The 112,298-nt window shown below is 43.5% G+C and overlaps 1 protein-coding gene across 8 annotated transcripts; it reads left to right on the forward strand.

The window, feature by feature from the left end:
• The first annotated feature begins 56,928 nt into the window (after nucleotides 1-56,928).
• runx1t1 (RUNX1 partner transcriptional co-repressor 1) lies at nucleotides 56,929-111,485 on the forward strand. Of its 8 annotated transcripts, none has more exons than XM_035183267.2 (11): nucleotides 56,929-57,502; nucleotides 91,231-91,368; nucleotides 93,285-93,526; nucleotides 96,162-96,251; nucleotides 100,319-100,500; nucleotides 103,929-104,209; nucleotides 104,878-104,975; nucleotides 105,537-105,732; nucleotides 106,098-106,166; nucleotides 108,397-108,629; nucleotides 109,618-111,485. In XM_035183267.2, exons 1-11 carry the CDS (start codon nucleotides 57,475-57,477, stop codon nucleotides 109,939-109,941), a joined length of 1,881 nt encoding a protein of 626 aa, XP_035039158.1. In that variant the 5' UTR covers nucleotides 56,929-57,474; the 3' UTR covers nucleotides 109,942-111,485. The 8 variants fall into 8 exon arrangements, with proteins under 8 accessions (XP_035039158.1, XP_035039164.1, XP_035039160.1 ...); XM_035183273.2 differs by having other exon boundaries at nucleotides 108,439-108,629; XM_035183269.2 differs by having other exon boundaries at nucleotides 104,878-104,966.
• The last annotated feature ends 813 nt before the right edge of the window (nucleotides 111,486-112,298 follow it).

Genomic DNA, 112,298 nt, shown 5'->3' on the forward strand with positions numbered 1-112,298 from the left:
GGCTCGTGGAAAGTGTTTTGGGTGTATTATGTTGTCAGCAGCCCCCGGAGGTTTATTCATCATTGTTGCACAACTCAAGTGCACACAGCGAAAAGTTTTAACAAACGGGAAAGCAGTAGTTTCAAGCGCATCTTTAGCCTATTTACATATTGCTGCTGTCATTGTTTATGCATCAGCAGACAGCACCCTGTGGCAATTTTTAAGCAATTGCTTCAGACCTTAATTTCATTCCAGCATACCTGACCCTGCCCGAGGGTTTGTTTGTTCTTTGTGCAAACACGCATACGCAACACTCCATCACCATTTCACCCATGACGGCCTACAGCCTGTAAATAGCCCCCATGGCGATGTACTGTCTGTTGCCATCATCGGAGGCTCTCATCATTAACTGGCAATGCCACGTTGGTCACCAGGCTAAGCACCGTGAGGCCTTTATATCCTACATAATAATCCGGAAGGAACCAACTTCACCCCGACCAAAGCGCCACAAGCTGTGCCTCTTCATTGGTTCATTTCCATTATTTCTTGCCTTTCCCTCCGATCAGTTATGACACAGCCCCAACTGTATGGCACAGCATGGAGGAATCAAATTTGCAGTTCAAGGACTTTGCAGAAAAGCCTGCTGGTCTTGACGTCAAGAGTTCTAATGTAAGAGCACACGGAGTGCTGCCCTGTTTCCTTCAAAGTTAGACTTTAAGCCACAGGTAGCGCTGGAACCGGTGCACCACTTTTTTTTCTCCTTATCAGGACAAAGATACTTGCAGTTTTTTTACTTCAACCGGTTAAAATTACAACATTTCTCAAGTCCTTGAACATCCAATCATCACTAAGGATTATTCAAGACAAATGTATAAAGATGAATTTATTGATTCACAACATCCCCTCATGCAAGTAGTAACACGCTGGGGAACACTTCACCTTAAAAGTTGCCTTCAGTGGCCGCAATAGACTTTGAGCCGCACCGTGATTCAAATAGTTTTTTTCTACCTTGCTAACCTCAACTAGTCCACAGTTCTGCATTTATGGATATGCCTGTTAAACCTGGACATGCTGTTGTAATGAGAGCTGCCTTACCTGTGTTTTCAAAAGCTTTCAAACGAGCGTGACATTTTGTCCCTGTTAATGGATGTTTTGAATCCAACTTCATTGCTTGACACAAATAAGAAAATGGAAGCAGTCACAACACAAACTACATAATTACAACCCGATACTTCCGTGTTATTGTCCAACAGCTGGATGTTTTGTCGACTGCTGCATAATATTCTGATATGATGAAACTACTCATATCTAACACTTGGTGTGGTCACTCATAGTTGATTAATGCACATAAAACAGTGGTTAAATGAGCTTCAACATGAGCTTCAACATGTGCACGCAAGTAGTATCTTCAACTACCGTAAACTTAAGATTTAAATTGTTCGAATTTAACATCATTTTTCACCAGTGCAGTTTGATCTGTTGTGTTCTGCTCTGAAAGAAAGGGAGTGTTTGCTTGTGGAAGACGGCCGCCTCAGGGCAGGTTATCAGCCACTGCAGGCTCCTGAGTCAAAGCACGCCTGGTGGGTGTCAATATGGTGCCAGAGGGCTCATTTGATGCAAACCAGGCCGAGTCTGGGGCTGAAAGGTAAAGCACTTCTGGGATGAGGGGATGGAGAGAAAAGCTCCACAGTGCAGTGTATTAGAGAGAGGAGTGTCGAAATGAATACGGGCAATGGTTACAGTAGAAAGACACATGAGAAGCAATGTGATAAACATTCGGTGAGTTGGAGTGAAGTAGAGGGGAGTGGGATGGATTTGGGAAGCTTAGAGCAGGACACAGTCCATCTTTCATCATACCGTGTGAGGGTAAACAAGATGGACGCTCCTGGGATTAACTTTGTGCTTTAAAGTCATATTCACATCTCACACAAAAACTAGTTTCAAAAGCGTCCAAATTCAGTGTAAAAAATGTCAGCTGTCCTGAAGTTGTCAACACAGTTCCAAGTAAAACAGGGAGACACGCAGCTGTGCATAATTGTCCTATTTGCAGCTAGAGTTTATTTCCACGTGTGGAAACAATCTTCGAGGTTTGATTTATTTGAAGCTGTAAATTCTCTCAACACTGGACTGGATCCACAACATCCCTGTCTATCAGTCTATGTGTGCATGTACACATGATGAACTACAATGTTCATTTGCACCACTGAAATTCATAAAAGTGAATTACTGGAAAGCAGTTACATAACTTCTGATATGTACTTGAATATAGTGGATCAGAAAACTTCAGAAATGTATGAACAGGGCCTGAAGCAGGGGTGTGTTGGATTTGTGAGCAGGGGAAAGCAGTGTGACAGAGTGCAGGTATATCGAGGTGGCTGTTGGCTATCAGGCAGGGAGGTGGTGCAGACACACAGCACTGACAGAGAGGCAGGGGCGACAAAGTGCTGCTGATAAGGAATGGAGACAGAGGATCACATGAGGGACGGCTGGACCCAAGCCCACTTCACTGAGTAAACACACACACACACACACACACACACACACACACACACACACACACACACACACACACACACACTTCAGAGGACATTAGATTAGACTTACATACATTTCCTGGCGACTTACTTTTACCTTAACCACTACTTACTGAACATTTACCCTTAACCAACCCTTAACTTTACTGTCAAACATGTCATCAGCATAAAAATGCAGTGATTTACATTATATCATTCCCATAAAGACACGTAATATAACTGTAGAAACAGATGTATGTGCCCACAACTTCAGTTACAACCAGACCACACACACATAAAGTTTATTATATCACAAATCCACATATGTTGTATATAGAAACTAGATTTATCTTTAAGCGACACTCACAAAAAATGATAAAATCCTATTTGGAAATGACCCCGAAAAATACTATTTCATATATGTCTATAACTTGTTTCCAGTAATAATCTGATTGCAGTGATTTATCTGTCTGGGGTTTAATATTTGAACTTTACTCGTAGGACATTTATATGACGTCTTTACTTTTTGTAGAGTAGAAGTTTACACGAGTGGAATTTCTTCAAAGAAACAGTAGAAGCAATATTTTACTTCTCTCTACGACCTCGTGAGCAGGAGAGCACGCGTGTTTATGTGTGAGACGTCCTGGGATACATCTGAATTATTTGAGAACAAGCTGTTAAATGAAGCTGGGTTACCTGAGGAAAACAGCAGCATCTTTTTATCCTGTGAAATACAACTTCAGGGACGCTGTGTTGGACGTGCAAACATTCGGAGAGTGTAAAAGATCCCCTGAGCTTTTTTATTCTTCTTGGCAAGCAGGAAGTCGTCGTCTCGATTTTTCACGAGGGCAGACTAATCCTTTTCTTTTGGCTCTCATTTCAAAGTACGAGCTCCGAATTCAAGTCGTATTTTAACAGAGACAAGTGGTTTCAAATGGCGAATGATTAACAGCAAAGTGATTCCTCAGAAATACAAACTGACAATAAAGAAATATAGTTATATATTTCTACATATATGAACACTGAGTGGCAAATAAATTCATAACCTTGAAAGCTGAGAAAAAAGGCTGGGAAAGGGGGCGAGTATTGCCATGATTATAATTTTTCAAAGTTCAGCCAACCTGTTTGACAAAGATGGTGACGACCTGCCAAACTCTGTCAAAGTGTTTTACAGACGACCAGTGAAGAATGTCTCCGACCTGACATCAGTAGAATGAGTCAGAAGTCTCAGTTTTTTACAGTTTAAGACATGTCCCCGTGCGTGCGTGTGTGTGTGTGTGTGTGTGTGTGTGTGTGTGTGTGTGTGTGTGTGTGTTGCGTGTGTGTGTGTGTGTGTGTGTGTGTGTTTCAGTGAAAGGTTGAACCTGAGACAGACAGAGTTGAAACTGAGAGGCAGGAAGAAATAGCCCCAAAAAATGGAGGTACTGGGAGTTAATGGGTGGTCATGACTGGAACCTTCACTCAGAGATATTGCATTGTTATTGCGTCTGTATGTGTAAATACATACAGTAGGTGCATATAACTGTTATGCTGTTTAACTACCCAGGGTGCCGTCTCTTGGCTTGACCCCCAAACAGGGTGTGTGAGCCACCCCCCCCGAGTCTGAACTGTATATTTCTAACCATGGACATCTGCAGTGTAAACTCAACATGCTGCAAATTAATCTAAAATGATGCCTGGCTCCTCGAGGGGCTGTTTGGGTCATGACTCAAACTTTAACTCTGCAGTGTGACTGCTCACATATCACAATGCAGCACACACGTGAGAAAAAATATCCATATACGTTGATATATGTTTATTCATTTGTCTTATTAATACTATACTTGAACTAAAGCTGACAACAATTATTCACAATACAGATCTCACCCTTCAACAAAAACACATTATAGTTCTCAATTTGGACATTTACAAGGACAAAATTGTGTATTTCCTAAACAAGTTATGAGCTGGTTTTTATTAAAATCTCTTCCAATCACCTGTTATTCATCCTAAGAAAAAGTAAATATAAAAATGTAGTTATACAGCTGAGATAGAAGAATCATTAACTAAATGTAAACCTATGGCCTTCCACTAAAATTCATCACACAGTGTGTATGTTTGTATTCAGCATGTCCTGTTAACTCTACTGTCTCTAATGTAACAGATGGCTGTTTAAATTTGACACGAGCATTAAGAAAAAATCTTAAAACAACTGCTAATGTGAAAACAGAACCAACGTGAGCTTCCATTTCCTGATTGCTTATTCTGGCCGTGCACAGGGAGCATTCCTCTCCTATCATGGTCCATGCGAGCTGTGAAGCAGCCCAGCCCGCCTGCTCTCCATCATGTCCCTGTCACAAGTGCAGTCGGCGGCTCCCAGCTCCTAATTTGCTGCCTGGAGTTAGCGAGCAGTGGTCTGGCTAGTGTTAAACCACCGAATGATAAGATCCAGGTCCTCTCCTCTGCGAGTCCTCGTTTTTTCCACAAGAACCAATGGGCTCTTTTGTTTGAGGGGATGAGTGTTGGCAGACTCACACAGGCATCATGTGCATGTATGCAGGGGAAAAACATGCCTCCACATACACACACACACATACACACACACCCAAATACCAACACAGGCACACACATTCTTCACATTGCCCTCACCACTTCCTCCAAGCGAAACACAGAAGATGTATGACTTGTCTGCGGCTTGACGCTAGCTGTTGCGTACCTCGACAATTCCTGGAGTGTGTAACAGATGATGTGTGTATTGTGGCGGAGAGCATGCCTGGTATGGCTCATGGGCTGCGAGAGGTTTTCCCATACAACATCAGGCAGACAGTCCCACCAAAATCCTGAGAAAAGGTTCGTCTGGACGCCAACTGCTGAGACCGAAGCTGCAGTTCTGATCTCCTGCTCTCAGTTTGCAGCTAACGGAGTACCTGCTCATCCCTGACTGGGCATCACATGAATAAAACTCCGAAAGGACCTTCGATCCTTGATTTAATAAGAGCAATTAAAGTTGCATGTTTAAGTTTCAGAACAATTTGAAGACTTGCACATCCCTTGAGACCGCAGTAAACATATTGGCTTTCACTAATACATACTGTGTGGTCTCATACAGTGTATTGATTTGAAATTGGACTGACCACCAGCAAGCTGTATGTTCACTAATCAGTTCCCAGAGGAAAGAAAGTTCATCTGAGCTAAGTGGGATTGAGACAGAAAAATAAAGTTGCCTGTGGCATCACCTCTGCTTGCTGCTCATCCGCTGCCTGCATAATGTTATAGATCTGTTTACGCTGGCTCTGACTGACAGCTGACCAACTTTGTCAGCAACCTTGCAAAAGTTCACCACTCCTGCGTCTCTCGCAGACCAATATCAATGACCTTCAATCCCAAACGGCAGACCATAATACCCACTGAAAGCTTCCTTTTATCAGGTGCCATTTGCAGAGTATTTCCCCTTCAGAGAGCATAATGCAGAAAGCATAACAGGTCCGGCCATTCACAGCCATGAATCATCCTCCACAGAAAGGACCATCCTTCAGCCCTCGTGTTGTTTCATTACAGGCTGATGAAGTAGTCCAGCCCCGTGAAGTGGGGAATCTTGTTTAGCTTGGGCATCCCTCCCCTGACCTCAGAAATTCATGAATACCACATGTAAAACTCGTTCATACACTGTAAATCCACCTGTTATTTTTTGTCATATTCTCTTCGCGATGGTGCATAGAAGAGCAAAAGCAAAACAAATATTATAACCGATCCTTGTAAATTTCTGAACGATGGTGAGAGGTTTGCGCAGAAACTGTTCTTTGCTAAAAGTGGAGGAACCTGTCCTATCGCTGAATGAGAAAGCCAGGTTTTCAGAAGGGGTCTGTTCCTTCGCTCTACAATTGGAGTCACAGCAGACGAATGAAGGTCAGCATTGTGTGTCTGGAAAATATAGAGCTCAGTCAGTCTGCCGTAGAATGCTTCCAAATAACTCCATCACTGTCTGCCTGCCCAAATGCATCTGTCTATTCAGATCTGTCACTCCTGTCCCTTTTCCTTGTCACTGTCCAACTCTGCCTATTGTGCTCTCAATGAGATGTATCTCCGCTTCCTGCTCGCTTTCGCCGCCGTCTGCCCGACTCTTCCTCTGCCTTCCTACCCTCCTCCCTCCGTCTCTCACAGATCCACACACATCAGTCCTCCTCAATAAGTGTCCAGAGGTCCCCTATGAGGTAACAATCCGGGGGTCTGTTTCATCTCCAAGAATGTCTCAGCTTGCTTGAAATCACATGAAGGGGCCTCGAAATTGCTTCAAAACAAAAGCGGCTACAAAGGTACCGATTGTGGTAATATCACCCATTCAAACGGGACTCGCACAACCGAGACTGCCAGAAAATTTATTTTAGTAATGAGATGGAGAGATGCCCTGCACACATCACAGCTTGGGCTTTGATTTATGCCGCTGAATGAGGTGATGCCGTAATTTGTGCACGAGGGGAAAACACACGCAGCCATTTAGTGATGGGATCCAGCTCTGTTCAGTGGCACTCTCCCAGCCCATCTGGCTTCATTTACAATCCAGTTGGAGTCACACACGAACATTATATTTGGCTGTCTTCATTTTTATTGGTCAGCCTTGATTTATGACCATCAAAGTCCAAAATAATTGGCTGACACTGGATGTCTTTTATAAGTCGTGTTCAGGGGGGCAAGCTTCGGCGGCAAAAATGTTGGAAAATGAGTGAAAACAGAAGGAATGCATGACGTGATGCCTTGAGAAGGAGCAGCAAAGTCCCTGCAGCCGAGCTTCCACTTGTGTATTTTTATAACAGGCGCCTCCTTGGCCAGCTATGTATGGTCGTGCCAAGTACTTGTGTATACAGCGTTGGCCAGGTCATGTAACTCGTAGATGAAAAACATCTTTGCCAAGATAGATTCGGTGACTAGCGAAAACACTGAACTGCATTGACGCTATATTATTTAATCCTGAAGCTAGAGGAAGTAAATAAATGGGGGAAAAAATATTTCCTTTATTTGATGTCTATTTTGTTGAAATAATTATGAACAGCATTTCTGAAAGCTGAACTGAAATGTGAATTTATAAGAAGAAATAAAGGTTGTTTTTCAAGGGAGAATGAGGCTGTCCGGACATATTGGTGTCTTGGCCTCTTGAAGCTATTTATGTTTCTACTCAGAAGGTTTGGCTTATTAGACCAGCTTATTCATGCTATCATTGATTACCACTAGATGTTTGGCCACTTTTTGTTCATGTTATTTTACTAGAGTGTCGCATCTGGCCCATATTACACAAAAGAGGGGCCCAGCTAACATTAGCCATGCTTCATTCATGTTACCGGTTGTAGTGATGGTTGTTCTGTAACCTCGACAGTGCAACCCTACCCCATGAGCATAAATTATCGAGAAGTAATGTATACAGTGCAGAGAGGATCACACACGCCCGACTCCAGTGACACTTAAGCACATCTTGATGCACTGTAAGACCAGGATCACTCAATGCTGATGCACCTGCACATACAAGGCAGCACAACCAGGTCCCACGGTGTCTAGCAGCAGGGCTGGAAAAATCCTACATCAATGCCCTCCATACCCCTTCGCACATTAGTCTGGGAAGATGAGGGAAAAAACTGATTTGCCATATCTAGATCGGACATCGGGCAGCTAGGCAAGGAAATTGGCCCAATCAACCTCAGACCAAACCCTAAGAATGGCAGTGGATTACATTCTTAAGCACAAGAAAATTAAGTATTCAATGCTGGTATACAACTGCACATACAAGACAGCACAACCGGTGTCTTACAAAAGGGCTGGAAAGATTGTCAATCCTTCATCAACGCCCTCCATTCCCTTTCACACTACTACTGTAGCTAGCAACATCATTAGTCTGGGAAGATGAGGGTCAAACCAGACTTGCCACATCAAGACCACACACTGGCCAAGGTATATGACTGGAAGATGGCGGCAGACTTAGGCCCGGAGGTTCTGCTCCCGAACTAAAATTGCAGTGGATGACATTCTTGAGCTCAAGGAACTGAGGTATGCAGAGCTGGCAGATACACACGACAACATGGCTGGACAACAAAGGTCTGGCCGGTCGAGGAGGACTGCAGATGGTTGTAGCCACATGCAACAACACGGCTACTCCAGGAGGTGGGGGTGCAAGGGAAGACCCAACGACAGGCCATCAAAGACTTCTCCAGGGCCCTCAAGTGAGTGAAGGGCATCAAAGGCATGAGCCAGGGACACCAGGAATCACAGCTGAACCCTCTGGAGGTGTCACGGTCCGGTCAGCGAAACATCGGTGAAAGGGCATCCATTTGATGCCACCACTCACTTGACCAAGCTGAGTCTAGGCAGTATCTCAGTGTGCTATATGTGGAAGATTAAGATTTTTTATACATGACAGATCTTGTGACATGTGTGTGGATGGAAGCCACAGCACATGTCACTGTAAGCTACACGATGACACACCACCAAAAAAAGATCCTATAATTTTGTTTTCACACAGAACAAGACTGATGCATTAGAGTATAGACTATTTATCATATTGTTTCATACATTTTTTTTTACAAAAAGGGATTCATATAGTGGTTTTCAGAGCTTGTTTTTCTCTCTTTTTGTCTTTCCAACAAGACAGCGGATGCACAGTCTAGTCTGCCTGCAGGTATTTTATCAGTTCCTTTTCAGTAAGTACTCAAAACATCCTTGAAAACTCAAACTAAACGAAAAGTTGCACCGTCTCATTCAGGCGTCTCGAAGAGTCTTAAATGACAAAAAAAATAATAAGAACAGAAAAAAATAGAAAGTAATAAGCCCGCAGGATGAGATCGAGTGAGCTGAGCCAAGCAGCTAGAGAGGGGTTTTTTTTTCCTTCTGCCTCCTTTTTTTAGTTTTTGGAAGGAAGCCTAAAAATGTGCCTGTCGCAGATGTTTGGACAGAAGGTGTTTGCATGCTGTTCGTTTATACACTGCCATACGGGACACAGTATGACCACCACAATAACCAGTAAGTAACACTCTCCATGTGCACAACGCCTCGCCAACTTCCACCGTCTGTTTTCGGAGGGATCGCGTACCCCCGTGGATTGAGACGTACCTTGAAGCTCCTGACTTGCCTCACCGCTACTATTAATGACGCTGCAGTGGTAATAGATTTTTCATTAGTAATTGTTTTGGGAGGGAAAACAAGCTCTTCCTGTCGAGATTTTATTTGATAAAATCAGTGTGTAAATGCATGCATTGGTGTAAATGTCTGCATATGTTCACACTGCTATATACCAGCGCTTGTCAAAACTCCTACACATGCAAACTTCTCCGTCATGACGTGGTAGCTCTGCACTGCTATGCTCTACTGCAGAAAGCTACCCAGGCCATCTGTCATTCTACCCATGAAGGTGAACAGACTGTGTGCCTGAACCAGTTCCAAGTTTCTCATGCTACCACTCCTACTACATATTGCAGGGGTACAGTATCACTGTCACCAGCTTTGTACTGCATATTCATCAGTCTCAGCAGTTTGTCAGAGTTCCACCGTCAACACTGTTGACTTCCTCTCAAATGACAGCAAAATACAGACCTATGATGCACAGCAGAATATTGAAATGTCCAATATTGCTGCGACGAATATGTTTATCGCCCAGAGAAATGATAGATACGAATCTACTGTATTTTAGGATGGAAGGTGACATCCTCTCTTTATGTGAATGAAAATCCTATTTGTGAACCATTTGCCAAGTGTTTGTTTGAACCTCTCCGTCATCACATGTGAAAGCAGCACTTCTGTTCATCGGTGCGTCTCACCAGAACGGCGTAGATGAGGCAGACTGACGCAGCTCCAAACATATGCTGCTCATTTTTTACCCATGAGCCATAGTTTCCTGCTTGAAATCTGGGATTATTTAGCAGAGCGAAGGAGAGAGCAGAAAGAGATCTGGTTCGGTCATGAATGTGGCATTAAGCCCGTGTATAGTCTCACAAAAGTGCTGTGTGTGTGTTCCACAATCCCCCTGAATACACTCGCGTCATTTTGAGGCTATGAAAATATACAGTTCTGCTAACAAACATTTTAAAAGTCATTTTTCTTTACTGAAGCCTATTATTTGGACTGACTACTCAACTGGCTCGATTTCACACAGATTTAAAAACTGGCAATCTGCAGTGGCCCGAAATCTTACCCCTGCATTATTGAGCTATCGACTCCTGGCTCAAATTTTCAGTTTATACAAAAGAATATCTGAGCTGACACGATTAAAGAATACGTACCAATGCAAAGTTTTTATGGATGTGATCATTCATTTAACCACAAAACACAGAAGTTTTACTTGCTACTTTAAGACCTCTTAAAATATAGTAAATAGAGCTAATTCCTTTTTAAACCACTAATATCAGTACAAATAAATAATCTGCAGCGGTCTTGATAGACTTCCAGTAAATTCTGTGTGACCACAGCAATGTAGCATTAATCCCGCACTGTAAACCATAACGCCTCCAGAGAAAAGACACTCAGGTTCATTTCCTCTCAAATGTGTAAAACGAATAGCTTATTTTGGGGAATATGTTGAGAAGATTGATACCATTGTCATATCTGCCCATTAATTATGGAGCTACAGCCAGAAGGTGGTTGGCTTGACTCAGCATAAAGACTGGAGGCAGGGGACACAGGCAGCCACCTCTGAAGCTCATTGATTTTAAATGGGGCTTTGTGTGAGTATGTTTCTGGGCCAGACACAGTGAAATGAAGTTGCCAACAAACAGCGGTGACCTGCGAAGTGACTTCAGCTTCATATCCTCTGTTCAGATATAAGAGTGGTACAGAGAAAATCTGCAAATTTCACAAAATGTCAAACGCTTCCTTTAAAGGGGACATGTTGCGCCTTTTCAGTTTTTCCTTTTATACTGTGTCTTAAAACGTTTTTTTTGTGTATGTAAAAGTAGCGATTGACCAATCACGGCACAGGGGGCCAGCTGGCCAATCAGAGCAGGCTTTTCGTGGGAGCAAGGCCTTAAAGAGACACGAGCTAAAAGGACAGTATGAGGTAAATGTGTTTTCTGAATATTAGAGCGTGCAAACCTTTTCAAGTAATTAAAACGATGAACCTGAGCATAAACATAGCATAATATGTTTCCTTTAAATAAGTGGAAGTAAATAATGTTGTGTGAGATTTATCGGCAGCATCTCTTAATCACGTGGATGGTTCGTAGTTTTATCTTCAGATGATTTACCACGTTTTTTGGCCAGTTACTCTTTCAGAAAGCTTCCCTGATGTGTGCTGGAATGACCTCAAACAAATAAGAAGCAGGATAGTGTTATTTAGATATGAAATATTCCACTTTTATTTATTTTTTATTCTGTTAACACAGATGTTGCTTTTGGAAAAAAAACATTTCCATTGATGCACAAAATAGTTTTTGCCTTAACTATTTCTGCAAAATGACATTACGATTGATTTTAATTTCACTGTCGTTTTTCCTTCATCGCATACCGACTGAGCTCAGGCTTAAAGGAGGACAAAAAAATACCCTTACATGTAACTGAATAGGCTCTGCCCCTGAATAACCACTGTGTCAGAGGAGTGCACTTCATAGTACTGTAGGTCTGTGTTTATGCACGGTCCTGTTTTCGGTGGGAGCAAATCCAAGAAGCAGTGAATAACACTCTTTGTTGAAGAAGCCAAACCTCTCACAAAAATCCAATTTCTGAAACTACGTGAATGAAAGAGTGCAGAAATGTGAAAGTCAGCCAGTCAACGTCGGGTTCAAGGCGACTTTCTTTGTTCACCATTCAGGCAGCGAAGCAACAGTTTACTTCAAAGTTCAAGTTAGTGTTTTCTAAAAATCCACTTGTTTTTCTGAAGGTCATATCAATAAAACCTTTGTAAATGAATAGTTAAGTTGGACATTTTGCTTTTAGCTTAAAGAAAGTTGCCAAAATGCGACAATGATTTGGACCAACTTTTTCCGAACAATGACAGTATTTACCTTTCATTGTCTGATTCTCTATAGAAGGAGAAGGGGGAAACACGACCATTAGAATTGGACAGGTTGCATTTTTGTTTCCCCCCCTACATATTCTCTCATTGACATGCAAATGTGCTCCCATCTACCCCCGCTCTGCAAAAAAAAAAAAAAAAAAGAAAATCAGTTATTAAAATTCAGGTAATGTATTCCTGTTTCTGAATTCTATTTGAGAAACGTTATTAATTTCATATATCAAGTTCGGAGCGGCCATCTGTTCGGTGCGCACCGCTGCACCTCCCTCCATCTGCCCCTGAGTTCCCTGCGCGCCGTTCCACCGCCGCCGGCTCCAAGTTTTTATGCACTCTGGCTTTTTGATTTGTCACTCATTGCAGCACAGGCCCATGTGACCAGCTGAGCACGCTCACTCCAGGACGGCAGGGGCACGGTGGGGGCATCCGGCGGGATCAGCGACGGTGACATCACAGGTGACTCAAGGCACTGCAGAGGTTTAATAAGTGACTCTGACCGGCTGTAGCCATGGCTCTCACCTCCTGACGCCGCTGAGGTGTGGCTGCCTTACCCCGTCCTCTTCTGTTACTCTCTGCACCTCCTCTCCTCCTTCCTGTTTTGTTTTTTTTATCTCTGTCTCTTTTTCCTCCTCTTCTTCCCTCCTTTGTTTAACTCTCTCTCTCTCTCTCTCTCTCTCTCTCTCTCCCCACAGTGTTCTCTCCTCCAGCTACAACACCCCGTTCCTCCCGCCCTCCCTCCTTTCTGTAAGTGGAGGAAGCAGATTGTGCAGTCGGCACAGTGCGACGTGTCCCTGCCACAGTTAATTTAGCATCTGTGCCTTCATGAATATGAATACATTTACACGTCCAGGATATAATTAGGTGGTGGAGTGTGGAGAGGGTTCACGACACTCCAGGTGGGGAGAGGGAGAGAGAAAGAGAGAGAGGCAGAAAGAGAGAGACAGGGGAGAAGAGACGAGTGGAAGAGAGGTGCAGGTAGGGCTAAAACAATCTCCCAGGCACTGTGACCTCTGTCTCCGGGCTAAGCTCTCACATCAATCACACAGAAATGGCTGGAGCTGCATGACTGAGAGGGTTTACATGTTGGCACAGAGAGGAAGATGCAGATGCAGAGGCAGGCTGTGAGGCCACTTAAGCTTAGGGCTAAATGCACAGTTGTGATGCTAGCTGATGATTGCCTGCAGACTGTGTGACAAATATGTGTGTACACATACGGAAGGCTCATGTTACATGTATTACATTTACTGCTGCAGCTTTTTACAAGGTTCATGAGACCTTTTTACACCGAGAAACCAGCTTGACTTGATTTTTAACTCGGAAATATCTATGAAATACCAGTTGGGTGGTTTAAGGTTTGCATCTCTATGTTCTGCTGATGACGTAGTTCTGTCTCTGTTGCACGGTGGCTGCTTGGCCTGGGGAGGGTCTCCAGCAACTTGCTAAGTAGTTGCATTCAATTTGAAGCCTTGGTCTTGGTAGTGAAACATTAATAATTGTCTTCAGTGGATTGAAAATCCAATATTGGAATAAAGTTAACACAATGTATGTTTTTACAGGCTGTCACAGTGAAGAAGATTTTGACCCTGAACGTGACACCACGTTACACGTTATACACCATGTAACAGTCCTCAGATGTGATCCAGTTTCAGGTAATTACTGAAAACGTACAAGTTTACTCAGCAGGGGTCGCGGCACAGGGATTGAGTATCAAGGAGAAGAACCGCATTGTGAAGAGTCAATTAAGATGATTTGGCTGTTATTGAGTTTCTCCAATAACTGTCCTATCAATCAATCAATCAAAATAGCCCATAATTACAAATCACAATTTATCTCTTAGGCAAGGTGCAACGTCCTCTGTCCTTAACCCTTAAAGAGTAAGGAAGAACTACAAAAAAAAATCATATTAACGGGGGATAAAATGTAGAAACCTCAGAGAGAACCACATGTGATGGAGCCCTCTCCCAGGACGGCCAGAAGTGCAATAGACTCTGCGTGTAACTGGGAACATCAGCAAAATAACAGTATTTACCTTAACATTGATTAGAAGAAACTGTTTTTATCATAATTGAAAGGTGAGTCAATGTTTTAAGTGTTTATACATAAGAAAATGTCGGATAGAGATGAAGGGAGCAGCAATGACAAATGAATTGAGGAGTTATTGTCAGTGATGGTAGAATATGCGAGCAGGGATATTATATATCAAGAATAAATAAATAATAGTCCACGATCAGGATTCACCACCACATTCAGATGCCACCAAAATCCACAATCCATCGTCATGATCCATTGCTACATGTGAGAGGAGCCAGAGCCTGGACCTGATAGATAAATGCCCCTTGACATCCCCAAATAGAGGGTGGAGAAAAGTGGTGAAACTGATTCTGTTCTGGCACAGTGACCTGCCAGGGACGGATGGTTGAATAGATGGGTTGACAGATGCTGTAAACAGTATTTATGTGTATTTACAGTAACTGTATATTGTTTAAATGAATTATGTTGGCTCATATGTGGCATGTGTGTAGTTTTGCATGTTTGTATGCAGATTGCTTCATTTTATTGTGCTGCTTTGTTTGTCTCAGTAAAACACGGTTAAGAAGCTCAGCTTGACGCACACGTCCATAATTCATTCACGCTGCATAATGGCTTATTTGCCAAAACACTGTGCTATTTAGGCACCAGGGAGGCACAGTTTCCAAAATGTTTAATGTTGTGTAGTTTAGCCATATGCCACTGTTTTACAGCAAGCATCGGCTGTGTCATTACACCCCGGTGCATTGGGCGCTTTCCATAATGGAGCCATAACAACAGGTTTCTGCAAATGAATAGCCAAACATCTTTGGGGATGTTTGTTTAACACAGGTGTTAGCGTCCTGTAAGCGCGATGGCAAGATGCTGTGTGACGACGCGAGTTTGCCAGACAGAGGTTGGTGTTATGTGTGGCGAGCAGACAACTCTTCTGTCTGCACAGTTCTTCTGCCCAGTCAGGAGGAGGGATGGTGACTTGAGGCTTTAGGAAGTTACATTTTTTGCACTTGCTTCCTGTCTGTGGTCCAATCTGACTGACGTGAGTAAATAACTCCTTCAAAGCAGCTTTCAAAGTGAGCGATTTGAACGAGGGAGTGTTTTGAAGTGATACAGAACTCTCCTCATCCATAAAACCACCGGCATCAAAGATGCCCTTCAAAGTGAAAAACAATGTCGTCTTTAAGGTTAAAAGTTTGCGGTAGAGCCTTCACACTGTGCCACTCTGTTCCTCGCCAAACGCTCGCCAGGGGACCGAGCGAGGTAATTGATTTTGGATGCAGTCATGCAGGGGTAGTCCCAGCCACCGCAGATAAGAAAGAATTTCAAATCAAAATTATGTCTGCACTATGCATATGAATCAGATCAGGCCTAATAAAATAAAGGTATTAGCAGCAAGGGAGGCAGAGAAGTAATTAAAGCAACTCACCAGGCGCAGCTCTCGTTTCGCTCGGGAGGTCTCGGCACCTTGGGGTAAGTCAAAGAACTTGTAGCTTTTAACAGAAGGCACAGAGGTCATCTGACTTTCACTTCATTCCAGCTTCTCAACAGGGGTTCATGCTGGGGGTCAATCGAGTGCATCGCGCAGCACAACTTCTCCATTATTCTTTATCATATCAAATGTTGAAATATTGTGGTGTGTGCAAACATTTTTGAAAACAGGGACGAAATTAATGGAATAAATTGATGTTTTTATGCAGTTCACTGTAAAAGACGCCAGAAGAAGGAGAACACCAGCTCTGCTCAGAGGTGCCATCGAATGATGAGTATGGGACGAATATCATTCCATATTCTGAAACTGAAAAAAAGGCTTTGAAATGTTGAAATTTTCTGTTTGAAAAGCTTGAAATAAATGAAAAATATTTTGACCCAACTTTTTCAGCCCCAGCTTATCAAATTAAAGTGCAAGGCTTCGAAAGTGCAATGCTTCGAAACATACTAGATTTTAAACTATCAAAGCCTTTTTTTCTATTTTTGAATATGGCATGAAATGCTTTATATCTATAAAGAGAAGAAATACATCACGTTTTACCTGAGTTGTTTTTACTGTCAACCCTTTCTCACCTTTAGAAATCTACACTTTCTTTTCATGTGAATCTAATCTAATCTATGGTTTTACATGCATCTGTTAGTGAACGTGTGAAAGCTGAGCTGAGCTTCGTAACAACACTCCTGCAGAAATTAAAGGTGCTGCTCACTTGGGGCTGGAGCCACTGTCTTACTCCCTGTTGCTCCCTTTGCCAACCGCTGCCTTGTGAAACACACTCCACACATCTGGGACATGCACGGGGCAGAGGACACACACACACACACACTCTCTGTGTCTATCTCTCCCATCAACAGATGAGTGAACAACCATTTCAGTTGCAGAAGTCATTCTCTTTGTCTGCAGTCAGGTGCTCGATAAGTTCTCTGGGGAATAAGGATTATCCACCCCCCATCACGCACGCACACACACACACACACACACACACACACACACACACACACACACACACACACACACACACACACACACACACACACACTCTCTCTCTCTCTGTCTCCACTCCCCTCAGGGCTTCCCTTTGAGTGTGTCCCTGGATGCTCTTCTTGATCTGGACCCTTCTGTGGCTCTCTCTCATTCTCTTTTTTGTTGTGTTTTCTCTTTTTTCCTAAGAGAGAAAACTCTCCTTCCTTTGGTGCCACCCGTCATATTCCACCTTCACCGTCCTGTTGTCTTCCTGCCTCACTCATCCTCCTCTCAACTATTTGTGCAGGTTGTGCTTCGGGGACGAACACAGCTTCTAGAGATGGGACACACTCACAGGGACAGACCAGCGGTGGATGGAGGCTCCAACAGATGTGACAGAGTCCAACTTCTGCGGCTGGAGGAAACGGTGGAGGGATCAGGTTCTGATCAGTTTCTTTCATCACAGCATCCCATCCTGCAACATCCCCTTCAACACCACTACTACCACCACCAGGACTTCACACACACACACACACACACACACACACACACACACACACACACACACACACACACACACACACACACACACACACACACACACACACACACACACACACACACACACACACACACACCCTCAGCATGAATACAACAACAGGAAAAGTGTATAGGACAACAAGGTCAAAAGCAAGCCAGGACGTTAAGGCATTCTTGTATGCCTGCAGATGTGCATTTGTGTGTGAGGGACAAAAAAGACCAAGAGAGCGAGGGAGGTAGCAAGCAGAGAGAATCTATTATAATGAAAAAATGAATAAGTCTTGGCACTACACATACACACACACACACACACACACACACACGTGCAAAGCCTTGCTCCATGTGACAGCAGAGACGGTCCCCTTTATCCCTGCTGGATTTTATCTGCTGGCTCCAGAATCAGTCCAATCCAATTTATTCTGTCCTTCACCCTCACCGTGTTATTTATGCCTGCTCTAATTTCCGTATCATTTAATTCTTCAGCGGATCTTCATCTCCTCCCATTTTCTTCCTGACACCACATTTGGACTTCTGAGGGGGAAAAAAGAAAGTCAACTGAGAGAAAAAAAAGTTGTGATAGACACACAAGGCTTATGTAGAGGCACGATGGACTATTGCAAATCCAGCAGTCAGGACAGGTGATTACTCAATGTCACCTTGGTAGAAGGAAGGAGCTGGAGAGCAGATTTGCCACCTGTAAGTTACAATTGTGCATTCTGCAGTCATATATCAGCAAGAAATGAGTTGTGCCCAAAATTATTTATTTCAAAGACTTGAACAAAAACAGTTAGGAAGGCATAAAACAAGTGAGTTCAACTTCTTTGTTCATAAGGAAAATAATATACTGTTTTCTCACAATCTCGATCAATCATATTTGAAATATATCATCAGCTTGGATGCTTCTCAATAATTTTGGCATCACATCAACTCCTCCGTTTGTGTGTTTACATCCTCATCTTCATTTATTTCACAGAAATGCCAGAGGAAGAAGAGCACAGGCCGGCAGGAACTCCACAGCCTGCGTTGTTGCCTAATGATATGGGACAATGAGCTCGTTCTACTGTTGCACAATGTAAGTACTTAAACGCTCCAAATGTAATTGTAAATGTTCCGATTTTGCTTTGTCTTGCCAGATATTTCAAAAATGACAAATGTAAAGCCAATGTTTGTTGAGAGTACAGCTGGTCCAACAACCCTCTGATGACCTCCAAAAGTTGCCTCTTTTGTCCTGGGAGAGAGGGACGTGCCAAATCCCCAGTCTGTGTGCCCTGCAAGTGAGCGCGGGCCTGGCAGCGCTGCCGGTCCAGAGACGGGTGGGAGTCCTGCGGGCCATCTGGGAAAGCTCCAGGAGGATCCTGGGAGAGCCTGGCGCTCGTCAGCGGGGCCTGGGACCTGAAAGTGAGCCATGATCATAAACGAGAACGCAACAAGGCACATGAATGGACCGGGACTCACAAAAGGTAAAAAAAAACAGACGATGAGCTTGAGCGTTTTGTTGGAAAGATTGAGTTGAAGTGAACATAAATACACCATTCAACATATGAAGATCTGTAAGTGTCAAACGCTCCTTCAGTCAGAAAACACATCAGTGAGCAAACCTCGCTCTCCCGATGATGCTTTGACTTTCCTGAAAACTCTGGGTGTGTTTGCTGCGTAGCTTTTCCCCCACATAACCTGCCCTCAATAGATTTATCATATGAAAATGACTGAAGGGATGAAAGAGAATACTTAAGAGGCTGAACGAATTTTTTTCTCCTAATGGTCAATTTAAGCAGCACTTAAGAAGGCATCGCTTTGAAGCCTTTGAAATTTTAATGATGACCTTGATTCTTTGCGTGAATCAAATGCTTCAGCGGGGAACAGACTGCGCATCAACGACTCCCGCTCACGTTTAAAAGCTCCCGCGCACCAACGGCTAAAGTTCGGTTGTCCGTGAAGTCTCCAAAGCGCCGGTAGGTGGTCGACGTGGTAATTAATTACCCGGTACAGATGTGAACACCCTTCAAGGAGTCGTGTTTGTGTTCATTTTTGCTTTGATAGTCAAAGCCGATTTAATTTGAATTCAAAGGAAACGCTCATTTGAACAGGATGAAGTAAAAAGAAATTTCATTGTAGAATATGAAATACACGCAAAAAGAGACACTTTCATTGGCTGCGACTCTCAGATTCATCGCCGCGTGCGTCTGCGGCGCCTGCAGTCTGAATCTTTAATAGTGTAGATGGATGGATGTGTTTATTTGTCCTCTCTGAGACACCTAACTCAAACGACTGATGTGTTAAAATCTTCTTTCATCCCTCTTCTAAAGGGTCTATTGATCACACTGCGCTGTGGTCAAAGTTACGACCCCCCCACAACAGCCCCCACCCCACCCCCCACCTTCTTTTGCTTAATGTAGTCAATAATCGTAATGGTGTGATCAGTGCTACTCCCCGTGAAATGGCTGCACAGCTGTGACTGCTTCATTTGACTGGTCGGAGAGCTGGAGGAGGAGGGGAAGAGAGGAAAAGATGAGAGATTCCGAAGGGGGGGGGGCGGTGAAATTAGATTAAGTGATGGATGGACGGATGGATGGATGGATGGATGGAGGGATGGAGGGATGGATGGATGGATGGACGGATGGATGGAGGAAAATAAATGCACGGACGCCGGATTCATTTAGAAAAGTGTTAGAGGAATAAAAACAATAAGAAGTCTGGTTTACAGCGTAACAGATGGGAGGATTGATGGGATGATTGGAGAGCGGAGGCGATGAGGATGGAAGGAAGGAGGAAAGGGGGGATGGAGGACTCTTAAAGCATCGTGGCATCCAGGCTTCCCAGAGGAAGGAGATTAATGGCGTGTGCCTCTCCGTCTCCGTGCCTCTTTGTGCCAAGCGCCCCATCATAAAGCACACCTCACACATCTGGCACAAGTGTGGGGCACGGGGCACCGATCCCTCTCTGCCTCTCTGTTTCATCCTCTCTGTGGAGGAGAGGAAGTTCCCCTCGGTGCAGCTGTACTGTGAGTTTACTGACGCTGGTGGAGGATTCGTCATATTCTGGTTAATAACTAGTTTGTGAAGATGTGACCTCCATCACCAAGGTGACCCTCTTTTTGAGGTTACTGTATGTTCACCAGATGCATTCCTGTCAATTACAGCACTTAGTAAACAACCTATTGGGAATGTTACCGTCATGTAGCCACTAATACAATTACCTTGTTAGTCACTGATAGGATTACTCTCATACTGAACACTGAGGTGTATGGGTGTAGTTGTATTGCATGACTACATCACTAGTCCACTGAAATTATTCCAAATGAATCTTGTACAAAAATGTTTGTATACTTTATATACTAAATTGATCTCCTGCTGCTTGTATGGAAAAAATGTGAAATGTCATGATTGACAGCTCAGACTGACTCGCGATTGGTCGAATGCGTGTATCTACCGTGGCTACATCCTCCTATTGCTACTGTGCGGACTCCAAAATGCGCAAGATGGCAGCGTTCATTACCGGAATATTTTAGCTTCGTTTCTGGATACTGGGACGAAGTGGAGACACGTCATCCGTCTTTATAAAGTCTATGGTGTAAGCAAAGGCGTTTATATGGATCTTCTACTACAAAATCTTGAGACCAGGGTTTTTTATCCCATGCCCCTTGTACTGTTACACGTTTTCTAGTTGGAGAAAGATTTTACGGTTTGGTTCAATATTTCATAATGTCAATGCAGTACAATACAATTTCTTCACCTCAACAAATTTATTTGAGTTGCCCAATATCACCTAAACATTGTGTATCGTACATTTCTCTTGATAAAGATGTTTAATCCGTGCATGATGTTACTTATACAAAACATTTATTTTTGCTAATTGGTTGTACATTAATTCAAATTTTTTTTAGTATTTTTTTGTAATTGCAATGTTTTAACCCAATCATTTTTCTTTCAATCATATGTTGAACTGTCTGTGCTCCTCTGCTGACTTCCAGCAAAGCCAAGCACAACTTAGTGATTTAAACTCTCTGAAAGCTGCTTGACACAATCCAAACAGCAATTTGTCATGGAGATTTGAGTGAAACGCTGTATGAGAGGTGTTGAAATGTATTTGATCGGCGGTGAGAGGTGAGCTAAGGGTTGTGTGTGTACGCGTGTATCAGTGTTTGTGTGCGAGAGCTGAGTGTGAGGTTTTGCACCACACATAAAATATTGTGAGTGATACGTGTGTAGTCTATATGTAATTGAGAACTGAGTGTGTGTGTGCCCTCCGCGGCCGTGTGTGTGTGTAACCTATCTGAGGGTTGGAGGCGATCAGTCTCCCATGAATTCCTGTCGACGCCAGAGAGCGGGAACGTTTGACGGATCGGCCTCCCCCACTCTTAGGACGCCACGTTCCTACACAGATGGCGTAATTAACGGGAGGCGAGCCAGGGAGGGAAATTTATCTTTGATCAGCACCTTCGCGCCAGATTGTCATCTATGTTAATATGATGATAGCATCAGTGCGCACGCGTGTACACACACTCACGTGCACACACAGCAAGAAATGGATGGAGAGAGAATAGAGGCTCTGCAGCAGTCAGCCCTGAGGATATAGGGTTATGTGTGCAGTCTCTCTCACACACACGCACACACACACACACACACACACACACACACACACACACACACACACACACACACACACACACACACACACACACGGTCTCCTCCTAATCCTTTGTTCACGGCATGGCGCTGCTCTCCCCCACTGTGAGGAAAGCTGCGATGAACTTTGGAGGGTGCCTCAGACAGAATCATACATACAGCACATACACACATAACTGCATATGCGTGTGTGTGCACGTGTGTGTGTGTTGTGTGTGTGTGTGTGTGTGTGTGTGTGTGTGTGTGTGTGTGTGTGTGTGTGTGTGTGCCATGATCAAGACTACTGCACATGAATCTGCCAATTCAGTTTCAGAAAATCATATTGAGATCCTGGATTTAAACCCTCTTCTTATATAAGCCCGGAATTAAAAAATGTTTCATCTTCAAATATATGAATTTGAAACTATTCAGGTGAAACCTCAAATAAGACAGTTGGTCTCTGGGTTTTCCTGGAGTGTGTATGGTACCTATGCCCATTTAATCTACTGTGCAGTGTGTGTGTGTGTGTGTGTGTGTGTGTGTGTGTGTGTGTGTGTGTGTGTGTGTGTGTGTGTGTGTGTGTGTGTGTGACTGTGTGAGAGGAAATGTCACAGATGAGCTCTGCCACGTGAATACTTTCACCCCAGTGAGATATTAGGAGTAATGGCGTGTAGGTGTAATGGCATGTGCCATAACATCTGGGCTGAGCGAGAGAGGGAGAGAATTGAGAGGAAAGGGAGAGAGAGGGAAAGAGAGATGGAGGGATAGGTCATCTACAAGGTCTCCAGGGACCAGAGATGCTGTGGAGGAAGGAGGATGTGATGATAGATTGATTGTTGATGTAAGAACGTAGGAAGAGAAAACATGAAACAAAGGGGGTCAAATCACAAAAGGAAGTTTGCAGGTCAAAGTAATGGAGGGAGGCGAGATTGAGGTAAAGCGGGGGAGAAAAAAAAGAAGAAGATGAGCGAGAACTGAAGAGAAAGGAGAAGTGCCAAGGAGAGAGCAGAAGGGAAGAGATGGGAGAGTTGGCAAGTTTGAGGAACTGAGAGAGGAGGAAAAGGAGAGAGGGGAAATGAATGAGGAGAGCAGGAGCACGCTGGTGAGTGTTCAAACATTTCCAAACAGACCGACAGGCAGGCAGAGGGAGAGAGAGGGAGAGAGAGAGGTAGGAAGACATGTAGACAGACAAAAACATGGAGGCAGACAGACAGCAGGGAGAACAAAGGCTGTGTTCCTCCGCCTCGCTCTGCTGCTCCCCAGTCCATCTGCTGCTTCTGCACAGCCTCCGATCTGTTTCACACTCATTTTCAGCCTCGCTCTTCTCCATCCTTTCCTCCCTCTCTCTCTATCCCTCCCCAACCTCTTCTCCCATGGTGCGCGCACACACACACACACACACACACACGCACACACACACACACACATATATTTTTGCTCATTTGCATCCTCAACTTGCACCATCCCTCCCACCTCTCCTCTTTTTTCCTTCCATGGTTAATTTTCTTCCTAACTTCCATCTGTTGTTTATTTTGAGATTTTAACGTATGACACAACCACTTCCTGCAGGAGACAATAACAACCACACGTACAGATTAGCACGCGTACTAATCTCTAAACTAATATTTCCAATAATCTCTGTCTGTCTGTATGTGGACTGAATATCTCAAGAACCGTACATCTCATTGGCCTCACACTTGGCACGTATGTTGTTAAGGGCCCAAGGAACTGCAGTGTTGAATTTGGTGCCATTTGGACAGACGATACCTTTGACATTAGTAAACTGAGTCGGGTGGCGAGGCCTCAGGGTTCTGGAGCCTGCCTTTCTTTTCCATTGCTCAATCTCTGCAGGTCACTTTTACAGTTTCAGAAAGGAAGCTACAAACCATCATTACCGAGCAAACAGCCCATTCCAAACAGGTTTAGAACGGGCACTAATAACAAACAACCAATGATAGATACAGTCACCATTTCTATGGCTGATTTTGGCCCCCAAAAGACAGGTGCACATTTTAGGTTTAAATCAAACTTGAACAAATCTGAACCTATCCTTTGAGAGTATAAAGAATTTTGTTTGATTTAACACCCGGCATGACTGTAGGCACATGTTTTTATTAGTCTACCTTTTCCCATTCAATTCATTTGCCGTAATTACAGGTCAGAGTATGTTTTTGTAAGTGAACACACACTCACACACTTGTGTGTATTTACATGCTTTTGTGTTCACATGACCTCTCGCATCATTTAGTCGCTGGTGACTCTCCAAACAGGACCGCCCAAGCGGCCCCCCATTATAACGTACAAAATAATGGGAGATTTGCTTTCATGAACTCAGCTCCGGGACAGTTTGGACCTCCTATTTAGACTCAACAGGAACTTGGCACTGACTCCACACAGGTGCAGGCTGAGAGAGGGAGAGAGAGAGAGAGAGAGAGAGAGAGGGAGAGAGAATTGGGTCCTGCGAACAACATTCAACATCTGTGTCAATGGCTGTTGCACAAAATTTCACCAATAAAACGGAGAGCAAAGGGGAGAGGAGAGAGTCAGAGAGAGTGGGGGTAAGGAGTTAAGCGGGGGTTCAACATCTGTCAGTGTCTGTTATGCTTTCTACCAAATTGAGAGGGAAACGGAGAGAAAACGAGGTAGGAGCTTAAAATAGCTGAGAGAAAGTTGGTGGCTAGCCAAGCCTGGATGAAGCAATCCACCTCCAGCTGTTGTCCTGTTTGTGTATCAGAGAGAGGACAGGAGGGGAGGCAGGGACGACGGGAAGCTAAGACGCCACTGAAGGTGTTGAAGAAGAGAGGGATGAAGACGGGATGGGAAGGTTAAAGTGATCATGCAGGAGGGAGTGAGGAGACAGCTGCTCCACAGCTTGAGATGTGGGAAGGAACTATACTGTTACCCACTGTTGGATGATGTTCGGCATGTTCACCCACTCCTTCCTCTTATGCTTACCCTGAACTTAAAAATAAGTACAGTTCATTATCTATAGTTCACTTATTCTGGGCTGGGTTGCAGAGGGCAGCCGACCTCAGCATGCCGGGCCTGGTTCAGAGTGCGGAGGCCTCTGGGCACAAAATCCGGATAAAATGTTAAAAGATGCAGTTGGCAGGTGTCGTGTCATAAAACGGTAATATGCACTTAACACACGAGCTATGCAACATAGAGTTTAAGGACATGACAATAGAAGATCATTTAAAGTTACTACTCATAGCCTTCCTTAAAATAGCCCACCTAGGTTTAAGGTTTTACTCAGCTTTTGAGGCCTGAACAGGGTTTAAACAGAGAGAGAACTTATTACCTTAGTAGTAAATCTGTACTTAAAGCAAGCATCAGTTTGGATGCTGGGCTGACACACTGCACCGACATAGAGAAGTTACAGCTGAACATCCATCCATTATCTATACCGCTTATCCTTAGAGCGTCGTGGGTCAGCTGACATTGGGTAAGAGGCGGGGTGCACCCGGGACAGGACGCCAGTGTGTCACAGGGCCAACATACAGATACAAACTTCCATACCTACTCACATTCACACCAACACTCAATGTCTCCAATTATCCTAACTGCAGACTGCATGTCTTTGGACAGAGGGAGGAGAAGAGAAAACACAAACTGAACACATGTCCACATTTTACCAATTAACCATAATTATCACTAAAAGCTCAACAAAAAACAAATACATGTGACGTCATTTTTTTCCTTTTGCACAGCAGGGTTTGGCACAAACTAGAGTTGATGATATTAAAGAGAATTGGTTGAATATTTCTTTTGAGGACTGTTTCTGTTCGTACCAGCAGATTAAAAAAGTCAACATCTTGCTTTATTTCTTATTTTGTTATTTACCATTTCAAAACGAAAGAGACATTCCATTTCATTTCAAAAGTGATTTCTCCTTCACAACAGAACCTTTTAAGCTGCTAGCGATTCACATTCTTTCATCATTTAAGCCCTGAAAAACATTTTTTGTTCCACAAAGCAATGGACATGTCAAATTGAAAAGAGAATTGCCTTGACTTAAGAAAAGAAGATATTTAATGAATACGTGGCTTCAGTACATTTGAGTTCCATCACTGCCACTCTTCTTCTTTTTTTTTTTACATCATGTGCTCGTTCGTTTCTTTAACAGCCTCTGTCAGTTGTGGCTGGTTCTTTTATACAAGCAATGACCTGTGGTTTGTGTGTGAACCTGAATCTTTCTGTACGGATTTTTTTTTTAACCACTTTCTAGGTCTGCTTGATAGATAAGTGGCAGTTTTAGGGGCAAAACGTTGCTTATGCAGAAATCAACAGGCTTTTGAAATTTGCCAAATTGACGGGCTTGAATAGGAACTGAAGCAGTGCACTCTTTATGTGATTGCATGTGTCAGAATCAAAACCAAGCTTTCTCTTTTACCATGAAGAGGTTATTCATTTGTGATGTTTCAGCTTTACAGTCAAAAGGCTAAAATGAAGCAATTTAAAAGCTGAGGAGGCTCGAGGGGGAAAAAACTGGGCAGTAAATTGCAAAGGACCCATCTTCACCATCAGCACTGGGGGCGATGCTTACCCTGCACGTGGGCTCTATATACTGTTATATCTTTATACTCTAATACTGAGAGTTCATAATGCCATTATCGTGACATAATTGTTATCGTATCAAGACAAATGATTGGTCAAATGAAGTCAACTATAGATTGTGTCTCGAATCTTGCAAATGTATTTTTTTATAAACTTGTAGTGAGTCATTACTACACAATATGAGTTCATAGTGACATCATGATGACATCATTTCTACCGTATGATCGTAAACGATTTTTCAATCTATGTTTAGGTTGTGCTTGTGGTCCTATATAATGTGGATACACGTCCACAAAGCCATTTTGGACTTTTGGACTTTTTCATCGCTAATCATATAACCTCGTGTAACGGGGAGTCATTTTCTGATCGATATTGTTGTGGAGAAATCTTGGACTTAAGATGGGTTTAGACTAAATCGGGATTTAACCTCCATGCACCGAGAATCAGAGGAGATTTCTGGTCTGGAACTCAGAACCCAGACAATCTGAATCATCTTTCAGACTCGTTGCCACTCTTCATTTTGTTTTCCATGCGGTCACATGAGAGACATGAGGTGGTGCGTCGCTGCCACTGAAGCAATAATAACATCCTATTATTTTCCAATCTTGTGGCATGCGCATGTGATTATAGAGAAGGGAAACTGTGAAGATTCTCCTCATGTTCATGATGCAACCAGATTTCAAAATCAAATGAGTTAGTCTGAGCTCAACTTTACTTTTATGACCTCTGACTGATCAGCTCCAAAAGTTCATCATGTCAGAACGAATATGGAGACATTATCCTCCGGAGTTACCATCCATGCATTGTTCAGTTTTTTTTATACACACAAACAGCGGTACAAAAACAACACCCTGCTTCTGGCTACATTGTCACGGAGAGTAAACAACATATTTAATGTAGGAATGCAATTCCAACTATTTGTAAGTTTTCATTTTCATTTTTTCAATTTTTTTCAAACTAGGTCACACCAACAAATCAATTAATGCAAGCAATGTAATGTCTGGCGCTCCAGTCTGGCCATTGTTGTTTCCAACCCCTGAAGTTGCTTGGAATTATTTTTCGACATTGGAGCCCGAGTCGTGTTTTTTGGTCTCAACTCACTCTGAGCAATTTTCTCTCCTCTGAGTACCGCGCATCGACAATACCAGTAAAGATTGCCTCCTGGCTGTTACTCATGCATAGAAAATGTCGCCTCTGTGTTGTGGATTTCACCCAATGCATAGAAAGTACTGTAGATATGACTATCGTTATTTTTTTTTTTGTGGCCATGTTTTGGAATCTGTCAATGCTGATAATGATGAGAGCCTTTTGTGGTTGGAGAAAAGGTGTTTTGTGAGTCTTTTTGAGGAAAACATAGAAATCACTTTGTTTGTGTACCCTCCCAGTCAAGGGCAGACTAATATGTGTGCTCTTTCAGCGTAGTTTATGTTTCCTCCCACGTTTAAAGAATAATAAAACTCCAGGGATGAAGGAGATCTTTGTTGTTTTTTTTAAAACCTGCTCTAATGCTACGAACAGAATTTTATTTATTTAGTACCGATAAGAAGGTCAAATAGATGGATTCTGGGCTGTGGAGTTGTTGAGTGGTCAACTTGTTGGATGAAAGTGTGTGTAACTGATGTGTATTTGAGAAAGAGCACACACACTCAATGCATGTATCAACAGAGTTTAAAGGGAATTCTGGTATTTTTCAACCTGTATATAAATGTGAGTGTGTAAATGAATACTACTTACAAAAACTTCTGGAAATGCTGTTGTCTTAGGAAAGACCAAGAACAACAATTTGGCACAAAAAACAAACACAATCTGCTTTAATTGGACACTTTGTGGACTGTCACAGTTGCCCCATAAGATTACATGCTAGCACTGTCGCCGTGTCGCGGCTTCCAGCAGAGGTGATCAACTAGATAGATTGATATAGTTTTGTACCATAAAGGCACCCATATTTCGGAGGGGGGGGGGCCTTAAAAGGACAAAGCGGCTGAAAAGAGGAGTTGTAGTAATGGACAGTTGCAGGTAATTACCCAAATGAAAAATATGGAAATGACTGTGAGCTCAATATTTCTCCTTTAATGTATTTAAGTGCACACACAGAATCAAAGAACAAAAGACCATACTTGTTTCCCCCCTTACATAAAATACATCTTCAGGTCTCTGTTTTGCATGTTTATGTCACAGTTTTATTATAGATAAAACATTATCTCCTCATTAAGTTGCATAGAGGCGTTAATCGTAAAAGGGTTCCCCACATAGCTCATCTGTTTAATGCAATGTTAACCTTTCACGATTAGCAAGAAGACAGGATACACCTCTTTTTCTTTAAATGCAGAGAATGAGTCAATTTTACTGCATTTTTGCCTTAAGGAATGTTCTCCCTCTGCAAAAAGAGAGACGATCCATGCTACGTTTCTTCCTTTTTTCCATACACATACTGCACGCATATACTTTTCCAACACACACACTCGCACTCACACACACACTTTCTCCTGTCTTCTGTGCAGGCTATTAACCTGTCTGCCTTCTGCAGAATCTCTGTAATTTGGCTGTCAGTTATTAAAATTCTACCTGCTGGCACATGGAGACAGAAAAGGTCCCCGGCATTCATTCTGGACCCCGAAAGAACTGAAATGTATGTGACGTCCTGGGTACTGTAGGTCTGACACTGGGCCCAGCACTCTGAGTGGATAATTGTATATGTGATGAGAGGGGTGGGTGAAAAGGAAGGACTGGCATTTGCTTAACAGTATGAATGTTATAATAAATTGGTGAACAGTTGTGTTACTGTAAATGAGGACAGACTGTGATTTCATGTGCTGGATGTGTCTCACAGTGATGGAAAGACACTCAATTATTCCTTTGATTTGAAACCACCAGAAACTGGAATTAGCTAACAAGAGTCCCAGCATCTTCTAATAGTTCTTCACTTCCACTGTGCAGCATTTGCTTCTCTTTGTTGTCCATGTGGTATAATATAGACATGTTCAGCCTTTTCAGATAATTCGGCAGGGGCTGCGACTTCCTGGAGTCTCTCTGTCTCCCTGGTTTGGCAGCCTGCCAAAAAAGTGGTCCCCAGCACATAATCCCCCATAAAACACAAAGGTGTAATTCTTACCTGTGCCAAGGAGGTTTTGTTTTCGTCTGAGCTTGTTTATGTGTTTGTTAGCCGGAGTACACAAAAATTAATCAACTAAATTCCATACAATCTTGTGGAGGGCATGACTCAAAGAAGAACCCCCTGAATTTGGTGCAGATCTGGATGTTGCAGATTCAGGAATTTGTAATTACTTTCATGAAAATTGCAAGATATGTTCTCTGACTGCCATTCTAGCTTACACTTTGATTTTCATATGGATTAAACAAACAAGATATAACGTGGTAATTACTGAGCTCTAGAGGTGGTTACCTGGCTCTTTTATGTTTTAATGCTAAGCTAAGGTAATATGCTTCAACGAGATGTATTCCTGAGCTCGTACGGGAGCATGGAGTTAGGGGAAAAAGCTTTGATTTATGTTTTTGACAACAAAAGGTATGTCAGACACCAGTTGTGTGTTGAACATGTACATGTGCTGCAGGAAAAAAAGTATGACACCTTATATCGTTGAGGTTGATGTGCAGCCCATTGATTTGTGCATAGCTGATGTTTGTAGGTCTGCATGGTCATATAAAAAAAAACTAAACGGTCTACAGCTCCATATTGAAAAACATTTTACCCTTTCTTTTCAGGCTAATATGAACCATACGCTCCCCCATGAGCTCGCCAAGAATAGAATGGCAACGGTGGAACGTTGGGGGGGTGCGCTTGATTATTTATTTGTGTTTCAACTGGGGAAATCGGAGCTCCGTCACCACTATGAGTCATAAAAGCCTGTTTATTTAGAAACCAGAACTTGCTGCTCGACAGGCCGTTACATCTGGTGGCAATTATATCATTCAGCTCTCCATCCCACATGCTGAATTCGATGCATATGTGGGAGTTGCATCACATCAGAGCGTTGTACTGTATGTGAGCGTGTGTGTGTGTGTGTGTTCTACATCCCTCGCTACATGCTTTTACTTGTGATCCAAAAAAACTAAACATGTCATCAGTTTAAAGAAGTCACAGTTTTTGACTTATTAGTTTACGATAGTTGTTCAAATGAGCAAAAGTCATTGTTGGGTGTTTTTGTTCCTCGAAGATGAATTTCTGACCCTGATATTCGCTGTGGAGGTCAATCCGTGTTCTCGCCTGGGTGAAGAATTTTTCCATAAGCTTTTTTATCACCGAACTGAACAAGAAGTGGGTTTCAGAAGAATGCCGCTGGTTTTTTCTTGTGGTTTCTTTTCTGACGGGGCTCGGGTTCAACAGCTGCTAAAACTTCACTCAGAGCTCGGCCGTTGAGGGAAAACATCTTGTTTCATTTTAGCGGCTCTGTTGTTAAAGAATTGGAACGCTCGCTCGCTTGCTCTCATCTCCGCACTCCTCGCTCTCCCTCCTCCCTCCTCCTTCCCTTTCTTCCCTTCTCCTCTCCTCAGGTCCTGTCAAACCGCTCACTGGGGAGAAACAGAAGGTGTGTTGCTTCTCGGAGTTGTGTGTCTGTGTGTTAAAGTGTGTTTCTGTGCACGTAAGTCTCTAAGTGCACTCTTGTCTATGCAGCCGTGTGCATGTGTCTCCATGTGACTCAGTGTGTGTTCTGTTTAAATCCGCCGTCTCCAAAGCCTTACAAGGCTCCCTGCGTATAATTGGTGACCTATTACTTTCTGCCCATTGCATTTGACAGATATGAATTGGAGACTGCCATGCAGACATGCTGATTAATGACAACCACAATTGGTACCTTTTAATTGCCGAGGATGAGAAGTCAGGCTCTGCACAGAGAGAGTCAGAGTGACGAACACACACACATGCACACATGCACACACACACACACACACACACGCAATCTCTTTTGCACACTACTGTAATTATAGGGTGAGTGTTTGTGTCGCATCTCTTTTTGCACATCCAGGTCATTTCTGACACTGGGTTGGAGTCATTTTAATCAACCAATGGTGGAGCATTGTGGAGCCAGCTGTTTGTCAAAATATGTGTGTGTGTGTGTGTGTGTGTGTGTATTTTCAGTTCTCACGTATGTGGACTAATGGGGGGGTGGTTGTGTCTGCAGGGGATTGTATTCGTAATGTGTGTGATTTAGCACACATCTGGTCATATACACTCCACAAGGGAGCAGAGAGTTATATATGCACACACCACAAACACACACACACACACACACACACACACACACACACACACACACACACACACACACACACACACACACACACACACACACACGCTCACACAGACATACCTGAACCTATCTACACATGACGTGGGTGGCTCCTCAACCTAAATCAATCGGTGCTAATTGCCGGTCTGTGCTCCCCTGCGTCTTAACCTCGCTCCCTGTCAGATCTACTTGTCTGATTTGACAAGTAACTCCCACATGTTCGAGCCACTATGATCAACTCCGGGAACTCAAAGGTCTCACGGTGTTGTGATCTCGCCACGATGTCAAGACACCGTGTTGCAGAAATAGCTCTGCCCTTATCTAACATCTCTTGCAGTTTAGTCTTTGAACGTGTGGTTAAAGTCACGCATCGCTCCTCTGTGAATTCTCAACTTGAAGGAGCTGAGGAGTTCATGTTAAGGTTACTAAAACTATCCATCATATGAAACACAGACAAAAAGCCTCTTCTTTTACACAGCGCATTGTTTCAGCTGTGAAGCTGCTCACTGGGATTTACTATTTGGAGAAGAATGAGGATTTGGATTTGGATTTCGGTGAGTCTCCGTTTCTGCCTTTTTTTTTACAGCCTCTCTGGCACGCCTTCCTGTTCTTGTCAGAGATGCAGATGATCCGTTACACTCACTCCATCCACCACTTGCAAGCCAACTAGAAATGGTCTTGTCATCAATAAGGATGTTGCCAGGAGTCGAAAAACGGGACCAAGAACGGAGGAGGAGCCGCTCCCAGCCACCAGGGCCTTAAAAGGGAAAAGGTATGAGGAGAAAGTAGCTGTTCTGTGTCATTTCCACAAAAGCAGACATCTGTCTTCCTTTGGCATTTCTCCCCACACTGACAGGGGTCATGAGTTTGTGTTGTGTAAGCACGGGGGTTGCAGGGATTCTGTTCAACTCAATGGAATGATACGAATGTGACAAGAAAGGCAAAGAGCACATAGACATAACAACAGAAACACGACCGAAACCATGGAATTATGGGACAGGCTGTCCATAGAAGGCCATTCATTTCATCACATTAAGCCCATACTCCATACAAGAAACCTTCGAGATGACTTGACGGCGTAAAAAAAAAAATGGTAGAATTCAATCCATCTGCTACTTGGGCATGATTCACTATTGTCGAGATCCCGGACCGAGCCCCTCATTAGCAATTAGCATATTAGCCGAGGCTTCAGGTGAGGACATTTGGCACAGCAGAGGGGGTTAATGTGAATGTCTGCGACGAGGGAATTGAAAACGGGGAGGGAGGGTAGAGGTGTCTAAGTGGGCCTGCATGCCTCTCCCTCAGATGGAGCTGTACTTTAAACAGCTGGAGGAGGGTTGCAGACGGGCTACTGGGGAAAGAAATGCACAAAAGAAGGGGGCTTGTGTGGGGGGGGGGGGGGGGGCGTTACAGTCCCTCGGAGCAGTTGTTCGAGACCGTAAATCCATCAGCTATATTTCAGCGGGGCTGGCCGCGCTAATAGACGCATGTAGTTAATATTTTATTAAGTGTAAGATGCGTGCATGTGTGAGCTCAGAGGGAGGAAGGGGTGTTGTGATTGTGTCACAGTAAAACGTGGCTCACGGTTACGAGGGAAAGCGTCAGTGTGTTAAAGGAGGACGGACACACGGAGACTCGATCCCATCAATTACCGCACTGCCGCTGTAAAAACCAACACATGCAGGGATCTGAGGTTATTTGACATGCAAAAGCAAAAATGTAATTTGTGTGGCAAACGTTATGAAACCGAAATGGGAGTTGAACCACCTCTAACACTCAGCAGAGCGCATCCCTCAGCCAAGGCCCGACAGTCCTTTTAATGAAACAACATATAAACAGCGCCGAATCGCACACGCTCATAAATATCAGTCCCCTAAACATGTTAATCAATACCCATGAATTATTCTCTAAGAAATCAATGGAAATGTTGAAAACCCTATCTTTCCTTAAGAGTCTGGACTTTCGGTTTAAGAGCAGGATTTATTGATTTCACGTCCAGGTTTTGCAATGCTTTCACTCAAAACCCTGCGCTCGCACTCAAATATACCCAGCTTGTGTTCAGATTTCCTGCTCTTCAGGTTCAGCTCTTCTCCTTCTCCCCGGTCCAGACGCCATCTGAATGAGTGAATGCTTGACACACCTCCAAATGCTCTCACAAGTTAATTTATCTGCTGGAAAGCCATTACATACCACAGTGGTTGAGTCTTAAATAGAACAAGTACTATTTGATTTTTTATTCACATGGATTTTATAGACAATAGAGACAGCGATCACAATAATACGACTATGACTAAAACATGTAATGCCAATATATTATCAGAGCTCACTGGCAGAAAAGTATTAAGGTTAGAAAACATTTTTTCCAGCTTTTTTGCCATTAGCAGCTTTATAATGAAGTTGACCAGCATGGAGTCAGGTCATGCTCTATCTAACCACCCACCTCGAGGCTTTCTAAGTCCTAGAAACCCGATCGCCAATCATGGACAGCAATAGACTGACTCCAGAGGATGACTGGGAGGCAGAGAAAGACAGACTTCAAACCCAGATGGGCTTTGATACGGCCTCTGAACCGGTCTCTTGTCATCTAATGGATGGTGGCAAGAGAGAAAAGGGGGGAAGGAGGAGAGGGGTGAGAGAGAGAGAGAGAGAGAGAGAGAGAGAGAGAGAGAGAGAGAGAGAGAGAGAGAGAGAGAGAAGGCCCGGGGAGGTTTTGAAGTGAATATACTTGTATCATGATCAAAGAAAAGTTAGGAGAAGACGAGAGAAGGGAAAATGTTAGATGAGTTAAATGCCCTTCAGTCAAAGTTACAACTTAAACTTAACTTAACAAATACCGCTTACTTTCAAATGTCCAAATCGTATTGTTTTTACCTTTTCTGGCATGAGACCATAATAAAAAATACTATGTTTCTACTGCAAATCCTAAAATAAGAAGTTGAATAATAGAAACCATGTACTTCAGGAAACATATATAATTCAAAGTAATGTCCTCTGGAGTCATGGAGACATAACTGTGTCCATGAGAGATGACTGTGTGTGTGTGTGTGTGTGTGTGTGTGTGTGTGTGTGTGTGTGTGTGTGTGTGTGTGTGTGTGTGTGTGTGTGTGTGTGTGTGTGTGTGTGTGAGCGCCATGTTTCTATGGCTTGTGTTCTGACATCTGTTTCTGATGAGAGGACTAAATGGGTCTTGGATGGGCTGTGTGACCAACTGTCTGTCCCCGAGCACAGAGAGCTTGACTCTGTGGCCGCTAAATCAGCCCAGCTGAAAGGCTGCCATCTGAGCTGGACTGTGTCTATGTGTGTGTGGGTGTGTGTTTTATGTGTGTATCATGTTGTGGGGACAAAAATCTGTTAAGATCAGCATTAATGAGTGACTCACCTCCCATCGGTGGAATAAAATCCAGCCCACTTGAGAAGCAGAAGTTAAATAAGACACCTTAATAAACAATCAGAGTTAGGATCAGGGTTTGGGGTTGGAGTCGTAGTGGTCATGGTTTGGCTAAAGGTTATCAACACAACTTACACTCGTGTCTACATGTATAAATGAACAAATTAAGAAACTGAAGGAAAAGCTTAACTAAAACTAACCAAACTTGTTTTGGAACAACTAAACCATGACTCAGAAAAACATCAGTATCCAAAACAATCTCACCTAAAGTAGCTGTCACATGATCCTCTGAATCATTTTGTCGACCATGTGATCTGATTGAAAGCTCCACAGTAAGTACTTAATGGACCTTGAATGAAAGTTTAAATCTTTTAGGCCAAATTAAACAAGGAATTGTTCACATGCTCAGAAACACATGTAAACATGTTCCGTTTTGTGACAATTGGGTGAACTCAGTTTGTCGATGAAGGTCATGTGATGTGACTAAAAGCTCCATAGCAGCTAATACATACATTGTTGTTGTCAAAATCTGTGATGTGTATTTTAAAATGTTGTGGGCTGGAATCAGGAACATTTTTTACTGTTATGAAAACAAACCCCCAGTTTCCCTACACAAATTTGTGTATTCTGTTCCTTCCATGTTATATGATACCGTAAAGATTTGAATGTGAACACTAAATTGTGCATGAAAGAAAAAGTTGGACCCAAAAGTAGAAAAGTGGTCGTAGAAAGAAAACTTGTGATTCCAGTGCTCTCCCTTCTCTCTCGCCTGCTCCCTTTATTTCCCTCCTGTGCTCATTTTCAGTGGGAGCGGCGGCGGCGGGGAGAGAAAATGTGAGATCCAGATGTGGAGCCCTTTCTGCAGATGTACGCACTTAGAGGCCAAGAAACGCTAATCTGCTTTGCTGAGTGCAAACACGCAGACACACACACACACACAGAAGCATGAAAGTGGGCACACACATTTACAAATTTTCCATAAACACCTATTTTCAGAGAGAAAATTACATATGCAGTCCTAGAGTCCAAGAAACACATAAAAACAAATCCATGAGACCAAAATCCCTGTAACACTGCTGCTGCATTTTATTTACTAAACAGTCCCTGGCCTCTCAAGCATCAGACACAAATCTACACATTAACACTCAGTGGTTTTAAAATCGTTTCAAATATTATTATTTCCTATGTTCACCTGCTGGCACATTGTCGTAGAAACAAGCTGCATTGGAGAGAGCGAGTCTTTTCCAAGGACTAATGACACGAACAGGAAGGGCATTGAATGACATTGATATTTAAAATCTAACAATGACTTTGAATATAAACCGCTCCTGGTGTTTCAGGTTTGCTTCTTAAGGAGAAAATAAGAATTGAATAAAATGCTGTCGAATAGAATAGAATTAAGGCTGCAATAATTAAGTTTTGAATATTCATTTTATTCATTGAAAAATCTTTGGGAATTGTGCCAAATGTCCTTCACAAGCTCTAAGACCCCAAGGTGACGTCTTCAAATGACTTTTGTCAGAGAAAAAAAATAAATGTTGGGTTCACAACGAAACAAAACATAAAAAAGCAACAAATTGACACAATGGAAAAAATCTGTAGTTCTCCAAAATAAATGCTTTGAATAATCAAACTATCACAATTGTTGATGAATAGGTTTGAGTTGACTATTCCATTAACGCACTCAGTGTTGAGTGGAACCATTTTTAAGTTTGCACGTTACATTGTCCTGCAGCGCCTTTTGAAGATTTATATTTTTATATCCATAAAATACTTGAGATTCCAGATACATTTTGAGTCTGTTTTCTGCTTCACATGTAACAGTATGTTGCCTCATTGTCGGTTATTTTATGCAGCAAAACTGTGCTGATGACTCAATACTTATTTTCAGTGTGTATTCAATGTGCAGTACATTGCGTAAGCCAAAGAAATTGCTCTCTCTCTCTGTTTCTTAGCGTGTGTGTGTGTGTGTGTGTGTGTGTGTGTGTGTCGGGGGGGGGTTATTGGGGAGTCAGATGAGCACAGACATATCAATGTGTATGCAGGGGTGAAAGGGTCGAGCTATAAAGCAGCTTTGAAATATTCAGTAGAGAACAACACATCAACATCAAGGTGAAAAAACGGATACTCTTGCAGGAACGTGTGTGTGTGTGTGTGTGTGTGTGTGTGTGTGTGTGTGTGTGTGTGTGTGTGTGTGTGTGTGTGTGTGTGTGTGTGTGTGTGTGTGTGTGTGTGTGTGGTGTGCGCTTCTCTCCTGGGCCTGTTGCTCATTATTCGTCCTTGTGTCCTCCCAGCCAATGATTATTGATCATGCCACGTTAAGTATGGAGAGGGCACCTCGCTGTGACAGCTCCACTGGTGCTGCGGCACCTTGATCTTTTCTGAAGGGAGGCAGAGAGATGAGGGGGGGTCTCCATGTGAAGCTGTGGGAGAATGTGGGAGAAGATGTTCGGGGGGTTGGAAGTGCAGAGACGTGTTGCTGGATGAGGCGGTTAGGTTTAAACACCATGTGCTTGCGTCGCTTCAAAGGGCACGTGGCCACTTTTGTATACCGCCATTGGTCAAAGACTCTCCAGAGGACGCATTCAAATAAATGTGAGAATGTAAAGTAAAGAATCCATCACACACATGTGTAGATATAAGCTACACAATATGCACATGGCAGGGAGCGTGGTAATGACAAACTGGAAGAGAAGGAGTCAGGGTCACGGAGGGAGAAATCAATTGACACGGCTCATGCAGTGGTAGCAGCAGCAGGGATCAACAAAGTAGCGCCAGCAGCAGCGACACAATGCAGGAGCACTTATACCGACGTACAGCCGGCCTCACTGTTGTCATACAATGTGATATTTGCTGGTGCCAGAGCTAAAGCAATTACCTGCATCCAGAACCTGCAGCCTGCCTTTGTTTCCCTGTTGGCCTGTAGTTCTGATCTGTGTCTCACCCTGACAATGACCAGTTCATGCAAATGTGACTCAGACTGTGTCCTTTCATTTTTACCACGAGGGCTAAATGCTAGGAAATAATTTGCAGCCGTTGATCCTTATAAACAAAGTGTTGTTGTGCTTCGTGACCTTTAACAAAGTTTCAAGTTTTTATCCTTGTTTCTGTTTTCTGTTTTTTGTTCATGGTTTACAATTATCCTTCGTATTGTTGTTGCATGTGCAGCAGTTACCAGCAATCAATAACAAATCTTTCGATCTGAATCAGGGTCATAACAACTCTTTATCGTCTCTTACTAAAACTGTGCCAGAGTGGGTTTGTTTTGCTTTGTCAATAATTTGCACCATATTCATTTTGGCTAATTGTTAAGCTATCTTGACATTTGGATGCATCATACTTTGAGAGATGGTTTGATATGCAGAGGAATGTGAAACCATTTATTTTATCATTCATTATTTTTTGCTATCAATAAAGTTTACTATATCATAGCTGCTTGGAAACACAAGACTCAGATCTCCATTGAATTGTTTATGTCTTAGGGAAAAGAAGCTGAATCTACATATTTATTCATTTACAATACATATAATTTCTCTCGTTGTGGTTGGATTGCGACAGATAACGGCGCCACTATTCATTCTGGTGGTGCAGGATCTGGAGTGCTGCCTACTGGCTTGCATCAATGCCCTCCTGTTTGTTTTCTCCACGAGAGTAGATGAGTCAACTGATTGGCAGTCAGACGGCACGCGACACGATAATGCTAAATCTTGGCCCCGGCTAAACTCTTCAATTATTCACGGAAAAGAGGAATAAAAGAAGGGGGTGTGTGTGTGTGTGTGTGTGTGTGTGTGTGTGAGTGTGTGTGTGTGTGTGTGGGTGAGAAAGACTGCAAAAAAATGTATGAAAGAGAAAGGAAAAGTAGTTAATGAGAGAAAATGAAATGCAGAACATTACCTAATATTTCCGACTGAGAGAAATCTGCTTCTTATTATCACCCACCTTCACTGGTGCAAGCTCTGCCTAATGCCTTAATCGAGCTGCTAGCCACTGCCACCCACCACAGCGTGAGACTCACAAACACAATAAAGAAGCACTGCCTCTGCCAACACCACACACACACACACACACACACACACACACACACACAGTCACACACTCCAAGCACTCCAGCATATGGGTCAGATCTAATCGCAATAATTTCATTTCCCTCCTCATCAGCTCCAAGCCAGATAGACTAAGTCCCATTTGTAACCACTGCAGCGCTACTGGAAGGAAATATGACAGATAAGAGGACTCTTGTAATAAGCCGGCTGTGTGGATCTGATAAATGAAGAGAGCTTTTGCCAGTTAGCTGGAGAAATATATTGTGGAGCAGCAGAAAACCCGAGTGCGGTGGCTTGAGGATTCATAAAAAATAAACGTGGGGAAACAAATTAACTTTGTTGATTAGCGGCAAAGATGGAGGAAGCCGCTTGGAAATGACTCGACGACGCCTGGGAAATCTTGGGGAGTGTGAGGCAGCGTTCCGATATCAAAGAGGAGGGCGGGGGGGGAGCAGAGATGTGTAAGATACAGTAAATCCTCGTAGGCATCTTTTCAACGACAGTCACTCCTCTCTCTTTCAATAACAAAACTCTATCTCTCACACATGCACACACACACACATATGTACTGACACACACAGTTTTCTGTTGGTAAAATCCACCCTTTTCAGCTGTTCCCAGTTAAAAGACAGATGTTGCGATATTGTTCGCGATGGTATCTGTTTAGACTCGGGCCTGCGTCATGCCCACGTGGTTTTTAGAGGGAGAGGTATGAGCTGCTCAGGCAAGATTTGAAATGTAAATAGAACAGAGTATTGTGGAGTAAAATCAAGGCGAAGTTGCAACGTGAGAAATTACACTGACACAACTCAATTTCGATTGCACGACTGTTTAAACAACTGGGCTGGAATGTGGAGACTTTTGGAATATTATTCTTCTGGAATCCTCCAAAGAGTCTGTTTATCTTCTGTTACTGAGAGTTTCCAGGTATTTTCTGCAAAGGGAATATTCCACTAAGAAACAGGTCAAACGGAAAGTCGAGGAAGTTTTCTTCAGCTGCAGACATCTCTCCCTCTCTCTCTCTCTCTCTCTCTCTCTCTCTCTCTCTCTCTCTCTCTCTCTCTCTCTCTCTCTCTCTCTCCAGAGGAAACGCTTCCGTGCATCTCAGAGAATCAGCCATGCAAGACCCAACACATAAACAGTCACCTTGTCAGTCACCTTGTCAGTCAGTCAGTCAGTCAGTCAGTCAGTCAGTCAGTCAGTCAGTCAGTCAGTCAGTAGACCAGTTCTCCATCCAGCGAGTCAGTCACTGTTCCTCCTCCCTCCGTTTCCCAAACTCCTCAACACCGTCTGAGCTTCACAGACCTGAAATGATCCAGTGTCTCCTCCACTTACTAATGCTTGGTGGAGTTGCAGGACATCTCCCAGACAAAAATTTTGTATGTATTCTTCCACTTTATTAAACCAGTTTGCATTGTATGAAGTAGCATTTTTATCCATAAATCTGTTATCTTTATAATCAACATTACATAGGGAAGATTGGGGTGTTTCGGTTGAGTCTCGATTTAAATGTACAATGTGTCTCTCAATCAAAACAATAACAAAAGACTTATTTTGATGACACTGTGAAGCGGTGCGGGATCATGGGAGTTGCTGTCTTCACCACCGCTGCTGATAGAAATCTACCTGATTCAATTACTTGGTCATACGTCGTTTGCCCCAGAAGTTGTAGCAGAAACAGACAAAGCTACGGGGAAAGTGGTTATGATCCAATTAAAAGGCAAACAAAATGAAACGTCCTGTAACCTTGAATATAACTGGGTATTTCTCTGGGTTTGAACGATGTTGGAAACATTTTGAATAATGTAAACGCACAAGTCAACAAAAATATACAACATAAGTCCAGTCAGGTTTAAACCTTCTAATGAGGAATTGTTACATATTGTATCTTTAACCATATATAACAGCATTGCTATTGGTGCAGAGTGAAGAGAGTTTAAATAACATTGCAAAATAAAAATGTTAGGAATGTTAAAACTTTAAAGATAATAAACATTTATATTGTGTACAATATGTATCTTGATGTGATCGGTTAACTTGGAAATCATTAAGATTTGCTCATAAAATAATGATGTTCATCAAATTTAATGATTCAACAGCTCCGCCCTTCGGGGACATGATTTATTCCACGGCCGACGTTGGCGTATTGACAGACGTGTCAATGTTTAGATGCATAATTCTTATTACTTAAGCATCAAAGCATCCTGATTCAAGAGGAACAGAGTGTTTTAACACCTATCCTCCCCATCAGACTCCATCTTTATTATTTAAACCACTTCCTCTCGCCGCATATTCAGAATCACATCGAGAAAAAAAGCGAGAAACAGTTTCTTCCCGTCTCTTTTGATGAAATGAGTGTGCTTGTGGGGCCACTGAATTGGCATAATTACATCAGTTTAAATGCAAATTTATAGTGTGCTTATTAATTCTATTCTGCTCATTTCAAATGACTGACTGCACTTAATTAAATCAGATTGATTAGCCCTTTTCTAGACTTTCCCTTTACAACCACATAATTACAACAAATAGAGCCACTTGACACCAGATCTGCAGCACGGACGGAGCTTTCTTCTCTCGCCTATTCAGAGTCTTTCAGGTCCTGCATTGGTTTCTGCAGGCAGGTCACAAGGCCACATTATCCTGGATTACCGCTGTTTATTTTGAGGCCACCGAACTGTTGTTCAGTTCTTATCTAACCATCGGTGAAAAGATTACATCAACCTGCACAGAGCACTTTTATCTCAGACACACCGGCTCAACTCTCTGGACAGACTGTGCTTTATCGACGGTATGATGTTAAGTCTTTCCAACCGCTTAAATTGGGGCTTTGAAATATAAAATATAATAGACGATGAGTCATTATCAAAAACTAATCAGTTTAATTGGATATGATTTCCTGCTGTTGCACACAATGATGTAGTGACTGCTTTCAGGACGTGCCTTCAATACCACTGAGTCTTCTTATAATACATCATTTGTCTTATTGCAGGACAGAAACCAGAAGAAAACCATCTCCTGATTATTGTCCTGATTGTCTAACACAGTTGAGCCAGGTCATGTGAGTACTAGATTTAAAAAAAGTTGTGATTAAGTGAATCAACTCTTTTGTCAATGCAGTTACTTAACTTGAATATTAATAATTCAATAACAGTGCTACTGGAGAGATGAAGACAAAGGGAGAATAATGAAGAGGGAGGGGGGAAAAACAATATGCATAAAATGCATTCAAAGAAATGTAATATTTAAAAAAGCAGCACCCCAGGACCTGGCAAGTTAATGGCTGAAAGGGATCCTGCTCCTCAAGTGTTTTTCTGAGCTTTGATTGCAATTTAGAGAGGAATTATCTCACTGGGGTGCGTGGGTGGAAGGAGGTTGGATCTGACTGTGAAGTGCGTGTCATTACCAAGATCTCTCCCCTTCTGTTTTCCCTCGTTCCCTTTGTCTAACTCTCTTCCCCTCTCCCCTTTGTCGAACTCGCCTCGTTGCGGTTGTTCTGCAACGGCAGCTTGACAGTGTCAAAATATTTGCAAGTGCCATAATTCAACACGTTTATACAGTACATGGGATTTGTGTGTGACGATCGAGTGATACCTGCAAAAAAAAACACCCATATTTTGTATAATATATGAATATGTTTGTAAACTCAACTATTCTGAGGCCCTGCAGGAAATCCTGTACGATTTGGAGCAAGGACATAGATCCACAGATCTACACACACATCTGTAAGTCCACATGCTGTCACGTGCACACACACATATTGGACGCTGATGCTCCCCATCAAGACAGGTTCATTCTCCACGTTCCTCCCCCCGCTCTTTCTCTGCCATTGATTTGACAATCACTGTGTAATCTCGGGCTTAAATGACTCTTTTTAAAAATGCCGTGGGCGCGAGGGTCACGATATTTCCCCTTAATTACCGTGCCACATTATCACCGTAAAGCACTTTCCACCTCTCTCACACTTCTAATTACATTGTTCTGATTGCCGTGACACATCCTTTCATTCGCTGATGCACTCTGCAAGCATGTGAGCGGAAAAAAAGGAGAGAAAGGGCAAAAGGGAGAAGGAGGGAGAGAGAGAGTGGCACTAAAACCCAACGCCCTCGAATGCAAACAAAATGTCTTTTTCAATTAAATTCGTCAGATCAAGTCCAAACTTGTGCTCAAAGCTGCAACAGTTATATATATATATATATATATATATATATATATACATATGAAAACTGAAAAACTAAAAACACCTGTCAGTGTAACACAAAACAATTCAATCACATCACAAACTATTGAAATAAAAAATCAACAAAAACTAAAGATTACAACCTTGGTGAAGAGCACTGTTGTAATTTCTGATAAACTGACATTGATGTATTTTTTACACATAAGACTGTGGATCTGGTTAATATGTATTTGTACGACCTCTTGGAATAAGAGAAGTTAGCTGTTTTAACTTTTTCTCCCTCTCTTTTAAATTAAAACAAAATAGCATGAAATTATATTCGACTAAAATGACCATTTAACTTTTAACGTTTTTCTATACAGTAAAACCTAAATTTAGGAAAACACCTTACAAGTCTAAAATGCTTCCCTCAGGAGGAACTTCTGCACGTGTCAGGGGATATGTTGAAAGATTGTAAAAAATAAAACCTCGAATTCCCCTAATTTTCTCCTTGAATAAAAAAAAGAACCAGATTCTTTAAAAAAATCTATATATGTGTGTTTTGGAGGAAAAAGAAAAAAAACTAATAAATGTACAAATTGTTGCAAAGTTTAAGTTTAATACATTAATCATCACAATAAGCTCTGATAAGCAAACTGCACATATCTCCTTCCAACATGAATCAGTTAATGAAGTGAATAGATAGTGACTGAAAACTGGAGGAGACCATTATGTTTCCTTCAAAAACAACTGTAATAAAATAAAATTAAGGCAAGTCTAAGTTTATTTATGTAAAACAACAGTTGACCAAGGTGTTGAACAGGCTAAAAATAAAATTATATATATAGAGATATTAAAAAATACAATGCATAATAAATACAATAAGCACTAAAACGTTAAACGCATTTTTTTGAGAATTAAAATATTGCTCAAAAGCACATGAAAATCATGATATCAAACTCAAACTGAAAGCCAGTGAGAATCAGTGGGCCTACAATGATTTTAACATGTATTCCATATAACATGAAGCTGGGCCTCACAGCACTATATAAATAACAATGAATTCAACTTTGAGCTGGGACTCCCCCCTTTTAAACACCCCAACTCCCACCACCATCGCCCCATTTTACTTGTCACAGCGCTCACCAACCATTATGAGGTATTTTCCACTGGGGGCCTGCAGTTCCACCAGGTGGGCTCTTTGCTAAATGGCCGTCGCCGGCTTAATGTGCCCATTAAAGGCAGTGAAGTGGTGATACTGTCGGACAACCCTTTCCTGTGTGAACACGATATGAACCCTGGTGTGTTTCCATCGGTCGTCTCCATTTCTCTTACTCTGCTGCTCTGTCTCCGTCTTCAACCCCGAAGCTGTTACACACGAAGCGGAGAGAGTCCAGAACTCTTCAACACTTAATGTTTAAACCACAGAGGAGATGGAGACAGTTAAGATAATATATTAATCAATATGCACCTTTGTGACGTTTTGGAGAGAACACACACACACACACACACACACACACACACACACACACACACACACGTGGATCTGTGTGTTGATGTAAGAGGGGCAGGAGGGGGACATTTAAATGGAGGCTTGAGTGGTTTGTATTGAGTGGGTGAAAAAAAGAAAATCTGAGAGAGAACAGTCCTTTCATGTTTTGTGTGGACAGAGTTGAAGGTCACTGACTAAGAGCAGTTCTGGATTTAGTATGGAAGCTAAATGCTAAATAATGCACCTCATGTAAAATTAATACATGCTGGCATTAAACAAAACACAGGTCTACATCTATTTCTACAAAGACGTGGACCCAGAGGCTTGTTATACTGTTCATCTCCATGTTTTATCTCCAAGCTCTGCTTTTTTATTTATTCTGTGTGCATGTGCAGGCAATTTGTTGTTTTATTTCGACATAAAACACTCAATATAGTGTTGAAATCTTAAAATCTAAAAAGTGTTTCATTGGTGTATCTCTCAATGTATGGCTTTTTAAATCCCAAACAGTAAAATGATTTTTTAAAATTGGTAAATATTTTTGCCAGTTTAAATGTCTTAGCGTCAGCCAGTTTGGTTGTAGTTAAAGAAACATGGAGTAACAGAACATATATTAACATATATAACATATCAATCAATCAATCTTTTTATCTCCCTATCTTTTTATATATCTATCTCTATTTGCGTTGCAGGTAGTACAGGTTAGTGCCGTTTAAATTGACTGATGAGCCAAGAATAAGAGAAAAAAAATACAAATGCGGTCAATTAAATACCAGAGTATAGATTTTAAAAGCTAATTTAACATTTAAAACAATTTAAAAAAAAACGGAATGATAAATTTAAAGAAAAACTCAAAATGTGGAAAATCTCCTACCTCCCCTCCTTTCCTCACCTGGCCTCCTACTTCCTCCTGTGGCTCCACCTCCAGAAGTTATACAGGAAGCTGGCTCACCTGGCTCACTTCCTGAACAAAGAGACCTACAGGGCGACCACATGGGGGGCTCATCTTTTCAAGTTTGGACTGTGTACGTGAAGTTTGCCTCATTTCATGGTCCCGTAGTGAACAGATTTGATTTGTAGTTTGTTTAAATCTTTTTAGTAGTAGATTTAACGACATTTAAATTGGTTTTCAGGCTGTTTTTGTTTGTTGGCTCATTTCGTGGAGGACGGATGCATATCGGTCGAAATTATCCTGTATGTTCCATTCCAAACTAATCTTATTAAAAATAACCAGTGCCTGTTTGTAATGGGCTGATGGGTGAACAGTTTGCGAGATATGCGTTTCACAGACAGACAGACGGACATTTGTGGAATAAGTAGGTAGATTTAATATATTTTCTCCTCAAAACAAATCCCTATTAAAATAATGAATAGAAAAGTCCCTCCTCGTCTGTCCAAACAGACACACCACTGAGTTGATTGTTCCTGGAACCAGAATATTGAAGGATAACAGTTCTCATCCCATCCTTTACAAATAATACTACAACAAAGAACAGATGTACTATGTTGTACTGTCTGAAACTGGGCGACATCAGTTCTGTTATTTGCCTGTAACATTCAGTCCATGTCTGTTTTGGTTAATGTGCCTCTGGTCAAATACAATTAACCTAAATATTGACCCAGTCTTGTGTAGTTTGGTCAATCACACTTGACCTGAAGAAAAACAGATTCAATATTTACTAAGTACCTAATTATCTTTGTGTTGGGTTCGTTTCTTTCTGTCACAATTAAGAGTTTCAATCGGACTGATTAAAACTACTAGTTTTGTTTACCTCAAGATGCCTGTAGTAATATTAACCTTTTATGTAAACAGCGCATTCAAACATGAGAACTAACCTTTAATCGTAGATCTGAATGAAGTGAATCCAGAATCATCGGCAACAACATTCATTCCATTACGACGCGCCGTTTCCATATGCTATTATTCTCCTTTGAATTGCAAAATAAAGGTATATGTACCATGTTACTATAGCTACCATGTCGCCGCTAATCATCCATGTAACATGGTGTGTGCAGTACATATATTATTATGGCACAGGTACTGTACAAGGTCACATATATGCACAATAATCTGCTAATATAATACAAGTCCCCACTTAGCATGATGACTTTTCAATGTCTGCGGTGATGTGGAAGGAGCGGGGCTGCGTGAAAGGGATGTGAAATGGATGGGAGTGGGGTGATGTGGCGGAGTGTGTCCATTTGTCTCTGTGTGATTGCACCTGTGTGTGAGTGTGTGCATATTTCACATTGGAAAGCAGCATAGAGGGGTGAAAATGAACAGAGGTGTGTGTGCGGCCCATGCGCGTGGGTGTGTTCCTGCGACTTGGTATGAATGCTGCTTGGCCGCGCGTCGCTCTCAGCCTCTGACGACCTTTGCGTGTTGCCGCTGCGAGTGGAGTGACCTGGCTGTACTCATTAAAACCAATGGAACGGATCATTCCTCGCTAATTGTTTTCCACTGACAAATGGCTCCTCTGACTCCTGAGGACTGCTGCAGGGGCCCTGCCTGCCTAGAGCACACTGACTACACTAATGAGAACCGCTGGTCTGTGAGTGAGTGAGTGAGTGTGTGTGTGCGACTGTGTGTGTGTGTGTGTGTGTGAGCAAGAGTGTAAATGTATGTCTGTGAATGGAGTGAAAGTGTGTGTTTGTATATCTCGCATTTGTGCAGCCAGCCTCCCTCGCTGTGCACTGGCATGTGTAAAGTTGGAAACGCTGCTACATTAGGCTCAACATAAGCCATTAAGGCATTTTTCTCTTGTCAATCACCCTCACACCAAGGTACTGTAACAAGCAAAGTATTCAATCTAACTGCTTAAAAACTCATTATTTACAGTCGGTACTTATTCAGTACAGTGTAAGGTTAGCATGGCAATCATCTTAGTAAGGAAATGGTAATTTTTGCCCTTATTTACACTGTAGGTTAAATATTTGTACTGTTTGCTTTAACATGGTTGTCATAATTAAAATCAGATGTGTTCCGACTCCTCATAAACTCTCAACATGTCTGCATTCACAATTTGGTTCACTTATTTGAACATATACAGGGCTATGTCTTATGAAACAATCCTCTGATCTGCCACCCCATCAGGACAACAGTATTTACATTATATTATAAAAATACATTATTATTATCATTTTCATAGTGAAGTTATAAAGCGTAAAAGTCTAAAACAACAATAAAAATACAATATCATTCAATTCAATTAAATAACATAAATTATAATTCACAAAGAGATTAAAGCTTTTTTATATATTTTGAGAATATATTTAAAAACTAACAGATGATGAAAGTCTGTTCTCAGCTGGTAAGTCACAGTTTGGGGGTCAGATAGAATTTAATTGATTTGAGTTTGTAAATCCTTCATATACATAGGGGTTTGTTAAGATTCTTCCTAAACTGTGTTAAAATTGCAATAACAAAACAGTTTTTTGTCCTGACTTGTTATTTTTAGCAACAAAAACAAAGTGTTCATAGTTAGGAAGTGATCATTGTCATGGTTAAATAAACCCTGCATTTACTGTAGGTAGGAAAAAGGGAAGCGAACAGCAGACCTCTCCCATGTCAAAGTCAACGAATCCTGCAAATGAAACCACAAGATATGTGTAAAATAATCTGACCTAATGACTCCATCAGTGGAATGACACTATTTATAGAAAGATGACACTCTGTTAAGATTAGAAAAACATCAAGGTTTAGGTAAAACAACTTTCATCATTGAGGCTGTGAGACCTTTATCACCACGGTTACAATAAGAAACATGTGGTTAGGATTATGAAACAATTAGGGTCATACTTTGAAAAAACATTGATGGCTGGAAACAGGAAACTCTCCCGTGTTGAAGTCCGATGTTTAACCACCCGGCTTCCTCATCTGCTGACTCCGACTGTAACAATGTCACACGATTTCCTGCCTCGCTCCAGATGGACATCGGTCTGCTAACGGCGCTGAAATGACTCATGTTGTCATGTTGAGGCCTGTCTCGTCTTTCCCTGTTTTGTCTCTTCTTTCCTCAACTTCTGGAGTATTTCTAATTCTTTCTTCCGCCATACATTTCTCACCTCTCCATCTCTTTGAGCTGCATGCTACCACACACACATACACACACACACACACACACGCACACACACACACACGCCTCCCTTTCTCCCCGATGTCCCTCTCTCTGCTTCCACCTGTTCCATGGTCCACTGGATCACCGTGAATCCTATTAGGTGACACCCCTCCGCAGCCCCAGCCCCCTCCCCAGCCACACTACCTGGCACTAATCCATCAGAGGGGCAGTCAGGCTGCGCGCCACCCCGCCACCACCCATCCCCGCTACCCACCAGTGCCCAGTGCCGCAGCAGAGGCCCCAGCTGGGGGACCGCCAAAGCTCGGTCGTTATTAGATGACGGATAGCTTCATATCAGGTGTGTAAAGCGAGCGAGCGTAGGAGAGGGCCATCTGGCCGATGATTTGGGGGAAGTTGGGAAGTCAGGTCCGCAAGCGAGGTAGAGCGAGCTGGGTGATGATGATGGATGGGACCAGGAGTACCGCTGCCAATCACATCAACCTTTGGCAGCCATTATAAATGCATTCATAAACAAAGTGTTTCATAACCGCGTGAGTATACAGGCATTATTGTCCTATAGCTGTTAATATTCATGTATATCGATTTATTTGGAGTTTTTGTATTTGTATACCACTTTTTAACTCAAAGGGCTTTACAGATTATTCGCCCGTTCATACAGTGCATCTATGGGCAGCACTTTTTTCTTGGAGAAATGGAGGGATTCAGTTTCTTATCAGTATTCATATAAGCATCCTCCTTCAAGCCGGGGTTGAACCAGCGACCTAAGGAGCCATTTTGTCTCTGCTTTAGATTTTCCATGTTGTACCTTCTTTACCGACTTGTTAACATTAACCACGACTAAACCCTCATTCAGAAAGGAGCCGGTTCAGTCCAGAGTCTGAGGATGATGACTTGTAGGTTTGTGGATCCCCACTGCTGTTCCTTTAGTAGTTTTTCAAATGACGCACACAAGGAAACCTGCAGGCAGGAGTGTTAGAGATATAAATATCAGTTTGTACGTGTCTTTGAATGCATCTTTGGACGGCCATATGGTGAATAGGAGTGTTGGTGAGAGTATATCGAGCAGGGTCGAGCTCTGGAAAAGTTTTGTTCACTGATTCCATAATGACAGAACGTGGGCAGAGGCCTATGAACATCACCTGTATTAGACCTATGAGCTTCACAATCACACTTATGTACAGGTTTTGATTACGTCGTCATTATGATGCACACACTTTAACAAAAGTTACCAAAAGATTGTGCTAACAGGAAGTGGAAGCTCAATGAGCACCCATTGGCCCAATCCGATCACCAATGTTGGCTTTATATTTTCAACTAAAAATACTCAAATGTTTGTCTTTTTCATGTATTTATTCATTTTTTAATGATGTAGTATTCACACATGAGCAATCAGAAGTAAATCTCAGAAATGGGGGTGCTACTAATATGAGCATTTACTGTTTGAACCTGTGGTTGGCATCTCAATGGGCAGAATCAAAAAGAAAGAAACGATTATAGCATCTCCAAACAAAAATAGCGTGAATAATTCCACCGTAAGATAAAAACAATGTTTTTTTTCACCATTGTTCCGACGAACCTGTGAAATTATAATTAATTACTTTTTTTCTTTTTCATCAGGGTGCTTATACATCTAAAGGCATTAAATGTCCTTGCGTGACATGAATAAACAGTGAAAGGGTGTTTCTGGAGTCGATGAAAACACTGCGCCAGGAACATGCTTCTGTTTCCCGAGACAAAGGAATAATGTTAGGTGGTTAATTACTTTCTGAGCTGATGAGTAGTTTTATCACTTCAGCTCCACTGTACATTTGTTTTGCAAACATCAAGAGGCTCAGAAGATGATTCATCAATCGAGCGACATTATAACGGAGGGATTAGCACAGCTCTCGGAAGGAAACTACGGAGGTAGGAATTACAAAGGGCAAAACCTCTGTGTAAAGAGAAACGCAGTTATTGCATTTTAATAAATCAAGGTAAGGTATATAAATCAAGGTAGCTTCATGTGCAGTATTTTTCTTTGGGGTCAAAACTCTGGGCTCACTTGGACTGAACTGTACGTCGGAGCAGTTCATGTTTTTTGCCTTTGTCGGTTGTAGTGCGTATAAAATCTCAAACATATACGGGAAGCGTATCTGGCTTCTTAATTTACCCACGCAATTTGAAAACCCTCCTGAGATGTGTTGTAAAGGTCTCATTGACTGAGTACACTTCCAGTTGTTAAAACATAGACCCGTTTGGCAAATGAATTCACTCCATCGTCCCTGATGTAAAACTGGCTCTCAACTTTCACAGGTAGTGCTCGCTTTGAAAAAAAAAATAAACTCTGTGTCAGACCGACGGCAAGCGAACATTTCTCTGCGTCGTGTCTGTCTTCCTCTGGTCTGTCAACTTTTTCTTTTGTCTTCCCACAACCAGAGGGAATACAGGAGTGAAGCGAGAGAGGGAGGAAAGGGATGGGAAGAGAGAGGCGGCGCAGGTTGCGCGGGGAGATGTGTTTTTCACATGTTCACATCAAATGCGCGTGGAAAACTACAGCACCTCAAGGGATTGTGGGATACCCTCCAGGCCCTAGCAGAGAGGCAACAACAGATTATACATATATCTGCCGTTTTGATGCACACAGAGAAAATGCTGAGGGGATACTTCTACACTTACTTTTCCACAAGTATTAGTTACTCGTTAGACGTAGGAGTCTGTCCTGTTATATTCCATGACATAATAAGACATCACCGCAGTCTGGTTATGATCTGTACGCCGTCGTCTGCTCTGGAAGTCGGAGAGACTCGTTCACATTTTCATGGAGGAAGCTGCGGATGTCAGTTTTCGCCCACTTAGTTCTTCTCCTTTGCTGCGAGCCAGACGGTGGGTTGAATTCAATAATACCCAAGTGAGTGACAGAAATCCCTTTCCAGACTCTGTACCTGCATAAGATGCTGCACTGCAGCTGCTATCCCATCATGCAGCTCTGTCTCTATTCCTGCCTCCCACAATCTCTGAGGTGCGTGAAGAATATTGTTTGATTTAAACTTGATGTATTGCTTTTTAGACTTTATCCACGAGCTGTAGGATATTGTGGGTATCATGTTGTATTTAAATATTCATTTTGTGATAGATAACTTTATATGAATCTGTTCAGTATTGCATGTCCCTGCGTGTCAGTAGCATGTTGATACTGGAGTCAAGCCATTGATCCGTGTGGCAGCTGTGTCTTCGGTTCAAATTCACCCAAATATGTCAAATAATAAATGTAGTTAACAAAATCCCTGCCTTTTTCAATCTTCAAAACAATGAACCTTGAAAGGACATTCAATAAAATGAAATATTTTTTTTCCCATGGACAGACTGGCCCCCCTTTCTCCATCAATTCTGCTTTTATGTCTATCAGAGATTCATCAAATATTCAATCTCTGCTGACTCCTTTAGGACAATTCTAAAAGTTATCATAAGCTTGGACGTTATTCTCTGACAGCCCATTTTCCTTTTTCACACAAATTAATCTGCAGAGGAATTTTATCCTTCACTCCGAAAAACACCACATTTACACAGTGCGCACTAATTGGGCTGGTGTAAATACAAACTTCTCATACACAATACTTGCTGATATATGTGATGGAAAGTCAAGTACAGATTCATGAAAAGTGTACTTGAGTGCAGTAGTGAAGCAAATGTACTTTGTTACATCCCACTACTGGAAGTTGTGTCTCTTCTTATCCAGTTGCTTCAGTCACCGGTGGTGTTGATGAAGCTGATGGGCTGTTTGGCCTCAGGCAATGCTGATCCAGTAGCAGATAATTAGAGGGGTTTCGATTGGCACTTCTGTCAACTCCCAACTTATATTTGTGTGTGTGTGTGTGTGTGTGTGTGTGTGTGTGTGTGTGTGTGTGTGTGTGTGTGAGAGAGACTGTTACAGGTGGCCGCCCAGTAGGTGGGAAAATGCAGGAAGTCTGCTTGTCTGTGTGCACATGTATCAGACGCAGCATGTTTTTCCCTTTCAGAGGCGAGGTATCCTGTGTGTGTGTGTGTGTGTGTGTGTGTGTGTGTGTGTGTGTGTGTGTGTGTGTGTGTGTGTGTGTGTGTGTGTGTGTGTGTGTGTGTGTGTGTGTGTGTGTGTGTGTGTGTGTGTGTGTGTGTGTGTCGCCGATCGCACTGGGGCGGCTGACTTCCAGGAACCCCTGCAGCAAAAACAGGCACTGTGTGTTTCCTGCTCTCACGCGCCGTTATCACAGGACACACACACTCACAAACACACACACATACACGGATCATTGCCCTATTCTCTTTTCCCTTGCAGGTTTCCTCAACGCCTATCCTTGTGCCTCCGGCCGTCAAGATGTTTCGCTGTGATTGTCATGAAAGAACCAGCTCTCCGGGAACAAACCAGAGGACGCAAATAGGCGAGGAGTGACGGCATCCACACGGGCCCTGCTGGCTTCTCTGACCACGTCTGGTTGCCTGGTTTGAGTGGGCACGTTACATCTGCACCCCCCCTCTCTCCTCTGATTTGATTTCTCAGACACGCACTCCCCACAAACTCCTTCCTTCATTTCATCTCCGTCATGTCTCATGTTCAATATTCCCTTCTTTCCTCAGAGGGAGAGAGGGTAAGGGATGCTATGCTCGCACATCCTGCGTAGCCCACTGTCTATGTGAGACAAAAGCATCCAGGACGGAAAATGGAAGTGGAGCGTCCCAGCTCTCTGCTTATGAAAGTGCCAGCGACTGTATCTATCCATAGCCTGTTTGAGAACACAATGCAAACCCTAAGCAGAAGCTCTCCAGACGACAGGGGAGGGATGAGAGGGGGGAGAGAGAGAAAGACAAAATGAAAGAGAAATGCACAATGGCACAGTTGCAAACAATTGCCATTAATGGCATCATCTTTTCCCCACAGAGATCGCATTGAGGGAACAATGAGCTCCACGTTGGTTCACTAACAATCCACAGAGTGTTTTACATATACATTTACATGACAGACAAAAGTACACACACCTCTACTTTAGTTTTGATGATGCTCCATTTGCTGAATTAGGGACATTGAAAATCTGATTCATTTTTGCCAGTAAAAACACATTGGATGAGATTTTATTATTTTTCAGGAATTGTGTCGTCAAGGCTGAATATTGAAGGTTCACTGAGGAATGTGGTGCAATTATCTGAAGTTCAGTAATTGGCGCTAGCACCAACATCATGTTTTTGTAAATTAGTTTCAACCACATGTACCTGGGCACTGCAGAATAGAAGATAATAGAAAAGAGCGGCGTAGAATAGAGCGTGAATGTTTTATGAGATGTTATGAACAAGGCTACGGTGCATGACTTGCTCATCCATGCAGTTCAAGTGGACCAGTTGTTATCACCGAGTTGTAAACGTAACTCGTGCTCTGTGCTTTTCACTGGCTCTGCAGGCGAGATGACTTCCAGATGGTCCGGGGAAAGCGTTTGCCTTAGGTTACTGCAGGCCAGCCTGCCTGTGCCTTATTCAGCTGAGGGAAAGATAAAGACACAGTTTGTGTGTTTGTGTAAGTGCAGACATGCTTCATGCAGACCTACTTTTCTTTTTGCACACACACCCGCACACACACAACAGCCAACCGGCTCCTCAAGCTCTCAACTGGCTGGTTCCTGTCCATGACACTCAGCTGCTGTCTGTGCAAGTGGTTCTCAAAGTAGAGTCTGAGGACCACGAGGACACGCCACGGGATCCCAACTAAAAATAAACGAAACTAAAAAAAATAGTTGATTCAATGTGGATGGATAACAAGGTCCAATTCTTTTCAAGTTAGTTTTAAAACAAAGCACTTACACCTTAAAATAATTATTGGTTGGTCCTTTCCATAATGGCCACAAACAGAACCCCTTATCAAGCAGGTTTAATGTGATAGAGGACAAGTAGAACTTTTCTATGTCATTATGCCCCAGAGCACATATAAGACAACATAGAGTACAACAACGCACAACAACTTTATGGTTCTTATTTGTGCAAAAATGTGTATCTGAGGCAAACAGGAGGCTTCATCTGCCAGAGAAAGACGAGTCAAGTGGCTTCTTTCCAAAGTGAGACTTTGTGTTGCCAAGTTTCCATATGAATGTAGTTCAATTTTTTTAACACAATTTCCAGAAAACTGTCAAGAGAAAAGGTACGTGTGTTTCCATAAACTATACTCGTATATGAAATTTACAACCTGGGCATATCGACATAAGCATTCGCTGGTGCTTATCGGTGCCGTTAAACTGAAGAACAGGGTGCAGTGAGATGATGCAACTGGAAGAGCACCAGTCAAACCTAAAACACAAACCATCAATAAATAATGGGAATATGCTGTTTATGTTTGTTTCATGTATACATGATCTCATGCTTTCATATGTTAAAGTCATGTATTATTCAGTAACTAAGCCTATTTCCTTTGCATTTTGTTTGGAATCCGTTTCATCAACGCACCAACTTTTCCACATCAGTAAAGTGCAGAAAAGCTTTTTGCATATTTCAATTATTTTCCTTTCGAACTTCTGGTGTCCCAATTTTTAAACAGGATATCGAAGTCAAAGTCAAATGAGTGACAATGTTAGAACAAGACGGATCCACAGGCAACGGGACTTTCACACCAAACACTTCAGTTTGTTTCCCATTTGAAACCCATAGTTTTTGTTGTTTCTTGGATTCCTCATCATTCAACCTTAAACGCCTTGTTGTTGTAACCATGGCTATAAACGTCCTCTAACCTTAAGGAAGCAGTTATTTGAACCCAAACCGCAATCTTTTCCTAAACCTTAAATACTTTTGAGCCGAAACATAACACAACCATAACCAAACCTAACCTTAACCGAAATTATAACAATGAGCATAATGTGACCACGACACAGATGGATGCTATTTCAGGAGACCCTCCTACATGGGTCAGAGACAAGCTATCTATGTATGCTTTGTCAGGTTGGAGGACTTGTTGTGAGAAGACTGAAGCCCCTTTTCCACTGATCAAAAAAACAACAACTAAACTCCAATAACATCTGGCTTTTGTCTGCAATAGAAATGGATTCACTCCCGGGTCAAATGATTCTGACTCAGATTTAAATCGGCTCTGGCTCCGATCTGCGGTGGTGGAAACTTGACACCCGGAAGAACGCGCTAATTTGACAAGACAGCCAGATGAGAGCGCTTCATCTGTCGGTGCGTTTGTGACATGATGCATATTTCATGTACTGTTATGATGTGTATGGGTTGTGCGTTGGTTGTGTGTTGTTTGCAAACCAAATTGCCCCTCTGGGACAATAAAGACTACCCTTAACCCTTAAACACAGACACACCAGGGGACTAAACAGGAAGGCCTCTCTTGGAAAAGGAGTGTGTACCGGCTCGTTTTAGTGTTAAAGAGGTATAACGGACAGATGACCACAGAACTTGTCTAAGTCCGACTTCTTAAGCCTCATTTGATTTTCATTTTAAATTCTGCCTTCCCTTTTTTTGGCCGGTAGATTTTGTCTTCCGTCACTTACACTGGAAAGATCTTTCACCAACACAGGAAAAACATCATAGAATACCACAGAAGCAGTGACACTTTTACTGCACATGCGGGCATCTTAGTATTTTTCAGGATGGACCTGAAAAGTGTGTTAATTCATTCTTGACCAACATTGGCTACTGTTTGACTGCTCACATTCTCTTGCGCCCTTGGGTAAAGAAGAACCTTGGGGAGTAATCTCCCTGACAGCCCTTGGCGTGAAAAAGCTTCGGAAGCCACTGGCGCAGTTGAAAACACTTCGACTTGACCTGACCCTGCTTTTTTTCCAACCTGTTTTAGGACACACAGATGCTGCTGCTGCTGCTGCTGCTGCCCACTCGCCTCCTCCTCCTCCTCCTCCTCCTCTTCCTCAGCTTCAGTCCCGCCCACCGCCACCTGGCTCTGCTGCGCACCGCCGACTGGAGGCAGAGCGCCGCTACTCCTCTTCCCCACACCAGCGGAGAAGCAGAAACCTGGGAGCCCCTGAAAACCGCGGGTGTGAGCGAGAATTGTTTTCTCACCTTTTTCAAAACCGACTTCCACACGATCCGAAAGCGACTCGACGTCTGGAGGATTCTGGAGGAAAGAGCGAAGACGCGTAAAGAGCAAACCAGAGGGGGCTTTTGCGCACCACTGCATCCTCTCCTCTCTCCATCTCTTTCTCCTCTCTCCTCCTCCTCCTCCTCCTCCTCCTCAGCCTCTGCGCTTTTTGACGAGACTCCGGGCTTCTCCCTCTTCCCACTCACCACGAGCCTCGTCGTGAGCTGCCCCTTCTTCTTTTGTCGGAGTTTGAAACCACATTTCCTCGAGCCGCTGGAAGTACGCCGCCTCAGCCCCGGGACTCCGCAGCTTTCGTCCACACGACACAAGCGGATCATCGCGGGGACCGTGCGCGCAATCTGGGGGACTGGAAATTATTTAGCCCTCTCACATCAACGTACCGCATGGTGGGAATTTCTGCCTCCTTTCAGTGTAAGTGCCCTCTCGCTTTACGGGTTGTGTTTCCCCAGTTGCGCCGCGGTTGTTGTGTTTTTGTTCTCACGCGTAGAAATCGGTGGCACATTGGAGCAAATAGCTGTTGATCCATGGACAGAATATAACGTTTTGTGATTTGGTGCCATATATGGTGATTTATCGAGCTGTAGAGTTAAAGTCCGAAACCGCTTTGAATCAAAGCCAATCATCACGTTTGCCTGTTTCTTTTAAATATTTACGGAAGTGCAACATTTCATTTTATTTCTATTGTCTATCGAGATGACAAGTTGCGGGACTGAACGATGTGTCTGTGCGTGACTGTGTGTTGTGGTCACAGACACATTCTATTCTAATGGGAAATTAACAGTGAGCTCATTTGTCATGGAACGACATTTAATGTGTAGATTGACTAAATATCCCAAACTTTACAGATTTAACTCCCAATTTCCCTTAAAACTCTAAAGAAAATTTTAATTCTCAACTTAACCATTTCACCAATTCTTGTATCTGGGGATATTTTCGAAGAATCGAGTCATTTTTTGTGATTTAAAAAAACAAAACTATTCCCTTTACACAAATGACTGGTTGAGTCTGTTGAGATAGAGACATCCAGTCACAGCTGTCCCCATAAAGAGCACACATCAGTTCATGAGCTTGAATCCAGGATGAAGGGTTGTTCTCAGGCAACAGGCAACTCACTGGTCAAGTTTGTTCTCTTAAAAGGGAAGTACAGCCTTTACAGCAGCTGGGAAAAAAGGAAAATGCCAAAGGGTGCAAGTGAATAACGAGAATAAACCAAAATCTGAAGATAGATTCTCACTAAAGTTCCGAATAGAAACAAATATTCTGTCATTCATCATCATTTTTCAAGACATTGTGGTTGAAGATGTTGGCAGGTTGGTGGAAATATTTTTGAATGAAGCGACTTTGTTATTCTGTCTGTGTTTGTGGAAAGCCTCCTCTATCCTCCTCTCCTCTATCCTCCTCTCCTCTCCTCCTTGCGTGCTCGGGCATCCTGGAAAGCATTTATAGAGAGAGACTTTGCATTTGAAAACATCCTCCAGGGACTCTGTTACAACTGTCAAACGCATCTTCTCAAATCCATATGAAGTTTCCAGCTCCACCCGCTGTGACTTTGTCATCCTCACACAACCTAAAGCACAAAAAAAAGAGGTAGAAATCGGATTCTTTTTTTTTTTTTTAATGGAATGGCGTAGGATTGAAATTAAAGGGTTTGGGCTATATTTTACTCCAGTGGGAATGTTTTCACCCGACTGGGAAAAGAGCAGACATGCGGGTTAGAGGGAGGGAGGCTGCTGGGACACAATGCTGTCGATGCCCTACAGTTCTCACGGCTCTGACTATAGAGGAGGAGGAAAATATCTCCTGGAAACACGCAGGGGCTTTGGACATTTTTGACGCATGCCAAATAGTCCCATGCAAAGCTTTGCAGGCACCCAAGAGGGTGATTGTTAACTCCTCTCAAAAGCTTGAGCCGCTGCTGATGTAGACTTTGCTGTGTTAAATGTGGATGGAGGGGGATTGTTTACGAGCGTTTTGCATTGATACGTCAACAAGAAAACTGTTTTTACGATGAGAAAAAATCTAAGAAGAGTTTTTACTGGGCTGTCATCATGCATACATGGTGATATAAAAGTAAATTCAATATTATCAAGCTTATTATTCTCAGTATTTATTGTTAGTATTTATTTTTTATTTACTGCTGTGGTCACACTATTCAAATTGTTTACCCCGGGCATCATTTACTGTGTCATCTGTTGTTTTTTTCCCCCATTCTTTAACCACTGGGACTTCCATTAAAGTAGTGACTTGACTGAAAAGACCATTACCTGGAGTGTGTGTGTTTACAGAGATAAAGAGAGAGAGGGAGACAGAGAGAGAGAGAAGGAGTAAATGAAAGGTAAACAAAGCTGGTGATGAGGGGAGAGTAAATGATAAGTGCTGTTTGCAGGTTATCAGTTTGTGTGTGTGTGTGTGTGTGTGTGTGTGTGTGTGTGTGTGTTGCTGCGTCCACGTGCACGCTGTATAAACAGGCTCGTATTAACATTAGCCACTAACTGTGGTCCGGGCTCTGCAGAATCAGCCGTCACTTCCAGGGGCCATCTGCCTGCAGCCACCAGCCTGCCTCACACCTGTTCCCCCTCCCCGCTCTCTCACCCCCGCTTCCCGGGCTATAGGGTTAAATGCATCAGACCGCCGCTTGCACACACACACACGGACGTGGCCTCGCAAACATGATGGCAGTCATTTGATTCTCACCTACAGACAAACACTACATATTGCTAGTTGGCAGGTTGGAAAAGTGCACGCAGTTCGAGCACACAATGTGGTTTTCATATATACCATCACTTTGCTTTCATTATCTGCTTTTTTTCCCCTTCCATGCTTTTTGATGTTAACCACAGCTAGTAGCTTGCTAGTGGTTTATAGTGCATCTAAACACAGCATTCATTTATTTCAGAGGGGAAACTGCTGATTTCCCCTTTAGCACAGTCACACTGAGCCGCTGTGATGTAATTACGGAGCACTTCTTTTAAGTGTGACACACGGCCGTTTGGATGCAGTCCAGATTTGCTATATGGCGCACAAGTGATGATGACTCAACAGAGTTAATATGCCGGCTACACTGTGAAGGCCCCTTGTGTATTTCTGCATCAGCTGGAAGGTTTTACTTTCTCTTAGCATATGAACTATTCTCCCAGCAGAAGCCTGTTTATGTTAATGGCTCAGTATTGGCTCATGCACCTGCAAATGTCCTGTGTTGTTCCAATGGGCTCATTTGGCTTCTTGAACACGTTGAGCAGTAGATGCATCTTTTTTGGCATGTTTGTCCTGCCTTGTTGTGCTTCTGCAGAAACTAGCTACTTCATTAATGGACTGGCTGTAGGGCTGTTATAGATTAGTCAATTAATCACAAACTGTTTTCATAATTGATTTAAAGGTTTCAGTCTTTTTTTAATGACAAAAATAACAAATATTTTACTGTACGATGAACAGTTAGGTTCAGTATTTCTAAACTACACGATTGATCAAACAGATGATTTGAGAATGAAAACCTTTATCAAGGCCCAACATTCCCCCTCATGAGATTGCATTTAAAATCATATTTATCAGTCCCCGTCAAATTTTTTTCATCGGGATTTACGAATTTTTATCTGACAAATCAATGATGATCGCAATGTTAAAGAAAGTAAAAAAAAACTAAAATAAAAAAAAACTCCTGGATCTGCCCCCTGATCCGAATCAGCACCAATGGCTTCTTCCCTGATACCCAATCATTCCACCAAGTTTCGCTGTAATCCGAACTGTAGTTTTGTGTAATACTGCTAATACACAAACACAAACAGATAAAAACACAACATCCTTGGTAGAGATAACTAATAAATTGCAGCCCAAATGGCGACGCGATTGGAAAAGCCATGAATTCCTTCGAGTTGACAGTTTGGCTTTTCATTTTTTTCTGCAAATCCTGGAGTTGATTGCTGCTCGGAGGGTTTGTTGCTGACTCCTTTTGTGAAGCTCAACGTATTAATCATTCAAACACATCGGCCGCGGTAACTGAACTGTGATATATGAAGATAAAGACGGTGGGGTGTTTTGAGATAGGTTTTGTTTGAAGACGTGCAGTCAGAGGGCAAGTGTAAAGCTGTAGAACTGGATACTAAAACCACTGTTCCATGCACTCCTTCAAGATGTATAGATCTGTTCTGATTATTCAGAGCCGTCTGTTACCAAGTCCCAGAGTGAATTATAGATGGAATCAGAGTGCGTGTGTGTGTGTGTGTGTGCGTGTGCATACACACACATTGCCCTTGTAGATCGATAGGCCCATTGATGGTTATCAGCGAGAGGGCAGTTCTCTTCACTGCTTATTGAATTTCATCACCCATGAAAGAGCAGCAGTGTTATAAAAGGACTTGCAGGTATGTGTGTGTTTGTGTGTGTGTGTGTGTGTTTCTGCGTATGCATTTGTGTGTCCGTGCGCGCTCTCCCATGCCCACAAAGGCAAGAGGTCTTTGCTTTATTGTAGCTGTGAGTTGGCCTTTGCGGGGGCTTATTTAATGTCAAAGTCAACAGCGAGCACTACAAACCGATTTTTATTGGCCTTGTTCGTGTTTTTTACTCCAGATAACATGAGACTTATAGGGCAACTGAAGAGGAGGCCAATAGGGCAGCGTCGGACAATTCATCACGTTTCATGGACGCAGTAAATTCTTTTTCGCGGGATTCCTCACTTCAAGCCGTTTAGCGAACGGGAAGTCACCATGATGGAAATGTGACCAAATCCAACTTCCTCATCCTCCTTCTTCTTCAGTGACGTAGCGACAGCTGTACAAGCGGCGTCCAAAAGACGGACAGCTGGGAAATACAGGTTGGTCGTTGTTGAGGTAAACGGCGAAACTGTGTGTGAAAGCGCTGTGTTTGCTGGGCTAAAACACACACTGATAGACCTGTGCAGGGCAACACAAACACACACTCTATGCCCTCATAGTCCTCTGTATATAGACTGGGATTGAGTTGCTAATTAACTCCACTTTCTCTAACTGTATCACGCACAGGCAGACTGCCACACACACACACACACACACACACACACACACACACACACACACAAAGAATCTCTCTCTTAGGCCTCTTCTCATGATGTCTGTCCCCTCGCTCTCTCGTTCTCCCACTGTTTATTTTCCTGCCTCCATCTGGAGTCGGCTGATATTGTAATCGCCCTAATGCACATTGCCTTCCCCTCGCACACGTACACACACACACACACACACACACACACACACACACACACACACACACACACACACACACACAATGTGCCATCCTGACAAGCCCCTTTTCTTATTCCAAAAGATAAGCCACTGGATGTGATTCTCTGACTGCAGCCTGTGTGTGTGTGTGTGTGTGTGTGTGTGTGTGTGTGTGTGTGTGTGTGTGTGTGTGTGTGTGTGTGTGTGTGTGTGTGAGAGAGTGCACACGCAGGTGTCTATACAGTATGTCTTAAAGAATACAAAGGACACACACACAAAAGTGTATTTCTCCCTCCACTCCGCCAAAGGTAACGATATTGAATAGGAGATTCAGAGTGATGCGGACCGGTGATAATGTGGCTGAGTGAAGATGTTCCCCGTTATCGCTCACCTCCTCGATATTCACCTGTCAGCTAATTTACATTTAAAGACTAGATGGTGTGTGTGTCTGTTTGTGTGTGTGTGTGTGTGTTTACTTGTATTTTGTAACGGTTGGTGTGAAAAGAAAAGTGTGCACATGTGTGTGGGCGTATGTGGAAGGAGATTACTGCACTGCCATTTCTAATAGCTTTTGTTTTGTGATTCAGCAGACGTTTGGGATGATGGAAGGTGGGAGCTCTCTCTCTCTCTCTCTCTCTCTCTCTCTCTCTCTCTCTCTCTCTCTCTCTCTCTCTCTCGCTCTCACTCTCACATACACACGTTTAAGACACAGGCAGGTTTGATTGATGGGGAGTAAGAGCTGTGAAACTGTGTGATTAGGAGCCTTTTTTCTCCTGAGTTCACAAGAGGACAATTGTTGAGGAATGGACCGGCTTGCTTTGCTGCCAGTCCATAAAACCTTGCCATAAAAGTCGCTTTTGACCTTGACTCTGTGTGTGTGTGGGTGTGTGATGTGTGTGTGTGTGTGAGTGAGAGAGAAAGAGAGAGAGCTCTTAAAACAAACAAACAGGCAGGCAGAAAATCAGACAAATTGACAACGAGAGACACAAAAAGAGTAGACGAGAAAGTGGCAGATTGAGTGAGGGTGGGCAGATACGTCACCTCGGCCCTGTCACGCTTTAGCACATTTAATAACCCGAACCGAGGTTGCTTCTCGCATAAAATCCTACATTGTTAACGCTGACCTGCATGAGCATGTGAAAATAATTCTCTTTCTGCCCCCCACCACCACCACCTTTTTTTTAAAGACATAATTTACGATCACCATGCCGACTTATCAGCTTGGATACCCCCCCCGATATATGATTTACAGCTCCGTTCTCTCTCATTAATTTTGATCTATGGATTTGGACGGTACACTTTTTGAAAAGGGCAGCGGCTGGAGTGGAGCCTCGGCACAGCCTGGTAAAAAGAAGTGTAATTAAGATCAGCAGACAGGGAGGGAGAGAAAGAGAGAAGTGCCGATCGATGGACGCAGACAGTGGACCCTCTGTTTTTTCCCTGCGAGTATTGACGTGTTCAGTCAATTACAGAGAGAGAGAAGGAGAGAAGCAGGAGAGTGTGCGTGTGCGTGTGTGCGTGTGTTTTCAAATATGTGTGTGCTCACATGCCTGCGTGTGTGAGTAAGTGCGAACAGCCAATGCACATCTGCGTCTAAGATGTGTTCCTCTAATATTCATAATAAAGTGCGGTCGACAACTGCAGAGCAGACACGGCCACTGTTGTTTTAGGACTTCCAGTCGCCCCCGAGCCTTTTATCCGACATCACAACTCAATCATTGTTTCCTCCATTTGCTGGTTAATATCACACCACTGCAGCCAAATAATGAGGCTCCCCTCTTTTGTGCTTGAATTTGACTTGCATGATGGGTATTGTAGGAGGAGAGGGGCTTCCAGCTGTTGTCAGTTAATGTCACAGACAAACAGGGAGATAGGACAATGGAGCGACGGCCGCTTCCTCCGTCCAATTGTGTTGTTGTCAAACCGACAGCAGGTGCCTTGAATGATAAACGCCTGAGAGTCAATTATTTCGCGGAAGGGCCATTTTGGAAATTGGAATGGAAATGGAAGGAGCTGGTCCATTTTCCCCAATTGGGGCCAAGTAAAAGCCTCATTTTGTTTAACTTCTAGTGTACGCTGACAACCCCCCAATCCACTTCCCCCAATCCCCATCCAACCTTCAATAGCCTGACTTGTCGCTAGCCACCCCGCTAAGTGTTTGTACGCTCAGAGTCGATATAGCCTTTCGCCGGGAACAAAATTACAGTCCATTTTATTTCAACAGAAATGATATTTGATGGCATTTCCTCCTCCAAAAAAGACGATTACGTTCAGAATAATCACACTCACACTGGGTTTTTTTTTTCTTGAAGGGGATAATAATAAAAAGTCTGAAAATGGTGGTTGAGTAAAGAAAGCTGCTGCAGTTGGATGAGAGGATTAGATGTGAGGCTGTAGCCGTGTATTGATGAACAGATAGAGATCTCAAGAACCGCCTCTCCTCGGTCCTCTGGTGTGTGTGTGTGTGTGTGTGTGTGTGTGTGTGTGTGTGTGTGTGTGTGTGTGTGTGTGTGTGTGTGTGGGTGTGTTTTATTACAGATAGAAAACATCTGTCTATCTGTCCGTCCGTCAGTCCTTCTATGCAAGCACCTCTCCTCAGATGTGTGTGTTTGTTACATATAGAAAACATATCTATCTATCTATCTATCTATCTATCTATCTATCTATCTATCCATCCATCCCTCCATCTATCCATCCATCTCTATCTGTGTATCTATCTATCTATCCATCTCTATCTGTATGTCTGTGGTGTTATCTGATACACACTCATGACCCCAGCTGCTCTTATGGATTTGCGATTGACAGTCCTTTCATCAAAGCATCTGTTCTTTCCCTCTGTTATAGTCTCACCATATGGACATGTCATCCTCAGCTGCACGTTTTATAGTTCTGTAGATGATGTGTCTCCATGGTAACCAAACTCCTCTTTTAGAAATATGATATGAATTATATTTTTAGCCCCCACATGTGCATGATGTCTAAACACGCCGGTGTCCGTATTGCAATGTACCTTGACATTTATGGCGTTTCATATCGAGCAAGGCGGCGTGATGGTGAACCGGTGCCGACTTGCTATCGAGGCACACTTCTGAAGTTTTACGGCTCCTCCAGTGCACAGACATGTTTGTCCACTCTACACGATAGAGCCATTTGTGGAAGAATCCGATCTCTTTTCCAGGATTTAAACAGCTCCAGATTTGCGGCAAAACTCTTTAGTCCTGGTTACACAGAGTAGGCGCAGAGCAGAGGAGGGAGAAGGGCTCTCACGGAGCAATAAAAATCCAGGAGAGAGCGTAAATCCATCTCCCCTTGTAAGGTCCGAAATTTTTTTGCAGATGTTTCAAGATGTTTGGCCCGAGCGATGGTAATTTCTTGCCCATCTGTCTTCTCTCCTCCCCCTATGCCTCTTTATCAACATCTGGTTTTCGGTGCGGCGGGGAAACAAGTATCCTTTATAAGCCAAGGGTTCGCAGTTCCCCCTCTGCTTGTGCTATTAACTTATCCTCAACTACTGCTCTCTGTCTGTGCACACATATTCACATATGCTAACCATTAGAAAGTCATACCATTCAGAAAATGTAATAACTTTCAGTTAGAGGGGGAGATAAAGTATTTGGCTTCTTTTTTTTTTGTTCTCTCTTTATTTTTTCCATAACTGAAAAGAATTTGGGGTTCGGTTTTTTATGCCTCCCCAGTGAGAGGACAAATTACTGCCTAGATGTTAGTTGGAGGATGCTTTAGTGAGAGGAAAACCCCTACCCCTTAACTATTTGAGTAGGACCCTGGGGTCTGTGTCAGCACCTCCACGACCCAGTCGGGAGTCAAGAGAGTAAAGCTGCTACTCAGGGTCGGAGACGCATCCCATCAATTCACTTCTAGGAACAAGACAAGTTTAGTTGGGAAGAAATGCACACAAACAATTTGCTCCACACTTTAGCGGTGCAGCAACACTAAGATCTTAATTTGCTATTTCCTCTTTGGCAGTATTAAATTGTCCATGTATAATTCACAGCTGCGCAGGGATCGTGCATTGTGGCGCAGCTGCGACTTTATGTTTGCGAATTTAACCACCTCACACACAGGACTGAACTTCACGTGGAATACACACACACACACACACACACACACACACACACACACACACACACACACACACACACACACACACACACACACACAGACACACACATCTACTGACAGACACGCAGGTGTGCACTCACCAAATCGCTCTCTCACATGCTCACAGACAGCATGAAGTTGAATATTCAAACAAAGATTTGCAGCTCAGCACCATATGGCAGAGTTTTCAATCTGAAATGAGGGAAGGTGCTTTGTCTTGTAAGGTGCTGTGTGGCAGTGGTGTGTATTTGATAGGGCACAGAGCAGCCACCGAGGATTATGTGTTGTGGGGCGTTACCGTAACAGAGAAGCACATACACACAAATAAGTTTATTTTGTGCACGGACACATCAGATGTACCACTCTTACTCCAACACCCTCGTCCTGTCATTTAGCCACTTAACAAAAGCACGCCGAGCTCAATGTTACAGCCGATTACGTTTCATTAAATCATTGTTTTTTTACTGTCACAAAACACAGTCTCGTAGAATTTTATTACATGTATATTAAAATGAATTAAAAGGTCCCAACAAGCACCATGCCATGCATACAGTCCCTGTATTTGGATAAATACAAAAATAAAAATTTGTCTTTGGTTTTGCCACTTTGCCCGAGGCTACGACACACAATCAGACAAAAACACGAGCCCACACATGACAGATGCCCCTTCCTGCCAAAGACACTAATGCATTAGTCGTGCACTGCCCCTGGGCTCCTGCCTCGTAGGACAATAACCACCACCGAGTCACCAGCTGATATCAGGGATGGAGGACGCACGGTCACGCTGGTGCAAGCACATGTGTGTGATTAGGCTGAGCCCGTGTTTGTTTGCCATTAGCATGTAGAAGGGATTTACACGTGTAGCTGAACGTAATCAGTCAGTTTTAATAATTCAGTTTGTTGCTGTGTGTTTTTCTTCTGATACATCAAAATGTTTGAATAGGCCATTATTTTAAGTAGTTTTGATTCAAGTGAATTAGCGTGTTGTGTGTGTGTGTGTGTGTGTGTGTGTGTGTGTGTGTGTGTGTGTGTGTGTGTGTGTGTGTGTGTGTGTGTGTGCTCTGATGCCACCACTATGTTTGCAGATGATAGTGTGTTGAGTCGACCTTTGTTTGTTCACTCTGTGTGTGTGTGGGCTTTAATGTGCGTGCATGTGTGTTTGTGTTGGTGGGCGGGTGGTGTCTTCATGGGGAATTGATTGAAAAGGATTAGATTGTGATTACAAAAATGGGGGTGGGGGGAGACCAAAGTGGAGATAGGGGGAGAGAGAGGTGCAGCGAGGTGAGATGTGGAGACGAGAGAGGAGAGAGAGGAGGATATTTACCAAAACTAGATCTGCACTCAGTAGAATGCATTCCTCTGCCAAAACCAAACACCAGATCTGTATATTTATTTGGATCTGCACCAAACTGCACACACTCAAAGTTGGTTGGCCTAGGTAATGAGACATCCATCATGTGAGGAAAAAAATTGCAGCCGTTTCCAAAGTCATTGGCTAAATAAAAACTAAATTAAACTGCTTTAATTAGATAGAACAGTCTGTATGTTAAAAAAACTAAATACAGACAATATTGTAATAATCAGGGCATTAGTTTTGTCATAGATAGTCAGCTTGTGATTTAACAAACATCTTGTGAACCCAACTCTTCTATCTGTTGAGAGCAGTGACTCTAGGCACCAGTACTTAGTGGGAACAATCCAAAATGAGATTCCTGTGTTTTAGACTGAAAGCCAGGTTATGAATCAGGCTGCGTGAGGTTGTGTGTGCATCTGTGGCTCTGATGTAAGCCTGTGTGTCGGTGCCAGTTGGAGAACAAGACCCTGGAAATAGAGTGGGACACGTTTGTGAGTGACTCGAAAACCGCTGGAGTTTTTTTGCCAGGAGCCACGGAGGGGGGGAGGGAGGGAGGGAGGGGGAGAGAAGGAGGTAGTGACAGAGAGAACGAGAAAAAGAAATGACCCAGTACAAGATGTTAAACAACAGTTATGAGTTTCCAAATTGCTGAGCTCGGATACAAGCTTCAGCTCTCAGACCTCTAATGTGTTTTTGAGATCCGCTGTCGCTCCCTCTCTCAGGCGGCGACACGGCGTCGATGCTGGAAGCACTTCAGCATTTGGGGGGAAAATAACATATGAAATCAGTCAACCCATGTTTAACTTGTCCATGTCAAGGAGTTCACACAGCAAGTCTTAACCACAGCTACATGCGAGCCACTATATATAGCTGCTCTACTGTATAATAGAAAATTATAGTGCAACTGGGGATTAAGAGGTTGGGAATTTTTGTTTTTGCATTCATGGTATGTGGAAGAAAGCTTGTAAAGTATGACACACGCAGCTCGCAGAAAAACAACTTCTTGCTCTTCAAATGATTGCCGGGTGACGATGTCTTCCTGAAGATGGATGGAGAGGCGTGCATGTTTTTTTTTCATGTTTTGTTTTTCTTTTAATGAGAGAAAAGAAGACACAGCAGCCACCGCGTGTGGGCTGCGAGAGCGCGCTCACATCCTGAATTTAATGGGTCTCCTCATTTGAAATGTGCCAGCGTTTCATTCACACCCCGCAAATTGAGTCTGGATCTCGCAATATGAAAGTGACAGTGTAAGAAAATTTAATTCATGAATTCACACATCTTAAAAAAGTTAATTTACAGGAAATCCTGGAATATGAGTTTTTACTTTATACACTTCCCTGAGAAGCGAATTGTGTAGGAGCGAGTGATAGAACAAATCTCCTTAGGTACAAAGGAAATGCCTTCACCCACATACACATATTCACACACTATGACAACCCTCCATCCCTGGAAAACCATCAATCCTGATACTGCTCAGTGGTTTTGATTGAGGACGGACCAGACCGTCCCTGTCTGTCTCTCTCTCTGGTGTCTGAGAGCAGCAGTAATGGTGCCAGAGGAAGAGGCAAGGACACCGTGTTTTATTTTACCAGCCTGAGACGTGCTGAGTGTGGTTCAGGGACAGACAGGTGAAGAACATAGGGTACTGAGAAGAGAGACACCATATTTAGATTCACATTATTTTTGTGTTCGATCTCACTGGCATGTTCAAAGAGGCATCATCACTGCTGGTTCTGTGCAAAATACACATGTTTTTTAATTCAGCAGTCATTCCATTCTGCTTTCTCTCCTTTTTCCACCTTGCTTTTCTTTCCAGCAATTTTCCTTTCAGCTTACTTTTCTCTCTCTGTCACACCAGTAGCGTAAGAAGTGCGAATAAAATAAATAGCATCCTTGCACTCACCTGTCTTTGCATGTGCATATATGTGCATGTGTCCTTTGACAGTTGGGAGAGCATATCTGCTTCTCCTGTTGTCATGGAAACAGTGGGCACTGTGTGTGTGTGTGTGTGTGTATATATATATATATCTAAGTGTGTTTCACTAGAGACCCCCCCAAGATAGAGCATTGAGTTCTGGTCAGGAGGACCACGGCCACATTCAGACCTCATTCTACCTCTGACTTAATTCACCTCTACTTTTTATTGTTTGACTCCAGTAAATAGACCACTGCTTGACTCACTGTTCGATGCCCCCGGCAGCGTCTGAGGAAGACAGATAGGACAGTCCGCTTCACCCGGGGCAGGAGGCAGGCCTGTGGGGTCAGGTCCAGGGCCACCGGTCCCACCTCCACCCTCCAATCCCCCTCTCCCTGCTCCACCAACTATCCTTCCACCGCCCTCCATCCCACAGTCGCTGCTGCGGCTTTAATTACTTGAAAACAAGGAAAAACATCCTGGACCCGGAGAGAGAGAGTGACTGAATGGACGGCGTGCGTGTGTGCTGCTGTGCGTGCACGGCGTGTTTTGCAGAGGAATAAGACATTTATCTCGACGGCGCAATACTGTCTTCCACACAAACACACACTAACACACACAAACACACACTGTCCCCTTCGCACACATCCTGACCCCAACCAGCCAACCATCCCCACCCTTCTCCTCTCGCTTTCTCTGCGGGTTCCCATCCTCCCCCGCCCCCTCCCCCTCCCAGGTTCCTTCTGGTTCCATTTCTGGTTCCTGACCAGCGGGGCTATCTGTGGATGGCCAGTGGTTCCTCTCATTCTGCCGGCCCATTGTGTGGTGAGCTGGGCTGGGCCCTGGGCCCGGGGGCCTGGGAGGGGAGCCAGGAATGGTCTGGTTCCTGTTGCTGTACTAGTTAAAGGAACTGTGGCACCGCTTCCACGACTGCTGTGAAAAACTGAGTTTAGGGCTATTTTGGTGGAAACAGCCACGTGAGTTGCTTCCCTGGCTTTGGGGGAGAGCGGTGACTTTGATGAGGAGAATTCTCTGGTTTAATTGGAAGCTCTGGGTGTTAAAATAACTTAGTAACACAATTTGTTCCACATTTGTTACATGACAAATCTGTGTCTTACATGTAGGAAATGTTGTGCAACTTTAAATGTCTTTCTTTGGGATCAGGATTCTGAGGAGTGACTGAGACGCAGGTACATTTATATACAAACCGTGCAGTCACCGACATTTCTAATCATATAAAACGGATAATGCCACTGTTAAAATTATTTTTATTCAACTTCTTCCTTCATGCTTCTTAACAACATTTATAGCCTTTGAAATTACTCTTGTTGTTTATTGATTTCAGAATTGTATATGGCAGCAATACTGACCTAAGCAACCTAACCCCCCAACCTTTAAGAACAACTTGAACTCGGCACACTCACCCCTCATTATCTGTGTCATTGACTCGACAATGGGATGAAAACACATCATTAAGTGTGTGTGCTGCACATGTCTGCACAGAGCGTCCTCTGGTTTGAAGGAACACACACACACACACACACACACACACACACACACACACAATTTGTGACACACTCACAGCCTCAACCACAGCTCCCTTCAGCAGCTCCAACTGTGACTTGAGTCCACTCTTGTGCCGTATAACCTCCTCCCTCTGGGACTCCCGGCTCACCGTGGTGGGGCTGCACGGAGCGCGACACTAGCTACTGCGCTCGGTTAATTATGACTGCCAGGCCCCGGCTGTCACAGTGATTCACCATGGAAAGAGAGAGAGAGTTGGGGGGGAGGAAGAAGAGGGTAAGGGGAGAGGAGTTGGCAGGTGTGCAGATGTATCGTTAGCGCCACCTAGTGAGGCAGAGAGAAGATCTTCCTGAGTTGACAAACTCTATGTCACCCTGTCTGTATTGGCACACATTTTTCTTTTCCCCCCTTTCCTTGTTCACATGTCTTCACAAATGTCCCGGGCTTCTATCGCGCGCCTCCATCTCTCAGCAGCCGAGCACTCCCCTTTTCTTGCTCGCTTGTTTTTTCAGTTTTTCTCCGTGTTGCCGGTGTCAGTCGCGCCGTTGCAACAAATCAAGTGCTCCATTCATCTGGTGTCATCTGTGCGCTACAGAGAAACTGGAAATGTGTGCTCTCTCCCCTCCTCTGCCTCTCCTCTGACAGCCACCTCTCCACTTCATCATCGGTGAGCAGATCAGATTGGAAGTGGGCCAAGTCACTCAGCGCCGGCTAAATGGAAGTTGGCCGTGAGTGAGGATTTATGGGACTGGTTGAGGCCGGTAGTGCCCTGTATTGGGATCAGATGGTTTATTTGCCATTGATCCTTGAGGCACAGTGGGATGGGTGTTTAAAATACAGTTCCCTCCACTCTATAAGGTTTATAAGATATATTGATAGTTCTCCGCCTGCAGTCGGTTAGAAATCAAGCATCTTCCTTTCGGAGACATCAGATCATGTTTGAGTAATCTGCTGCTATTTGTGCCCTCAGGTGAGGGGGAAAAATGGTGTCTGCATAACCATTAACAACTCTTACGGCAGTTAAGCAACTGGTTTGGTAGCAAGCAGCCGAGATTGGAAGATTTCAGCAACCCATCCATCCACCAACACACACACACGGGCCCTCACACATGCATGCACCCACGGCAAAAAAGTAATTTGTTCTACCTCATTAGCATGTATTGTGGCGAGCGGGCGTAACACACTGAAAGGTGAAATGGGTCCGCCATGAATAGCACACCAGTCGGCAGAAGAGAGGGAAGAGGGGAAAAGAGGGAGGAGGAGGAGGAGGTGGAGGAGGAGGAGAGTGTCCAGATGGCTGGGGACCTGCCGCACACACAGGGAGTCTCTCGCTCGCCGCTTTTCTTTTTTTTCCTCCGCTGATTGCACCGTTTCGACTACACTTGCTTTCACTCGCTGTCTCTCCGCAGCTCCCTCTTCTTCTCGCTCATCACACACAAAAGCCGAGCCCACATGTAACCTCCTTCAGAGTTCTTGTTCACTTGCAGCCATTGTGCATGTGCACGCACCACGCACACGCACACACACACACACACACACACACACACACACACACACACACACACACACACACACACACACACACACAGAAGCAGTGTGTGACCAGGAGGCAGAGAGCGGCTGAGTACAGCCTACAGGAGGGCTTGTTGTGGCCCATTGCCCTTCTACACGAGCTGGTATCTCTTTCAACCACCACCCCCTTCCTCTTCATCCATCCTTCCTCTTTCCATCCTTCCTCTCCTCTCATCTCCGTCAAAACACCCTTAATAAAAGCCGACTGGAGTTGGTTGACTACACGGACCGTCCGGCTTACAGTCGGAGACATTCTGGACAGATTTCACAAAGCCTCCTTCTCCAGTTTGATGACTGGAGACTACGGCTGTTTGATATGCGGTATTGAGACTCTGTTTCTGGCGAGTTACATCAGATTGCACTAAAGCTGAGGCCATCTTTGGTCGATCCTTTGACAGCAAAAAGCGGAAAGAGGGAGAGAGAGAGTCGCGGAGAGGAAGAGTACTGACGTTTGCCCTGATGTTCCCTTTCCTTTTCTCTCAGCATTGTGTAGCGCTGCCAGAATATCGGTTCATTTATCTTTCCATCTGTGTGTGTGTGTGTGTGTATCAGTCTGTCAGTCTCTGACTAACGCTCTCTTTCTCTTATCCCGTTTCTCTGATTCCACCAACCCGCACTTCGTTCTCCTCTACTCTTTTGCCTCTTTTCCTGCGTGTCTCTCTCAGACTACGTCTTTCCTGTGTGTCTGGTAGAGAATCAGTAATGGTCTCCACTGGGATGTAAACTGTGTGAGGTTCTGTGGGTTTTGTAGGCTGCACACACACACTCACACACACTCACACATGCACATGGAAGCACGCACATCAGTTTTAGTCAGCACATGAGCAGGGATTAGTGGGCAAAAGAGAAAGGAAAGGGAAAACAGTGTGTGTGTGTGTGTGTGTGTGTGTGTGTCATGTGAGTCCAAACACAACCCTATATTTACATGCTTTTGCATCTATATGCTCTTTTTGCATATTTCTCTTCCTGCATCCCCTCGCTTACATCCCTCTGTGCCATTAAACCTACACACATGGAGCGGCCAGAGGCTGTCTCATGGGACTTCAGTGTGTGTGTGTGTGTGTGTGTGTGTGTGTGTGTGTGTGAGAGAGAGAGAGAAAGAGAGGGAGCATTTTGTGTGTGTGTGTGTGTGTCTGTCTCACTCCATCACCCCCACTATTCAAGTCCACCTCATTGACTCATCATTGAGTGGGCCCTCCAAAGCTCTATTGAGTTTATCAAGTCTTCCACAAAAAGTCACTCCCATTCATTCTTGTTGAAGTGAGCTACACCCCCTCCCACCCCTTGCACACACACACACACACACACACACACACACACACACACACACACACACACACACACACACACGCACACGCACGGATGCTCTGGCCCAGGCAAAATGGCATTGACGCTTCAATAAAACCCCCTTACCGTCCTCATCAGCATGTGTGACTATTCAGTTTGTTAAAGCGCTTGTATGAAGAAGGGCTTTTATTCGCCTGTTTTGAATTTAAGCCCATATATTAACCCTTGTACGGAATGACTCTTTAATACTGTGAATAGGAGGCGAAGGGAGGGTGTTAGGGGACAGGAAAGGAGGCGAGTAGAGACAGATATATGATTGGGATTCGGCGAGCTTATACTGAAAGCCACAGCGTTTGTCGCTCGCTGACAAGTTGACCTGTTTAATACTTGCATAAAGTACGGGCCTGATGCTCATTCACAGACACGCTCGCACAATGAGAGCGTAATTTAACACAGCACGACTCATATCCCACACAAATGTAAATGTGGTGTTTGCAATGGGAGCGCTTTGAATGCATTTGTGCCTTTTTTAACAAACGTGCCCACAAACGCCGTTACAACAAACACGTGAAATTGTAGGTTTTACAACACGCGGACCAAAATGCAAACAATCCCGACTATTTGGAGTTGTGCAAAGCTGTTGTTGCCGTCAGTCGGATTATGTGTTTTGGCAAGCCTCTCGCTAAAGTATTTGTTTGGTAGCCTACGTCTGTTGCTTGTTATTACATGTTTTTGTTGTGGACGAGATGGTGAAAGTGGGACCGCTGCCAGGCAATCTGGGACAGAGAGAACAAATGGCCTGAAGAGAGGCTTCGGCATCCCGCTACAGCGCACTTCCACACATATGACATGATTTCATTGGTGCTGTGAGCCAATGACTCCTTATTAGGTAAAAAAAAAAATAGCTTTCCACTGTACTGACTGATCACGTATCCCGACTGGTATATATGGCCTGGCCCCAGTTAGCATGGCGGGCCTTCCTGGCGCTTACAGGCTTCAAAATAATCAATAACAGGTCTCTGATTACAATAACTGGAAGGTGGGATATGAAATCAACTTCCCCACTGCTGTTTATTGAATAAACTGAATCCATTGTATCAGTGTCTGCTTATGAAAGGAAATATGAGCTTAAAGAGAGAGACGAATGTGAGTGCGAGTTTTTTTAGGGGCCACAAGTCTCAGGGGAGCTGGTGGAGCTATTGCTGTTGTTTATCAGCGCACACACACACACGCACACAAACACACTCATCCGTCTCTATCTCAATTCTCTGGCTGTCTTATTATATTTCTTCATCCCTTTCTCTCTCTCCTCCATTACTGGCGTTTTAAGCAGCTCACTTGGGAACATGAGGCTTGTTGGCTTGCAATAATGTTAAGATGCTTTGTCTCTCATCCTCACTATTGTGGGCACACACACACACTCTCGCACAAACACACAACACACACACTCACACAGAAAGGGAGGTAAACGCAGTTAAAAGGAGGATCAGGGGAATTTCGGTGCCATTCTTTGTCTCCTACCCTCCTGAACCTGAGACACGGTGCATGGGATTGTGCGAAAGTGTGTGCGAATGTGTGTGGGTGTGCATGTGTGCAGATGCCTGCAAGCTGACAGGGAGTGAAAGCCCAGACATATGTTAATCAGATGTTGTGATGATGGCAGAGCAGAAGGAGAGAGCGAGAGTGAGAGAGGGAGAGAGACAGAGGGAGGGAGAGAGAGAGCACTGGAGAGACGGATGAGGGGTGAAAATAAATGCAGAGCTTTTAAAAGACAGAGTGTGAGGAAGGAGAAAAAGGAACCGTGCAGGAAGAGGAGAGAAGACGAAATGAGGAGGAGAACAGAGAAAATGACAGCAAAATGGTGCAGTGATTTATTTTCCAACTGCACAAACCACTGCAGAGAATCGATCCAATCCATTAGTTTAACTGAATGGACCTCCACTATAAGTTTGAGGTCATTGAACAAAAATGATAAATGTTTCCTGTCTGCACTGGGATACATTAGCCAAACACAGTGTGATGTTTTTGTCTCCAATTTTACTACTACATTGTTACCCTGTTTTAACCTGGTTGTAACATCTGATATCTGCCATATGTATCATATAAATCCACCAGTAACTGGACAGTAACTCAGTATTAAAGTTGCTATTATCTTTATATTTATGGATTGACCGGTTGCCAGTACGATCAGATGCTGAAATCTGCTGTCAATCAGGCACTGTTTTCTACACGGCCGGTACCTTAAGCAATGAAAGTGTTATTTACCGTTAAAATGATTGTAGTTTATATTAATAGATTAATCTTTTAACTGTTGACAGTTTAAATTGAATCTTCCAATTTGCTCTAGCAATATAATAGCCGTTCTTATTGTCGACCCTCGTATCGGTTCTGACACCGTTTAGTCACCGGTACCATTTTACTTGAGGCATGATCCCTCAGTCACATGCAGGCAGATATATATACAGAATATACACATCCTGCCTTAACTTAAAATAGAATTATAATAATAATTTATAGGTGTTATAATGTTAATTGTGAAATAAAAAGTGAGTTTTGTCACATTAGCAAAGTAATGAGAGGTCAACAGGCAGCGTGAAGGAGCTGATTGGGCGAATTCAAAGCAACGTGATTAAATCGTGCAAGAAAATAAGATATTAAAGTGTCGGCCTGAGAAGTTTGGTCCAATATAATTGAAAACATGTTATTATTTTGGCTCAAGAAACGGATAAAGCAGAGAAGAAAAATGGAGAGAACATTTCGAGGAGGGGAGAGATGTGGGGCACTTCTACTCAGGAGAGTTCAGAGGGGGCCAGAGAAGCTGCAGACGGCTGCTCCAAATGGATTTTCCTTGTTTGTAATGAGGCTACTTGTTCTGCCGCCGCTGCCAGAGCATGTGGTGTTTCTGGGGGAGGTTGGATGGGGAGAAGGACAGAGATAGTGGCGGATGAGTGGTGAAGATGGGTGGAGGCGATAAAGGGGAGAGCAGGACGTAGGCGACTGTGGGGGGGGAGGAGGAGGAGGAGAGGTAAGATGGTGGGAGAAACAATCAGTTATTGCAGATAGTGAGAGGGAAAAGAAATAAACAGAGCGAGGGGTAGAAAGAGATATTTGTGATGGAAAATATTACAGCTGTTGTGTTGTCGAGGAGGAGAGTAATGGCTTGGTGGTCTTCCAACACTCAAGCTGTTAAACTGTGATGCCGGAATAAAGATATTGAGATAAATTGAACGCCATCTGGAAAAGTGTATTGATTTTTTTTCTCTCGATACTGTTCAGCAAATGAGCTGATTGAGTGAATCGCATGTGAACGTACTCCCACAGAAGAAAGAGGAGAAAAAAGATGTGTTGAGGACTTGTGCGTTTCCTTGGCCTTCGTTTTCAAACAGTGGTTCAGAGGGTTTTAAATGAGAAACATGTGAGAGAGAGAGAGAGCGAGATTCACCCAAGGCAAAACTCTGTTAAAGACACTGACCTGTTTTAGCTTTTCTTTGATGTGAATTCCACGGTTATGAACTCGTATTACCTCCCTACTCCTCCTCTCCCCTCCTCTCGTCACTGGGTCTCTCTCTCTCCCTTGGTTTTTATCCTCTCTTTTGTTCTCACTCACTCCGCTCTGCAGAAGAACGCCCTGTGTAATAGGACTTCTCGCCACCTCACATTCACTCCTTTTGTCCCCACGTTTTTTCATCTCTCGCTCTGGTTTTCATCGGTTTTCTGCGATGTATTATGGGTAATCGCTGGATTTTACATGTGTCCACACCCAAGCGTATATTTATTGCAAACAGTATTGCAGACCCCTCATCTCATCTGTTGGGGGAGAGGCTGGTCCGTCTCTATCAGTTTCAGATAACCTGCAAACAGATCTGTCAGGTGATGGCACATCTTATAATCTCATATGCCGGGATATCAACATACATGTCAGGTGTCCGTACACAGGTGGCCGTGACATAACACGGGATCTGTGTTTTGGAAATGCATCCAGTAAGATGAGACTGGGTGAGAGAGAGTGAGGAGGTGAGGAGAGGGACTCGGAGTTTATGAAAGCACGAAACAAGGGCAGAGAACGAAGCAGAGGGAGAAGTCAGAGGCAGCTCACAGATGGTGAGCTGTCAGTGGCCGGCTGCGCTTGTGTGTGTGTGCAGTGTTCGTACCATGCATATTTGCGCACGCTGCATGTATGTGTAGCACACGTCTGCCCTTGCTCTCTTGTGTGTATCCGTGCATGTGTGTGTGAGTGTGTCTGTGCCCTCTGAGTTGAGGAGCGGTGCTGTATGTGCACAGAGCTGTTCTTCCCAGATGGCCCTGGCAAACAGACACTGCAAGGCTGGCGGAGTTGGCACGGCGACGCAGTGCACAGTTGGCGCTGCCAGCCACCGTGCTCTCCCCTATGCACCGGGGCGAGGGAACCTGCTGCCAGCCACCTAAGCTCATTGACTGACTCGCAGGCTGTCTCCCAACCGACTTATTCAGTTGGTTAAAGTTGCTCTGTCTTTGTTTCATCTTCACAGAGCGGCCTTCTCACCCTGAATCATGAAAAACCTTCTGAGTGTTCAAGACTCAGTTCTTCATGAAGCGGGTTACCACACAGTGGCAGCGGATACAAAACATGACGTGACATCAGATTCCCGTCACAACATCGCACCTTGAGCGTTTGAAACAGTTTCAACTGCATTGTAATTACATTGTGTGGCTTCTATTGTTCCAGCAAGAGCTTTCATGTCTTAATTTCATTGTCAAATCATTCACAGTGACGTGTCTTAACACACTCCTCTGATCGTGCCGATCTATAGGCCTCTGCTGGCAGGCTGCCAGCACTGGAGGCTTTCCAGCGTAACGCCTTGATGTTTTCTCTCTGTGTGGGGTGAGGAAACAAGCAGAACCATACAAGGTTGAATAAAGACGGAGGATAAAGGAGCATATTAGTCAGTGTTTGTGTGTCAGACACTTGCACACAAATGCATATGTCAGTCTGCGTGTGGGCTTTGGTGGTGGCAGCGATATGTGTGTGTGCGCGCATATGCGTGGGTGGGGAGGACTTTATACATCCCATGTCTTAAACAGGAAGTGTAAACTAAGCACAGATGTGTGTGTGTGTCTGTGTGTGTGTGTGTGTGTGTGTGTGTGTGTTTGTGTGTGGTATTGCAGTTGTCCGCTGTGTGTAAACTGTGTGTATGTGCCTCTGAGGAAGCAGCTGTGCAAGAGGCAGCGAGTGGCAGGTTGGAAAAGCAGAACTAAGACACTATGTGTGTGTGTGTGTGTGTGTGCGCGTGTGTGTGTGTGTTTTTGTGTATGCAGGGGGGGTATTTTGGCCACCCATCTGTGCAAGGCTATTTCGCTACTGTTTCTGCAGGCACACACACACACACACAGTCTCACACAGACACACACACACACACACAGCACAGTGCCAGGCAAGCTGTTCACTAGCTGGCGCTGGCATCACTCCAGAGAGAGTGGTGGCATCCATCTGTAGCACTGGAGAGCGGCTCGGCTGCGTGTCACAGTCTCTCTCTTTCTCTCTCTGTGTCTCTATGTGTGTGTCCATGCCACAGAAAAGCTAAACACTGGGGTTGTCGCGATGATGCTGTTAGTAGTATCGGCGGTGGGTGTGAGGACAGAGTTCAGAGTTGTTAAAAAAGCTGCTGCATTGTTTGATGCCGAGTGGGAGGTTGGTGCGGGGGGGTCAGTGATCTGAGGCACCTCGTGCAGAACAAATATTGCAGCATGTGTCCCACAGCGCAGAGTTAACTCTAATGAAGTCTGAGCAAAGTTGTACTGCCCTGTTCTGAGGATCCTGGCTCCTCAGGGCTGAAAGCAAAAAGGAAAAGAAGAAATGCCAAGCAGTTACTATCCATGGCATGGTTACGGATATTTTATAGCAACATTTAATGGGACATTTTATTTATTTACATATTTATAGCATGTACGATATTTTAAGTATGATGGCACTCAGTGGAGCACATACCTGTGGCCCAGTTGTCCCATTTAATTCAATCAAATCACCCCAAATGACACACTTACAGATTTCAGTCCCCTAAATATGCCTGATATCGCTCATGAACAAGCAATATAATTGAAAACATAACCTTCTTGGCGGAGGTAATAAGAATCATCAATTTCCGCTTTTTCCGCCGGTTGTGCCGATACTGATTTTGTGTGCATGTGTGTGTGTGTGTGTGTGTGTTCCCTCTGCCATCTTCGTCTCTAGCCGTACTCTCAGCCACTCAGAGCCATTAGCAAACTAGGGTCACCATATCACACACGGCCTCACTGGGACACACACGCACACACACACGCACACACACATGCACACACACACACTATGTAATCCTGGAAATGCCCTGATGCGAGGTCACACCAGCCACCACTCTCCGGCTCCCTGCTCACCAGATGTGACTAAGACCCCGTTTTTAAACATCTCCTTCTGCAGGGGGAAAAGAAGGGATGGAGAGAGAGAGAGAGAGAGAGAGAGAGAGAGAGAGAGAGAGAGAGAGAGAGAGAGAGAGAGAGTGCAGAGGGAGCGTAAAAAGAAAAGAGTAGCGGTTTTCAGAGAAGGGGGTGGTGAAGGGGGTAAAGGTTTTTTCCCCCACAGTTTTGCAAATCTGGTTCTACTTAGCCGAGTCCTGGAACACATTTCATAAATTGCAGACATATTTTTTCGGAGCGGTTTTGGGGAAGATAGTTAAGCGGCGGTAATTTCCAACACATGGCAGCCGTCATGTGATATTTTGAAAACACCAGGCAGACGGGTTGTTCCCTCCCCCACCGTCCTCCCCCCCCCCAGGAACCCTCCCTGCCTTACTGTTAAACTCTGCCCTCTTTTTCTTCTCTGTGCTCGTCCTCTGCCTCTTTGGCGTTTGATTTCCCCATCTGTCTCTCATAGTCGCTTGTTATCTCTCGTTTTCGGCCTCCTTTCTTTTTCCCAGCGTCCTCACCTCCCTTTTCCTACCTCGTCCCTCTTTCTTGAACTCTGATTTTACCGCATGTGTTTCATCCTTTCATCCCCTGCTGTTTTTATACCCATCACACACAATAACTGCCAGCATTGTCTATCTCTCCATCCATCCATCCGATCTGCCGGGCCTCCATCCTTCAGCTCTCTCCACATAGTAAAAGATAACCGACATGTAAAACACGAGGGCCTTAACTGTCTGTTGAAAATTGATTTCGCTCCAGATGACGGGGATATGATTCCTTTTATCGTGGACACACACACACACAGATATAAATTGGTTGCAGAGAGGAGCTTCCATCTGGCTGAAGGGGGGGCAGAGCAGGCAAACAGATACAAATTGCCACTTGGGTGCATGTGTGTGTCTGTGTGTGTGTGTGTGTGTGTCAGTGTGTTTGTGTTTAGAGATGGACTGGATGCATCAGTGATTTCAAATTGTGCTTATGCTACAAGGGTCAAGCTGTTCATAGAGGGGTCTGTGTGTTCTTGAGCCACTTACATTGACTGCAGCAAAGCTTTGTGTTCTAATGCATGACTTACAATGACATTTCCATTTATCCATCGACCCAAGAATTCCCTAGAACCTTTCATTGTTAATGTTCGTATTGCTAAGGGCCAAAAGAAGTGCAGTGCTGAATCTGTTGCGATTTGGACTCGTGATACGTTCACTATAAATAAACTTTGAATAAAAAGGCGACCAGCGCCGTGTAGTAGCGGCGGCTGGGACTTCACAACATCGGGCGCATTCATGACAACGGTAATATCAACTGAGGGTTTCTTCGTTCTGAGTCGAGCACTTACACAATTTTGTATAAACATGCTCTCTGTGCAGCAGCGGTGGCGAGGCTTCAGGGTTCTGTGGACTGAGTCCTTTACTTGCTGCGGCTCAATCACTGCAGGTCACTTTTACATTGTCAGAAAGAAAGCTGTAGCCATCATTACCACAGGTCAAGCAAACAGCCCAAACAGGCAGGTTTGGAACAGACTCTGGAGATGCGCGAATCGGCTCTGACATCATTCTAATCCGCACGTATGCTCGACTCATCCACCCACCTGAAGGTGTTATTTTCTCCAATTTAAAGACCCGCACCCGCGTGAACATTTCAAATCTCCACTGTGGCAGAATTTAGGCAACTCGACGCTCTGAATGAGCACTCGCACGCACAGCGCTCGTTGCATGCACAGGATTCTCTTCGTTAGGTGCTGCAGCCGTGGGAATGGGCGGCTTTGTTTCTCCCAAGAAGAAAGCAAAGTTTCCTCTGATGACTCGTCCAATTGGCCTGTTTCACCCATCCACCATCAAACAGAAATGTTTGACCTGCGAATCAAGCGCCAGTCTGCAGGCATAACTGCAATCACTAACAGGCTTTGCAAAAGTAAACATTAAAACTAGATACCTTTTTTAATATGCTGCAACTATATCATCCCTCAGCCACACAGCAAACTGTATATGTATATTAAAGTATTAAAGGTAACCCTGCGGCTGTGCATGGAGCTTATAGAGCATGTGTCTTCAGCATTAGGATGTGCATTGAGCGTTCTGTGTGACTCGTCCTCCGCTGGCACTGAGTCCTGTCTGGGAAAACACCCAGATCCATTTGGGTTCACTTGGCCCTGCGTCAGCGTGGCATCAGAAATCAACCAAACTGTTGGAGGAAAGTCATTTTCAGTCAGCTGCCTTCCATCGAATGGACAAATAGAGCTCACCAAGGCTTACGTCTGATTTATATACACTTTATTTTCCCCGGGAAAACAACATTTGTGTCATTATATTGACATCATGTCGTTAATGGCAGCAACAGCTGCAGCTTTATTCAAAAGCACATTTTTGATAGTTTTCTAAATATGTTGAGCCGTGCTTTGGAAAAATGTCTATGTTTCAAAAGCAAATGCTTCCACTTCCTATCTCCTTCTGTCACTGTGCATATCCTCATGTTTTCTTTACCTCTAACTCGCCCTGACCCTTTTCTTCCCCTCATTCACCCACTTGCTGTATGTTTTCTTTTTCCACCACCCGTTCCCGTCGCCCGTCTTTTTCTTTTACAAGACCCTGTAGTTCAATTTTGCCTGGCAACAAGATGTGGCAGGAATCGGTTCGATTTGAGAGGACGTGTAACGGGCACCGTGAATCATTTTTATTGTTCCTTAACACTTGCTTCCTCTCCTCCTCCCTGCAAGAGAGACCTTATTTTAACAGATGGGTAAAACAGACATTACTATAAATCCTTTTTTTTTTCTTTTAAAGAGTGAAGGGCTCCGAATGTTATTCACAACATATGTTTTATTGTCCAGTGTGTGTGTGTGTGTGCGTGTGTGTGTGTGTAGTCTGAGATGCTCTGCAGGATTTGTATGTTCAGTTTATGTATTTTTGTGTTTGTGTGCATATGTGCTGGCGTGTGTGTGTTAATGTTTGTGCGATGGAACAGATGGTGTTCAGACCTTTGTGTGCGATTGAGAAATCTCCTTATGTCTTTGCTGGCTTGAAAAAGTGTAAATACACAATGTGCGACTGAAGAGAGAAAAATACAATGCTCCAGTGATGTGACTGTGCCATCGCTCATTCACTATTATCCTCAGTCTGTACATATGTCTATGTATTTATGATATTTGGTAACATGGCGCCATAAATCGAAGCAGAATGGATGCAAAACTCTTGAAAATCAGAGCATTTAGAGGGAAAACACTTATTTTGGATACTGCCGTTTCTCACAGATTATTCCTCTTGTGATTCCTCTGTATAAACAGTTATTATGCAGCAGTGTTTATTCTAAAATAAGATAAATAAGATGGCCTTTTTTTCTCATAGTAATTCCTCTATTATTAGTTGGACCTTGTGAACGAGCCATTTTTAAGAAAACCATATTCCCTAATGTAACATATTCTATAAAATGACTGGTTGTGGGAGATGAAAAATGTGATGCTCTCAGATCAGTGGAACACATTAACTATTTAAACATTTAATATTAGTTGGTACACGTCCGCAGAAAAGTTTCTTTCTCCTTTGACAAATTACCTCAACTTATTCATCATAAAAAATTGTCTTATTAAAGATTCCCTTGAGTCCCGAGGCTCCCTCTCTAATACGTTTTTAAAAAATGGCAAACTTGAATTTTTTTCCATCCACTTTGATTGAATGGACTGCGATGAAGACAGGAACATCAAACACCAGGGGAGCTGAGCTTTGAAACAAACCAACATCAATGATTGACGAGAGAGATTTGAAAAGAGATTTACCAGATAGTTGATCACATCCCATGAAGTAACATTTAAAGTCATGATATTTGCGTTAAATAAAATTGCATCCTCATTACCGGAGGCTATTCCACACTGTGCCCAGTCGTTCACTGTAATTTTGTTGGGTGATGAGATGGCGCAGCAGTCGTAAGTGAATGTGGAGCGTTCACTCGGTAGGAATATTTGTCTTCACAGAGGAGAAAGAGAGAGGGATGGAAAGAAGGGTGGGCAAATGAGAGAGAGAGAGGGCGAGAAAGAGTGGAGGAAAAAGAGAGGGAGAAGTCCAAAGGGACAAACTGATGGTGGTGCAGCTCTCCTCTGCATCCTGCATCTGCTGGGGAGGGAAATAAATGAGATGATGGAAATCAGATCTATGTGTGCGTATGAGAGAGAGAGAGAGAGAGAGAGAGAGTTGTGTTGTTTTGCTTGTAGTGTGCACATGCATCCTTGCAGTTCCGTGTATGTATTTGTGTGTTTGTGGGTTTGCGGTAGGGTGTAGCATCCATACATCTTCTTGACAAGCGGGTGGAGTTTGATGGGACATGCTCTGCATACTGCTCCATCTGGCTGCCGATGAAGCTGTGTGTGTGTGCGTGCATGCGTGTGCGTGTGTGTGTGCGTGTGTGTGTGTGCGTGCGTGCGTGTGCTTGTGCGTGCATGTGTGTGCATGGTCTAGAGGAGGGGATGATGGAAAGAGAGGAGAGAGGTTACCACTCTTGCATACCGATAGATTCCTCTTGTTTCTCCGCGTACGCCGCCTGAATCTCAATCGCCCCACCTGTCCCTCAGCTGTGCTCTTCAACACATCCCTCCTCTCTCATTCTCTCCATTTTTGTATCCCTCCCTTGTGTTCATCCCCTGCTCCCTCTCTCTCTCGCTCTCATCTGTACCCAGCACACAGAGGATTCACTACAAGCCGCTATCGCCACCATCTCTGTATCGCTTCATCTATTCCATTACCTATCCGTCCTGCTCCCTCTCTTCCCACATTATTGTGTGTGTACATATATGTGTGTGTGTGTGGGGGGGGGGTATAACACACCCTGAGGCACCATCTTGCACAGACATTGGCACAGTGTGGACATTACCGCTCAATTCACAGGCTTCACGCAGCGTCAGTGCCTCACAGTTGTCACCTGAACGGCAACGAATCAGTGTGTGTGCTGGAGGTATTATGCATGTGTACGTTATATGTTTGTGCATGTGTGTGGGCTTTTGTGTGTTTGTGTGTGTGTGTGTGCAGGGCACGAGTGGGTCACTCTCACGCACACATTTTTCCATTTAACTCCATAATGATGATATCTTATGTCTGACTAATACAATCTTGTGCTCGCGTAAATTGTTTATGTCACAGCCGCCAACTCTGGAAAATGCACCCAGCATGATTGAAATCCATTGTCGTTTTGAAGAATGGGATTTGCCTGTGTGAAGTACTCTCGAGTGGCGTATTACTGCCACTGTTATCACATCATTTTCTGGGTCTCCAACTGTATGATCACAGCGCACGCACACGCTCATGCAAACACATACGTATACGCACAGAAGCAATTGCAGCTTATGAAGTGTGTAATGGAGATTGTTTGACTCCTGATGATAGACTTTGAAGTGATTGTAGCCTCTATGAAAAATATAAAACACCAAGGTTAGGCAATGTTGTCCTCATTTCTCATGGTGATTTGAATATGAAATGACCTCCTCGCTGTGCGCGTGTGATGATGAAATGCATAAGGTTCTGATACAACATTGTAGTTCTGCATCGAGCTAAAGTCCTTTCGGTAACATTTTGAACTGTTTCTCGGGGACCGCGTTCCTCCCAGATATCGTTCATTGCAGCAACCTTGTTTTAGGCGAGTGATGTAACTCGCATGTAACCTTAGAAAAGGCGCGCATCACAAGTCAGCGGGGGGATAAAAATCTCCTTTCTTTGAGCTCGGCTGAAAGGGGCGCACGAGCGGGAGGGCGAGAAAGGCGAAGAGGGAAAGAAAGAGAGGTTTTGCAAACATCGAGGATCACGTAATCACGGCCGATGCAAACGGGTGATGTAAGTGTGAAGACATCCCAGTGAGTGGCAGGTGGTTGTCCAGGGTTTCTCCTCATTTCGAGGATCGCTCTGTGAGCCAGAGACATAGATTGTAAAGAGATTAGGGAAGTTACAAACAAGAGTCATTTGAACTTTTACTTAATGTTAGCAAGGAGAGGAGACGTGAGGGTAGTTAGCGTATTCAAATTCTTAAATTGTATTATTCTCAACTGCTACAAAGAGTGAAAGACAAAAACTTGGCAGACGAAACTGGTGGTTTAGAAACTGGGGTGGATTGAAAAATAAATCCGAGGGGCACAAGAGAGTTGGGAGCAGCCAAAAAATGGTGAGAACCTGCAGGGATTTACACCAAATGATTTCTCGCTATACGCAGGATGCTGACAGTGGTGGCTTCGTGTCCGTGAAACAAGTTCAGCCTCATCCCTCGGGGGGAGCCCATAATTCAGTCAGATATCAGTGTAATTACCTGACACACACAATATGATAGCGGGATAATAATGCATTTACTGAAGTGCCACTACAGCCCCGGTATTCTCATGAGTTTGAGCCTCCCTCGAGTTCCGCTATGACGCTCGATGAGAAGCCACGCGCCAAGTGGCTGTTGTGAGGCTTAAATCACCGTCGACCACGGCGCGATGGTCAATGGGTTTGGCATCTCTCGCCTGCTTGGAGTGCACAAGATGAATCAACACACATTTGGGAAGCTCTCCTCTTCTTTAATAGCCGGTTGCTGCCTCTTCAGCAGCCGTCCTCACCCTCTTCAATCCATTAATTCCTGGACAACAGCACTTCTGAGAAGTCGTAAAGCGAGTTAGGCAAAGTCAAAGCACTCATCGGGCCCCTTTCCATTAAAGCTCCTGCATGTCGATATCTGCCCGGTCCTGGAATATCACCATCCTTCGCCTACAGTGTGCAGCTGATGGGGCGGTAACAGGGCTAATAAATGGACGACAATAGACGTGCATTTAAGTTCAGCCATTAACGTTTAACAGGTGTATTAGTCTGGAGGAGACGCCGGGCTTTGTTTTCAAGGTTGTTTAAGAAGGCTGTTTTTTTTTTGATTTGAATTATGCATGAAGTCGCCTGCTATCGCCGTCAATCAGAGGCCTGTCTGACACATGTCTGTACGTATATATATTTTAAGTTTTAAGCCATATTTGCTCATGAAAAACGACAAATACACAGTCCTATGTGTTTGCAATAATGTGCTCCACTTGCCGGGTGTATTTCTTATTTTTGCCAAAGAGGATAAATTACCTCGTGGAGGGAGTATTGCTATTGATTCAAGTGGCACAGTAATTGCTGAGTGAATGGTTGGGTGCAGCCCTTGTTGGTTAGTATGAAGACATTGATTTTATTCTGCTTATAGTCTCTGCAATGCCCTCAATCAAATCAGAAACAGAGGGCATGGTGCTTATAAATCACAAAAGTGTGTGTGCGGGTTTGTGTGTGTATAAGAGGGGGAATATTGCTGTGTGTGTGTGTGTGTGTGTGTGTGTGTGTGTGTGTGTGTGTGTGTGTGTGTGTGTGTGTGTGTTTGCCGTTTGCATGGATTTCCCCACTAATTCATCCTTTATCCTTCATCTTCTTCACCTGAGGGACTGCGGATGAGTTTCAAATGCTTTCTGGGTTTATGTTTTTCTCTCATCTCTACCCGGCGACTGCCATCCGACGATAACACTGACCCAGGTGTTAATCCTCAATTACAAGCCTGCAACCAGACTCATCTTTCCATACGGCCATCGGGCTCCTGGTGCCACGTGGGAGTTCAGGTGGATCGCAAGTCCAGAATTTTCGTTGGGATATTTTTTTTTGCCTCGCCTTCAATGTTTCAGATTGACTTTTTCATCTTTTATTGTAGAAAAAAAACGTTTTCAAATGTTGTGTCCCTTAAATTAATAACACCCAATGGAATAAAGCTCCAGCCATGTCTTTAAAGACCCCCCCCCCCATGTGCCACCCTCGGGACTGCCGGAGTCAGTGTCTGATTTCAAATTGCCTCGTGGTGATGTGAGTCATTCACTTTATCCGTTTCCTTATCAGGTCTCGAAGATTAATTATAAGATGATTTGGATCCTAATTATATCTCCCACTCTCTAACAATCGACGATGTCCACTGGGCCCAGAAATTACCGCACAATTAGAAGAGGAAATAAACAGAAGTATGGAAAGCATGAGCTCAAAGATCAATTGAAACAGGATAAGTGCAACCATGTGCGATACGGTGACTTCTCCTTATTTAACTTGGGCTGGTTAAGTATATACATATACGGTCTTTGTGTTTGACTGGAAAATGATGAAGTACCTTGGGTGCCGTCACCCGGCCGTCTTTCTTTTAATGACCTTGTATTTTCGTAGATCATATTTTCAGCAGGCACACAGGATGTGATAGCTGGCAGCCAGAGGTAAGACTATATGTTTCCACTGGCCTTTCTGCTGAAGCCCGAGTTTATAAAATAAATAGTCGGATCCAGACTTTTTTTACTTTTTTTTACCGGGGTGAAATTAGAGCAGTAAACCTTTCTCAGTCTGGCCAGGTCGCGAGGATGAATGTGTGTGGAAAAAGGTAGCAAGAGGGGGAAAAGCGCAGACAGTTACCAAATGTGCAGCACAGTGGGTAGACAGTTAGAGGTTTGGACAGTCGCTCCGTTCTCCGTGGCCTCCCTTCATATTTACTCCTCTTTCACCTCCATCCCTCGATCCTCTGCTTTCCCAATCACTCCAGTTTTTCCACTAATCTGCTCTGTGTCCGTTCATGCTGCTCTCCAGGAATTTATCGCTTTCCCCTTCACATTTCATTCCCCATGTCCAAGCTAAACCTTAACATATATTAAGTAGGATGCACTTACATTGATATATTCATTTTAACTGTAGAATCAAACATCTTTTTGGGTCAAACCAAACCTTAAAATTCAACCTTTTCTGCCTAAACTGAAGCTATTTGCAGCTAATAACCCTGAGAGGTTTTTATTTTGATGTGCTGGGAGCCAGATAATTCCCACCTTCCCAGTGACTTTATCAGTCGACCCCTCCTAGCACGGCACCGGAGTGTGCATGGTTTGAGGAGGAGGAGTGTGACCTCTGTCTGGAGAGAGGATGGGATGGTTCTTCCCTTTTCTTTTCCCTCCTCCGACAGAGTTTGAGTATCTAGCTCGGGTTGCGTTTGCCTTGAGGATCTTTGGAGGCTCTCTAGGACAAAAAAAAAATCCACAAGTTTTAACAGGAAAATATCCTCACGACATATCACTGCATATGCATGTGACCTTTGCTGTTCCTGAACGTTTTGCTGCTCATTACACTCTGATAATTGGTGTGTATTTTCATATCATGTGTTTGTCTCGCAGTGAGCTCGATTGTTTCCTTTTAGGGGTCAACATGTGGAGGAAACAGATCTGACCCCCAAACGTTCAACTCAGTAACGGAGCTGCGGAGTGCGCTCTATTTCGGAATTTTCACTGACATCTCCATCTCTCGCTCGCCTGGCTGCTAAAGCCGAGCTGGCGTGACTAAAGTACTTAGTCACAGTGCACCTCGGCAGCAGCGAGCGAGGCAGAGTGCTACTGAGGCTCGGGCCTAGCCAACAGGCTTAGGCTATCCTGTCTCCCGCGTCAGTATTTCTCTTTCATTTTGTCTAAACTTGGCAGCGTGCAGGCAAACAGACGGCACAGAGGAGCACTCACATTTAAGTTGTCTGCAGTGTGTTTTTAAACACGCATGACGGCACGAACATTGAGGGAGAAAATGCAAACAAACACACGTAAAAAAAACCCAACAGGATGCATGTTCATCACGCAAAAAATGCATAGCCACCAGAGGAATGTGTGACTGGGACCACCCTGATTAATGAGTGTGTGTGTGTGTCCTAATGATTATAGCTACAAGTTTCCAATGTCACTGATAGTACTGTTGTTTCTCTCGCTGCTCCTCCCTTCCCTCGCTCCTCTCTCTATGTTTCATCCTCCACCCTCTAAAATCGTTCTTCTTTTCTTTTCTTTTTTTTTTATAATTTCCTCCTCACAATGTGCCACAGAGACAGTTGATAATGGACTGTTGACTCTGCGATAGGCCTGTTTGTTGTGTGCGTGTGTGTGTGTGTGCACGCGTCTTATCCTGCCCAATACAGCACTCACGCCGGGGCACCGCTCTGATAATGTTGTGTTGCCGTTCTCATGCGTTTGATGTGGTTTGGTTATCTGCTGAGCACAAAGCGCCTTAATAAGGTGACAATGGTCATGTAATCGGAAAAACAAAGTTTGGTTTTCGATGGTTTATCTTTGACATATTTCTTATGAGTTATTAGGTTCATGTCCTTTTTTTGAAATGGAATTAGTTCACGGAGAAGATGCCTGTCTGCAGCGATCCTGTCCTGAACAGATGTGACTATACTTTCCAGAGATACAAGCATTAGGGGCACAAGTGTGTGTGTGTTTGTGTGTGTGTGTGTGTGTGTGTGTGTGTGTGTGTGTGTGTGTGTGTGTGTGTGTGTGTGTGTGTGTGTGTGTGTGTGTGTGTGTAATGAGCACTGCAGTCGTTAGCAGGGGGGGGGTTGTCGCCGCTCTGTACAGCGGGCATGCAGGATGGCACAGATGGTGGTGGAATGAGACCCGCGCTCGCTGCAGATTTACACTCGTCTCTCGGGCGTCTGTCTCTGGGTCTCTCCCTCCTCTCTCTCCCATTTCTCATTTGACAGTCTGAGCATAATGCATCAGTGTCATAGTGGAAAGACATATGATGTGGTGAGCCATCTATTTCCACATCTAGTGTGTGTGTGTGTGTGTGTGTGTGTGGGACACCTTACAAAAGCGTTGTTGTTATATTAAATCCTGCCACTGCGGGAATAATGATTTAGCTCTTGCTGGGATGTGTTGCCACGAAATGTTGTTTATTCCCTGTGTTTAATTGTCGCGATTGGTTTGTTATTATAATCTTTTTCCTTTGCTGTCTTCTTCCAGATCGCACTGGGAAGCGCTCCACCATGCCCGACTCACCTGCGGACGTCAAGACACAGTCCAGGTTGACCCCCCCTACCATGCCGCCCCCACCCAGCACACAGGGAGCACCACGCAACAGCTCCTACACCCCCACAACCTGTGAGTAGAGACGGGTTTAGAGTTCTACTGTATGTTAAGGGTTGTGCAATAGAGCAGCAGAGGTGCACGTCACCCGGGATCCTTATAACGCAAACAGTTTTAAAAGGTGAAACAGAGCAGATAAACACGTGCCCTCAGCCCTGTCTCCTCGAAATTATGTTTCTATTCAATTAATCTGCAACAGCAAATATGTAACATGGTAAAATAAGTGCGAACATATGGTTTTTGTATCAATTTAATGAGGATATATTGTTAATTAATGTGTTTGACAAGTTGCAAATTCATTGATACTGAGTATAATCCGACAAAATATCTGATCTTGCGGAACAGTGACTCCAACAATCTTTAACTTTTTTTTACAGCCATGTTCAGGTTAAGAAAACATTGTGATCTTTTTGTGAACATTGTTTAATACAGAGAAACGTCACAGGGACTACACAGACACACTGACACTTCAGCAAAACCACCACCTTTCCATAACCTTAACCAAAGTGCTTTTGTCGCCTGCGCCTCACCACAGTCGTGGCTGTGGGGGAGAAGCTGCGGTGTGACGCTCATGCACTGCGTACGCATGCTCTCCACCTCAACCACCTGCTGGCGACTCTGCTGCTGTTAATAAATGTGGGGACTCGTGCACTGAAACATCTGAATCTAATCCAGCCAACGTTTATCACAAAACACATCTGCTGTTGCAGTTTAGTTCTTATAGAAAGCAGGAGGCAGGGTCGCGTACTGGCACATGCAAAGATATATGATGCTCAATGGTATCGTATGTAAAAGGAAACATCAACATCACGAGACGCTCTTTACAATTTGCACTGAGCTTTTTCCAAATCGCTGTCGTTCCCAGCAACTCCCCCAACAGGTTCATCAACGCCCACGCTTACAAACCCTTGGAGCTTTGCCACGACGCAAACACAGGCCGTGACGAGCAAATTACACCCGGGTATTCACTCCGAAGTACACACTTAACCACTTGCATGAAGAGCACTAGAATCAAAGAATCAAAGGCTCCGTGGTTCAAAACCTTCAATTCTGCATTTGCAGCGCTGCTCCTCTGCAACAAAGGCATTATTTTGTTCTCTTTCAGTCTCTTACTCACCCTTTCTTCATCTCTTGTTACTGCTTTCTCTTTCTCTTTGTATCCGTCTCCCTCGCAAACACTCACACTCCACAATTAACGTTGGGGCTTCCGTGCGATGAGAGAGGAAAGGCCCAGCTCTCTCATTACGCATGCCGAAGGTTTTAACAAAGCAGTATGCTTTGATTTCCACCCGACGTAATTGTTACCAGATGCAGTTTGAGCATCTCGTCTCTCTCCTCTCTTTACAGTGGCGGCTTTGGACGGCGGCCAGAGGGGGAGTGAGTGGATCGCTAGTCAAAACCTAATCTCATTAGAGAGAAAGCTTTATGCCGCCTTGTATTTCTTTGTACACCAACTCCCCCCATAGACACGCGCGCACACACAACACACAAACTGCTGCCGTGCGCTGGCAAGACGGGGGGTCACGCTGTCCCCGCTTGTTTAGACTGCAGGAAAGGAGGGGGAGGGAGAAGGAGGTGGAGCGAGGCAACGTGTCGCCAAATGCAGAAATATGTTTTTAATGAGAGGATGCCGCAAAGGATCAAACAAGTCGGGATGATTGGAAACAAATGTTGAGTATTGTGAATGTTTTCAGTGGAATGTAAACCATTTGAAATCAGTGGTTGAGTCTCCATGACGCTGACCCATGTTGGTGTTAGCCAGTCTGGGTTTTAAGTTGTATCTCGTGATTTATATTCGGCAAACTAAAATTCAGAGTTCCCTTTGCACAACAGTTTGTTTCCATGGAAATGATATTTACCCAAAACATAATCGTTCTCATTTTGCCCGTCTTTCTCTTGATAATTATTATATATGTTCTTGACTCACGCAGTAACCAATGGCAGCAGCCACTCTCCCACGGCGCTCAACGGCGCTCCGTCTCCCCCAAACGGATACAGCAACGGCCCCAGCTCGTCCTCCTCATCCTCACTGGCCAACCAGCAGCTGCCGCCGGCCTGTGGCGCCCGGCAGCTCAGCAAGCTCAAGCGCTTCCTCACAACTCTGCAGCAGTTTGGCAACGACATCTCGCCTGAAATCGGCGAGCGGGTCCGCACATTAGTGCTGGGACTAGTGGTGAGTAGCTACTGTGTGTGTGTGTGTGTGTGTGTGTGTGTGTGTGTGTGTGTGTGTGTGTGTGTGTGTGTGTGTGTGAGAGCTGCAGTTCAAAGGGCTCATTGAGTGAAAGCTGACACCAGGTCTAACCTGAGCAGGAATAAGTGAATCAATTAGTGGGTTATTTGAGAATGACTCTGAACATTTGTCCAACGTACCTGAAGAGCCAGATGGAAAAGGGTTTATTGAATCCCCCCAAAAAAAGTTTAAATAGTGTCAGGTTAGTTGTAAGTCACAGAGATGAGGAATTAAGCGACTTAACGCGGCTAATGAAAACCACCAGGGGGTTTATATTCGCTGTTTTATTTTCTTGCGCTAAAAAAAAAATCTCACGCATCTGCTCCTTCAGGCATGAGAGTAAAATAAACACCTGGAGAGATTTGCACATCTACTTTCGCAGCACTTTCTTCATCCTAACAACAAACACCGAACGTATGTTGTTGACTACAAAGACCGACATCAAATCACCAAACTACCATTTTTATGCACCTGATCCACTCTGGATTTAACTGTGTTACATTTATTTAAATTGAAATACAACGGGCACGAGGCGATAAGGATTAAGCTTCTTAATTTAACATCAAACCTGAGGTTGTGCAGGTTCCTGATAAACGTCTGACTCAGCCGGTTGCAACATTAAGACTTTAAATTATTTATTTGTAGTTATTTAGAGAATAAATATATTGAATTGCAATGGGAAAAAAATGATGGTTGTAGCTTTAAGAGGATGAAGAAATCGAGATCCAGAGAATAAAGACAGTGGGATGTTCGATATCAAAATGAAATAGCAATCAAAGAGTTTAAAAGCAACATGTTCAGTGTTCATAGAATAACAACTGGATCCATGAAATGTTCAAATTACAGCGTGTGCAGAGATGTTTTCCTCACCAGAGATTTCTTCATCAGTAAAACTGCAAAAAATACAAATCAAGCACCGCAAGACATCAAAATACATTCAATCAAACAGAGGCTTGATGAGACAGATGCATCTCTGCAGCCTCGCTGACACGGTTCTATCGAGGCTACATCACCGGGAGCTTTCGGTATAAAATACATGTGCAAATCTAAATATTTACCGCACGTCTGTGTGATCTGAGGAAAAATCTGAGCGGGGCGAGCAGGGGAATACAGAAATAGTGATTGAACGTCGTGCAGAACGGAGGAGGCGGAGGAGACGGAGGGAGGAATTCTTTTAATTAGCCACACAGAGCATAGCCTCCTTTTGGCTTCACCGTGTTTATTTTTCTCACCGTCTACATACGCACATGCCTCTCCTGTGTCCTTGCAGCACACCACCCCACCACCACCACCACCTCGGTGTCTCTCTCCCTCTCTCTCTCTCCCTCCGTCCCTCCCCCTGCCTCATTGAAGAGAGTGACACTGTTAATTAGCTGCTTGTGCGCTGCAGAGAGGGAGGCTCGGGAGGTTTCACTAGCTGTCAAGAACAGCCCCGACGCAATCTGGGCGAACAGATGTAAGGCTGAATGTAACAAAATTCAGGTCTGGGAAATAAGGCTGTGAGAGTGTGGGGAGGAAAAAATAATATCTGCAGCTTTTTTTTTCTTTTTTTTGTTATGTTTCCCGTCTCGCTTGATTTTTTTCCCCCCTTTGTTTGTATTTTTGCTTGTTATAAAGCAGATTCTTCTCCCATGTGCACGCTCACCTCTTTCTTCCTCTTTCTTCCTCTTTCTTCCTCTTTCTCCCACCGTCTCTGCAGCTTCGGAATACTTCATGTTGAAAATTAAAAATAGTGTCGCTGCCGTCTTGTCAGGCATTATCGTGTGTGTTGCACACAATCAAAGAAGAAAAGTAGACCTTGCATGTGGGAGGGGGGCTGACAAACTGAAATCTATAACCCACTTTTAAAAACATACACGGACGTGTCTCCTATTTGTAACTATACACGCTAAATATACAACCTCCACCTCCCTGTCTACTGCCTGCTCCACTTCACGCAGGTATTTTAGTCACGTTGGTCGAGACAGTTAGTCTGAGGTAACACAGGCGAGGAGCATTATGGCACCAGTGTGACAGGCTCTCATAGACTGTGTTGATAAGGACAAGGATGCCATTACATGTACGCAACAGAAAACATGTGTGTGTGTGTGTGCGTATGTGTGTGTGTGTGTGTGTGTGTGTGTGTGTGTGTGTGTGTGTGTGTGTGTGTGTGTGTGTGTGTGTGTGTGTGTGTGTGTGTGTGTGTGTGTGTGTGTGCCGATGTGAAAATAGACTGAAAAGCCCACAACTGCAATTACATTTTTAGACACATCAAAAAACAATGATGAAGTCCACTAACATTCATTATGAAATACATGTTTTCGAAAAAGATTATACTTGGTTTAAAATAAACACATATGTTTTTCAGTGATGTGACTCCTGCGTTTGTATTTGTTTTGTTAATTGCAGGAGATGTGTGTCTTTGCTTTCTGCGGCTCCCTTCACTGTGGCCTGCACATGTGCTTCCTATTAGAAAAAAAACCAAAACGTTCACTCCAGGCCAGGATATAGCTTAGCTTCCAATAAGTAATATTATCACCTAATGCCTTCCACATGGATTCATGTGTTTTCTCTCTCTCTCTCTCTCTCTCTCCTTTAGAATTCCACGCTAACCATCGAAGAATTTCACTCCAAGCTCCAAGAAGCCACCAACTTCCCGCTGCGACCCTTTGTCATCCCCTTTCTGAAGGTACATATTCAAACTTACTACAGAGAGTCACTCTGCCTCATCAACCAAATCTGGAAAACATTTAGCCAGCACGTGCTATTTATATTCCAGTTTACTCCTTATTTTAGATTCTCTCTTAATCTCTCTCTTATAACTATCCGTAACCTGTTTTTTCCTGTTTATCTGTTTCTCTGCAATTTTTTGCCTGTTACGTAATCAACCATTTTTATTTCTTTGGTCGTAAGCTGTTCAGACGTGTAACTTAAAAAAAAAGTCCAGAAAATGATGCTCTGACGCGTTCACAACATCAGGAAAATGTCAAGAATATTCCGACGAGAGAGAGGAAATCGCAGTGTTTGTGTTTACAGCACATCAGCACAGGCGTCGGCCCGCATTTCCGAAAAAACTCGTGAATCATGTTGACATCTTCATCTGCATCTTCTATTTGTGTCGTGTCAGTGTCCACTCGCTCGCTGTGAATTCTCTGGACGTCTTCCTGCTGTATTCTCACATGGACTCACTCAGACATTTTCCAGACAATTTACCAGGAGGGCTGGCAAGAAAAGTTCCGGAAAAGGTCCAGAGCAACTGACTTGGACATTTGCATTCTCAAACACAGCCCCTCTGGATATTTTCAGGAATATCTCCAGATGTCATTGCATGTCTGAAAGCAGCTTTAGTTTCTCCTCTAAATTAAATACACAAGTCACACTTTTTTAGTTCCCTCTTTTTAAACCTAGAGTTGGCAACTTTTTCCTCAGATTATAATTTATCTGTTCACTGTTTGAACTGGAAAGAAGTTTTTTTTTTTTTTTGGAAGAAACTTAGCTTAACATGTGCTGGAACAGAGCAATGTGGGTTTGGCACGAGGACAACGTCCCCCTTTCTTGTGTTCGCTTTCCAGCCTCCTTCTTTTCTTTCTCTCCGGCTTTGTCATCGATTCTTCATCCCACTAAGCCACATTTTCAGCGCGTATTTCCCATTTCCAGCCATTAACAAGGTACATTACAGAGGGCCGAGCACTCTCTTAAGCATCCAGTCGTGACCTTGCCTCAGCCCATTTGTTGCCGCTCACCTTGTTTCATTCACTCAGCAGTGTGCCTCACATCTCTTTATTCCAGTCGGAGGAATAAATGAAGTGGGATGTTGGTTTTTCTATATCAGGTGAAATAGTGACCATTTTGTGTCAAGTGGGAGCGCACTCTGAAAGTCAGCATGATTTAAAGGGCTTACGCATTTTTTTTTTGTTCAGTTTCCTTTCAGTCCTCTTCTTCATTCCTCTCTCTCTTTATTCCTCTTTATCTTCTCTCCATCTCTTATCTGTCCCTCCGCACGCTGCCGTTTCCGTTTGTGACAGTCGTGAAGCAAATGTAATTTTAGAAGACAAGACATTGTGCGATATGTAATGTCTGTGTGCGTGCACGAGTGAATATGCAGATGTGTGCACGTGTGAGCTGACATTCACAAGCTTATATTATCCACCGAGGTCCTGCTCGGATGCGGGCGGCAGAAATTGGTCCCACTAGAACCTCCATTACTGGCTGTTAACAACACAAAGAGGGAGTGTGTGTCCTCGCTCTCTCCTTCCTCACGTCCTTCCCTTACCCTTATCCTTTTTCTCTCATCTCTTCATCTTTCCTCCTAACTTACCTCCTGATTTCTCTGTATCCCATTCCTGTATCTGTTTATCCACTGTGTTCTCTCCATCCATCCTCCAGTCCCTCCTTCCCTCCTCGTCTCCTCGCCAGATGGTTAGCGAATCACTGGGATGGCTGCGGAATCAAAGATGCAACTCTTTCTCTTTTTCTTTTTTTTTTTTTCTCCTCCTTCGCTCCTTCTCTGCCTCTCCCTCTCCCCAGTCTAATTTTAGTGTCTTCCCACTGCGGGGCCTTTAATGCCAGCTACCATATGGTAGCAGAGAGCGGTTGGAGGTGTGGGGGAGCTTTTATAGGTGCGTCAAAGCACAGCTGCAACAATGCGTGTCAGGGCTCAGACTTTTTCATTCCGCTAATGTTAGACTGAGCCGACCCTTTCCGTCCCCCAACATCCTCACCCACCCACCCATCCCACTCAACTCCTTTCCCCCTTCTCTTAATACTAAACCACAAATTGGTTGGGACTATTTACTGGAAGGAGGCAATCATAAACCGCACAGCTCCAGTGACGTGATGTGCTGGCGGGACGCCCGTCACACGAGACAACTGGCTTCAGAAGTATCGGCGTTGTCTCTGTTTTTCAAGTTGTGCTTTTTCGTTCCCGTCTTGGCTGTCGAGTGGTTTGTTTTTCTTGTGTCGCGCGGGAGTGAGAGACGTGCTGCAACACAGAGGAATAAACACATTTAGCACAAGAGAGAGCGGTGATAGGAAATAATTGAAACAGGACAATCCAGACGTGCAAAGGAGCGATTCTCCAGCAAATTACACAGTGAGAGAAAGATGATTAAGTGCAGTATATCCTGTGCGCGGCATTTTCTGATTTTATTTTTTCGGCTCCATTTGACAAAATGACAGTTCCAACATTTTCTCAATAAATCACCCGGAGCAGATTTCAGCCGCTGAGCGAACACTACTTGAGGTTTTCCCTTAATACAAGTAGATGTTGGTTTACCGTGACTGTACAGAAGCAGATCTCTGCACTTTGTCATGTGAAAAATGATCCGGTCTCGTCAGCGGTCTGCTTTACTTGACTCAGTCTTTTTGTTAATGCATCCCGCATCTCTGGCAATTAGGATGACCTCTAATTAATGAAAGATGAGTTCACCAGGGTCAAAGCAATCTATTTTATGCTCTCTTTTTTCTCCGAGGGTAATTACGATCATAAACTATTAACGGACCATTAACTCAGGCAGGTAAAGTGAAGGCCAGTGTTTGGCATTTCCTTTACAGCCAATTACCGGAGAGAGATTTCTTTTTGTGATTATGAAACATAAATACCACTAAAGAAATCATGGTTCTGTTTTGAGAGTTTTATTTTTGTAGTCGGCAAAGATTAGATTGAATAGTCAAAATTCATCAGCTAATGATGAATAAAACAAGAGGAAAGAAAAGGATGAAGGAGTGAATAAAATCCTAAATCAGGGTGAGGATTACAAAACTGGAGAAAAGGAGGAAAGTAGAAAATAAGGGAAGAGACTTAGAAAGAGATTATGTTATTGAGGACAAAACAAAGATTAACGGACCTGAAACTTACAAAGATGGCCCCTCAAAGGGCTCCTGTGATGTACCTCCGCCAAAATAGCCCCCCACTCGCATTCTGAGCCCGCCTGACGCAACACTTTCATCTCGTTGCTTCAAAATGCACCCCATCAGACGCGTTTGAAGTCGACACTCGCGTACCTGCATGACCCGTAACTCCGCACAAGAAAGCGGACCCCCTTGTTATGTCAAAGAGATTGAAAATCGCTGCTGCTCCTATAAAAAAAAAAGAAGAAAAGTGGACCCACCGTATAGAGAAAGTGTTAATGCACCTGAGATCACAGGATGTGGTCCTGGTTCAGTGGTAATGAGCAAACAAGGGGCCGGATAACAGGGAGGAAATGGATCTGTTGTTACCTCAAATTGATGTATTCGGAAACAAAATAACTGTAGAAAAACATTTTTATATATATATTATTATAATAACATGTTGTCTGGGAGCTTTGTACTTTATGTTCTTACTGATAGTAAAGTTTTTATGTGTTATCAGATATTGCAGTATTTCTCAAAAATAACCTCAATTACGTTTTGTAGAGCTTTACAATTTGAGTTGCACCAGTTTGATTAATTTTATCTTTCATCAATAACCTTTTTATATTTAGTTGAGTGTATTTTTCTTCTTTTCACAGCGTAAGTTGATTTAATAACCTCTTGATCAATTTGCGTCTATGCACAATGGATGTGCATTTTATCTCTAAAGTTTCATTGCTATGTTTTCACTACAAGATCTGGCTACAAGATATTTTAGTACAAATAACTCAGCTCAGAATCTGAAAACAATGAACCTCTCAGAAAGAAATGTCTTTACTTTTTTACCTTCATCGGAAGACAAAAAATCTTTTCCTATACAGCAAACACTTTCTGCTAATAATCCAGTGCTGTTTCTCTTCGTAGGCCAACCTGCCGCTTCTCCAGAGGGAGCTGCTGCACTGTGCCCGGCTGGCCAAGCAGAACCCGGCCCAGTACCTGGCCCAGCACGAGCAGCTGCTGCTGGACACCAGCACCACCTCCCCTGTGGACTCCTCTGAACTCCTAATGGACGTCAACGAGAACGGCAAGAGGAGGACGCCAGACAGGTGTGTGAATCGGGAAGTCGCAGCCACTTTGGAAATTGGATTTTGGTGCCAAGTGAATCTTAATTTTGGGTTAGAACAAGGCAATAGTGTAATGTGTTCATGTATATGAGGGAAGAGTCTGTCAGAGAGCCACCAGGCCTCATGACGTGCTCCGTTGGACATCTCGGCTGCCAGCTCCTGGGTTTAATGGAGCAGAACTGAGGAGAGGAAGAGATAGGAAAGACCTGGATACACCCAGACACACGCACACACACACACACACACACACACACACACACACACACACACACACACACACACACACACACACACACACACCCTGACAGAAAAAAAGATAGGAGACAGCCGTGTCTTAATGTAAAGTGTGGGTGTATGAGCACTTGCTGGGTTGTGTATGATTCAGATTTCTAAATGATCTTTTACTTCCATGCTTGAAGTCAGGCCCCCGCCAGATCATTACAATCATTTGTTGTCATGGACTTGGGTTATGACTCAATGTTCCCAGCTCTAATGGACGAGCGGTGAGATGTTGCCTTCCAGGAACACGCAGCAGTGTAAAAGCGTTTTGTCCTCTCTCCAACAGTCTCCCCCCCGAAGCAGCAGAAAATGAAAACAAGCAGAAAAGCTTTCCAGACCGACGTAAAACATTTGCATGGTTAAGACTGTGTGGCTCATTCCCAGGCCGCAGTGAATGTTGTGTGGTAGAAATGTGCAACACGACAAAAACATAGCTGAAGAATCTGTATCCAGATTTTTACCTTTGCTATTAGATATGCACAACTCATACAAATACTTTTTTTATTAAGCATTAACTTCTTGGAAAGAAAGTGTGTTAGTATTTGTTGTGAGTTTGTGCCTCTGCTGCAAAGTACAATGTGTCCCAGGTCTTCTGAAATAAAGAGTAATTCCTGCGGGTCTAAAATTTTTAATACAGGCAGCGGGGAGGAAAATGTAATTTTTATATTTGCTGAGGGACAAAAAAGCTGAACGCAATATTAATAATTCTCACCTCTTTTTCCCCCAACAGTCAGATAGGCAGAGTTTTTCTGTAAAACCTGCATATTTGCAGGCCGTCTGGTGCATAGGGGAGCGAGCTTAGGGGAGATGTGTGTGTAAATGTGTGAGAGAGGGAGAAAATATATGGGAGAGGGAGAAAGTAAGTAGGCATCTGTATTCAGCGAGAATATGTGGTGTGTTTGTGTAAGGGTGTGTGTGTGTGTACAGGAATTGACTATCCAGTGTGAAAGTGTAAGGAGGGTTCATGCACACCTCTGTACAGTTTGTGTGTGTGTGTGTGTGTGTGTGTGTGTGTGTGTGTGTGTGTGTGTGTGTGTGTGTGCGTATGTGCGTGCGTGCGTGCGTGCGTGCGTGTGTGTACCTAGGGAGATGGGCTGATAACACATACAGATGAGGCTCCAGCACCAATACGGCTGGCTAAGCACCTCTGCTTTCTGCTTACCTCTGCTCCGCACTCCCACTTATTGGAGCCCTGGTTCAGAATATTGGAATCTGAATGGGAATCCTTAATTACAGACAACAATGCACCGTCAATGGATCCTCATTAATACCGTGCACTGCAGAAACTAGAGCAGGAATATCACAGTAGAATGTGCTTAAGTGAACAGTTCTCTAACAAAAGCTGATATTTTGATATAAGTTGCGAGTCCACAAATTACCAGGCTGTGTACTGTAAAGGCTTGCATGGTAAATTCAGAATAATGCAGCGTATTTTTAGAGCATTACAGATCGGGCTGGTAAGTTGTTTCTGAAACAATTTCCATCTTGTTTGTTGAAATCATCTTCAAATCCCAGTCAGACAACACATACTGCAGATGTTTTACAAGATGAAATGTCTTTACCATTCAAGGAGCCTCACACTGTGAGTCAAATGCACTCATTCATACAGTGCTTCTATATATAGTACTTACTCTATTTCACCATATTCACACTCTGAGACAATAAGGGGCTCAGGCTACTTCCACACTATGAAGGTTTCACAAGAAGATGGTGTTATCAAACTAAAACAATCTCTGTCCACACAAGCGTTTTGGCTCCGTATCCGTTTTAATCCCCGTTCATACTAACACGCCTGAAAAAGCATATCACGTGACCTCACATGCTTGAATCAAAGCTTGTTAGCAGTTGTATCATTGTAAAATTGTTGAGTAATATGGACGTGGCCACAGTGTCTTGCCCAAGGACACTGACCTTCTGGTGACTGAGCGACCTGCTCCACCTCCTGAGCCACAGGCCCCTTAATAGAAAACATGTATTTATCTACAGTAGATAAATTATTTGCGCCCACATTACGGCATTGTGTCGATGACGGCGAGCGTATGTGCGTGCGTGTACTCCAGTGCCTGCAGATATAAACATTGTTGCAGCAGGAAAGCCAGGGAGATAAGAGTGTGGTTGGGGGTGTGGGGGGGTTGGAATGGATGGATGAGTCAAGGGAGGCAGGGAGAGACGGACGGATGGAGGGAAAGAGCATATGGAGAGCTGTGGATGAGCATTAGGAGCCCATAAAAACAGCTCATTAAGAAGTTCAATCTGTTCATCGGAGAGGGAGAGGAAGAGGAGAGGGGAAGAGAGAGAGAGAGAGAAAACTGCAGATAGTCGGGGGAGGTTGGCAAGATTTAACTGTGAACCGACAAAGCTAAGAACACACACACACACACACACACACACACACACACACACACACGGACACACATGTGCAAGCATGCACACACACACAAACACACCTGGCCACATTAATCTTTGGAAGCAGGCTGACAAAAATCCACCTGATCCCCTGGAAGCTACTTGTGTGAGTATGTATGTGTGTACCTGAGATTTTTGTGAGCATACACACACACACACATTCAAGCTTTAGTTGTGTATGTGCGTGTATATATGAATGGCCATGTTTTCAATGAAAGGGTTTTCACGACGATTGCAAAAAAAACCAATCTTTTATATGGAAGTTCCTTTGTCTGAGATTTAATTCCAATCTTCACTCTATCACAAAGGACCGGCACAGTTGTTGTGATGACATGTTTGGTTCTTTTCTGTAATAGCTCACAAACAAATTTTGAATCAGTTATTTTTTAACAAAATAGGTGGGATATCAACATCACACTGTGTGATGACTGTGTCCTGTCCACTCCTCTTCTTTTATTCCCTTTTTCTTTCCTCCTGATCTATTGACGCACAAGAAATCTGCAGCTGTCATCGCAAACAACAGCAAACAATTCAGACATATTTGGTCTGATATTTAGATCTTGTATTTTACTTGTAACAAGTTATGTTGTAGTATGGTGAAATGATTCTACATGCAGGTGTTGTCTCAGGATTCTTGCAAAAAATGTAAAAATCTTAACTATTGTCCCTCACTGGGAGAAAATGAAACACAAACTCAAAACTCATCTTCCTCCGTCTCCACCCAGAACCAAAGAAAATGGCTTCGAGCGAGATGGCGCCCTGCACCCAGACGTTCACCCCAACAAACGGCCCTGCACCATCAGCCCCGCCCAGCGCTTCAGCCCATCCAACGGGCTCTCCTACCAGCCCAACGGCCTGCCCCACCCGGGCCCAATCCCCCCGCAGCACTACAGGCTGGACGACATGGCCATCGCCCACCACTACCGAGACAACTACAGACACTCGGCCTCCAACCACCGGGAGATCCGGGAGAGAGCCAGGTCCATCGGTGAGGACGTGGGGAATGGTGTGTTTGTGTGATTGTGTCTGTGTGTGTGTGTGTGTATATGTGTGAAGAGAGAAATAACTAATCCCACAATGCTGAACAGTCTCAAAGCTCCTATTCAGTATTATTACCAAGAGGATTTTGTGTACGAATGTAAGCACTGACAACGGTTACATCATCTTACGTCATTTCTCAGGCTTCTCGCTTCTTTGTATAACAAGATCGGAATTTGATAACAGTCAGGATCCACTTCAGCCCAGTGGAAGCTTAGTGGTTCGTGGTATATGTTGGTTTGTATGTGGACAAACTGAAACCCGATGGCGGAGGGTTCACAGCAGAAGCACATTTGGGCAGAGTGTTGTCATATTAGAGACATTTCTCTCTGTGTAGCCCCTTGATGAAGCTATAATAACGACTTTGGCTCTCCTCTAAAAATAGGAGACATTTACCATGTCTCGCCTTGTGATAGATGTTTATTGGACTAGAAGCTCGGTCATTTCAGCCCTGCCCTCGGGGAGAAAGAGAAAGAAATGGATGGAGGGAAAGTGCCAACCAGGGACCAAATGAAGAATAGATGAATAGGGAGGGCAAAGCAAGTGATGGCGTAATGTTACATCGATCCTCTGTGTCATACTGACTTACCCTTTGTTTATCTTTCTTTCTGTTGTCCATCGTTCTCTTTCTTACAGGAATGCATGCAGGGACCAGGCAGGAGGAAGTGATAGACCACAGGCTGACGGACAGAGAGTGGGCTGAGGAGTGGAAGCACCTTGACCATGTAAGAAAAGTAATAACATTTTTATTACTATACCCTATAGTTCTGTCTCTGTAAGAAGCAAAGATTGTCTAAGTCCTCGTTTCAGTTATTTCAAATGAGTGAAACACAGTATGACATTGTGCATTGAAGTTTAAGTCTCTGTGGCAAATTGTGAAAATCTGTGTTGTGTGATAACTTCCATATGCAGAATAAAAATATGTTAAGTTTAATTAAATCCATCAAAATAAAGATTTAACGTTACATTTAAATCACAACTAATAGTCCTAAAGTCGTTTTTTATAGAATGGAGCTGTATATGTTCATGCTTGCACGTAAATGTTTGTTTGTCTGCAATGTTGTGTGATTGTTTATCGTCAGTGTTGTTAACCCAGCCCCTTTAAAGACGCTGTAACTTTCTAAATGTTCAAACTACATGAAATATGACATCGAAACTTAATCCCACTCACTAGAATAACATGATACGATTCCATCTTTAATTTATAACCCCACCACATCCTCACTGAGTTTCAATCAATCCATCCACATCTATGTGTAAACTCAGCGACACATCTGCTCCTTGTCGCCCCCCAGCTGCTGAACTGTATCATGGACATGGTGGAGAAAACACGGCGCTCGCTAACGGTACTGCGGCGGTGCCAGGAGGCCGACCGAGAGGAGCTCAACTACTGGATCCGAAGATACAGCGATGCTGAGGAGCTGAAGAAGGGCGCCACTAGTGGGCAGCCAAGGCAGCAGAGCCCCGCAGCACAGGAAAATGCAACACCAGGTAAGGGATTTTTTTTTTCTTCTTTTAAATACGTAATCATCAAATCAGCAACTTTATATACATACAAATATTATTTATAAGCTGATCCAAACTAATTTCCATTCTCACTTAAATAGCTTGGATTCTACATGAAAATTATGTTTTTTTCTAAATTTTGTACATACTGAATGTGGAGTGCCCCAGGGTTCAATTCTGGGTCCTTTACTGTTTGTTTACACAGATGAGAGTGTGTATGTTTTGACAGAGAGGAGCTTCTAGCTTCTGCTCTGATTTGTTCTACAGTCTTTTACATTATGTCTCTTGCCAAATAATAGTTGATCTCTGATAACCTTTGCTAAGTTGTTGGTGTGGTTTTGTCTTCCCAGAAATCCACAGGGAGCTGCTGCACCGGCCTGTGTCTGGCTACGTCCCGGAAGAGATTTGGAAGAAAGCTGGTGAGTTTCACTTTTACACCATCCAACATCATCTATCCCTCTCTTTGTTGTATTTAAATCCCATTCTACCATCTCATTCGAGTGTAATCTACAGAATTTAAGTACTGTACCAGGTTTACTACTTTATATTTGATACAGTAGGAAGTTATATAAATCTTTTAAAGTTTCTCCATCACACTCAATGCCCTCAAAATATGATGTCAGGTAATAAAATGATTTTATTGCACTAGTCAAAAAAAGGACTTAAGTGGCTATTACAGCTGGACCAGTGGGTTTGCTGTTAACCGTACAGTAGAAAGATTTGGTGTCATTTTACTTTTTGTAATCCCCTCAGCGATAAACACTGCAGCTATTCTATTTAAGAAAGTGATGTAAAATTGTCGAGGCAAATTTGGAGAGCCAGTTAAGATCAAGTATCGAAACTAATTTGTTTCTTTAACAGCTTTCATTAGTTGCTATTAAATTTTTAGTGTACACAAACAGCATTCTAAAAACTTGTGGGCACAGCTGCAATCCCCATTATAGCTGTCCTGAAAAACTGAAAGAATTTTTTCCCGCCGAGGGTTAGATGCTTGAGGAATCCATTTTATATTCACCGTCAGTGATACAGCATATCTGCTTTTTAAACCCCTTGGAGAAAAGAATTTGTCCCCTTGCTTGACCAAGCATGATGTGTGAGATACTCAGAACAAGTAATATGCATTTAAATTGAATTGAGTATCACCACCGGGACTCCTGCCTGCTCTCCAGTGCTCTGCTCCCCACACCAGCTTTGATCGATCTTCCATCTAAGGCATTTGGTGTGTAATCACAATTCCATGCACACGGCATATATCACACGGCACCAGGGCAATTTCCATGACTTCAAGCAGTGCAGTAGGTTAAAGACAAAACCCCCCTGGTTGAAAAACTTAGCTCAGTAGGGATGAATAGAAAATGTTTGTCTTTAGAAAAGCACACTTGTTTGGTCGTTTTTTTTTTTTTTTACATTTACAGGAGTGATTTTCACAAAGGAAATGACGTAAAGTTAAGCATATTTATAAGATATAAAGCTGTATATTTCTTTATTCAGTAAATTTTCATAATGTTGACAGCTAGTTTTAATCCTCCCTGTGTTCCTCTCAGTATTTATTCTATTCCTTTCACTTCAGTTGTACGTATTCTGGCTGAGGAGTGACTGATTTAAATGTGACCTAGGGAGGATTGCAAAATAGGATTTTTAACACAATGGAGTGTGGCGGTGAATACATCTGTTTTAAATGAGCAAAATGTTTACAGTTGGTGATAAATATTCAAGCACCTTGCACGGTGTCCTACCGGTTTCCCACTTCCCCTCACCGCATGGGCCTCTGGGATCACAATGGAAATGCATAATTTAAATATAAATTGCCTGATTTGCATATACAATTAGTCAAGTTACAGGCTTGATGGGAGCAAACAAAAAGCCCTCCTTTTGCTTTGACGTGTGCGGCTGGAATTCCACCGCTTAACACCCGCACGGCAAGGTTATTCACTCCACAAAACAAGTCTAAAATAACACGTTGCTGCCGCTCATGAGCAGAGTGATTACCTGGGATTATTTGGCTTGTGCTGTTGTCTCAGGGATATTTTTCAAATTAAAAGAGAAAAAAAACCATATCTTCTTTTATCTCTTAGAATAAAAATAATTTCAACTTTTTTTCAATTAAAAGCATCACATATTGACCCATTAGAGGATCTAAGTGATTAAACATGCCCCAGTCACAGTCATAAGAATTCCCTAATTAGAAGCGGGGATGCAAAAGAGAGGATGTCGGTTGACAAACCTGAATAATTTAAAGCAAATCACGAGTCTTGTGTTAATGTTCCCAGTAAACATTCAGATGAGATGTGGGAATTAAAAGAGCTACAAACTACAATAGCTTAAGTAGTTTTCTTTGCCATTTGAAATATATCTCATCCTCTTCAGAACAAAGCTACAAAGTGTCTTCTCTCAGATTTTGTATTTACATACAAATTTGTAAAAGCATTTGTGTGATGGTGACGATTTCTGTACAAACCTACTATGACACAGTAGTTTTGAATGGGATTTAAAAAAACAAACAAACCACTCTACATTTTTGTGTGAGAGATGCTTACATACAGAAATTGTAACATTGGTGTCTTAGGCCAAGATCAAACATGAGAGACTGTGTACTAATTTCAAATGAAGCTCAAACGACAGGATGATGTGATACAAATTGCGTTGCAGGTGCCGGAGGCTTGACTTCCTCTGTGTCCACACTCTTTCCAGAAGAGGCAGTGAATGAGGTCAAGCGTCAAGCCATGTCAGAGCTGCAGAAGGCCGTGTCGGAGGCCGAGCGCAAGGCTCACGAGATGATCAGCAGCGAGCGGGCCAAGATGGAGCGCACGGTGGCCGAGGCCAAGCGGCAGGCGGCCGACGACGCGATCTCCGTAATCAACCAGCAGGAGGACTCCAGCGAGGTAGGAACATAGACGCACACACACACACAGATACTTCAAAACATCAGAAGCTGTGCCCTCAGCTTTGAAACACTTCACATTGTCTTCTTCTTCTTTCTTTCTTCTTTCTTTGTTCGCTTTATTGGCGGTGGTAACCATCGTCAAGGTGCATTACCGCCAATGTCACCGTCTTGTTTGGCAGTTATGGTGTTGCATCTTCCTTTGATGTCGTTGATTTTACTTTTGTTGCCAGCTGTTCTGTTGGCTCCCAAATTACACAGATGATAATTAATAAATCACTGTGCAATATCTCTCAAGTATATTAAAGAGGCTGCTTATTATTTGCAGCTTTAAGTTCCTGCAAATAAAGGTTAGTTTATAGTCGGTAGATAAATAAAGCAAAACAAGGTCAATCATGCATCTATTAGCCTCGCTTTCTTCCTTCCGCTTTCTTTTGCAGCAGCTAGCATGTTTTGAAATTCAGTTGAGAGGAAAAAGGGAAGGAGCTTTCATTTACTAATCACCATTGGAGACCTTGACGTTTAATCAGTTAAGTGAGCGGGAAGTATGGCTCACATCTGACATTAATTGCAGGAGTGATGTTTATGAGAGAGAAGCGCCCCAGAGGAGAACTTCTAGAAGCTGTTTGTAACCTTGTCCTCCTGTTTCCTGTGGATATGCAGCCGCCCCGGCGTGCTCTCCCTGCGGTTTCTAAGATATATAAGAGGCCCTAAGTGTAATGAGAGATGGGTTTTTGATCTGTCTGTGGTTTGTTTTAAGCTTAAGTGTTGTAAAAGCAGGGAGTGCAGACTGGCACTCCGATAGCTGTAGCTAATTTTGGCGTCATGTTCGATACTTCTGTTTGATGTAGCTGTGTTCTGTCATTCATCCAACACACGATCATCTCGAAGTGTGAATAGACATAAAATAAAACAAATTACAGTTTCATCAATTATCAGAAGTTCATTGTTTTGTGTGTTAGTTAACTTTGTCTCTTTCTGTCTGTCAGAGCTGCTGGAACTGTGGCCGTAAAGCCAGTGAGACTTGCAGTGGGTGCAACACAGCACGCTACTGCGGCTCCTTCTGCCAGCATAAGGACTGGGAGAAGCACCACCACGTCTGCGGCCAGACCCTCCAGGCCCAGCAGCAGCAGCAGGCTAACCAGCAGCAGGGAGGCGTTCCCGGGTCAGAGACCCCCGCTCCCATTAGCTCATCCGCCTGCACCCCGAGCAGTGGGACAGGGAGTCCGGCTGCTACCCCGCCTGCTGCTACACCTCGCTCATCCACCCCCAGCACCCCATCCTCCTCCACCCTGGATGGCACACCCCGCTAAGAGACTCTCACAGAGGATGGAGGCGTGAAGGCCTGGAGGAGCTGAGAGCCCTCAACCCCACACACAGCATGACTGTCTACATTGCCTTGCAAAGATGCTAAGCTAACATGACTAACAGAGAGAGATGGCAATGCTTCTGTCTATCTTGCAGCGTAGTCATAGAAGGAGGAGGAGGTCCATAATCAGGTCATATTGACTTGCCATGACTTTAAGGAAACTCAAAGATATTCTTTGTTTTGAATGAATGAATTTAAATATTGACATCCTTTTGTCGTTACACTTGCTATTCTTGTTGTCTGTTTGTCGTTGTGCCTGTTGTTGTTAATGTTGCTGTCATTGTAGCTTATCTTATTTTCTCCTGTAAATATGAGACTGACCAGAGATAGCCGTGAACCCAAGAACAGTATATATCTGACCTCCCTGTTTTTTATGTTTTTATTTTCCATCCTGGAATTAACACTTAATTACTTCCTGTACCTGGGACATGAGACTAGTCAACCTCAAGAAGACGATTTACCAAACGACATACCAAGGGAATATAACTAGCTAGCGGAATATGGCATCAGCATTCTTCGAAAGGAAAGAAATTCGATTTAAAAAACTCTGAAAGACGCTGACGGATGGAGACATAAATAAATTTGCTGCCTGGAGAGGGGAGAGGGATGGACTGAATCTCTGGTCCACAGACTGCCATGAAACGGGCAGATGTGCGGCAGATTGCGAGCAGAGCCAGCTGTTCAACCAATGTTATTTCCCTCTCACTTGTAATAATATCCAGGTCAGTGGGCTGGGAAATACAAATCCGTCTCCCTGAAGCATGTAAAAGGATACAAAAACTTTGCCCACTGCACATGTGGAGGATGTACTGACTACAATTCACACGTGCATGCTCGGTGGGTCGGGGAAGCTCTCCAGCAGCAAGCAAAGGCACCATCCCGCCAGTGAGACTGTCAAATCACCTCGACAGCAGCACACCGGGACACCCGGAGCTGAAAATCCACAGTGTGACGACTCACCCCACACTCTCCCCTCCTGACTCACCTCTGAAAAAAAAACATTCTCATCTTTCTTCATGTTCTTTTTCTATAGATGTCATGGTGTTTAAGACTTCTGTCCAGTGGTGTCATCAATGGTTATTTATTGTATATGTGTTGGACAATTGTGACACTGCATAGTACTTCAACCAGTCACAACTCAAATACCTTCATAACTCTCTCTCTCTCTCTCTCTCTCTCTCTCTCTCTCTCTCTCTCTCTCTCTCTCTCTCTCTCAGATCTGATTGGAGTCTAGCTGGTGCAAAAAGAGACAAAAAAAAAGAAGTGTTATCTTTTTTCCAAGCTGCTTTTCTATTCTGTGCGTAGGTGGTAGATCCCTCGTAGTTACTATAAGTTTAACTTCCCTTTGTCCTCAAGAAAAGACAGAAGCTATATCTCAGAGCTGCTACTTGAGTCCGACCCAGATCTTTTCTGAGAACTAGCATGTTGCGCGGAATGCTACCCTAAATGTTTTGTACAAGGGACATACATAAATGTATTGCACTGTCACGGAGGTTATTTTGGCATGCTTCTTTTCAGCATACTTGTGTTGTTGGTATAGAGCCATAACTCTTCAGCCATTTTGTACGTAGTGATAGCATAATCCATTTTTAAATTTTTTGGGAGGGGCGGGTGGGACGGGTCTGGGGCCGCTGGAAAAATGTAAAATCACCAAACCCACTTTTTTTATTCTTAACATGCTAACAAAAGCAGCCATATTGTTTTTTTTTTATTTTATAGTTACAGTTACAGACAGTGCATGCACATTACTGAACGTTTGTTAAATATTTGTTATTTTTTAAGAAAAAAACGGAAAATCTACCAAAAAAATGTAAAAACGAAAAAAATCTAACAAACTAACTTTCCAAATGCAGAGGTGTAGACTCCGATTGACAGCTTTAACACTGCAAAGCACCAGGTAACACACAGTATTAACACAAGAGATAAAAAAAATAATAATAAACACCAAAAACAGCCAAAGACTGACACCAAGGACCAAAATCCTGATTTAAACAATTTTCAACAGAGGTTTGTTCTCACAAACATTTGGTTATTTATTTCTGCAGCTTTTGTTCTCACGTTCACAGAACAAGGTCAAACTTTAATTTCATAAAATCGTTTATTTGAATTCCTTCTGGAAACCGACCACACTCATCTTGCATTGTGAAATGAGAAGGTGTGAATTAAACATAATCGACGTCTCACAGCACTGTTACATTTTAACTGGAGCAATAATAACTAATGTGACATGAACCCTAATGACTTCTGTGACCATTTTTGAAGTAAATTCTTGGGATTTGTTTTGATCTTGTTTGTGCATTT

Source organism: Hippoglossus stenolepis, chromosome 17, assembly GCF_022539355.2.
Source record: "Hippoglossus stenolepis isolate QCI-W04-F060 chromosome 17, HSTE1.2, whole genome shotgun sequence".
Taxonomy (NCBI): Eukaryota; Metazoa; Chordata; class Actinopteri; order Pleuronectiformes; family Pleuronectidae; genus Hippoglossus; species Hippoglossus stenolepis.

Bases quoted from the DNA above. Each gene is read 5' to 3' on its own strand.
- runx1t1 (XM_035183267.2), top strand. From the start codon at position 57,475: ATGGTGGGAATTTCTGCCTCCTTTCAGT. The intron at 106,167-108,396 runs GTGAGTTTCACT...ATTGCGTTGCAG, and splicing joins AGAGATTTGGAAGAAAGCTG to GTGCCGGAGGCTTGACTTCC. The intron at 108,630-109,617 runs GTAGGAACATAG...TCTGTCTGTCAG, and splicing joins AGCAGGAGGACTCCAGCGAG to AGCTGCTGGAACTGTGGCCG.